This window comes from Adiantum capillus-veneris, chromosome 27 (assembly GCF_014529385.1).
Source record: "Adiantum capillus-veneris isolate H3 chromosome 27, ASM1452938v2, whole genome shotgun sequence".
Classification (NCBI taxonomy): domain Eukaryota; kingdom Viridiplantae; phylum Streptophyta; class Polypodiopsida; order Polypodiales; family Pteridaceae; genus Adiantum; species Adiantum capillus-veneris.
The window spans coordinates 59,028,662-59,172,840 of NC_140957.1; the positions used below are offsets into that span (position 1 = coordinate 59,028,662).

The 144,179-nt window shown below is 43.7% G+C and overlaps 1 protein-coding gene across 2 annotated transcripts; it reads left to right on the top strand.

The window, feature by feature from the left end:
- Window positions 1–27,429: 27,429 nt before the first annotated feature.
- On the top strand, window positions 27,430–99,496 carry LOC147422052 (putative prolyl 4-hydroxylase 4). 2 transcript variants are annotated; one of them, XM_086502472.1, is made up of 8 exons: window positions 27,430–27,595; window positions 27,657–27,737; window positions 27,919–27,976; window positions 28,065–28,169; window positions 71,759–71,816; window positions 98,291–98,466; window positions 98,561–98,621; window positions 98,701–99,496. In XM_086502472.1, exons 1-8 carry the CDS (start codon window positions 27,498–27,500, stop codon window positions 98,994–98,996), a joined length of 933 nt encoding a protein of 310 aa, XP_086358598.1. In that variant the 5' UTR covers window positions 27,430–27,497; the 3' UTR covers window positions 98,997–99,496. The 2 variants fall into 2 exon arrangements, with proteins under 2 accessions (XP_086358598.1, XP_086358599.1); XM_086502473.1 differs by lacking the exon at window positions 27,657–27,737.
- The last annotated feature ends 44,683 nt before the right edge of the window (window positions 99,497–144,179 follow it).

A 144,179-nucleotide genomic window follows, 5' to 3' on the forward strand; every position in this document is an offset into this window, starting at 1 on the left:
GCATCTCAATTTAGGTAGGCTCTATTACTAGTTACAAAATGATAGCAATTAGTTTTGTTGAATTAAAGCATTTTTCTTGAGATAGAGGCTCTCCTATTAGTTGATAAGTGAGAACAATAAGTTTATCTCATTTAGAGCATTTTTCTTGAGATAGGTTCTACTATTTGTCTAAGATCTAGGTAGAGGCTCCTTTTGGCAGAAGGAACAATCTCTTAAGAAGATATTTGATTGCAATCATTTGGTTTAGTTTTTTCTACGAGTAGATAGTTCCACATGTGAGTAACAAATCTGATAGCTATCAAGTGGATCAACTGACTTGATATAGGTTTAGATTAGGAAAACATTGATGTTCTTGAAAAGAGTTGTTTCATTGATGTTTTTGAGGATGCAAAATCTCCTTCAAGGATGGAATAATGTTAGGAAAAGGGTAGAACCTAGGGGGGGCATGGCTCCTTGACAAGGCCGGCTAAGCATGAAAGTCAAGGGGTCTTCTAAAGATAGGGTCAGTAGCCCAGCTATAAGAGAAGGTGGTTGGGTGGAGAGAGCATGCATAGTCCCTTGTCCTCGCAATAACACTAAGCATAAACACAAATCACTCATTCTTTATGCTCTCCTCAATCCTCCTCTCTCGTGTCTCTCATTTAACTCTTCTCCTTTCCATTGAGCATGGGGCTTTACTCTATGAACCACTTCTTATTATATGCACATTGACACAATATTACAACCAAATGATATCACATGAAATGAAACCCAAATGTGGATGCACACTATTGTTGACTTACCAATGCATTTCCCACATGTAGGGTCAACGCACACTCATAGGAGATGCCCTCACATGGCCTCCAGCCTCTAGTTAGAGATATCTTCCCCATTTGTACATATTCTCATGCCAAGCTCTAGGTCTATAAATTGAGCTCTTTGTATGTTATATTTTATTTCAATAATCAAGATTTTCTCTTTAATAACTCTCTTGTGTAATTTGCATGATTCAGACATGATTATGTTCATTATGAGTGCCTCTTTGCCTGATCCTCCATAGCTCTATACTCCAACAACTGATATCAAAGCCTTATGAGGGTTGGTGCTTTGCCAATCCATTAAGCTATTTGATGTTAGCAGATAATTTGAATCGCTAGTCTTGCTTAATTTTCAAGTATAATTATGTGCATGGGTTTGATTTCCTTGTGTCATTAATCACCTTGTTGATTAAATCAAACATTTCACTAGGGTTCCTAGCTTGTGTGCATTGCATTTCATTTTCATAATTAAATCCCTATACGAATCTACTTTATGCTCCCCAATTGAACTCTCTTGTTGAGATAATGTCTTATTGATTGTGTGTTTTTAGTCTAATTTTCCTTTGTTTTTTCTCTTTAAATACTCTCACCACAATCACTCAATCAATTTGGTAAGTATGTGTGTAGATAGAGCTCCTCAAAGCTATTTTTGTTCAAGTTGTTTATTTTCTCCCTCATCATTAAGATTCAATTTCACTTTTATGTGTGTATCTCATTGCATTTCTCTACATTAAGCACTATCTTTTAGCTTTCCCTACACAGAAGAGCTCACATTATGGGTTGGTTAGGCCATATTTTTCTATAGCAGACAAACTAGGTTGACATCAGCATCTTTAGACCAAGTTAGGAAGTCCTCTAGATTTCGTTCATAGCGACTTGTGCGGACCTATGCCAATCAAGTCTCTAGGGGAGCATTATAATTCCTGACATTCATAGATGACTCTACTAGAAAGGTGTGGATTTATCTCTTGAAGCAAAAGAGCGACGTCTTTAGTGTCTTTCAGAAGTTCTTAGCCTTGGTAGAGAACCAATCGGGTAGAAAACTTAAAGCTTTGCAAAGTGACAATGGAGGCAAGTACATCTCCTTCAAGTTCAAGGATTTTTGCAATAAACGAGGCATTAGAAGAGAATTTACCACTTTTGACACAGCCACCTAGAATGGTGTGGTTGAGAGGATGAATAGAACCATTCAAGAACGGGTCACTTCTATGTTGTCTACAGCCAACTTACGTCAAGAATTTTGGGGAGAAGCTGTTATGATGGCTGCTTAATTGATCAATCGGCCACCTAGTACACCACTAAAGTACAAGGTTTTGCAGGAGATGTGGACAGACAAACAACCCAATTATGACAGATTATGTGTCCTTGGGTGTGAGGCATTCTCACATGTGCCAAAAAGGGCTTAGACAAAAGCTAGACCCCAAATCACACAAGTGCATCTTCACTGGATATGGTGTGGACAAAGAGATGGGATATCGTCTCTCGCACCCAAAATTTAAGAAGGTTATACGCAACTCATAGGTGATATCCAACAAGTCTAAGATGCATAGACAGTCAGTGAAAGACATTATCACAAAGTACGATTTGAGGATGTTGCCTCACCACCAGTTACACGGATTGTTAGACGTGCTAGTGATGCACCTTCCACGAGTATACACACACACACACACACACACACACATGTTTCTCTAGAGAGAGCAGAATCCATTAGTCATGCACTTTGGAGATCTACTCGTACATCTCGTGCACTTGAGCGTTTTGAGCCAGGATTCGACTGTTTACTAGTCACTGACTACGGTGAGCGCACTTGCTACAAAGAGGACATTCAAATGGACAATAGCATGAAGTGGGAAGAGGCTATGCAATCTAATTATAACTTAGTCTTAGCAAATGAAACTTGGGAATTGATAGAGTTACCTGCGGGTAAATAGACATTGCCATGCAAATGGGTGTACAAGAAGAAGTATACCACAGATGATCCCGAGCCTAAGTGTAAGGCTATATTGGTTGCTAAAGGGTTCAAGCAAACCAAAGGCATGGATTTTGATGAAACCTTTCCTTGTGTGGTCAAGATGACTACACTGCATCTTGTGCTTGGTCTAGTAGCCATCGAGGACATGGAATTGGTCCAAATGGATGTGAAGACAGCGTTTCTTCATGGGGATCTTGAAGAGGATAGCCAGAAGGTTTAGCAATAAAGCCTGAGAAACCAACATAGGTAGAACTAGTGTGTAGAGGGTGTGTAGACTAGAGAAGGCTTTTTATGGATTAAAGAAAGGCTCAAGGCAATGGTACATCAAGTTTGATAATCACATTCAGCTCCAAGGTTACATACAGAGGATCATTTCTTGTACACAAGGAGGTTGGAAGATGGTTCCCTCATCATTTTGATTTTATACGTGGATGATATGCTCATAGTGGGGAAGTCAAAAGATGAGATTGCACTTCTCAAGGATGCCTTAAGCAAGCAGTTTGCTATGAAAGATTTCGATGATGCACATCACTTTCTTGGTATGCGTATCAAGAGAGATCGTAAATGTGGTATACTTGAACTCTCACAGAAAGAGTATATTAACAAGGTCTTGCAACATTTTTATATGCAAGGGGGGAAAGCATTGAGTAACCCAATGGCTGCATACAAAAAACTTAGCAAGCATGATTGTCCCAAATCGGATGATGAAAAGGCAAAGATGACAAAGGTTCTATATTCTTTGGCAGTTGACAGTCTCATGTCCATGGTTAGCACACGTCCAGACATTACATATGCGGTGGGAGTGGCTAGCAGGTATATGGAAAATCTAGGTAGAAAGCATTGGGAAGTAGTGAAGCACATCTTGAGATACATCAAGGGCTCAGCTAGCAAGTGCTTACACTTTGGGAACAGAGATGCATCCATAGATGGATACATTGACTCGGATTATGAGGGTTGTGTGGACACTAGGTGATCCACAACTGGTTATGTTTTCTTGTTTGTTGGAGTGGCAGTCTCTTGGAGATCATGTCTCCAAAATTGCACTTCGTCTTCCACCACCAAGGTAGAGTATGTTGCAATTTCCATTTCCAGTAAGGAAGCTGTGTGGTTATCTCGTCTAGTGGGAGACCTTGGTATACACCAGACTCCAGTGCTACATTGCAACAGTCAGAGTGCAATTGCGTTAGCAAACAACCCCGTGTTTCAGTCTAAGTCGAAACACATAGTATCATGTGGTACGGGATATTTTGGCCAGCAAACACATTGAGTTAGCCAAAGTTCACACGGATGAAAACCGAGCGACAGATGCTCTAACAAAGAGCTTAGCCTCAGAGCGGTCCGCGCAATGCATAGAGATGATGGGCGTAGGGTGAAGCTATGGTCATGCTTCACCTTTCTATAGTTCTACATTAGCCACTTGGACCACATTGGCCTTTAAGGAGAAGATTGTTAGGTTACATGCCAGTGGCCAGTGACCGGGGGGTGCCCACCCATCTTTACATTCTTTGGATATAATAGAAACAATAAAGAGTTGAGAGTACCTCCTCTCGCAAGCTCCACCAAGACTGTGTCTCCTTCTCCTTGCCCCTTCTCTCCTTCCCTCTCTTGCATCCTACACTCTCCAACTCCTCACCCCACACAACCTTTCAACCAAGGACTGTTTTCCACAGAGCTGTCAAATCACGAGGAGCTACATCAAGAAGATTTGAGTCAAAGATTCAAGAAGAATGAGGAAAAATTTCTCTCTCTCTCTCTCTCCCTCTCTCTCTCTCTCTCTCTCTCTCTCTCTCACACACACACACACACACACACACAATAAACTTAAGCCTCCAAACATGACATAAGTATGGAAGTATAAGTCATCATACTTTTTGCAGATGATAATGCTCTTAAAGGAGTGATCGTGCAAAGTTCAATGGCCCAAGATTCCACACATGGAAAATTAAAATGTGTGGTTATCTCATGAAAAATGTAACTAAAAATGTGTAGTTATCTCATGGAAAACTAAAAATGCGTGGTTATCTCATGAAAAATTCATGGGGTGTCCTAAATACCTGGGGAGGTCACCTAATAAAAATGTAACCTATCACGTGAGTTCAACAGAAGAGTATTTAAAGTTCTTGAAACTTACATAAATATATATACAAAAGGGCATTACTTTTTCAAATTTGAAAAAAAATTACAGATTTTAAAAGAAAAGGGTACATTATATTCCTAACAAAATTAACAAATAAGGGGTTTTACAAATATGTCTTGAATGCACGTGATATGATAGTTTTACACATAGCTCGGGGGGTACACATAGTGAACCCCCCGAGCCTAAATATATTCCTAAATAATAAACATGAGTTTGACCCAACACAAATGAGGGATTCATCCTCACAAATTATTGAACAACCTCAAGCTAAAGATGAAAGGGAGATGAATAAGCACTAAGCATTATCATCATAGCCTTGCATACCAATTATATACACTTTGGTCCATAGGCTTACCACATGGAGAGTGGTGTGGACATTGCAGGTCTAGACAATAGATTTATTATCTTGGTCACACAACTGACCTACATAAAATATGAAGTTAAAGAAGAATAAAAAGTTGCAGTGTTACTAGGAGCACTTTCACCTCAATATAATAACATTGACACAATCTTAGAAGCGAAGGAGTTTGCACCACCAAATCTTCTAGCAATTGGGGATTCTCTACAATAGGAGGAAAACAAGCACAAAAAAAATCACAAGGAGCAGTGACCGACTTCCAAAACTGAATGTATTGCATGTGGGAAGCTAAGTCACCAATCAAAAAGAGAGTTATAGAAATAAAAAATGCACCCATTGTGGCACGCCATGGCATCCCCTATACAGTACTACTTTAAGAACCAACCAAAGAAGAAGAAGGCTATTACCAACAACAAAACGACAACCAAGAACGAGGTCAATGTTGTCATGGATCCACCCATTATGTTGTAGCCTTCGATTCAAACATATTGTTGAGCAAATAAGATTGCCATCCTCTTTTTTACTCTATTATATCATTTTGGAGAAATCCTTGAGTGTTTGGTTTTGGTTGTAAGCACTATTTTGAGGGCAGGGTACCATGAGTATGAGCCACTTTGGCACCTATGATTACCTCATGTTCATTGAAACACCTTTTAGCTCTTATGAGTATGAGTATGAGTTTTGATAGGCACCTATGAGTATGACATGATCCATTGTTGACATATGAGTGTTCCTATATAGATTAAACCCCAAGGGAGATGTCCTGAGCATGGGATTTAGCTTATAGACTACCTCTTATTGTATGCCCATTGACATGACATTACAATCAAATGAAATCCAAATGTGAATGCATGTATTATATTAACTTAAGCTATAACCACTTTACGAACACATTGTTCCCACTCGACTAATTCCCTACATGTTGACTTTCATTAACTTGTCCTTTGTATCATTCCTTCTCATATATACACAATAAGGAACACATCACACACTACTCCCTCTAGTAGTGCGGCTCCACTCCAAAGCATCTCCTCTTCCCTCTCTACGGAAGCACGCATTGCGCATAAGCACCTTCATGTGTGAGCGGTCTATTGTGAAACATGTGCAAACCCATCAAGTTCTCAGTCCCCCAATAGACAATGTTATCCATGGTGTGCTTTTGATTTTCCTCTACGAGCATGAGTTACATTATCATAGAATATGACAGTATTTCATTGCACAAATTCAACATGTTGACTTCCAAGTGAATTTCCCCCTTTGTAAGGTCAACCCACACTTGTTGGAGATGCCCCCACATAGCCTAGAAATCACCTTCCCCATTTTGCACCTATTAAATCATGTCAAGATTTAGTTCTATAAATGTTGGGATAAAGGTCCACGTGCATGTTTGCACCCTTCTTGGGTGGTTGTATATAATTTGCACCCTTATCTGGTGGTTGTATGATCCTACAGTATATCTATCCGAAAAAACTAAAGAGGTACAACTCTTTTTTGTACCCCAAAAATGTTGTGTCAAAGCTATTCTCTCCATCTCTAACTTCTACTACGTGTATCTCCATCACTTTCTTGATGTGTTTTATTTTGCAGTACATTCAAACTGTTGTTTCTAAACTCAACAGATTGATGAGTTTGAATCTAACAAACTACTGAGTCTGAATCTGACAAACTACTGAGTTTGAATTTACAGATTAAACAAATTGCTGAGTCTGAATCTGCAGTTTGAGCTTCAGTCAATTCTTACAAACTGGTATAGAGTTGTTGGTTTCACAAACTGGTGAGACGAGCGTGGATCAACATCAAAGGTGTGTTTCAGCATCAAAACTGTGGTTCAACATCAGAATGTTTTGTCACGACAGCATTGTGTGAGATTCAGGTGGAGCAGCAGACTTGCAGAGAGTGTACACAAGCATGAGGTGCTTATGAGCTTCGATCTCTCAGAACTATAATCTTGGTAACTCGGTTTCAAGTTAGGCAAGCAGCAAGGGTTTCCCAAAGTGTGTCATAATCTTTTTTCGGTGCTAGCTAGATTTGATTTCTAAAATGTTTGGGATTTCTTAGATATTTTCATTCCAGAAGTGCTGAAGATCTAAATTTCAGTTTCTAAAGTTGAATCCGAATTGTTGAAGCTGAATCAGATTACTGCAACTGAATCAGATTGCTAGTTAATCTAATTGTGCAGGTTTTTTGAGATTGGCTCAGAACAGTATGCGCAGCTGATCTTGTGCTTCTTTGTCAGGAGTTATCAATGTTGCAAATTGAGTTTGATATTCCGACCAATAGAGGCTTCAATTTCTTGTTTTTGGCTGAAGTCATGGGAAGCAATAGTGACAAAAACAACCTTTTGTACATCAAGAAGATTGTGGGTGCACATAATTTTGTCATATGGCAGAAATAGTGCTACAAGTCTTGGTGCAGAAGAAACAGGTGAAGCCTATCAAGACAAAAGGGGTACGACCAATAGACATAGAGAAATTGGATTGGGAAGATATGGATGATCATGCTTGATCTACGATCGAGCTTTCAGTTTTCGACACTTTGCTATTCAACATAAGGTTGAATTCTGCCTATGCTATGTGGACTAGACTTGAGGATTTGTACACTCAAAAATATGTTGCTAGTAAGATGTAGTGATTGAAGAAGTTGATGGACCTTTGGATGAAGGAAGGTACATCCATGATTGTATATCTCAATGAGTTCAACTCAGTTTTCATCCAACTGGTTCCTCTGAAATTCAACATTGATGATGAATTCAAAGCTACTTTCCTACTATGCACTTTACCTCTGTAACGGAAATGGCCTATGAACTTTGAGAGTAGCGGAATTAGGAAATTAGGTGAAGCACTTTTGAGAGATTACTTTGTGAGCATAGTGGGTGAACTTAATTGATGGTAGCAACACAAACATGGTATTTAGTTCACTTGGCATGAACAATACTTTTGCAAGAGAGTTTAAAGAACATGACAATAGTTGAGGACCGGATTCATATGGAGCCGGTCCCCCCTCCAATAGGCATTTGTATTATAGTTTCTCCCATCAAGAGAGACTTGGTACAATACAATCTTTGTGTTCCTTGTGACCTATGTGATGCAATGAAGATGGAAAGCTTCATGCATCACAAGCATAACATAAACTTGTAAAAAGCATTAACTATCCCAAGCCTCAGTCCCAAGGCCTCAAACACTTCAAAGGTGGAGAGAGCTAGCGGTGAATGAGGGTAGGGAAGAGGAAGAAGAAACATTCCATAGGAGAAAGAAATAGTTCCTCACTTATCATTACTCTTCTTGCTAGCATACATAATAGCATAGTAATGGAGATGGAGAATATGGAAAGCTTAAGCATTGAAGCATGGATCTTGGTTGGATTTGCATTCCATAGCCAAGAGTGTTGATGTAGGCTCTCACTTCTCACAAGCTTGGAGAAGGAGGTGGTGTTCCTCAACTTTCACCAAGTGAGAATGGTCCAAAATGAGTGTGTGTGTGTGTGTGTGTGTGTGTGTGTGTGTGTGTGTGTGTGTGTGTGTGTGTGTGTGTGTGTGTGGTGTATATCCCCCTAGCACCCCCCCTCCTTGCTTTGGGCGAGTGGTAGCTTTTCCACATGCTTCCATCTCATTGGACCCCTCTCCCCCTAGCCAATCACATGCAGCATGTAGTCAAGTACATGGGTAGTCTTTTGACAAGTGTCCTCCTTACCCCTTAGAGAGAGAGAGAGAGCTTAAAAATATCTAGATTTTGTTGGATGGAAGTAGAATCTCATTGGACCCCTCTTTGCCCAACCAATAGCATTCAAGCACACCATGTGGTTAAACTTAGTGAGAGTCTGACAGTCCCATGTGCCCTTTTAGAAAAGGGGTGCCCCTTGGGTGAGTGGAAGGTTAGGTCAAAGATTCCCCTAACTTTGGGACTTTAATGCATAGGAAGCTTCTCAATCACTTCCTCATTAAGTGTGTAGGGTCTCTTTTTGACTCAAGCATCTTACCCCCCATGCATAGGAAGCTTCTCAAGCAACTTCCTCATTAAGTGTGTAGGGTCTCTTTTTGACTCAAGCATCTTACCTCCCATGCATAGGAAGCTTCTCAAGCAACTTCCTCATTAAGTATGACAAGTACCTCGAGTACCTTATTCATCAAGCATGACAAGCACCTTAGGTGGAGTTCCCACCTCAAGCTTAGCCCTAGCTTGCCTAAGGTCAAAGGCAAGTTTAGGTCGGGTTCCCACTTCAAGCACAACCCTAGCTTGCTTAAGGTCAAAGACAAGTTTAGGTCGGGTTCCCACCTCAAGCACAACCCTAGCTTGCTTAAGGTCAAAGACAAGTTTAGGTCGGGTTCCCAACCTCAAGCTCAGCCCTAGCTTGCTTAAGATCAAACGACTTTTAACACTAACCATTGGAGGTCTTTAATGAAGCTAGCCCTAAGGTCTTTTAAGCTCCATTAGTTAACCTTGCTCTTTGACAGACCATCTCTCATTTGGGCCCCTTTACCATTGGCCCCGTGTTGAGATAGATCCATAAGCACATGTTTATATTCTAACCCTTGTTCCCGTTTATTATCCCACATTTAATGATCAGTTTAATATGAGAAAATCATTTGGGTTGGTTAGATATTAGATATTTAGTGACAACCTGAAAGTTGAGATACATTTAAGACAGTCATGAGAAACTCCAATGCTATGGTAATGTATTCTGATGTGGAGAGCTCTTTGCTAATGGAAGAGATGAATAGACAAAATATTGCAACTAATAAGTCTTCCAGGGCATTGCATACCAGAGGTAGATCTCAACAAAGGGGAAAATTGAAAAACAGAGGTAGCAGCAAGTCTCGTGGGAAAGATGTTGAGTGCCATCATTGTGCGAAGAAAGGACAATCTTTGGTTACTAATTTTGATGATGACATGCACACTTGGATTTTGGATTAGGTGCTTCATTTTATGTGACACCACATTGAGAATGGTTCTCTAGCTACAATGTGAGCAGACATGGTGTTGTTCATTTGGGGGACAACCATGCATGTGATATTGAGGGAATCGGCATTGTGCAACTGAAATTTTAGCATGGATCATATTTTACATTGCATCATGTGAGGCATGTACTCGAGCTCAAGGAGAGCCTAATAAGTACAAGGTAGCTAGATGTTGATGGCTATCACACTACCTTTGAGTATAGTAAGTGGAAAATGAGCAAGGGGTCCAGGATCATTACTGGAGGTCCTAAAAGTGACACTTATGTATCTACTTCATGTATCTAGTGTGCAAAGCCATGTAGTCTCCATAACCGAGCAGCCAAATGTTTCCTTGTGGCATGGTAGGTTCGAACACATGAATCAAACTGGAATGAACGTGCTTTCTTGTTTGGGGTATTTACCTGTTTGAGGTCTGTTGATTTTGACCATTGTGATCACTGTATCTACAGCCAGCATGCTCAAATTCCTCACAATAAATATCTTTCATTAAAAGCTTCTCCCTTGGAATCGATACATTTCGAAGATGCCATGGCTATCTCTAGTGGAAAAGCAGTATTGTTTTACCTATGGATGATGCTACCCGCAAGGTGTGGGTATATCCGATCTAGCATAAGGATGAGGCCCTGGATAAGTTCAAACAATTTGTGGCACTTGCTCAAAATCAAATTAGCAACAATAAGGTAAAGTTTATGCGCTCTGACAATGGGGGTGAGTATTTGTCAAAGTCTTTACGAGACTTATGTGACAGTAAACGGATAAAGTGATTGCACCTCATAATTCACCCTAGAATGGTGTTGCAGAGCGGGTCAATTGGACTTTTCAAGAAAAAGTCCGATGTATGATGTCTCATGCTGCATTACCCCATGGTTTTTGGGGAGAGGCTGTTATGACAGCCGTACATTTGATTAATCGATCACCACACAGGTCTTTGAGCGGGGGAGTTCCCTAGCAAGCGTGGTCGGGCAAGCCACCTTCGTACAGTGATTTGAGAGTGTTTGGTTGCGAAGCTTTTGTGCACATTCAAAAGGAAGACAACAACAAGTTGGAGCCAAAGACCTATGAGTGTGTATTCGTAGGATATGGTAATGATGGTGAAATGTGGTATAGATTATGGGATCCCAAAAAAAGGAGAATTATCCACAACCATGATGTAATCTTTCGGGAGGATCGCATGCACAAAAAACCTCAAAGGACTGAAGAAGTCAAAAGGGTTGTTTTTCGAGAAGATGTACCTTTTGGACAGCGCTGTATGCCCATTCAATGGTCAACAACAAATTGTTGATGACGTTCCCAGAAGTGCAGGGAATGGTGCTAAAAATGCTAAGGCAAAAAATTCCCACCGTAGTCCACAATTGAAGCAGCACAAATCAAGACAATCAGAACTAGCATATTCGCATGCAGGATAGTCAGAGTTTGGACAGTCTGAATCAATTGGTCAGTCTAAATTTGGCTAGTCTCGACGAAGCCCCAAAGACATGGAAAACTCTACGAGTTTCCATCATGAAGCAATTCCTTACAAGCGATGCAAAGGACAAAGTGCTCACCCAATGGTGGAGTTTGAGGCTTCTCTCTCATGAGTCTATTCACAATATGTGGACAAGTTTTGGAATTTACATCTCAAGGCTACTGTCTTTCAAAAGATAGACTTCGCCGAGCAAAAAGAGATGGCCGAGTATGTCAACTCTCAACGGCCCAATTCTATCAACGAAGTAATCCACCATACCATGGTTGCTTTGCGCATCAATTTCCAACAAGGGGCTAGACGGAATGTCAAGCCCATGGAAAATAAAGACAAAAGTGATGTAAAGGAAAAAATTAATGCCCAAAATTCTTACTAAGGCTATTCCAACAACAACAACAACAATCAGTCCAAGGAGAAAGGAGTTTACAAAGGTAAAAATAAACTCTCTGCTGAAGAGCTTGAAACTTTTCGCAAGGATCACAAATGTTTTAAGTGTGGGGAGCAAGGACGTGGTTATCGTTCTTGCCCCAAAAGAAATGCTCACAATGAGACTCCTAGAGCTTCCACTATCGAAGCTCCAAAAGAGGATGTTCATTGCAAAGGATCACCTCTCTCCTATGCTTGGGGAAAGGTAAGGAAGCATGATGCCTTCATCTTGTTTGACCCTGGCTCTACTCACAACTTCATATCAAAGGAGTTGGCCACCAAGTTGGGCATTCAAGCTTTCGAGATGGGAGATATTGTAACGGCTGACACAGCTTTCAAGGGACAACAAGCCTCTGTTACTCCCTTGATTAGGAAGTTGAGGCTTCATGTCCAAAGCTATGTTGACAAAGAAGACTTTTTCATCTCTCCTCTCCAACATGAGGATACTATCCTAGGGGTGCCATGGTTTGATTGCATGGCTGCCAACATGAAGTTCCCTGAAAGGAGAATCTACTTCACCTACAGGGGAAAGAACATGTATACAGATGCTAATGAGTCTGGTCGTACTATACCACTTGTAAATCCACCAGCTTTTGATAAGTCGATGAAAAGCTCGATTTTTGCGGAAATGATTTTTGTCAAAGAATCCACTTATGACGCTAATGGTTTATCAAGTGAAAATGGTAGGAATCAAGAAGAGGTAGACTTGTCTAACTTTCTGAAAGGATTCCAAGATATCTTCATCGATGATATTCCTATGGACTTACCTCCAAAACGAGGGGATGATGACCATCGAATTGAGCTCCTATCAGGAAGCTCACCGCCTAACAAGCCTCCTTATCTAGTTTCCCAAGCTCAACAAGAGGAGATTATGAGGCAAGTACAAGAATTGGTAGACAAAGGATGGTGAGGCCTAGCTCCTCTCCCTTTGTTCTCCAGTCCTTTGAGTGCAAAAGAAAGATGATACATACCGCATATGTGTGGACTATCGCGCATAAACCATATCACTATCAAAAATAGATTTTCTGTACTTCGGGTAGAAGATTTGTTTGATAAGCTACAAGGCTCTACCTACTTCAGTAGGATTGACCTTAAAAGTGGCTATCATCAAATAAGGATAGTGGAGGAAGATATCGTAAAGACCATGTTTCGTACAATGTTTGGTCTTTATGAATATCTAGTCATGCCTTTTGGCTTGACCAATGCACCTGCCACATTCAATCGTTTGATGGATTTAGACCCTACCGCAAGTTCAGTGGAGTGTTCTTTGATTATATCATCATCTACTCCAAGTCCTTGGAGGAACACAAGCAACATCTCCAAGTGATTTTTCAAGCATTGAGGGAGAACAAGCTTTTTCTCAACCAAAAGAAAAGAGAATTTTTCCTTCAAGAGATTCAATACTTAGGTCATATTATCTCTCAAGATGGTATCCGTATGGATCCATCAAAGTTAGAGGTAATAAAAGCATGGCCTAATCCAAGGAATCTACATGAGCTAAGAAGATTTATTGGTATGTGTGCATACTATAGACGCTTCATAGCAAAATTTTCTCAAATAGCGGGACCATTATATGACTAAACAAAGAAGAACGTTAAGTATTCATGGAGTGCTAAGGAGCAAAAATCTTTTGACAAACTCAAAGAGAAGCTTACCTCTCCACCACTCCTCATGCTTCCGGATCTCTCAAAGCCATTTGAGGTCCAATGTGATGCTTGTCACGATTGCCTTGGAGAAGTCTTGCTTCAAGAAGGGCATGCCATAACATATGAGAGCCGAAGGCTCAATACGGATGAACAGGTCTTGGGCATTTATGAGAAAGAGCTTTTAGCTGTTCTACATGGCCTAGACACATGAAGCACTATTTATTGGGGACTCCATTCAAAGTCTCAAGTACTTCATGATGCAAACAAAGCTTTCCGACAAAAAAATGAGGGGGGCAAATTTTCTTTCGCAATTTAATTTCCACATTGCTCACATTGCTGGTAAGCACAATCAAGTGGCTGATGCACTTTCATGACGACCAAAATTTAATGTTGTGTCTATAGCGACTCACAATGATCTATCTTCTATGATAGATGAGTATGCTACTGACCCTGACTTTAAAGACATAATGTTAGCCCTTGCTTTGGGGAAGAAAGAGGAACCATTCACCTTGCAGGATGGTTATCTTCTCCATGGCAATAGGCTATGTGTTACCCACTCCCTTCGTGAGAAAGTCATGTATGAATCCCATGCTCCTCCCTATGCGGGGCATAGAGGCATTCAACCTACTCTTCAAGGAGTAGAGACGTACTTTTATTGGCCTACCATGAAAGTGGACATACAAGAGTATGTTTCAAAATGTGTGGTATGCCAAAAGACCAAGTATGATAGAGGGAAGCAACCTGGATTACTCCAGCCATTGTCAATCCCTAATTCACCATGGGAGAGTATATCCATGGATTTTATCTTTTATCCCTGTCAAGAAGACTATTAAGGCACACCAAATGGAAATTCTCTTCATATCCCAGATTTTCAAATACCATGGATTGCCAACATCCATCGTGTCAGATAGAGATCCTAGAATGACCAGTAATCTCTGGAAAGGTCTCTTTGAAAATCTAGGTACAAGATTGAATTTCTCTTCGGTCTATCAACCACAAACAGAAGGCCAAAGTGAGATAGCCAAGATCTACTAAAGACCTATGTTACAGAAGTAGATCAACGCTCACAATGGGAAAAGTACTTACCTCTTGTAGAGTATGCATATAGTAATACTATCCATACTTCTACAGGAAAAGCACCTTTTGAAATCATAGAGGGAAGACCTAAAAGTCCCTTGCTACTTAAAGTACATGGGAAGATCTTCGCTGCCAATGTGTATAGCCATGACCTGCAAGCATTTTTTCAAAAGATTAAGGAGGCTATATCCATATCTCAACTAAGGCAAAAAGATGCTGTTGACAAGCACAGAAGGGCCTTAACGTTCAAGAAAATGATCGAGTCTTACTTAAGTTTCCTAAAGCTCGAGTTAGGTCTTCAAGTGAGCTCAATGGAGCGAGCTTTGAAGCGAGCTTTTTTTTTTTTTAAAGGACCTCCGTCCCTACCTCCCCTTCCTCCTCTCGCCGCCCATGTGCTTCCTCCTCCTCCTTTGCTCCTCCTCCTCCAACATCCTCCATCTACTCCTATAATTGCCTTCCCTTCCTCCATCTTGTCCTCCAGCAACCGGCCTCCCTTCCACAAGGTCCTCCACTCCTTTCTTCCTCTCTCTTTTCCTATCACTCTATACTCATGCCCCCCCCCCCCCCCCTCTCTCTCTCTCTCTCTCTCTCTCTCTCTCTCTCTCTCTCTCTCTCTCTCTCTCTCTCTCTCTCTCTCTCTCTCTCTCTCTCCGCCCCCACCTCCCCTCACCCTTTGTGTGTGTGTGTGTGTGTCCACCCCCTGTCATCCCTCTCTCCCCCTGGATCCCCCCCCTCTCTCTCTCTACCCCCCCCCCCCCGCCTCTCTCTCTCTCTCTCTCTCTCTCTCTCTCTCTCTGACATGGATAGATTACCCCCTTTCCAATTATACAATAGACACACCCTCCTTGTCTCTCACACAAACCGAGATCACGCACTCATTAGACACAACTTGATTTAGTTAGACACTAGGAGGACATTGATATAGCCTATGCATGTGCTTGGCACGAAGATGGCTTTCTACAGAGAGCATCTCCTTGAGCTTACAGAGGATGGTTTTGTGATCAGACCTGCCTACATGAACACTCATCTATCCCATGGATTACGATGTGTTATTCAAAAGATGCGCACATCATCACATCAGTTAGAGATGGCGGTTAGAAGATTTAGAGAGTACCATTAGAGGTTAGGGTTGAGAGAGAGAGAGAGAGAGAGAGAGAGAGAGAGAGAGAGAGAGAGAGAGAGAGAGATGGGGGGGGGGGGGGGGGGAGCGCCTACATGAACACTCATCTATCCTATGGATTATGATGTGTTATTGGACAAATGCACGTATCATCACATCATTAGAGATTGAGGCTGGCAGATTTAGAGGAGTACCAACAGAGGCTAGGGTTGAGAGAGAGCGAGGTGTGGCAAGGGGGAGGGGGGGGGGAGAGAGAGAGAGAGAGAGAGAGAGAGAGAGAGAGAGAGAGAGAGAGAGAGAGAGATGCAAGGGGGGGGGGGGGGGGGGCGTAGAAATTGTGAGAGAAGGGAGGGGGGGGAATGCCTTCTTTTTTCTTCTTTTTTAAAAGAGGGAAAGACAGGGGGAAGGGGGTGCTGTAGGGGGGGGGGGAAAAAAACAAGCCCTTTTTTTCTTTTTTTCCTAAAGCACCCCCTTCCCCCCCACTCTTTCCCTCTTTTTAAAAAAGAATAAGAAGGTATCCAACCCCCCCCCCCCCCCCCACTCTCTCTCTCTCTCTCTCTCTCTAGGTGCGCACATGCACCCTAAGCGATGGTATTTCTGATGGGAAAGCGAAGTAGCCCCACCACAGGCCCACCATGCCCTTGTGTACACTCACCGTTTTCTCCACCGCCTGCCATCGTGTGAATCGGAACGTGAGAAGGTAGTGCAGCAACGTTCACCTGCGTTCTTCACCGTTGGAGTGGCGGGAGGAACTCTCAATGGTAGACAGGCTCTACGTCTTCTGAAAAGCAATAATTTGTCATGTTGACCTGCTCGCCCCGTTTGTATACGCTGCATGTGCGCAACCTAGCCTGGGTCAGGCGTTCGCTCACCCCTCGTCAGATTCTAGCCGTCGATAATGCATGTGCGCACTCTCTCTCTCTCTCTCTCTCTCTCTCTCTCTCTCTCTCTCTGACCTCAACAACGGGAGCTGAACTCAAGACTTGTTATTCAAGAGGGAAATGGTATAACCAATCCACCACACTTGGCTGATAGAAAGGTTATACCATTTTCCTCTTTTTATTAACACACACCCACACACACACCCGAGAAGAAGAGGATTTTAACATCGTAGGAAACTATCCCAAGAGACCTCAAAGGTATGAGAGTTAAACTAAGACCTGTTATTCAAGAGGGAAATGGGATAACCAATCTACCACACTTGGGTGATAGAAAGGTTATACCATTTTCCTCTTTCTATTAGCACGCGCGCGTACACACACACACACGAGAGAGAGAGAGAGAGAGAGAGAGAGAGAGAGAGAGAGAGAAGGGGAGGGTATGGGGAGATAAAGATGAGGGATGGAGAGAGAGAAGCGAGAGGGGAGGGGCGGATGAGAGAGAGAGAGAGAGAGAGAGAGAGAAGAGGGGATGGCTTAGAGGGATCATGAGAGGGAGAGAGGGGAAGGGGGGAGAGAGAGAAGGGAAGGGGCCAATTGAGAGAGAGAGAGAGAGAGAGAGAGAGAGAGAGGCAGGGAAGGAGAGGGGCTAATAGAGAGAGAACGGGTGAGGGAAGAAAGAGAGAGAGAGAGAGAGAGAGAGAGAGAGAGAGAAGGGGGGGAGAGGGTAGGGGCTGACACACATACACACACACACATGCACACACAGAAGGAGGAGTAGGTTCTTGGCTACTCCACTGGAGGGGGGGGCGGCAATGGGCTATGGTTGTAGGATTAGGGGTGGCACATATGGTGGTAGTAAGTTAGTACCACTAACCACTAGCGGTGGGCTAAGTTGGTGGTGGCAATGGGTGATAAGGGGCGGCAATGGGAGAAAGTGGTGGTGGGATGGAAAAAAAAAAAAAAAAGCTCGCTCCATAACCGTCCCCCTAAGGCTCGATTGAGGCAAATGACGGGCAAAAATCCTACGGGCCAAAAGTATTATGCTAAACTAGCAAAAAGATACTATGGTCCTTTTCAAATTTTGAAACCAATCAATGAGGTGGCTTATCAACTCAAATTGCCTAACCATTGGCTCATACACAATGCTTTTCATGTGAGCCTACTTAAGCCCTACAAAGGAGAGCCTCCAAATGAACCAATTATTGAAGACCCTCCTGAAATCGAAGACCAAGAATAGGTGCTACAACCCGAAGCTATCCTTCGGCATGCAGACAAGATACTACGACATGGTAAGATTTTTCGACGGTATCTCATTAAGTTCAAAAATTATCCTTTTGAAGATGCTAGATGGATGCAAGGAATCCAGCTTAAGGATAGTATGAACCTTGTCCATTAGAGTAAGCAAATGTACATGTTTCTTTTAAATGATCAATGTTTTTGTATTGTGCACAAATTTAAGTAGTATGCATACTAAGAATCATGTTTGTGATGACGACTCTCTCAAACACCATGTAGAATTTGTCACTCTACTTGGGAGGTTGAAATGGACTAAAGAGCAGACATGCTTGCGGCAGCTATGTCTCCCAAGCACCAAATGGATTAGTCATCCATCTTGGAATGATGTCGTAGGGTAAAAAGGGATCCTCTACCCACTAAGACAAATTGACTAATGACTATGGCTTTATCTCTTTTACCTCATAGTCGAGGACGACTATGATTTCAAGAGAGAGGTAATGTCATAAAATCTAATATCTAACCAACCCAAATGATTTTCTCATATTAAACTGATCATTTAATGTGGGATGATAAACGGGAACAAGGGTTAGAATATAGACATGTGCTTACAGATCTATCTCAACACGGGGCCAATGGTACAGGGGTCCAAATGAGAGATGGTCTGTCAAAGAGCAATGCTACGTAATGGAGCTTAAAGGCCGTAGGGTTAGCTTCATTAAGGACCTCCAAAAATTAGTGTTCAAAAGTCCTTTGACCTTAGGCAAGCTAGGGCTGACCTTGAGTTGGGAATCCTACCCAAGCATGAGGTGCTTGTTGGCTTGCTAAGTTTTAGTGGGAACTTTACCCAAAAGCTTGAGGTGTTTCTCACATGCTTAAATGATCAAAGTTCTTGAAGTATTCAATTCAAAGATAACTCTGAAGAGACATGAACATGCCATGCTTGATTGAATAAGTTCATGGATAGGTTTTAAAGGGATCCAATGAAATTTAGATACATAAAAATAAATAATTAAGTTCTTTCTCTCAAAGAGAAAAAAGAGGACACATGTCCAAAGAAACTAATAAAATAAAACAAGAGAGAGAGAGAGAGAGACAGAGAGGTGTGGACCAAGCATGAGAGGGGGGGGTATACTCTCCAACACACACACACACATTCTCTCATTGTGTGGAGTGCAAAATGCAAGAGCTCCATCTCCTTCTCCATGTTTGTTAAGAAGTGGAAAGCCTACACCAACACTCTTGGCTATGGAATGCAAATCCAACCAAGAGACATGCTTCAATGCTTAGACTTACTGTTTTCTTCATCTTCATTACTATGCTATTATGCTATGCTAAGCAAGAAGATTGACGATAAGTGAGGAACTATTTCTTTCTCCTATGGAATGTTTCTTCTTCCTCTTCCCTACCCTCATTTCCCGCTAGCTCTCTCCACCTTCGAAGGTGTTTGACGCCTTGGGACTAAGGCTTGGGATAATTAATGCTTTTTGCAAAGTTTATGTTAAGATCATGATGCATGAAGCTTTCCATCTTCATAGCATCACCAAGGTCACAAGGAACACAAAGATTGTATTGTAACAACGTCTCTCTTGATGGGAGAATCTATAATACAAATGCCTTTTGGAGGGGGGACGGGCTCCAAGTAAATCCATTCCTCATCTATTGTCATGTTCTCTAATACTCTCTCTCTTACAAAAGTATTATTCATGCCAAGTTAATTACATACTATGTTTATGTTGCTACCATCAATTAAGTTCACCCTCCATATTCTCAAAGTAATCTCACAAAAATGCTCACTCTAATTCTCTTAATTCTGCTATTCTCAAAGTTCATAGGCCATTTCCATTACAACTTTATTCGGGATGTACTTGACAACAAGAGCATTGATCTCGTCAAGGTACATACGAATGATAATCCTGCAGACCTTCTCACGAAGGGTCTTCCAACTGAGAGGTTTGCTCATTGCCGATAGATGTGAGAGTTGGGTAGATATAGGTGTTTTCAGCTTTTACATAGCTGATTCTTTTCTCCACTTCAGGCACATTGCCTTTAGGTGGGAGGTTGTTGGAACTTGGAATAAAGGGCCACGTGCTTGTCCGCACCCTTATTGGGCGGTTGTATATTTACACCCTTATTGGGTGGTTGTATAATCCTACATTATATCTATACGAAAAACCTAAAGAGGTACAACTCTTTTTTGTACCCACAAATGCTGTGTCATAGCTATCCTCTCCATGTCTAACTTGTGCTACGTGCGTCTCCATCACTTTACTGTTGCGTCTGATTCTAGAGTACATTCAGATTGTTGTGTCTGAATTCAACAGACTACTGAGTCTGAATCTGATAGACTGTTGAGTCTGAATATGCAGTTCGCGCTTCACTCAATCCTTACAATAAATTGATCTCTTATGTATGTTTTTAACTAACTCAATAATCAAGATTTTCTCTTACATTACTCTCTTGCGTATATATGCGTGATTATGTTCATTATGAATGCCTCTTTGCCTAATCCCCCATAGCTATACACTCCAACACTTTCTTTATTTGATGCTCCAAGACAAAGCTTTCTTCAATACCTCACAATTCTATTAACAAGAAACTCAAGTTGCAGAAAAGCTGCAACCAAAGAACCCAACCCACGAATAAAAGTAGCTCAATCTTTCACTATAGTAGAAATGGCCAAAGTTGTCATTAACATTAGACCCTTGGAGGTGGCCACAATGTGGATAGAGAAATTGCCTTTTCTTTTTAGCAAGTGCAGGCATCGCTCATTTTGTGGCCCATATTCGGCCTTTGCACTATCAATGATAATCTATGTAGGGTAAAATGCTCAATTGATGGACTGAAAAAAAGTCGTGTAAGAAAAGTACCTTGCGAAGCCCTCCTTATCCGCGCCCACCGCAAAGGGAAGCTACTTGGGGAGTTCAAAATGTTGCAGGGTCCATATGCATAAAGAGTATATAGGCAGCTTCTAAAGTTCTTGTGAAGCAACCAAGAGCCATTGTCTATACCATGGCACCACATAGTAGCCTTCGCAATGTGCTCGTTCCCTTTCCTACTACGATTATGGTGTTTGTGACGCTCTCACTTGATTTGTTGCTTTTTGGTTTGTGTCTTCTCTTTATTACCGGTGAGCCTTACTCTATTGTAATACATTCAAACTTTAACACATGTCCAACACCATCAACAAAGCGGGCGTGTGTCATGGTGCTCCAGAACAGGTACCATGTTTCATATTCTCCACCTCTATTTGAGACAAGAATAGGAATAGATCCATTGTTGAGACTAACTGATGCTACTCCCATTGTAGATCCACTAGAACTACCCCTTGTAAAGCTTTAATAGAACCATTGTAGATCCCAATGTGGATCAAATAGAATTTCCCCCGTAAAGCTTTCAAACATCTTTTATTCTAGAGGGCCATTCCCCTCCATATCATTTGAAGATTCCGTGCCTAACAAATTGTGTTACCTCCATGAATGTGCAAACTTACGTTGAGAGCAATAATATCAATAGTACATAAGAATGGACAGTCTCTTTCATGGGACGCAATGGGTTACCCAATGTACATTGCGGGCTCTACTACCTTTGTGAACCTATTTAGAGTGTGCATTGTGAACAGCTTTGCTGCTTTTGTAGAGGGAGCAGGAGCGGAGCTAGAAAAATTGCCTTTGAGTGGAAAATTTGACCAGAGCAAAATTTATTTGTACATAAGTTAGCAGGTGCTTGTTGTTGTTGGAATTAGGGTTGCAAAGAAACACACACAGCTTGGAGAAGACGAGGGAAGCTCAAGGCACACAATAGAGAGAGTATTACTTAGTGTGCAATGGAAAGATAGATAGCCCTAAAGTGATGGGCGTATATCCAATGCTCGGGGGAAAAAACCTCCTAAAGAGGGAAAAAATGCCCCGGCGGTCCTAGTGTGTTCACACACATCACTACCACATGTATATGGTAATAAATCCCCCCTGGAGTGATGCGGTGAACTAGAGCTGGCACATGAGTAAAGGGAAGTGCAATGCCCTGAGGACAGGATCAGTCCACAAAGGGGAGTAAGCCCAAAGCTTTGCGAAAAGCTTCAAGCTTCTCACGAGACAATGCCTTTGTGAAAAGATCTGCAAGGTTGTCCTGTGTTGGCACATAAACCAAGCCGATCTCTCCTGCTGAGAGCCTCTCCCTGACATAGTGGTAATGCACCTCAATGTGCTTTGTGTGAGCATGAAAAACTGGGTTCCTCGCAACTGCCAATGCGCTCTGACTGTCAGTGTAGATAGTGTTGGCAGTGTCCTGTCCAACACCCAAATCAGCCATAAGGCGTCTAAGCCATACACACTCAACCGTAGCTGTGAAGACTGCCCTGTACTCAGCCTCACAACTCGAAGTGGCCACAGTAGGTTGCTTCTTGTTCAACCATGATATACATGAACTGCCAAGCATGAAACAAAAACCACTTGTGGACACTCACGTGTCAAAACAACCAGCCCAATCTGAGTCTGAAAAAGCATGTAAGTCTGGTGGCAATGATCCCCCCTTGGGATAAAACAAGCCAAGATGTAAAGTTCCACTAAGGTAGCGGAAAATCCTCTTGACAGCCTGCCAATGCTTAGACCCTGGGCTATGCATAAATTTGCTGACCTGTGAGACTGCAAACTGAATATCCGGCCTTGTGTTGCATACATAAATGAGGCAGCCAACAGCAGTTTGGTAAAGAGTGACATCAACAGGATCACCAGCATCATGTAGACTCAACTTCAAACCTATTTCCATGGGAGTGGCAATAGGTTCCTCAAGTCCAAACTTACATAGCAATGTCTCTATGTAACTTTTTTGACACAAGGCAATACCACCATCACACTGCTTAAGCTGTATACCCAAATAATGATGCAACAGCCCCAAATCTTTCATGTTGAAAGTAGCATTCAAATTAGCCTTAAATTCAGCAATATGTCTCTCATTCGGTCCAGTGATCAGCAAATCATCAACATAAAGAACCACAATGAGAAGTACATCACCCTCACACATACAATGTGATTTCTATTGGACTGTTACGAAAGCCTTGTTTGACCAAATGAGTGTCAGCTTTCTCATACCAAGCACGAGGAGATTGCTTCAACCCATACAAAGCCTTGTTACATTTGCACACTTTGTCCTCTTGTCCTTTTATGACAAAACCGCGAGGCTGCGTTACATAAACTTCCTCAAATATGTCACCATTCAAGAAAGCAGTAACAATTTCTGATTGATGTACATCCCAACCAAAATGAGCTGCCAATGCACATAGAAAACGCACAGTAGTCATACGACAAGTGGGAGCAAAAGTCTCTTCATAATCTATGCCTTTTTGTTGTGCATAACCTTTTGCAACAAGTCGAGCCTTATGGCGATCGATCTCACCATTCGGCTTGCGTTTCAACTTGTAAACCCACTTCGTACCAATGGCCTTCTTGCCAGGAGGCAAATCACATAAAGTCCATGTGTCATTTTCTATAAGTGCATCATATTCTGATTGCATGGTAGCCATCCAATTTTTTGAATTTTGTGCTTCATCAAAAGTCAGAGGCTCCTCAACATCATGTAAGCTAGACACAACCAAAGCATAACAATCTGATGCATAAGATGCATGGCGAGAGCCTGAACGAGTACGACTAGACAAAGGTGCATCCAATTTACTGTCACGCAAAGTGTGCACCAGCCATTTTGGCATACCTCTAGCCTGCTCATTTTCAACCCTTTCCTCATCAAGTACATCATGTACATCTGCATCAGTAATAGGCTGATCTAAAACATTTTCAGAAACCCCCATAGGCTGTACATTTGCGTCATTGGAACTTACATTCGTATTTCCACCACTGAAAAGAGGCAACAAAGTGTCATAAATGTCCTGTGAGCTTACATTACTGTCTCTATTACATGACAACAAGGGCTGAATAGAATCTTCCACAAACACTACATCCCGAGAAACCAGAATATGTTTTGTTTGTGGATGATACAACCTGTAACCTTTGCTTTCAGCACTATAACCAACAAAAATACATTTGACAGCCTTATCATCCAATTTTTTGCGTTGCACTTGTGGCACCAAAGCATATGCCAAACAGCCAAAAACACGCATGTGCTCAATAGAAGGTTTTCTATCATGCCATGCTTTATATGGAGTAATAGACTGCAAAGCTTTCGTAGGACACCTGTTAAGTACATAAGTGGCACACATGATGGCCTCAAGCCAAAAAGAATGCGGTAAAGCTTGACTTTTGACCATACATTGTGCCATTTCTGTTAGTGACCTGTTTTTCCTCTCAGCATTGTACATTGGTGTTTTATCCCACGACTAGCCAGAAATGCATTAAATTCATGAGACATATACTCCCCCCCTCGATCGGAACGGAGGGTGCCCATAGTACATTTTGAGACATTTTCAGCCATAGCCAGAAAATGTTTGAAGCACATAAAAACTTCGAACTTCGCTTTAAGCGAAAATACCCATGCATGCCTGGAGTAATCATCAATGAAAGTCACGAAGTACAGGTAATTGCCCAAGGACAGAGTTTGCATGGGCCCACAAACATCACTATGCACAAGCTGCAACCTGCATGTGGCCCGAACTGAACCATCCTTTGGAAACTTAGAACGCTGCATCTTACCCAAAATACAGCCTTCACAAACATGTTTGATAGGTGCTTCAAGAGACGGCAAAGAAGCAACCGTATCAGATTTCTGCAAACGCAGCAAACTGGCAAAATTCAGATGACCAAAACGTGCATGCCAATGTTTTGCATTTGAAATAGCCCTTGAATCTGCAACAGCATTTGCAAAATTTTGTCCACACTTGTCATACAAAGTGAGCTTATACAACCCACGGCACAAAAGGCCAGATGCAACAATTTCATCACCAAAACTGAGATCACCAACAATTTCATCACCAAAACTGAGATCATGAATTGTACATCTTTCATCCACAAATTTGACTACAAGTCCAAGTCTAGCAAGTGCGGATACAGACAAGAGATTCTTCTTGATCCCAGGTACATAAAGTGCATCAACAAGTGTGAAGGAACTGCCATTAGCAGCAGTGAGCACAATCTTTCCAACTCCCTGAACTGGATAAGAGGCGTTGTTGGCACAAGTGACTGAATTCCCATGAGGGACAGACTCGAGAGAGGTAAACAATTCACGATGTGAGGTAATGTGCTTTGTAGCACCATTGTCGAAATACCACACATGTGAATCTGCAGCTACCGACAAGCATGCATCATGGACAACAGGATTGTAAGTGCACTCTGCGCTAAATGCCCATTCTGCATCAACATCAGCAACACAGTCTCCTTTCACAGAAGACTCAACAATGGGTGCATTTGTAGTGGAACCAGCATTTGCAGTGGAACCACCCTCTTTCTTCTTAGCCTCTTTGGCCTTCAACTTAGGACACGACTTGATCAAGTGATCATTGGCTTTACAATAATGGCAACGCATCTTCTTTTTGCCCTTATCACCAGAATTACCAGACGAAGTACTGCCAGCAGAAGCATTAGGAACATAATTTTTGCCACTCGCAGCAGAACCATAAGAAGTGGCTGCATTACTGTTACCACCCTTTCTTTGAGAAGCAATAAAAGCCTGTTCAACTGCACGCTGCCTAGTCTTGTTTTTTCTAGAAAGTGACTCTTGCAACAGCAATGTGGATAATGCATCAAACTTGACAACTTCAGGATTTCCTTGGGTCATCAGTCTCCAAGTACTAGCAAAAGTCTGGTAGGAATCTGGTAAGGCATCAAGAACAGTCTGCACAAGGGAACTGTCTAAAATGACTTCACCTGCAGAAATAAGCTGCTCATTGATATCTTTGACACTAGCAAGGAAAGTGTCCATATCATCTTCCTCATGCATAATCTTCGACTCCAGCTCTTTACGCAGCAAAGCAATCTTAGCCTCATTGCGGCTTGCATAAAGACCTGCTAGAATATCCCAAGCCTGTTTTGCAGATTTTGCTGAACGGATGTGAGGAACAATGGTGCGCTTCACAGACAACGCAATCAATGCATGAGCCTGCGCATCCTTAACATCCCAACGAGCTTGTTCTGCCATAGGCAAAACAACTCTAACAGCTGCAATCCTTGTAGCAAGACCTGCAACATCCTCAACATCGCCTACATCCTCAGAACCAAGACGTACATCAATGCCCTGCACAATGTTCTAGACACCTTTTGACACAAGAACATGTTGCATCATATAAGCCCACATAGGGTAGTTGTCCCCATCCAACCTGTCCTCAGCAGCAAACATCTTGAACACATCTGTGTTGTTGTTGTCAGCCATGGTAAATGCTGCACCTGATAAGAAAACTGCCCGAAAATAGGAGAAATGGAGCGGGAACAACCTGTGCTATATAACACAAACCGTAAAAGACTATAAGGCACCTGTTATGCAAAAACGGCACTGACAGAAATTCTGCACAAAATGACGAAATAGCTTGTGCAGTACTGTCTGTAGTGGAAACGGAGGCCGAAATGAGCCCAAATCAAAATTCTGAGCAGACTAAGCTCTTCGAGTTTTCCCAAAATTTTTGTCGACCTGTGAACGCTTGCCGAAGCTCACTGAAATCGGAGAAAGTGAGCAGGCGTGTGCTGGAGCAGCTGGCGACTAAGCCCGGGAGGACGTGACCTGCTTTGATACCAATTTTTGGAATTAGGGTTGCAGAGAAACACACATAGCTTGGAGAAGACGAAGGAAGCTCAAGGCACACAATAGAGAGAGTATTACTTAGTGTGCAATGGAAAGATAGATAGCCCTAGAGTGATGTGCGTATATCCAATGCTTGGGGGAAAAAACCTCCTAAAGAGGGAAAAAATGCCTCGGCGGTCCTAGTGTGTTCACACATCTCACTACCACATGTATATGGTAACAATTGTCAATTAACTTAAGTTGCACTAGTATGTCCTACACATTCTGGAAAAACGATTGAGAGAGGAATCTTTACAAGATTCCCTTATGGTGATGGAAATGGCGACGCGGGCATGAGCAAAGGACGGAAAAGGACACGTAGAAAGTTGGTTGGGAGCTGCAGCGCGACACGTGATCCAGGAGGGAGGAGGGGCGATAAGCTGTGTTTTTTTTTTGTGCAGCGTCGAGTGGTTACGGGAGCAGTTGGAGGGTAATACTTGGCTTGCTTGGGGTTCGACTCCGTGTTACCCTTTTGTAGTATGGGTAGTGAATCATGCACTTGAGAGGGAATCTCAGAAAGCATCTAAGGATGTAATGAATAAAATACCAGTATGACGAGTATGACCAGTATTACGGGGAGGTGCTTTGTGCGAATAGAATTTTGCCAAGTGGCATTGCTCTCTTTGCAGCATTTCCAACAAGTCTATTAGGCCTAGGCTTAAAGCAATCAGGGTAATCAATTTCTGCCTCCCGATTGCACACTTGGCGCTGTGGCCATGGCCAGGGCGAGGCTGCTCGCTCTGCTTTCCTTGAGCTACGCAGTCGCACTTCTCGCCAGACCTGACGATTTCCCCGGCTGGCTGGGCGAGAAGAGGTTTGACATTATACTTGTGATTCTCCTTAACCCTCTGCTTTTTTACTGTATAATTCCGCAGATCAAGGAGCGTCGAGAAAGATGAAGCTGTTCCTTTCACTATCGATCCCACCAAGGTCATCAATCTCTCATGGAAGCCCAGGTGAACAGTTTTCAATCTGTAGTGGCGCACCCATAAAGGAGGGCTCCTCTGGTTTTTTTGAAGCCTGACACGTGCTCTTAGACTAACTTTATTTGACTAACGTTCCCAGAGTAAGCTTATCTCTGATTTAATTTAAAACTTGAAAAGTTTTGTATTGTGAATTCTGGCTTCTTTGTATCAGAGCTTTCCTTTACAAGGGTTTTCTAACAGAGGAAGAATGCGATCACTTGATTGAATTAGTAAGGCCATCTTGGTTTGCTGTATTTTCTATGCATATTTGAGAGAAATTTACAAGTTGAGATTTGTTGGTATCTTTTTCCTTTCAAGGCTAAAGATGGACTGCAAAAGTCAGCTGTCGTAGATCATGACTCTGGGAAGCCCATCTTAAGTACGGTTAGAACCAGTTCGGGCATGTTCATAGATAGAGACAAGGTAAAGATTTTTATTACTATGTTTTGCAAAACAAGGATTGCATGTGTATGCGCATGGATAAAGGCATTCGACTCTGACTAGGAGGTGGTGCACTCCATTTAATTTAAATTCTTGCTAGAACTCAGGTTTTTCAGCTCCCATACATCTACTAGCGTGTGTTATTTAAACTGTTTAGGCTGAAATGTGATCGGGGTCTTTTTCTATCAGATCCATGGAACAATATTCTCAACTTTCTTGCATTCCGCTGGGTCTAAAACAGTAATCTTATTCTTCTGTTAATCTTGCATCGTTGGTGGTTTCCCTCTATGGTTTGAAGTTACTGGATATGCCAAGAGCTTTTTCAACCCTGTTTGTCTTGTAATCATCATTTAAAAACATACCAGTTCGTGATGCCAAAATTTGGCCAACTGAACCTATAGGGCAAACCATATACATAGTTTCAAAACACTGCACTTCAGGATGCCAAAATATGGCAATCTACAAGATATGTGCTAGTGTCGTTGTGTAGGCACTTCCGCTGCAGCTGACATTGGTATCAGAGCCGTGTGCGTGCTTTGGCTTTGCGAATTTAAGGGAAGAACCACCAAGAACCCAAGCAGAACCAAGAACCCAAAGAACCTCGCTCTTCATGTCCTGACCTCGGACTTATTAGCTACTGCCACCCTTAGTCCATCGTGCCCGATCTGCACTTCAGGATGCCAAAATATGGCAATCTACAAGATATGTGCTAGTGTCGTTGTGTAAGCACCAAGAACCCAAGCAGAACCAAGAACCCAAAGAACATCGCTCTTCATGTTTTGACCTTGGACTTATTAGCTACTCCCACCCTTAGTCCATCGTGCATCGGGTACCCTCTCGTCTTCATCGCTATGTCTTTGAACGAAGATCGACATCGGATACACGAAAATCCAGATCTTGAATACCAAGATTTACTTGCCTCCTACGCGATATTGAATGAGCTGGCGAAAGGATTCCCTAACCCTCTTCTGCATTTGCATGTAGCGTTCATCCACTTCCGTCGCCAAGCAACCATTGGAAATGTCACAAACTGATGACGTGGCATGCCAAATGGATTCGAGCCAAACTTATAAGTTGTTCCAACTTATAGGGTCCTGTCCGATGGGGCCCTAGGGACATTACATAAATTAACAAAAAGCATTGGCAGACAGGCTGTACGGATCACCGCGAATTGCACCGACGACAGGTTGTACGGACAACTGTAATTCGCACTGACTGTGTTGACTTGGTAGCATATGGAATTCCGTACTGGCTGAAAATGAGCGCTAGCTTTTGGGGGACATTGCTTTTGAGTTTGAAAGCTTTTCATGTAACTGCTTTTCCATGGCCAAGGGCCTTTAAATAAGACCCCTGGGCACTCTCTAGGAAGTTGTGCTGACGAGCCTACGAGCAGAGAGGACCCGCAGGCAACTATACTTTGCTCGAGCATTTATTTAGAAAAGAAATACCGAAAGGGTTGCGAGTCTTTGGGGCCAATCTCTCTGGGCACAAAACTACGCCGGGCCGTGTCAACTCAAGTAAATTGTGACTTAAGTGTTTGAAGTATTTTAAGTGATTCTCTCGTGTGTCGTGCCAAATTCTCGACTTGGAGTGTTAAGTCTGTTATAGTGATATCAGAGCTCGGCCGATTACTCTTCTACCGGGAAATCCGATCCCTTTTTCCGCGACACACATGGATTTTGGTGATGATTCTTGCAAGAATCAAATGAACCCTCCTTACACTTCTGGAACGGGAGGCAGCACAGAAAATTTAATTGGAACAACAGATAAAGAATATGGGCCACCTCGGTCTACGGAGTATCAACTAATGGATATGCAACGTCAGCAGCAGGTTGATGATTGCGTAAAGCAGATGCTCCAATTTGCGAAGGATCCACATTATGCCAAATTTTTGACCCGGCACCCGATCGACAAAGTGCGAACTCAATGGTAGAAAGCCATTGATTCCCCACTAAAGTCAGCCCTCAAGAGACCTCTTGTCCCAAGGATGTTTACTGAAGATGAACTTGATGATGTTGAAAGACGAGTCAACCAACTTTTGGGGGCGAAGAAGCAATTGAAGAAACGCAACAAGGGAACTGACTATTCTGGTTATTTTGGTCGTCAATCTTCTTTTGCGAATGCAAGAAAACAAAAGAAGCATATATGCTTCAAAGGATTGTTCAGTTCGTCCTCATCTTCTTCTGATAGTTTGGATAGCTCTTCCTCTCTTGATTTGAGTGACGAGGACAGAAAGGGCAAGAAACGAAGAAAGAACCAGAAATTTGGAAAGAACAAGAAGGCGGCCAAGAAAAGAAGACCATACCGTAGATCTCGACATTTTTTTGAAAGTTTTGACGAGGATTCATCCTCTTCTGAGAGTTTCGACTTCGATGACCATATGTTTTATTCAAAGAGAAAGCACTTTTACGAAGCCAACCGATATGATTTTCTCGATGATAAGGGCAAGAAGACACATGAATTCAAGGATGGTGGACAAATAGTAAAGTTTGATGCCTTTTCAGGGTTTCGAGATGCTCCCAAGGCTTTAGCCTTCATTCAACAATTTGACATAGCTTTCTCAGGAGGGCGCTACTCAGAGCACTTCAAAATCAGGAGGGCAACATCATATTTAAAAGGAAATGCACGAACATGCTGGTCCACTCTTCTCTTAACTGGTGGAGGTTGTTCTAGCGGCACCCGGATGGGATGCTGCCATTACACCTGTCATTGGCAAACTTCGTTTGCATTGTCAGGGATATCTAGGGCACGAGGACTTTTACATCATGCCTTTGGAAGGGTGTGACATCCTACTAGGAATCCCTGGGATCCTGTGTTGCAGGAAACGGCCCCCTAGCCTCTGGAAACGCGTTTCTGCGTTTCTGGCGGGGTTGCACGTTTCTAGCTGCCTTGAAACGCGTCGAAATGGCGCCCACTTTTCTCTTTTAAAAAAAGTCAAGCTTGCATTAGTTTATTAAAAAAAAGTCAGGCTAAATTAAGCCTCCCTCTTTAAACTAGCCACCCGTCGTTAAAAAACAATCCCTATTATCCGCTAAAACTTGAGAAGCTTTACCAAGAGTGGAGTCCTCTTCACAACACAAAGAGAGCTCCATAAGTTTACAGAATTCTCTTCTTGGCACGATTGCAAGCGACGATTCTTCCATGTGTGCGTGCTAAGGAAAGAGGATGATGCAAATCTTGTTAAAGTGTTTGCTTTTAATGTAGTTGTCAATATATCTTTTGAGTTTCTATGTGTTTGGCTACTCTCTATTGGGTGTACCCCCGCCGTTTCCTTGTCCTGGAGAATGTCGTTTCATGTTCTTTTGGCAGGTGGATGTTTCTAGTTCAGAAATGTTTCGTGCAACACAGCTGGGATCCACAAGGACAATACTATGGTTGATTATAGGGCCAAGAAAGTGACTTTGAAGAATGAGAATTGCAGAAAAATTGTACTTGATGTAAAATTGAAGGGCGAGTCCGTCCCACTTGTATCGGCTTCGGCCATTTTCAAATTAATGAAATCGAGTCTCAGGGGGGGCTTGGGATCATTGATCCAGCACAGCAGAGCAGAGCCCTTCTTGGGAAGTTCGTCGTCAGAGGACTTCTGCCAGGCGAGGAGCCCTGGAAGGAGTTCTTGTTGCAGAGGCTTCGTGCCAGGGTGCCTCAGGCAGGAGGCCCTTGGCAACCTTCGACCAGATGGATCTTTACAGAGTTGCGCCGAGTTGGTTTGAGCAGGAGACTGGAGGACCGATTCGCTGTGAGTTTGCTTCGGTCTTGGGAGCTATTGCGGCGTGGCCTAGAGCAGCGACAGCCGACGTGCACGGAGGAGCGCCTACGGCAGCCCCTCGTCTGGAACCCCATGGTTAGCACTCAGAGAGGCCACTTGGTTGGGAGTAGGCCTCATGTTTCTTGGGGTCCCATGGCAGCAGGTCCAGCGCGCTCTCTAGGTGACTGGCTAGAGTTCACAGGTTTGTCAGAGGAGGTGCAGGTTGTCCAGCTACAAGGCATGAGAGGGGTTCAGAGCATGTGTCAGGACATCTCAGAGTCAGTTCCAGCTGATTGGCTCACGCCTCTCGAGCCAGTAGCACCCCGGTGGATGGGAGCCTTCACACGACTGGAGGTTCTCATTTCAGTCAGGGCTTGCTCAGAGACTGTCCCAGCCCTGTTCTTCGAGCTTCAGGGTGGGGGACGTTTACAGAGAGTTGCAGTAGAGGCCCCGCAGGTAGCAGAGTGTTGTTTCCAGAGGATCCGAGTTATGGGCATCTGTGGGAGGACTTGCGTCATAGACCCTGACCCAGCAGCTCTTGAGACAGGACACTGGAGGCTATGGGCTTGGGAGTGCTGTCCACTGGCACGAGTACAGTGGGATCCTGGTGAGTGGCTATGGAGGGACCCATTCTCTTCTGCAGACCGCCTAGGAGTCCCTTTCTTTCAGTACACTGTTCGGCTTGGACGTCATATACTTGCAGCACAGAGAGAGGCCCGCCCCGCTGCAGCACGTCATTGGCAGGAGGAGGGTCTCACAGTTGAGTTCTTGGCAGCTTTTTGGCAGAGGCTGTGGGACTCCAGACAGTCGAGGCGCGTCACCTTGTTCCAGTGGTTGGTTGCACACAGAGCCACAACAGTAGGGAGCTGGCTTGTACATTGTGGTCTCTCGGCCGCATGTACAGCCTGTGACCAGTTGGTGGAGAGTCAGCGACACTGTCTTTGGGACTGTCCCTCGGCCCAGCAGGTGTGGCTACGAGTTCTTCGGCTGATGCCTGCCCTCTCCACGGTTCGACAGTACACTTGGGGGGCGGCGGCTTGGTCCACCCTCACGGGCCCGGCACTTCAGTTTGAGCTATCTTCCACCAGCAGGATGATAGTGATACAGGGGGGTCGACCTACACTCCAGCCTGCTACAGACCTTACTCCACAGGAGTGGAGCAGTGAGAGAGAGGAGTGTTGGGAGCTCATCAGCGGCCTAGCTCTCTGGTTCATCTGGCGGGCCCGTTGTTTCCGCATCTTTGAGGCTCGCCTTGTACCACCAGCAGAGACTGTTCGTGACTTTTGGCTAGAGCTGATCCATACTCTCAGAGGACAGCTTGAGGGACTACAGGGCAGCTCCGACTGCATGCGGGAGCGCCGCGAGGCTTTCCTTCGTCTCTGGCACCCTGGGCCGTTTTACTCCATGGTCCAGGGGGTGCTCAGATGGCACTACTGTCCACCTGTGTGGCTTTTCCCTCCTCCCATCTCTTGATTTAGCCCCATTGTATATATGCTGTTTTTTCATTGGGAGAGTCTCCCCATCATGTTTGTTGTAGCCCTCTCTTGCAGAGGTGGATGTAGCCCTATGGGCAGCTTTCATTAACTAATAGAAGGATCTCTTTCTCGGAAAAAAAATAAAATAAAATAAAATTAATGAAATCGAGTCTTTTTGTTTACTCGATCTTCTTGAAAGAACTAAATGATGAACAATGATCAAATATGTCTGAATTGGAAAAGGAACGACAAAAACTTTTACATACATAGGCTGACTGTTTCTTTGAAGGCCTACCAAGCGAGTTAGCTCCTCCTGATCCTGAGTATCACACGATTGATTTGATTCCCGGTAGTACACCAGCAAATTGGCCTCCTTATGGAGTCAGCTGAGTCAAAATGAAGAAATAATCAACCAGGTAAAAGAACTTTTTGGAAAGGGTCTCATCCAACCTAGCACTTCACCTTTCTGTTCTCTGGTGTTGCTAGTACTAAAGAAAGATGGATCTTGGAGGATGTGCATTGACTAAACAACTCTCAATAAAACCACCATCAAGAATAGATTCCCTTTCCCTAGGATCGATGATATACTCGACAAACTTCAGGGGTCCACTTGTTTCAACAGAATTGATCTAAAGAGTGGATATCATCGAATCTGAATTGCTCTTGGGGACATCTACAAGACAGCTTTTAGGACGACTTTTGGCTTGTACAAATATTTGCCATTTGGTCTCACAAATGCTCTAGCGACATTCAACCGCATGATGAATAAGATTTTTAGAGAGTTCTGATCATTTGTAGGCACTTTTTTTGATGACATTATCGTCTTCTCCAAGAACGAGGCAGAACATCGACAACATTTGTTACAAGTTTTTCAAGCACTACGAGCGCATAGATTGGTTATCTGTCACAAGACGAGCACCACGTGCCAATTGAAAAGAACAAATTGAACAGACTTTTAGCACTTCAAGAACAACTAAACTGAGAGAGAGAGACGACACGTAACGACTCGGGAAAAGCTAACAACAGGACCAGTGTTGGCCTTGCGAGACTTGCAAAAATCATTTGAAGTTTATTGTGATACTTGTGGTCACAGTCTAGGCGAAGGAAGGCTATGTCATGGCTTACGAGAGTAGGATGTTTTCACGCCCAGAGATGGAAGCACAATTCTATGAGAGAGAGCTATTGGCGGTTATCCATGCTCTTACGCAGACACTATTTTCTTGGAGCTGATTTTACAGTCTTTACGGATCATGAGAGTTTACGCTACTTCTTGTCACAGAAGCAGCTTTTGAAAAAGCAGATGCGGTGGACTAACATCCTGTCACAATTTCACTTCCAGATTGTCCGTGTTTAGGGACAAAAGAACTTAGTGGCAGATGCATTGTCTTGGAAGCCCTTGGTTCTGGCTATTTCCGCGGTACATCACCAAAGCTTTGAGAATATGGTCGACCAGTACGCCACAGATCTTGATTTTGCTGACAGTTTTACACGGATACTAAGTGGGGAGACAGTTTCAGGCTATTCATAATTCCATACGGGACGGCTATTTGATGCGGAAAACGATGTGTGTGTTACACAGCCTTTGAGAGAAATGGTTTTGACAGAGTGCCTTTGTCCACCTTTTACGGGTCATCTCGGCATAGCTGCCACCTTGAAGGGTGTAACTGTTGAGCGTTACTTCTGTTGGCCGAGGCTCAAAAAGGATGTGGATGACTTTGTTTGCAGTTGTTTAGTATGCCAGAAGGTCAAGTTTGACAGGCATAATGTCACGTTTGTGACTTAACTACATCACAATACTTACTCATTGATACTGATACTCGAAGTGCCATGCCAAGGAGAACCCCTGCGCTTGGATGGTCACACCCCTTCGCCCAAGAGACGTGCCTCTTTGCCAAAAGCCACACTCCTTCGACGACTGGTCACACCCCTTCGCTCTACGGGTGCGGCTCTTCGCTCAATGGTTGCAGCTCTTCGCCGAAAGGATGTGTCTTTACGTCTAAAGTCGCGTCTCTTCACCATGAGACGTGTCTTTTCATTTATGTCTCTTCGTCTCCTATATAAGGAGCCCTTGTATCACACTTTCAATCAATCAAACACAGAGTCTTCTGAGTCTTTCTTTGAGTTCAGTTCAGTTTCTTAAGTCTTAATCATGAGTTTAAGTACTTAATAAAGGATTAGTACCTAGAATCCTCAAAGTGGTATCAGAGCAAATTTTTCCCGGGACCCGAAGGTTGTGAGCCTCTCATCCTTGCTGATACCCTCTCCCCTCCTTCCCGGAGTTGCATGGAAGCAGAAGAAAGATGGACAATATCTACTTCAGTATGAGGTAATCTTCTCTTCTACATATATATAAAGTCAAGCAGAAGACAGAAGACAGAGATGGGTGTTGCGGCATACCGGTTGCACTCCTGGAGTAAGCCTCTCCGGCAGGAAGTGACTCTTCGCGTGGATGAATTGTGACTTTTCCCATGAAGAGTCGCACCCCCCCCTTGCGCATCTGACGCGAGCACGTGCATTCCGGCCGTCCCTTCACCCTACAACACACGCACTGGGTTTTGTGTTCTTCTACAGTGCTACTAACAACACTGGGGCATTTGCTTAGTAATCATCGAGATGTAAGGGGCAACCATTGCAACCCATACGTTGCAGGAGATAGAACACTACGCACGCGAAGGAACATTTCAATAGCCAGCGTGTAAAATTTTAGCACCGATAGGCAGCCTGCGTGGGCGATTTTAGCAGCCCGGCGTGGAGAAGTTTCCAGCGGTGCATCTCGTTTGCTGGTGTATTTGAAGGGGTGCTTTCAAATGGTCTTTTTTTATTAACTGGGTTGGCCGGCCAAGTTGGACACCCACATTGGGTTTTAATGGCCACTTAAATCGGAAAATGCTGCTGGTTATTGAATACCTTGCGTAGCGAGCAGCCAGCGTAAGCACATCAACGCGTGGAGATTGCAGGGCCGTCAGCATGTCATGCACCATGGGTTGTAGATTGCATCATGAAGCGGCAATCCAACCAACGTTGCACGCGCCAAGGGGTGCGAGAACGAAGGGACATGCCATCGTGGAGGGGTGCGAATACGAAGGGGCAGCCTGTTGAATATGTGGCTATTTGCGCAAAGAGATGCGAGCAAAAGCCAAAGGGTGCATCCCAGGAAAGGGAAACAGCAGGGCCACCAGCATCACCATTCACGGGTACTTGCACGTGCGCACACGCACGTGTTCTGTTTTCTGTTTACAGAATTGAGAGAAGATTTAGGTTACCTCATACGCGTATGCGTTTGTGCACCACCTCTCTTCTGCTTCCATGTAACTCTGGGAAGGGGAGGAGAGGGTAGCGGCAAGGTTGAGAGGCTCACAACCTTCGGGTCCCAGGAAAAATGATATTCAGTATCCAAGGAAAGATAAATGATGTAAATTTCAGACTCAAGTTGTGACCCAAACTTATAAGTTGTTTCAACTTATAGGGTCTCATGCGATGGGGCTCTAGGACATGAGATAAATAAAAAAAAAGCATTGGCGGGCAGGCTGTATGGATCTCCGCGAATTGCGTTGACAGGTTGTACGGACAGCCACAATTAGCGCCGACTGTGCTGACGTGGCAGCGTACAGAATTCCGTGAATCACGCTGGCTGAAAATCAGAACCAGCTTTTGGGGGAGATTGCTTTTGAGCTTGAAAGTTTTTCATGTAACTGCTTTTCCATGGCCAAGGGCCTTTAAATAAGACCCATGGGCCACTCTCCGAGCAGTTGTGTTGACGAGCCTACGAGCAAAGAGGACCCGTGGGCAATTGTACTTTGCTCAAGCATCAATATAAAAAAGAAATATTGAAAGGGGCGTCAGTCTTTGGGGCCAATCTCTCTCGGCACATAACTACGCTGGGCCATGTCAAGTAAATTGTGATTAAGTGTTTGAAGTATTTTAAGTGATTCTCTCTCGTGTGTTGTGCCAGATTCTCGACTTGGGGTGTCCAAGTCTGTTACAGGAAATACCTCCAAGCACCCTTACCTTTCATTTTCACTCGCAATGTTTTCACGATACGATTATTCGAGTGGTAGTACTTGCTCGCAAGGCAGAGTCAGCATCAAGGCTGGTATTCTGTGACAGTAGTAAGGCTACCTAGTAACTTGGTCGGTCGGTGGTTACATTGCAACAATACCCGCAGCCGCAGTAACCGCAAGTTTGGAGGAGTTTTCATCGGTTTATGCATCCACAAGCATTAAAAGCATTGCATCAGAAGTATAGATAGAAGTGTGGCAGTTGTGCCTCACCTTTAACAGGGGGGATGTCACGTGCTCACTGCAATTGCGCCACATGGACAAGCTTCTGCTACAGTCTAGCGTTAGTCTTAGTTAGCATAGGACCTAGCCTGACACTTTGTGAGCCTCTAGCACGACGTGCATGTGCATACGAAGGCCTGCATACCCTCTCTTACACAGTACCGCATTTCAGCATATAGGCATTTACCGCATGTAAACCGCCTCTTGTGTGCTCACTTAATTTATTAAGTGACCCTTCATATTCCAGGTCATGGGGCTGTTCTGGTGGTTGCTCGACCAGCCTTAAGTCACCTATATATGCAGCCTTAGAGGGGCGCTTTATAATGTGCAGTGGAAGTGAATGATGGTGTATCTCAGGATGAGTGATCAATGAGTGCTCAAGGTTCCTTTTACTTAGAGGAAGGCTGATCTGGGACGGTAATACGGCGGTACGCCGATGGAGAGCAAAATGCTGCTGGCTGAGAAAAACGCTAGAGGTTCTGGGCCTGTGGGGCATTGCTTGCTTTGTGCTCCCGAGTCTTCTTCCTCTGGGTCTTCTACCTCTTACTGGGTTCCATATATAGGGGCAAAATGATGGGTCGAGCAGCTGTCATCCAGCTTCCACGATTTGGAATATAATAAGTCACTTATTAATAAAATGACTTATAAGAGGTGTTTCACATGCAGTTGGGAAAATAGGTTCATGCAATGGAAAATGCTCATGGTAGGTGCTTTGTACTGATGCTAGTGATCATGGGTTGTGCAATTAGAGAGTATGCAGCTACTCTTAAGTGCTTGGACATGCACGGCCTGCGTACAGGCTCACAAGGGTGCCATAACACTTCTCAGGCTACCTAAACCCTAGAAATAGGTATAGCTTGTCCACATGCACATAGGGTTAGATGTGCACGTGACATCCCCCCCTTTTCAAGGTGAGATACTAGTACTGAGCTATATGGCTTCCATATTGTCCGCCAACAACTCTTGGGAGTCTACGATGAACTCTTCGCCAGCCCACTCTGTCGCGTGGGTCCCGCAATACTGGAACTTCAGGAAAGTTTGCAATGCTTGCTTCTCTAGGCCGCGCCAAAAGCGACAGAATAATTTGTTGCGGCTCCATGTCTTCAACTTTGTCTATGATCTCGGGTTCACCTTCTTTAAGAATCTCCAAAACCACTTAAAACACAAATTCATAAACATACTTGTTCCTTGTCGAGTGACTGAAAAAATACTTTTCTTTCTTAATGACTGTGGATGAACAATGTGACGAAGTGCTAACCGTTCATCAAACACATGCCAAAAGTGTGATCGAAACTTGACTTTTCGACCTAAACCTATCAACTGTGGAAAACCACAACGGAAATGCCAATGCTTGATGGACAATCGTGCTCGTGCTTTTGCTGTGACTGTGTCATGCAAAGGAATGAACATGCAAAATCAACTGACAAAACACAATCTTGAAACATTGTGAATCCCTTGAATGCCAACTCTTTATCTTTTTTAGAGTGATTGGCATACGTTTGTGGTCATCCGTGAGTGCATGTGCATCGTGCAATACGGTATGCCCATGAAATGGTAACACATAAAGACAGTGACAAAAAGACGAGATTGTCACGAATGAGAAACTCGGACAATGCATACTGACTAATCATGTGAACACAAAATACTTCGTGAGTGGGTTTTGGACCTTGATTCGAGAGCCAAGATCGGTTCTGCGTGTGATCGTATCTGCAATGAGGTTAGCTTTACTAGAAACTCAATCAATCAAACCACCAAATTGCTCATAAGACTCGAACCATCTAGCTTGACGGTCACCCCAAGGTGTACTCGGTATAGACTAGAGCAAGTTTGATGATCCTTACAAACAATCACCGTACTATCATGCCAAAAATGCGTACCGTGCCTCGAAGAAGGAATGACAGAAAGAGATCCCTTTTCATGCAATGACTCATTCTTTCCTCGATTGTGGGACTATGTACTGAGAGAGACTATAAGACTACTGTTCTATCCTCTAACATGAGAGTGAGAGATTAATGACAAAGACGGAATGTTCTTGTCACAGCAAAGAACCATGTGAGGTGCTCCTTTAACTGTGAGAGAGAGAGAGTATTTTCTTTCCAATCAATACGCAGATTATAACCTTTAAACCACTTGATGCCAAAAATCAAATCACATCCTTTGAGAGAAGAAACCACAAACCGACGATGAAAACCGACATTCACATCAGGATATTCATGCATGAAAGAAGAGTGCATGCCAGTAGCAAAACCAGAGATCACAATGGGATCTATTGGAAGAGCTAAATGTGCGCTCTTCACGAGAGAGTCACTAATCACATCATGCATACTACCCGAATCAAACAAGATCACAATGCGTTGACTATTTGTAACAAACTTGGACACCCCAAGTCAAGATTCTACCGCGACACAGCAGAGATTCTCTTCAAAACACTGAACAGTTCACAAAAGACGACACGGCCCAGCGTAGTTCCGAGCCAAGAGATATTGGCCCCAAAGACTGGTGCCCTTTCGGTATTTCTTTTTATATTAATCTGTGTGCAAAGTACAAGAGAGTCCGCGGGAACCCACACTCAGACTCTGCGTCTAGATGCTCTGATTGAAGTTGGCCCAATTGAGAGACAGAGGCACGCCATCCGCGGCATTCTCAAGGTGCTCCGCCAAGTGTGACTCCTGCCAAGCTTGATACCAATTAATGGCATCACCCGCTAGATACATGACAGGAGTCAAAACTTTATTGCTGCTTGTTTTCTTGGTAGTCGCAAAGTAAGCATTAAATTGATGCAACCAAGAATGAATTACAGAAGCATCCATCTTACCATCATACTTACTGAATGTCAACTTCTCGGTGACGGTATTGTTGGAGTCGTCGCCTTTACTTGTGCTATGTGAGTTTCACCGGCCTCCTTGAGTGGCTCGGTCTTTGGGATGAGTACTTGTAGCATCAACTCCTGTAGGCCGCTATGCGTTGAGCCTCGCGTGATTGCTCACGCTCGAGCTCCATAGTTGCCCTTCTTTCTTCGGCCGCTATGCGTGCTTGCTCACGCTCAAGCTCCATAGTTGCCCTTCTTTCGTCCATGGTGGCGTGTCACAAATTGCTCATGTGTCAAGCCATTGAAGAACGGAGCCTACTTATAGATCCCTGCCGAGGGGCCTAAACCCTAAGTGAGGAAGCAGAAACAGCAGAAGAAGTTTTACCAACTTGCAAATTCTTGTCGAGTGGCCTATTTTTTAAAGAAGAGTTCCCACCAACTTATGGGACCCCGTCCGATGGGGCCCAAGTGACCTAAAGATGTTAAAATAAAGCAGGACCAACACACACACACACACACACACACACAAGCTTATTTGCATAGAAGTTGATGACGTGGCAGTAGTACGGATTTCCAAATTTTACGTTGACCTAGTGACGTGGCAGCCTATACGGATTTCCGTGATTTACACTAGGCTATTTTCAGCGCCAGCTTTTGGGACCATTGCTTTTGAGTTGACTGTTTTTTATGTAACTACTTTTCAAGGCCAAGGGCCCTCCCAGACCTTGTTAGGTTATGTGGGAGGAGTGTTCATCGGCGGCTTTATGTTTCTATGTCTTGTAACATGCATATGTGAGCATTTGTGTTGCATTGTGATGTGCCACCCACTGAATATTCCTTATTGGATGAGATATTTCTAGGAAGTCAACGACCTAGGATATCAAGAGTTCTGATTTGGAATGAGACTCTTTATTGGATGAGATTCTTTTGGGAAGCCAACAACCCAGGAAATCAAGAGCTCCGATTTGGAATGAGAAAATTGATTGTCCCTGGGAAATTTTTGAGCTAACTTGAGTCGTTTCGCAGATATGCTGTAATCGCGGATGATTACTTTCTTTTGGGATGTCACAAATTGTTTACGTGTCAAGCCACTGAAGAACGGAGCCGACTTGCAGATCTCGGCCGAGGGGCCTAAACCCTAAGTGAGGAAGCAGAAACATTAGAAGAAGTTTTACCAACTTGCAAAGTCTTGCCGAGTGGCCTTTTTTTTAAAGAAGAGTTCCCACCAACTTATGGGACCTCGTCCCAAGTGACCTAAAGATGTTAAAATAAAGCAGGACCAGCACACACACACAAACTTATTTGCGTAGAAGCTGAGGACGTGGCAACAATACGGATTTTCGGATTTTACGCCGACTTGCTGACAATAGTCCAAATGATGTAATAACCCACTCTGTTTTGGGAAGATCAAATATAAAATTCATCGCTATATTGGCCCATGGTCGATGCAGTATCAAGAGTCTTGTCACTTTCTGTTTGTCATACTTCATTTTCTGACATACTAAACAAGTAAGCATAAACTCATCCACATTTTCCTTGAGCTGTGGCCGATAGAAGTATCTCTCAACACCCTTAAGTGTCGCCTCTATGCCCCTGTGCCCAACAAAAAGAGAGTTGTGACACTCCATCAACACCTTTTGTCTCAAACCATGAGGTTCATACAACATGGTCTTTCGCATCAAAAACTGTGATGGGAGGGCACCACATGCCATCTGCAAAGGAAAGACTAGAATAGACTTTTAGGACTTCAAAACAATTGAACAGAGAGAGAGAGAGAGAGAGAGAGAGAGAGAGAGAGAGAGAGAGAGAGAGAGAGAGAGAGAGAGAGAGAGAGAGAGAGAGAGAGAGAGGGGGGGGGGGGGGGGGAGGGAAGATCCATGTGATAGACACGGAGTGGTGGAGTTGCAATCCCAGAGCTCTAGCCCCAAGACCCTGCCCTTTCAGTATTTCTTCACAAAGGTACAACTTTCAAAGTGTCACATAGTGATGACATTTCGTTTCCAATTGGAAGAGAAGTGTCTAAATGGACAAGAGGAACTGAAACTTGAAGAATTGAACCGAGAAAGATGGGCCGACGAGCCTAAGGAGGGTTAAGGATGCAAAATCCTAAACCCTACCAACTTAAAGAACTTATGAGCACCTTCAAGATACAGGGCGAGGGTCGATTGCACAGAGTCTCAATAGAGGCTTCACAGGTTACAGAGTGTTGTTTTCAGAGGATCCGAGTAGTGGGCATCTGCGGAGGACTTGTGTCATAGATCTTGACCCAGCAGCTCTTGAGACAGGCTATTGGAGGCTTTGGGCTTGGAAGAGCTGTCCACTGGCACGAGTGCTATAGGATCCTAGAGAGTGGTTTTGAAGGGACCCTTTCTCTTCAGCCGACCATCCAGGGGTCCCTTTCTTTAGTACATTGTTCGACTGGGACGTCACATACTGGCAGCACGGAGAGAGGCTCGTCCTGTAGCATCACCTCATTGGCAGGAGGAGGGTCTCATAGCTGAGTTCTTGTCAGCCTTTTGGGCGAGGTTGTGGGACACCAGACAGTGGCGGCGAGTCACTCTGTTCCAGTGGCTAGTTGCACATAGAGCTACAGTAGTGGGGACCTGGCTAGTATATAGTGGCCTTTTGGCAGCATGCGCAGCTTGTGACCGTCCTTTGGAGAGAGCGTCACTATCTGTGGGACTGCCCTCTTGCTCAACAGGTTTGGCTTCGGGTCCTTCGGCTGATGCCAACTCTTTCCACAGCACGATAGTACACTTGGGGGGCAACTGCTTGGTCCACTCTCCCGGGCCCTACACTACAGTTTGAGCTATCCTCCACTTGCAGGATGATAGTGATACAGGGTGTTTGACCTACACTCCAGTCTACTACAGATACAGAGCTTACTCCGCAAGAGTGGTGCAGTTAGAGAGGGGTGTGTTGGGAGCTTGTATGTGGCCCGACACTCTGGTTCATTTGGCGGGCCCGCTGCTTCCGCATCTTCTAGGCTCACCTTGTGCTACCAGCGGAGAGTGTTCGAGATTTTTGGTTGGAGTTGATCTATACTCTCAGGGGACAGTTCGAGAGACTTCAGGGCAGCTCCGACCGCATGTGGGAGCGTAGAGAGGTGTTCTTTCGACTCTGACTCCCTAGGCCTTTCTTCACCCTGGTCCGGGGTGAGCTCAGATGGTACTACTGTCCATTTGTGTGGCTTTTCCCTCTTCCCATCTCTTGCTTTAGCCCTCACTGTACATATGTTGTTTTTTCATTGGGAGAGTCTCCCCTTATGATTGTTGTAGCCCTCTCTAGTAGAGGTGGTTGTAGCCCTATGGGCAGTTTTATAAACTAATAGAAGGATTTTTTTCTCGGGAAAAAAAAGAACTTATGAGCACCGTTTGAGGGGCCTAGCCCAAAATTATCGAAAGCTTGACCTCTGGAACTGATTTTCGTAAAACGCGTTGACATGCTGATGTGGCAATTGTACAAATTTTTGTGAATCGTGCTGCAGTGTCAGGTGCAGCGGAATGAATGTTGAACTTTGCTCAAGATGAGTGCTCCGAACTGTGCTCAAGGCTCCTTTTACTTACGAAAGAGAGAGCCTTCCGTTCCTTTAGTGAGAGAGTACAATGGACACAAACAAAGTGGTGAACACTGTGAATGAAGGTGCATGAGACTGAGAGAGAGAGAAGAGAATACGACACCAGAGATGTTGTAAACCCTCCTCCAAGGGCCCCACTCTCGATGGCGAGAGTGCTACTATTGATTGCACAATCTGGTACAATGACTGAATGCAAATCTAATGGACTATGTCTATGTTGACGGAGTGGACGACGAGGACGATGCTAAGGCTGAAAACTGCGTACTTCGACTCTGACTATGGCTGAATTTTGCTGTGTCAAACCGCCGTTGTATTGCTGTCCAAAAACGCTAGGTATGCTGAAACCTGCTGATGCAAAAACGCCACCTGCAAGTCCTTCAAACGCTGCTGAAAACTGATGTGGTGCTGCTGTCCAAGGACGCCATGATCGGCTGAAATCTGGTGCTTCAAACGCTATAGAGGCCAACCCCAAAACGCTGGTTGATGTTGCCATAAACGCTGGTTAGATGCTGTTGAAAAATGCTGGCTGTGGTTGGGAATTCGCTGATGCAATTATGCGATTGGACAATCCAATGCAAGGCTGGAAAACGCTGTATGCAGAGGCTGAAAATGCTGTATGCAGGGGTTGAAAACTCCAGCCAAGGGTGGGGGTCTTGCTAAGAAAGTGTCTCCAAAGGCCTGTGGCACCTGAGTGCCTGATGCTCTCCTTCTTCTTTTGCCAGATAGTGCTAGCCTTAGTTTTACTTATATATTAACTTACCCAATTTGCCCTACTCAGTTCCCAACAAAAGTCACTCAAAATAATAAGTGAAAAATGTCAAAAATAGGGAAAATAGGTTTAATGCTCTGGAAAATTCCCTTAATGGATTCTGATGGATTTTGATAGGAATGTTGATGATCATGCTGTGTGCAACCGGAGGATATGCATCTACTCTAAGTGCCAGATCACTTCCTATCCTAGACTGACTTGACTGAACTGAACCCTGGTCATGCTGTAGCTTGTCCACGGACACATAGGGTTGGATGTGTCACGTGACATCCCCTCCTTTTCAAAGTGAGGTACTGGTATTGAACTTATGGCGTCGAGGGAGATCGCCAATAGCATCCGGAAATCTGGAAAGGACTCTTCGCTGACCCACTCTGATGTGTGGGTCATGTGATACTTGAACTTCATAAAGGTCTGCAATGCCTTCTTCTTTGGGCCGCGCCGAAAGCGACAAAATCTTCTATGGCTTCTTCTATGCTTCTACTTCGTCTAGAGTCATGCGTCTACCTTCTTCAGGAATCTCCGAGGCTGAAAATTCCTGAAACCACGTCCAACACAAAAACATGAACATACCCATTCCATGTAAAGTGAGTGGAGAAAATCTCGTCTTCTCTAAAGACTGTGCATGCAATGTAGATGAACAAATAGACGGAGTGCCAAACCGTTCACTACACACACGCAAACAATGAGATCGAATCTTGACTTTCTGATCTAAATCAATCAACTGTGGCAAATCACAATGGAAATGCTCGTGCTTGACTCTCATTCTTTCATGTGCTCTTTCTACGAACGTGTCATGTTAAGAAAGAGACATGGAACATGAATTCCTTGGGTGCAAACATTTTATCTCGTATGAGAAATCCGCATACATCCGTGCTCATTCATGAGTGAATCGTGCTCAACGTACAATATGTCATCCCTAGGAAAAGGGATCACATAAAGACGTTGACTGAAATACAGGAAACGATCACGAAAGAAACACTCGAACAATGCGTGCTGACGAATCATTCGAACACATAGTACTTCCTGTGAGGGTTTTTTGGACCTAGGCTTGAGAGCCAAGATCGATTCTTTGTGATCGATCGAATCTGTAACGAGGTTAGCTTCGCTAGAAAAAGCATCAACTAAACCATCATCCTTGTGAACAATCACGTCTTGATCATACAAATCATCATGCTTGGGAGAAAACACATCTTGATCAACATGCAAATCATCCTGCTTGTGCTTATCATCCAAATCATCATGCTAATCATTATCATGCAATTATCATGCTTATCATCATGCAAATCATGTGTGTCATGCTTTGGAGAAGAAGAGACTAAGAGAGTCTCCTTTTTCCGAATCTCTTCAATCTTCGCCTGCACATTAGAAATGAGAGAGGAAGAATGAACAATGTTCTTGCGATCCAATTCTGTTTTTCTTTCTTCGTACTTGTGATCAAATTCTTTGGCCTCCAAGCGTAATTGCTCGCGCTCACGCTCCATGGTTGCCATTCTTGCTTCGTGCCACATTGTCATCATGTCCATCATCGTCTTGCACCAAGCCTCCATAGTATCTGGTGCAATCTTGGTGTAGATGGGGAAGGGTCAGAAAAACCTCTTGGTGGGGAAAATTCTTCGTCGCCTCTCTCATGCTCATCACCTCCAAGCGAAGTATCCATTCCGCTTCGAGTGATGACCATCCACTAAAGTCTTGGGTTCTTGTGGGTTTTTGTGGTCTTGGGTTCTTAAGTTCACGAGGAACTTGGGTTCTTGTGGTTCTTGGGTCTTGAGGTCCTTGAGGTTCTTGAGGGTCTTGAGGTTCTGGAGGTTCGGGAGTCTTGAGGTTCTTGAGGTTCTGGAGTCTTGAGGTTCTTCTTTAGCTTGCAATCTGTGTTAGAGAAGGATCTTCTCTTCACCCGAGTTCTGCTCTTTTCTGCGGGCGCACCCCTCGGTGGCCTTGCGCTCACACCAAGGTTGCTTTTTCCCACCTCACATCGATTGGCCGGCCGCTAAGTGCACGGTCCGCTCTCAATGAGTGAAAAGAGGCACAAGGGGAGGCTGGACAAGCCCTTCTTTCTTGGGTTTCCTCTCACTCTTCAAAAACACGATTAGAAATTGACACGCCCAAGAGGTCTTGGGTTACGACAAGCACAAGAAAAAATTCTTTGGTTCTTGTGGTTCTTTCCTTGAGTGATACAGAACACTGCCAAAGCTTTGATACCAATGTAAGGTGCAGCGGAATGAATGTTGAACTTTGCTCAAGATGAGTGCTCCGAACTGTGCTCAAGGTTCCTTTTACTTACGAAAGGGAGAGCCTTCCGTTCCTTTAGTGAGAGAGTGCAATGGACACAAACAAAGTGGTGAACACTGTGAATGAAGGTGCATGAGACTGAGAGATAGAGAAGAGAATAGGACACCAGAGATGTTGTAAACCCTCCTCCAAGGGCCCCACTCTCGATGGCGAGAGTGGTCTACTATTGATTGCACAATCTGGTACAATGACTGAATGCAAGTCTAATGGACTATGTCGATGTTGACGGAGTGGACGACGAGGACGATGCTAAGGCTGAAAACTGCGTACTTCGAGTTTGACTATGGCTGAATTCTGCTGTGTCAAACCACCGTTGTACTGCTGTCCAAAAATGCTAGGTATGCTGAAACCTGCTGATGCAAAAACGCCACCTGCAAGTCCTTTAAACGCTGCTGAAAACTGATGTGGTGCTGCTGTCCAAGGATGCTATGGTCGGCTGAAATCTGGTGCTTCAAACGCTATAGAGGGCAGGCCCAAAACGCTGGTTGATGTTGCCAAAAACGCTGGCTGTGGCTGGGAATTCACTGATGCAATGATGCGATTGGACACTCCAATGCAAGGCTCGAAAACGCTGTATACAGAGACTGAAAATGCTGTATGCAGGGGTTGAAAACGCCAGCCAAGGATGGGGGAAAACGCTAGCCAAGGGTGGGGGTCTTGCTGAGAAGTGTCTCCAGAGGCCTGTTGCACCTGAGTGCCTGATGCTCTCCTTCTTCTTCTGCCAGATAGTGCTAGCCTTAGTTTTACTTATATATTAAGTTACCCAATTTACCCTACTCAGTTCCCAACAAAAGTCACCTAAAATAATAAGTGAAAAATGTCAAAAATAGGGAAAATAGGTTTAGTGCTCTGGAAAATTCCCTTAATGAATTCTGATGGGAATGTTGATGATCATGCTGTGTGCAACCGGAGGATATGCATCTACTCCAAGTGCCAGATCACTTCCTATCCTAGACTGGCTTGATTGAATTGAATCTTGGTCATCCTGTAGCTTGTCCACGGACATATAGGGTTGGATGTGTCACGTTACATGTAGTGTTGACGTAGCAGGCTGTACGTATTTTCGTAGTTTGTGCTGGTAGTTTTTGGCAGTTTTCGCTTGGAGCTTTTTGAGCAGATGCTTTTGGGTACAATGCTTTTGAATCAAGTGCTTTTGAGCATCCCTTGTATGTTTATAAGTGCCCAAATGGCCACTCTTTCAGAGAGCATCTAGACGCAGACGTCGGAGAGAGTTGGACCCTCGGGAGTTGTACTTTGCAAAGTGAAATAATAATACCAAAAGGGGCGCCTATCTTTGGGGCGAATGCGTCTTTGTTCGGAGCTTCGTCATGCCGTGTCGACTCTTCCTTCTCTTCCCCCCCTATTTAGGTTCAGTGATTTCGTAGTTTTTGTGGGTGTATGGCTGTTGATTTCGCGCTCGGGAATGTCCAAGCCTGTAACAATGGTATTAGAGCTCAGAACGATTCATCCTCTACAGAGGATCTGATCCTTTTTGCAACACCACATGGGTTCTTGCGGAGAATCTAATAGAGACGACATCCCTCTGACTTTTGGTCTGCAGAGAGATGAAGAAAAGAAGAAACCCAGCATGGACAATGTGGCAAATTTCCGGCACGGAATCTCAATAGAGCGGAGTACAAACGTCAACACATGTATGAGAAGATTGACTAAGTACTTCAAAGATTCGAAATATGTCAATCACTTGAAGGATTACCCACTTGATGAGATTTGTTGTAGAAGGCCAGAGGCCGTTGATTCTCCTCTTAAGACGGAGCCGAGTGCAAAAAAGCTAAAACTGTACTCGTAAAAAGAGTTCGACAAAGCTCTCAAAAAGAAGACGAACCAAGTAATGATAGGCTTAAAGCACCTTGGAAGAAGAGGAAATCTACGGATTTTCCCTGTTATTTGGGTCGGAAGTCGACTTCCAAGGTGGTAAGCAGATCCAATAACCGTGTTCATTTCAAGGATGACTCAGATTTTTCTTCTTCTTAGAGAGTTCCGATAGTTCGTCGTTCTCTAGTTCCAGAGAGGATGAGAGAAGTGGAGAAAAAGCCAGAAAAGCAAGAAAAGCAGATTTTTGAAGAAGTCTAGAAGGCATGGGAGGCCATCTAGCAATTTAGAGGAGGAGAGATTATCCTCTTCTGACAGTGAACAAATGGAGAAGAAGACCAAGGAGTTCAAGGGTGGAGGTCAAGCAATCAGGTTTGATACGTTTTCAGGCTACCAAAAGACCCATCCGGCCCTTGAGTTCATACAATAGTTTGACGTCGCCTTCTTGGGAGGTCGGTTCTCGGAACGCTTCAAGGTGCGAAGGGCAGCATCTTACTTGAAAGGAAATGCACAAACAATAGTGGTCTACTCTGTTGTTACACGGAGAAGCACCTAAGAAGTGGGTAAAATCTAAGAGAATTTTTACTTTTGCTTGGATAACGGATGAGTATGAAAAAAAAGTCATCATGGCTTGGTATCATTTGAGAATGACTAAGAAAGACATGTTGGACGAGTACTACTAGAGCCACATCATTAACTTGTCACATACCCCTCTCTTAAAGAAAAGTAATTGTTCTCGATTACACCTGCAAAACAGCTAAAGGACAGAAACTTTCTTCAGTAGACACCGACTCTATGTACTTATGTACTAGAGTCCACAAGACAGTACATTCACAGAACATGCAATTCAAAAATCACACTTAGTTCACACATTCAATCTAGCCATCTTATCCCGTGATGCACCTAGACCCTTGTGCAGTCATCTCATCCTTTCGGACCTTTTGATGCCCTCACGATAGTATCCAGTCATATCATCCAGATAGGAATCTTAATGCACTAGAATCTCATTCCATCATTCATCGTTCCTCATCATCATACATTCATTCGAAGTTCATAAAACAAAACAAAACAAAATTCATGGTTCTTATTGTCAATCGAAAAATTATCGGATTCATTCCTAAGCCATGGTTACTCTTAATTGCTTTCGGATGCATGTTCCTCGCTCCTATTATGTGTTTTTTCCAAAATTGTTGGAATCAAAATCCGTTCGCGTCAATGCGTAGAGCTCTTCAAGAGGATCAACTTTGACTTTTGTTGCTTATCCAAATTCTCAACCTTTGAAGAGATTTTTAGAGGCCTCTGCAACATAGAAAACATTAGAAAGCATGTCCCAAAAGCAAGCGCGCGCCATGGGTTGGTCCATACGCTACTGCCACGTCACCAAATTCTTGCAATTCACGGATTGTCCGTACAACATACCGTCATCAGCCCATGTTTGGAGAGAAAGAAGAAAGTCTATTAACGTCCACTGGAGGCCGAAGTCGACCTATGGGACAAATCAAATACATCTTTGGTTCAATCCACTTTAGGTACGAGAAAAGAAAAAAAGTACATGTGCTTCCTAACCTCAAAACTCTCATGACTCATGAGAGATAAATATTACAATGGTATGGATCACCATGTGCTTAAAGAGGCTAGATGTAACAAATGTCAGGTCCGTGTCGTTGAGGCTGGTGGTGGACTCTTGAAATCTCTAACGATAGCTTTCCCTCCTCTGTAAACTGCCCATTTCCCTTGCTTCCTTGCTTCTTTGACTTTGGCCAGCTCTGTGGCTCTATTCTTTAGTTGTAGGGGTGTGACCTCATCTGAAATGCACAGTGATGTACCTTGTAGCGACTTGGTCTGCTTCATTACCTTGATCTTGTCATCTACGTCATAATAGCAAACTTTGGTATGTTTCCCTTTGAGTTGGATGTTAGTTGGGTCACCAAGGTCTATAAAAGACCACCTTGGTGAGTCTTTCCTTGAGTATACCTACATCTAGGATGTATCCTTCAAGCTGTTCATGTGGGTTGATACATGTTGCCCAACCTTCTAGAAAACCTCCAACTTTGATGTAACTTTCCAAGCTCTTCACCCTTTCATTTTCCTTCAAAACTGATAACAATTCATTGACAAAGTTTTCAAATTTTACCTTTGGCGGGGTTCTTTCTTGTTGTGTTCTTGCATAAATTTCCTCTTGGGTGTGTTGCTTCATGGCTTCTTCTTGAATCTCCTGTTTAGCTTTAACCTCTTGTAGTTGAGCTTCGAGATTGACAATCCTTGCTGCTTTGGCTGATAGCTCCGTCTTGACGTGTGTTATCTCCTGCTACAATTTCTTCATTTTCTCCCATAAAAAATGCTTCCCATGAACTTTGGGGTTTGATGGGGATTTGAGACAAGTGGGGGGCTCCAGACCAGGGTGGCTGCGAAGGTTTTCTCTTTAGGGGCCTTGTTGTGGAATCACAGGGGTGCTGGGGGGAGAGGGGGGGGGGGAGGGGTATATATAGGTTTAGTCCCCCAAGGCCAGGCGGGTTGAGAGGTGGGTGTGCCGGCTTCTCGAGCTAGATGGAACATGTCACAGATTGCCGATGTGTCAAGCCACTGAAAAACGGAGCCAACCTACAAATCCTGACCAAGGAGCCTAAACCCTAAGTGGAGAAGCAGAAGCAACAGCAGAAGTCCTACCAACTTATGAGACCCCGTCCAATGGGGCCCAAGGGACCTAAAGCCCTTAAAATAAAGCGGGACTACACACACTTAATCTCTTGCATAGCAACTGATGACGTGGTAGGACATTGTGGACGCCCTGGATTTCGCGCTGGCATGCTGACGTGGCAGTTGTACGGATTTCTTTAAAACGCGCTAGCAGCTTTTTGGGCTCACGCTTTTTGGATTAGATGCTTTCGAGTTTGAAGCTTTTCATGTAACTGCTTTTCATAGGCCATTGGCCAAGGGCCTTTAAATATGTGCAGAGGGCTCATTCTCTGGCATGTTCTGGAGAAGGTGCAGAGTTTGGAGTATCGGCGTTGTATTGAGTTAAAGCAATATAAAGAAATATTGAAAGGGGTACCAAGGTTTGGGGCCAACACTCTCTCGTGTGGAATCCCGCCACCGATCGCGTGTACTCTATCTCTTTCAGTTCAGTTGTTATTAGAAGTGCTTAAAGTTGTTCAGTCTGTTCTTTTCCGTTGGCACGTGGTGCCTGTCTCGTGACAGAATAGGTGCGGGAAAGCGGGTAGAGAGAGAGAGAGAGAGAGAGAGAGAGAGAGAGAGAGAGAGAGAGAGAGAGAGAGAGAGAGAGAGAGAGAGAGAGAGTTGAGGCAGGTGCAGGTGCCCGATGTCACGAGACGGGCAACCGGTGCCAACGGAAAAGAACAGATTGAGCAGAATTTTAGCACTTCAATAACAGCTGAAATGAAAGAGATAGGCGACACAAGGAGTGGCAGAGTTCCATCCCGAGAGAGCACTAGCCCCAAACCTTGGCGCCCCTTGCGGTGTTTCTTTATATTACTTGAACTCGGTACAATACCGGTACTCACGCTCTGCACCTTCACCCAGAAGAGTGTTAGAGAATGAGCCGTCTGCACATATATGAAGGTCCTTGGCCTTGAAAAGCATTCAAACTCAAAAGCATATGGCCTCAAAAGCTGGCGCTAAAAACTGGCCAGCTTAAATCACAAAAATCCGTACAGGCTGCCACGTCAGCAGGTCAGCGTGAAACACGGAATTCTGTATAAGTTGCCACGTCAGTAGGTCAACGCAAAGTGCGGGCGTACGTACAGATGACATGTCATCAGATCTTTACGTGCGCGCGTGTGTGCCGGCTTTACTTTAATGTCTTTAGGTCCCCTCGGCCCCATTGGATGGGGTCCCATAAGTTGGTGGGAACTCCTCTTTAAACATAGGCCACTCGGCAAGACTTTGTAAGTTGGTAAAACTTCTTCTGTTGCTGCTGTTGCTTCTTCTGCTTCTTCACTTAGGGTTTAGGCTCCTCGGCCGAGATCTGAAGGTTGTTAGATTTACACCATGGCTAGTGTCTCCGGGCTGGCCACCCGTAGCATAGGTTGTACCTTGTCCGACCGCCCGAGTTTGGGGCCGGCGGCCACTTGAATTGGGCGCCCACCTTGGGCACTCATATATATGGGGACAGGGGGGTACACATTTCATTATCATTTAATCACTGTACAGGTCTTCTGTTCTGGTAGTCAGTGGGGGGGCTGATCGCCCCCTCTTCCCTACACCAACGTTTGTCTCTCTCTCTCTCTCTCTCTCTCTCTCTCTCTCTCTCTCTCTCTCTCTCTCTCTCTCTTCCGCACACGTGCACTCTCACATGGTATCAACAGCTTCAGGCTCTCCATGGGACCAGCGCTTCACCATCAGCATGAGGTTCTCCTCCCACGGGGTCAAATCAGCCAGCGTTTTCTGCCCATCTGCAGCGTTTCTGCAAAGATCTGCCAGCGTTTTGCAAAAGCCAGGCAAGCGATGGAACTTGGAGAGTTTTCATAGCGGAGGACCTTCTCCACCTGCGTTTTTTGTCTCCACACGTAGCGTTTTTGCTTCTGGCTGCCAGCGCTACAATTTTGGGGCATTTTCATCATCAGAACATCCCTCCCTCTACTTGCGTTTTTGGCCAGCTCTAGCGTTTTTGGACAGCTGCAGCGTTTTTGCAGCAGGAGGGCAGTGCTCAGCTTTTTCAACCCTGGATCTTGCCTACTCGACCCGGCTCGGCATCTGGTGCCTTGTTGGTGATGAGCGCGCGGCGGTGTGTGCAAGTGAAAGAGCACGCGAGGAAGTACAGTGTGTGTGCAGAGAGGGGAGGCGAAGGCCAGCAGGAGAGGAAGCGCTAGCATAAGAGAGAGGGCTCACGTTTTTGGGGAAAACTCAATAAGTGGGTTTTGGGTTTTCCCACTTTTATTATAAGTGACCTTTAAAAAATGTGTATATTGAACCTGGACAAAGTATAAAAATGTACAAAAAAGGGTTATTTAGGCCTTTAACCCAACAACGTCCCACTTAAAGGCATAAATGGCGCCTTTAAGCTACGTGACTCCCACCATCTCTATGCATAGATGATGATGTGCTTTGGGTAAGCACTTAGTGAGAGCATCGGCTGGATTTTGTGATGTATGGACCTTAACCAATGTAAAAGGCCATCCTCAAGCACTTCTCGTATGAAGTGATACCGCACATCAGTATGCTTTGTGCGTGCATGAAACATGGCGTTCTTTGCCAGACATATAGCACTCTGGCTATCACAACCAAGCATAGGTGCCTTGGCAGGCAAGCCAAACTCACTGCATAGGCATGCTAACCAAATAGCTTCTTTGGAAGCCTCCGTGGCTGAAATATATTCAGCCTCTGTAGTAGACAATGCAACAATCCTTTGCAATCTAGAACACCATGAAACAACACCTCCCGCAAGAGTAAATACATAGCCACTGGTGGATTTCCGTGTATCCACATCACCAGCCATGTCAAAGTCACAAAATCCCTTCAACTCCATTGGTCCTTTACCATAGCAGAGGCATTTGTTTTTAGTCCCTTTCAAGTACCTCATAATGGACTTCATTGCATCCCAATGCAACCTGCCTGGATTAGCCATAAACCGGCTCACAACTCCCACTGCATGGGCTATGTCAGGCCTAGTAGCAACCATAGCATACATAAGTGAACCACAAGCTGAAGCATAAGGCACACTTTGCATGTCATTGGCTTCTTCTTTTGACTTGGGACAATCATCCTTGGAGATTTTAACATATGGCTGTAATGGCACATCAAGAGGCTTTGCTTCAGCCATTTTAAATCTGTCCAGCACCTTTTCAATGTACTTTTCTTGCGACAAATACAATAGGCGCTTGTCTCTTTGCCTTGTAACACGCACTCCAAGTATATGTTCAGTTGGCCCAAGATCTTTCATTGAAAACGCAGATTTCAGCTGTCCTTTAAAAGCATCAACGATGCTTCTTTCTTTGCAGCTATCAACATATCGTCTACATAGAGCACAGGAATGATAGGGCTGCCATCCTCATCACGTTTGGTATACAAACAATGGTCTGCATGGCTTCTTTTGTAACCATGTTTAAGCATGAAGCGATCAACCTTCTTGTACCATTGTCTACATGATTGTTTCAGCCCATACAAGCTTCTATTGAGCATACATACCAAATGTTCCTTGCCAGGGATGACAAAACCCTCGGGTTGCTTCATGTAAAGCTCTTCTTCCACATCACCCTCCAAGAAAGCGGTATGTACATCCATTTGGTCCATTTCCAAATCAAGAGCAGCCACAATGGCAAACAATACACGCAAAGTGGTCATCTTCACAACAGGAGAGAACACTTCCTGAAAGTCTATGCCCTTGGTTTGAACATATCCCTTTGCCACAAGCCTTGCCTTATACTTGGGTTTTGCATCAACAATTTTGATTTTATACACCCATTTGTTAGGAATAGCCTTCCTTCCTTTGGGCAATTCAACCAAATCCCAAGTATGATTAGCATGCAAAGCTTTAATCTCTTCCTGCATAGCAAGCTCCCACTTGTCGCTGTGCTCACATGTCTTTGCCTCTTTATACGTAAGAGGCTCTCCCTCATCTGTCAACATAATGTAATGCAAAGAGGGGTCATATCGACTCACAGGCCGTCTTTGACGAGTAGACCGCCTCACCCAATGATCCACATTATCCGGCAATGGGTTTACATCAAGTGGCACTACAAAGTCATCAACAATGGGCTGCTGTACATCATTTTCAGCACCATTTTCAGCATTGTTTCTTAGCTGCAAATGCCCTTCAGGAGCCTCATTTTGCTGTCCAACATCATCTAGCTCAAACACCACTGGATCATCTACATTTTCAGCCATTTGTGGTGCATCCTGAGGGTAAAAAATAGGCCTAACAGGTGGCTGGTCATGCTGAAATTTCACCCTTTTATGGTCATGCTTTGAGGCACAATTGTTTTGAAGTAGCCTTGCCTCATTAAAAACAACATCCCAGCTGCGTACAACCCTTTTGAGCTGAGGTAACCAAATCTTGTAACCCAATTCGCCTTCTTCACCATATCCCATAAAGAGGCCTTTAATGGACTTCGCATCTAGTTTACTTCTCAACTCAGGTCTAACATGCACAAAAGCTTCGCAACCAAAAATGCGTAAGTGATCATATGAAGCAGGCTTGCCAGACCAAACCTCTTCAGGGATGTCACCTTTTCAAAGACATGTGAGGGGATCGATTGCATATATGCACTGCAGTTTTCAAAGCTTCTCCCCAACATCCATGAGAGAGATTAGCTGTGGACAACATGCATCTTACCCTCTCACAAAGTGTCCTATTGAATCTTTTAGCCACACCATTAGAAGAGGGGCTGTACGGTACAGTAAGCTCCCTCTTAATGCCCAAATTTTCACAAAACTTATTAAATTCAGCACTTGTGTACTCCCCCCCATTGTTTGTACGCAAGCATTTTAGCTTTCTACCTGTTTGGGTGGTCACAAATGCATGAAATCTCTTAAACGCAGCAAAGGCTTCATCCTTAAGGAAATAAATCCAAATTTTCCTAGAATGATCATCAACAAAGGAGACAAAATAACATGCACCACCGATAGACTTAGTAGGCATGCTACATACATCGGAATGTACAAGATCAAGCACACAAGATTTACGAGAGACACCAGAGTAATAAGAACTCTTTACTTGCTTGCCATATTGACGTTCATTACAAAAGTCAAGCTTTGTGCCTTTAGCATCAAGCTTGTTCAAAGTATAAAGCTTAGAAAGGCCCTTTTGGCTCATATGGCCAAGCCTCTTGTGCCACAACTCCATGTGAGTTAATTTCAGCCAATGCAATAAACTTGCCCAACACGGCCTTTCCATGCATGCAGTAAAGTGTCCCTTTCTTTGTGCCCTTTACAATCAGCCTTGAGCCTTTAGTCATTTTCCATGACCCTCTCTCAAACAAGATGCTGTAACCATGCATATCCATCTGACCAATAGAAAGCAGACTCTTTTTGATTCCCGGCACTTATCGAACATCATGCAAGACAAGCTCATTTGTGCCATCTATGGAGAGATGCATAGTGCCAATACCCTCAATGGAACATGCATGATTGTTTCCAAGGTATACATGGCCACGCTTGCCCGCATCAAAAGTAGAGAAACACTCCTTGATAGGAGTCACATGAAATGAAGCACCGGAATCAACAATCCAAGTCTGGGACAATGCATCATTGACAGAGCATCAATAAGATTACTCTTGGTGATTTGCATGTCCTGTGAATGAAAATTTAGAGAGGCATCAAAGTCATAAGTATCATCATCTGACAAAGTGGCACACAAGATGTACTCTACATCTGACAGCTCCTCAATCACGACACTAGGAGCCACATTGGCCTTCTCTTTGTCCTTTGAGCTATCCTGTGCATCTGCCTTGACTTCCTTCTTCTCTTTCTTTTTGTCTCCACCATTCTTTTTCCTTTCTAACTCAGTTTTATAGTACCTGCAATCGGGTTTTTTGTGACCTTTCCTGCCACATTGATAGCAAGTCACATCACCCTTGCCTTTGTTTGCATTTCCCCTTTCTTTACTCTTACTCTTACTCCTTTGTGTATAAGCATTCTTCTTTTCTGTCCTGCCTCTAACCATGTTGGCAGAGCTGCCTCCCTCTCCACTTGCTTTCCTCCTGATTAAGATAGAACCCCTAACACCATCAATGGTCAAATTGGGGTTATTGGACAACGAAACCACCAAAGTTTCCCATGATTCAGGGAAGGTAATAAGCAAGAAGGTAGCTTTCAGCTTATCATCAAAAGGGGGCAAGCCAGAATCCTGTAACTGCGACTAAGTACCTGCGAACAATGAGAAGTGCTCTGCGGCGCTCTTGGACTCATCTAATTGCATGCCAACAAGTTTTCGCATCAAGTGCACCTGGTTGACAGGCGTTGTATTTTCATACATTCCCTTTAACTTCTCCCACACATCAAAAGCAGTCGTGAGACCTTTCACATCAATGACGGTCTCATCTGTCATGGCCATTTTAATATATGTAACGGCTTTCCTGTTCATGCTAACCCATGCTTCATCTGTCATATTCTGTGGCTTCACCTGTTCAAGTGCCCCTTCGCAATCTTTAAGAAATAGGATTCCTTGAATCCTGTCTTTCCAAAGATCAAGACCTGTTCCATCGAACCTCCTAATTTCGAAGAGGTTCTTCACATCCGAAGAAGATGAGGCCATAGTTGCACGAAATAAGAGTGATAATACGCTGAATTTTAGGCAAAATGCGCAAAAATCGGAGTATAGCCTCACAGAGATGTGCACTACAACTCTAAATGGTCACAGGAGCAATTTGGGGCAAAATAGGACGATTTGGGCACAAAATTCAATTTCTGAAATTTATGCGCAGGAAATTTCAGCGAGCGAATTTGTGCTCGAAAACAACAAATGTAGTTGTTTTTAGCCTCAGAAGACATACATAAGGCTAATACACAGCCTTTAGAAGCATGTAAGCACAAAAGCCCCAATTTGTAGCATCAAAATTGCATGAAATTGAGCCACAAATGGTTGTACATTGACAAAATTTGTCAAATGTGCGTAGATTGCATCAATTTGCACTTTCCCCAATGTAATCGCACCATAAAAACACATGCAAAAACCTACGTAAATCTGAGATTTGCTTAAAACACTTGTTTTAGGGCTTGTTTTTCTGCAATTTCAAGGTTTTCGGGTAGCGGGGACTTGGCAAAAGTATTCCCACACCTTAATACATCATTTGCAAAGCCTGTATTTTGTTGTCATAACCTGTAATTTCCTGTTTTTGACTTAATTTCAGCCTGTTTTAGGTCAATTTTGGTTGCCGGGAGCTCTCTAGTGTCCGGGGACGAGTCCTTTGGCGACGAAATTGCAAAATGTCGCGTGAAAGTTGACCTTCTTGGCTGAAATTCAGCGTTTGCAGGTTTGGGGGCAAACCCTAATCGGGCTCTGATACCAGTTGATGAGCGCGCGGCGGTGTGTGCAAATGAAAGAGCTCGCGAGGAAGTGCAGTGTGTGTGCAGAGAGGGGAGGCAAAGGCCAACAGGAGAGGAAGCGCTAGCAGAAGAGAGAGGGCTCACGTTTTTGGGGAAAACTCAATAAGTAAGTTTTGGGTTTTCCCACTTTTATTATAAGTGACCTTTAATATGAACCTGAACAAAGTATAAAAATGTACAAAAAGGGGTTATTTAGGCCTTTAACCCAACAGCCGGTCCTCTTCCTCTTCAGATCATCAAATTTTAGCCACCTACCCTTTGCTGTTTTCTCTGTTTTCAGCCCATCAAGGGTAGTGACTTTGATTACCCACCCTCCCCAGACCCTTTGCATTGCTCCGGACCTTGCCGGAAGCGTACGAGCACGTCAAAAATCGCTGGACAGCAGCGTTTTCATCACCTCGTAGTTGTGTTTTTTGGGTGGACAACAGCCACATGATTTGTGTTTCTCACACAGGATGAAGGTACCTCTTGCAAGGACACCATCCGATGGTGGTCCATGCGGTCTCTCAGTGACTGCTGCAGTACGGTATCTTCGACATCAGCTTGATCATCTACGGGCGTATGATCCTTGGGAGATCCATTCATTCCGGCCATCATTCGGCGGTTGCACACTCCAGATGGGGTGGTGACTTGTGGTTTGCTATGGACACATCTATGCATATCAAAGAAGTTCACACGAGATATGGCCATGCTCATGGCATATGGGATTCTGACATTCCCAGAGTAGACACCACCATCTTGGGTGGACAAACACTTACCACTTGACCTCGACACGTCAGATCACTTGCTTACACAGGAGCATCTACATGGACTTAGGGAGAGGATCTTGGATCTCTTCTTGGATAGGTTCATTGCTTGCATCTACAGACTGGAGTGGGACTTCAGTTCTTTGGACTCTCTTGGAGACTTTACCCGCGAGATGCGGAGGATCAGGCATCCCGCGACTACATCCGGAGTCACCCAGAGCTTGGCTTGGATGGTATTGCAGTTGCTCTTCTACACTCTTGATGATTTGGATTGCTACCTTCAGAGTTTCTGACACTCACCTTATAGCAGACTTATCCCCCAACCTCGGCAGTAGGTCACTCCTAGCTCATTCACATTGAGAGCCACACCGAGTTGCGGTTTGGTGGCGTTGTTGGTGCGGATTCTGTTTTGGTTGACATGGAGGATTTGAGGCAGGAGATACAGGCAAGATGGCACACACATTGGTTTGGCCTTTCCACTTCTTAGAGGATCTTCACAGCGGTAGTGAAACGAACGAGGAGAGTGGATCTCCCAGCTACATGGACCGCCTATAGACTCGCGTCAAACGAACCACCCGACCATAGCCACCATCCGGCAGCTCCCCCGTGCTCGGACCAGCGTCCGAGGACGTAGGCGTGCACCTGTAAGACCGAGTGTCCCATACCACCCGGCCTCACCTCCTCGAGGTGACCTCGCGTACTTCTAGCCTCGCGGGCTAACCACTGGCACTCTGCCAGTGGGGGTCGACAACTGCAAATGAGGCCTTGACCTCCCTTTTTTAACAATGGCCGGCCACATTGGCCGTGTTCACACTACGTCAGCCCGGACACTGGACGCCCATCCCGACGGCGTCTGGGCTAGATGATAGATCCCCTCTGCTGTGAGCGGGACATAACATACTTCCCCCCTTAAGAACCATTGATGTCCTCATCAATGAAGTGGGGATACTAAGCCTTCAAAGCTCTAACAGGTTCCCAAGTAGCAAACCTTTCAGATCGACCCTTCCATTTAATTAAGTACTCGTCATAAGCCTTTTGGCGCGAGTGACGGGTACGATGATCTAAAACTGCTTCTGGTTCTTGAGGAATATACTCAGTTTGCATATCTTGCCATACATTTTCCTCGATAGGCACAACAAAGTCGGCTTCACCCAATTTCACTTTAAGGCAGCTGACATGAAACACTAGATGTACACTAACATCCGAAGGAAGAGCCAGTTTGTAGGCAACTTGGCCAATTTTCTTTGTGATCAAGAATGGACCACAATATCTAGCTGAAAGCTTATAATGCTTTCCTGTTCGCATAGTCTTGGAATCCTTGGGTATCTTCAGATGGACCCATTGTCCCACATCTAGAGTTCTTGGAGACCTCTTTTGATTAGCATAAGTAGTGACTCGATCACGAGCCGTTCTTATACTATCCTTAGCCAATTCGAGCATTTCTTGCATGTCATACAGGAAATCACGAGCTTGGCGTTCCTTGACTTTCTCTAAGCCAATAGCAATTGGGGATTTAGGCTCAAATCCATACATCATCAGCATGAATGGGCTAAATCCAGTAGCAGAATGCTTGCTACTATTTATAGGCAAACTCTAACTGTGGAAGATACCTTTCCCAATCAGACTGCCTGTGAGAGACATAAGCTCTCAGCATGTCCTCTAACGTCTGATTCATCCTCTCAGTTTGTCAGTCAGACTCAGGATGGTCAGAGGACGACATACTCAACTTAGTCTGAAGATGAGCAAACACATCTCACCAAAATCAGCCAGTTAACTTAGTATCTCGATCACTGACGATATCCTCTGGCAGACCATACAGCTTATAAAGCTAATCGACAAATAAAACTGCCAACTCATGGCTTTTTACTGTCGACTTCGTTGGTATAAACTTCGCCTTTTTTGTGAGTCTATCGACCACAACCCAAATAGCGTCATTGCCCTGACTAGTATTTGGCAGACCAACGATAAAGTCCATGGAAATACTCTGCCACTTGGCATCTGGGATTTCCAATGGATGTAGCAGGCCAACTTTTCTAAGACGCTCTGCCTTATTGACCTGACACTGAGCGCTTCTCTTCACATAGCTCTCGATGTAAGAGCGCATTCTTGGCCAATAGAAATATCGCTTGACCAAAGCCAAAGTTCTTTGGATGCGTGGGTGCCCAGCGCTAGGAACATCGTGGCATTCACACAAAATCCTTTGTCGAATCTCATTGATTTCCGGCACGCAGACTTTACCATTTCTGAACAATAGTCCACCTCTAATGGAATATTGTCATTGTCTCGTCTCTCTGGCACGACTCACTTGGGTCTCCGGATCACCCAAGCCTGTACACGAGTCATGCCCCACCTCGACCTCGTTCCATATCTTGCCAAAATGGCCATCGGAACGACACAGCCCTCGGAGAGAGAGATAGAAATCCGTCGAGATTTCAGCCATAGACAAGGCATTAACCTCAGGAATCTGGCTGAGTGCATCGGCAACTCGATTGCTGGATCCTTTTCTATAACAAATCTCAAAGTCAAACTCTTGCATAAGCTCAACCCATCTAGCCTTGCGGCCTCTGAGATCACCCTGATCACAGATATAGCGCAAGGAGTGATGGTGTGTCCATGCAACAAACGTAGAGCCATACAAGTAGTGCCGCCATTTCTTCAGGGCGTGGACTACGGCGTAAAGCTCCTTTTCATACGTTGGATAATGCATCTCAGTGTCAGAAAGCTTCTTACTTTCAAACGCAACAGGACGTCCATCCTGGTATAATGCACCAATAGCATAAACACTAGCATCCGTTTCAACCACAAACTGTTTGCTAGGATCCACAATGTGCAATATTAGCGCAGTAGTCACCAAGTGCTTTAGTGTCCGAAAGCTCTCGTCGAGACGCTCATTCCAGACAACATGGAGATTACCTTTACGATGAGGACTCGAAGTCTTTGGCCCTTTCACCCCTCCTTCTAAAAGTTGCGTAAGCGGAGCAGCAACTTTAGAATAATCCTTGATAAACTTGCGAAAGAATCCAGTAAAGCCTAAAAAGGACTTTACTTTGGCGTACATTCTTTAGAATGGGCCAATTTCGCAATTTATCCAACTTTTAGGGTCAACGCGAATTCCATCGCGAGTAATGATGTGACCCAAGTACAGAAGCTCTTTCCGAAAGAATTCACACTTAGAAGCCTTAGCGTAAAGCTTCTCAGTTCTCACTACTTCGAGAACAGTGCGTATATGTGCTAGGTGCTCAGACAAACTTCGGCTGTAGATCAAGATATCATCGAGAAATACAACAACGAAGTTGCCTAAAAATGGTCTCAGCAGATCATTCATCATTTGCTGAAACGTAGTTGGAGCATTGGTCAGACCAAAAGGCAAGACCAAGAACTCATAGTAACCGTAACGCGTATGGAAACCTGTCTTAGGAATATCTTCCAGTTTGATCCGTATCTGATGATAGCCTGATCGCAGGTCTATCTTCGTAAAATACATGCAATTTATTCAACCCTTTGTAATCCACGCAGAAGCGCATAGTGTTATCCTTCTTTTGAGAAAGTAACACTGGCGCTCCCCATGGGGACTTACTTGGCCGAACAAAACCCCTGTCAAGATAATCTTTCAGCTGTCGCTCGTTGAATCTCGTCCTCCTCGGTTTTACTAAATCGATAGGGTTGCTTTGAGAAGGGCTAACTAGCAGTCACTAACTCAATGCCATGATCTACTCCTCTCAAAGGCGGCAAGCCAGCAAGAGGTAGATCATCAGGAAAAACATCCTTGAAATCAGTCATGATTTCTCGGATAAGGTTGGATTCATCGGAATCTCCAAGTTCAACAAAAGAACATGAAACATGTTTACGAAATTCAGTGACAGAAGTACCAAGCACTAATGAATCAAACCAAGCAAATGGTACACATTGATAAAAGTCAACATCAGAAGACTTTATTTCTTTATACATTTCCAAAGCAGTAAGAACTAGTATTGCAAAAACATTATTTACAGACTTTTGATTACAAAGCGACACAGATACATGAGGCATGTCCCGCTTAACAAAAACAAGAGAGTGATGTACATAGTCTATATACAATGAGTCTTGTTTATCATAAAACCATGGAATTCCTAAAATAACATCTGCTCTGTCCAAGCGCATGATGTGGAAATCCAGGTTCTCTTTGTAATCGGCCAACTTGAGCGACAAGTCTGGAACCATCCGATTTCATACATCCGTATCCTCGCCATGAGTCATCTTCACGCGATACTCATGGTCACTGTCCCGCGTCCGCAGGCTCAGTTTCTACACCAATTTCGCATCCACAAAATTGTGTGAGCTTCCATTATCAAGGAGTACGGTCACGTCGTGACCATTGATCTTCCCTGGGAAACGGAGAAAATCGTGCTTATCAAACACTTTGGTGCTAAAAGTACAGTTAGTGTATGAACTGTGCGCTAAATGATGGATTTCAATTTGAATGACATCAGAGTTACCTGAGATCTCGTGAATTTGAACCGAAGGACGACCTTGCGGTTTCTATGTCTGCTTCTTCTTGGGGCAATCCTTGATTTGGTGACCCGTCTGGCCACATCCGAAGCAAGCCCTCTTCTTTACTGCATCAGCAACTGAAGCATTTTTGGCTTTCTTCTTCTCCTGAGAAGATCTCGGCGGTGATTTGGATTTATGCTGGAATCGGGGTCGCTTCCTCGAAGCACCCTCACCGGATTGATGTTCTGCACTTCTTTTCTTCTCATAGTTTGCTCCATTTATTAAATGGAACGTCCTAGCCTTTGCCACTGCATCCTCGACATCAGTCGGGGCTTTGTCCTTGATTAAGTCCCAACGGTAATCCTCATGTAATCCGAGCAGGTACATGTGCACCGCGTGTGTAGAATCCACCTGCAAAAGGTGAGCGCCTCTTTGAAAGCTGTCGTATACTTATCAAAAGACAGAGTTTTCATCGAAAGACTCTGCAGTTTGGCATAAGCTTTCAAAGGGTCCATTTTAGCGAAATCCCTCTTGAATTTCACACAAAAATCAGCCCACGTCGTAGGCTTCTCTGTCATGTCGCGCCACCAGGTATGCGCCTTACTGCGCAGATAGAGAGGAATCGTCTGAATCCTCCATTCATCATGCTCCCCATGGAGGTCAAAATACGTGGTCCACTGATGCAACCAGTTATTTACGGCCAATTCCGCACACTCCTCTTCACCTTAGAAATTTGTAGTTTTATACAGAATCGTGGCAGTCGGACCACCCTGTGAACGCCCAAAAGAATCTACGTCCGCAATTGCTGGAGATGGGTTTCACCCTCGAAAGTACGCGCAGCCATATTTTCTAAAGTAGTAAGCCGGGAACTAAGCCCTTGCACGACCCCTTCGTGAGAGGCTAAGCGAAGGTTCGTCTGAACGTTCGCGTTTTCCAGAGCAGTAACACGCTGGTCGAAACTCTGGAAAGTACTTGAATCTATGTGTAGAGAGCATGCGTGAATGGAATTTGAACCTTACCTGGTGCGTCGTCACGCTACACATCCGAGCTGGAGGAATCCATGGCAAAGTCCGTGAAAAATTGGAAGTTTCACGCGAAACTCGGCTTTTTTTGCACTTTTCGATCGTGAAAAGTTGAACTTCGAGGAGCTCTACGCGTCCGCGTGAGCGTCCGAAGGCAAGCAAGTGATGGTGGGAGCGCGGGAGCGCGAGCAGGTGAGAGGGAGGAGCAGTAGAGAGAAGTAGAGAGCTGAAAAATGAGTTTCTCTGTAGGAAAACTCAGTCTCTGTAAGTGACTTTTAATAAAACAAAGGTTTCACATTCACCCTTTTAAAAAAACTTAAGGTGTCCTGGCCACACTTAAAATAAAAGGGTTACTTGATTTAAACAAACCAAGTTTAAGTGATAGCGTAAAAAAAGACTTAAGCGCATGCTAACAAAATATCGAGCGCTGGTCTGCCTACGGATGCCACGTGGAAGTAGAGAAGCATGGCACGCCTTAATTCGTGCCGCACACGCAATGAGCGCTCAATTCAGCATCCACGCTGGAAGGAAAAGGATCCACGCTGGCATAAATTTCTCTGTGCAAGGATCCTCTCTCTCTTCGATCCACCTTGGAGGTAACAGGGAGGAGAGCCTCTCTCTCTCTCTCTCTCTCTCTCTCTCTCTCTGCACTTCGCACAGAGGAGCATGACAGAGAGATTTGAAAGAATACAGTATGCTGAATTTTAATCTAAAACCAGCAAGTTAATGATAAATACACTGATTTTCATCGAAAACCAGTAAATTCAGTAAAAATCCTCTGATTTTCAGCACTTCCACCTGCTGAATTGCTGAATTTTATCAAAAATCAGCGAAAAACACATTAAATTTCACCTGCAAACATGCTTATGAGAAGAAAAACAATTAATTAAATAGCCAATTCATCATAAATTGCATGAAATAAAGACTATCCGACTTAAACCAATATGTAGGTGTTCACACATTCCATCCCGTAGCCAACTTGGCTCTGATACCATGAAACGAATGAGGAGAGTGGATCTCCCGGCTACACGGACCGCCTACAGACTCGCGTCGGACGAACCACTCGACCATAGCCACCATCCGACAGCTCCCCCGTGTTGGGGCCAGTGTCCGAGGACGTAGGCATGCACTTGTAAGACCGAGTGTCCCATACCACATGGCCTCACCTCCTCGAGGTGCGCGAGCCTCGCGGGCTAACCACTGGCACTCTGCCAGTCGGGGTCGACAACTGCAAATGAGGCCTTGGCCTCCCTTTTATAACAATGGCCGGCCACACTGGCCGTGTTCACACTACGTCCGCCCGGACACTGGACGCCCATCTCGACGGCGTCTGGGCTAGATCCCCTCCCCTGTGAGCGGGACATAACAGGTAGACTTCTCAATGTGGCTTCCCTACTTATACAGGATGATTACGGTGCAGACAGCTTGGTCTGACCACACCTTTTCTCAGAGGCCCTTCACAGCGCAGGCTATTTAGTCCAGCTTCTGTTGGCGCGAATTCTGTTTTGGTTGACATCGGAGGATTTGAGGCAGGAGATACAGGCAAGACGGCGTAGACACATTGGTCTGGCCTTTCCTCTTCTCAGAGGATCTTCACAGCGTAGACTTCTCAGTGTGGCTTTCCTACTTATACAAGATGATTACGGTGCAGACAGCTTGGTCTGACCACACCTTTTCTCAGAGGCCCTTCACAGCGCAGACTGTTTAGTCCGGCTTGTGTTGGCGCGGATTCTGTTTTGGTTGACACCGGAGGATTTGAGGCAGGAGATACAGGCAAGAGAGCGTAGACACATTGGTCTGGCCTTTCCTCTTCTCAGAGGATCTTCACAGCGTAGACTACTCATTGTGGCTTCCCTACTTATACAGGATGATTATGGTGCAGACAGCTTGGTCTGACCACACCTTTTCTCAGAGGCCCGTCATAGCGCAGACTGTTTAGTCCGGCTTCTGTTGGCGCGGATTCTGTTTTGGTTGACACCGGAGGATTTGTGGCAGGAGATACAGGCAAGATGGCGCAGACACATTGGTCTGGCCTTTTCTCTTCTCAGAGGATCTTCACAGCATAGACTTCTCATTGTGGCTTTCCTACTTATACAGGATGATTACGGTGCAGACAGCTTGGTCTGACCACACCTTTTCGCAGAGGCCCTTCATAGCGCAGACTGTTTAGTCCGCCTTTTGTTTGCGCGGATTTTGTTTTGGTTGACACCGGAGGTTTTGGAGGCATGAGATACAGACAAGACGGCGCACACATTGGTCTGGCCTTTTCTCTTCTCAGAGGATCTTCACAATGTAGACTTCTCAGTGTGGCTTCCCTACTTATACAGGATGATTATGGTGCAGACAGCTTGGTCTGACCACACCTTTTCTCAGAGGCCCTTCACAGCGCAGACTGTTTAGTCCGGCTTTCCTTGATTCAAAGGAGTTTACAGCGTAGATTGCTACATCTGGCCTTCGTGGAGTTTTACACAGCTTAGCCACCTAGCCACACTGGGTTACAGGTTCATGCGTGGACAGGCTTCCGGTCATTCTCATGACGGTTCCTGTCACGTGACACATCCAACCCTATGTGTCCGTGGACAAGCTACAACATGACCAGGGTTCAGTTTAGTCAAGTCAGTCTAGAATAGGAAGTGATCTGGCACTTTTGTGAGTCTTTTCGCAGACCGTGCATGTCCAGACACTTAGATTAGATGCGTATCCTCTGGTTGCACACATTGTGATCATCAGCATTACCATCAGATTCCATTAGGATCATTTTACAGAGCAGAAAACCTATTTTCCCTATTTTTGACATTTTTCACTTATTTATTAAGTGACTTTGTTGGGAACTGGGTAGGGCAATTTGCATAAGATAATATATAAGGAAACCAGAGCTAGCACTTTCTGGCAGAAGAGGCAGCAGGAGCATTGCTCAACAAGCACCTTCTCAAGCAAGACTACCCCAAGAACCCTGGCGTTTCCAGCCTAGAAGCCCTAGCGTTTTCAGCATGGGAACCCAGCGAATTTCAGCTTTAAGCCTCAGCACCCCGCACCCCAGCGTTTTAAGGACTGCAGACCAGCGTTTTTAGGGACACAATTCAGCAGTACGAAGATCAGCAAATTCAGCGTTTTCAAGCAAGTCAAACCAGCGTTTTCAGCCAAGACTTGCAGCAGATTCATCCATTAAATCATTGTTTTTGCCAGGCTGTAGCAGCGTTTTCATCAGCCCCAAAGCAGCGTTTTCAGCAAGACAGCAAGTACGCAGATCAGCCCCCGCTTGGAGACAGGAACCGATTCATAGCACTCAGTTTTCAGCCTTAGCATCGTCGGCCTCGACATCGCATCACATTAGCTTTGCATCAGCATCTTGTACCAGATTGTGCAATCAATAGCATAGGCCTCTCTCGCCATCGAGAGAGGGGCCCTTGGAGGAGGGTTTTCTGGTGTCGTATTCTTCTCTTCTTTATCTCTCAGTCTCAGCACCTTCATTCACCATGTTCATCACTTTGTTTGTGATCATTTGCACTCTCTCATTAAAGAACAGAAGGCTCTTCCTTCCGTAAGTAAAAGGAACCTTGAGCACAGTTTGGAGCACTCATCTTGAGCAAAGTTCAACATTCACTTCCGTTGCACCTTATAGTTCGTGGGCTTCTCCATTTTCTCCAGACGGTTTGACTATAGACACCACAAATCCTATTGGGCAGGACACTTGCAGGTCTATTGGCACTCCTTTCACGACAAGGAGTTGTTTTCACACTCAGCTCGGGACCTTCATGCAGTATCTTCAACCTGTATCGGCGGAGTATAGCAATTTGCTACATTGCTCGTGACAGTACTTTACCATGGAGATTTCTTGGCGGTCAAGACACCCCAGACTGCTGCTACACTCGCGGAGCTCGCCGGAGTATTGTCCTCCACTGGACATCGCAGCAGACATCTTCATCATTTGCCTCACATCTTCAGCTTCATACGGTTTGTTGAGCATCAAGTGCTCAGAGGGGATTTTAGATTTACACCACTATGCTGCTTCACACAGGTCTAGGGCACTTCCTTGTACAGCTAGTGTCTCCGGGCTGGCCACCCATAGCATAGGTTGTACCTTGTTTGGCTGCCCGAGTTTGGGGCCGGCCGCCCACTTGAGTTGGGCGCCCACCTTGGGCACTCATATATATGGGGCCAAGGGGGTACACATTTCATTATCATCATCTGATCATTGTACAGGTCTTCTATTCTGGTAGTCAGTGGATGGCTGATCGCCCCTTCTTCCCCACACCAACGTCTCTCTCTCTCTCTCTCTCTCTCTCTCTCTCTCTCTCTCTCTCTCTCTCTCTCTCTCCCGCATATGCATACATTCTACATTGTCCAGCCCCCATCTTTTTGGGCCGGCCGCTCACCTTATATTGGGCACTCTATTTCATTTACTCCATAGTGGGTCGTGGGAGCATATTTTGCACTGCTCGACCTCCCCCTTGGGCACCTATATGTGGGGCCAGGGGGGTACCCACAGTCGGACACATCTTATACGTTGTATTGTAGGGTCTTCTGCTTTCGGGGCTGATCGCCCCCTCCTCCCCACATCTAGCGTCTCTCTCTCTCTCTCTCTCTCTCTCTCTCTCTCTCTCTCTCTCTCTCTCTCTCGCTTTGACTCCATGATCGAGCTTGCCACCGACAAAGTAAAAGAAGTCGAATCAAAGGTCACCCAAGCCCAGCCGCCTTTGCCAAAGTACAGACTTGCGTGACAACTTAGTTCGGCAAACAAAGACTTCAAGAAGAAAATGCCCTCAAGGTTCGCATTGGTGGGCTCCCCTCGCCATGGTGCATCATCAAGGACACTCTCGAGGAAGCGATCACCAAGCTCAACGACATCCTTCAACCAATTAACATCAAGCCTGAAAAGGTTTCTTGGATCAACGACACACACAGGCAAGTGCCACCCGAATACTGTCTTCTCACTTTCAAAGAGAGAGAGGATAAAATGCATTTACTACAACAAGCCTGACTCCTCAAAGGGACAAAGATTTGGATCAACGAGGAGCTGACAACAAATCAATTGAAGATAAAAAAGAGCGAGCTCAAGAAGATGCACGAAGCCCGCAAGCAAGGTAAATGGGTAGTCTATCGAGGTGGTAAAGCCATCATTCAAGAATTCAGAGCCCCTAAAAAGGCTCTGTCCAACCCCCTTAGATTTTGTTTTCTTTTTTCCCTTTTCTTTTACCCCGATGATTGGACCTCAGTCCTTAACTGATATGTATCCGATGGCTTCACTTAGAAGCAATGAGTTGATGTAATGTCTTTTGTGATGGTCCCATGGGTCATATATGACCTACGTGGACGATAAATCTCTCTCTCTCTCTCTCTCTCTCTCTCTCTCTCTCTCTCTCTCTCTCTCACGCTTCCGCACACGTGCACTCACAAAGGTTGGCTCCGTTCTCGAGTGACTTGACACGTCAACAGTTTGTGACACACGAGCGGGCTAAGAGAGAGAGAGAGAGAGAGAGAGAGAGAGAGAGAGAGAGAGAGAGAGCTTTTTAATGTCTATGTGAGGCTGAAGTCGGCCTATGAGACAAATCAAGTATACATGTGTATGTGCTCCATCTATCGGAAAAGACAAAATAGTTCAAAGTGGTACAGAATAAAAGAAAAGGACTTCTGGTGGATGATGGAATCTATGAGGATGGGTGGAGCGCTAGCACTAGGGATATGTGCATCTCTATATGCTCAGGGTAGTACAACCATGCGAATGCATCAATCTAGCTAGCTACTAATGGGGGGATGTAAAAATGTGGTACATGGTAAAAATGTGGGGTAGGTGTGACTTGCGAGAGAAAAGGCCAATGTGACAAACTAGTGACATTGCACCACCAAGTTCCGACCAAATGGAATAGATCCCGGCCGAGTGGCCTAAACCCTAGCAGAAGAAGGAGAAGCATAGAAGGTTTACCAACTTACAGATTACTGCCGACTGGCCCAAAAATAAAATGTGTTAGGATTAAAAATCCTCACCCCCAAATTACAGTAGGCTCCTCTATGTTGTACAAAAGGAGTGAATAGAACACTACATTGTGATAATATAAAGGACTCACACACCCCACACACACAAGAGAAAAGAGTATTTAGAGATTGAGATAAAGATTTCCCTTTTCTTCTTCTTCTTTCATTAACTGATACTGAAAGATCTACAAAACATAAGCAGGAGTATAGCATAAATATATTCATGTACAACACTCACCGTGAAAGGATGGGTGAGAGTGCTGGCAAGAAAAGTGTTCCATTATTCTTGGTAGGTAGACCACATTGGTGAAATGAATGTGTAATGTCAGTCATCATGATCCTCATGTCTGCTAGCATTTGCGAATGATAAATGTCGATGGTGAGAAGGTTTTTTTTTTTTTTTTTTTTTTGGGGGGGGGGGGGACTGGAAGTGTCGGCATCGAGGTCTATACTTTTAGGGTTTTGTGTTTCTGACTTTTTTCATCATCATTGACTCATTTGCAATGAGGAACATTCAATCCTTAGCTTGCACAATAAATTCTCCAATTGCTACATGGTTTGAGGAGCTTTTGCTGTCCGTGTAGGATGAAGTGGTTTCAAGGATTGAGGACAAGATTGCGATTTGGACTTTTCTTGGAAAAGGTATGCACAGCCCTTGAAAATGATGTGCTAACAAAATCTATCAATTTGTCACATACTTTGCTTTCAGCAACCGATGATTGAAAGGCATTTGATAGGCTGTTGTAGTGCAATGGTTCAATTTTTTGGTGTTTGCAAACACACTATAAAATTTTCAAGCCCTATAAAATATTTGAACTGGAGGAAAAAGTACAACATTCTGTACAGTTTTCTTACATCAGAGTTTTTGTAATTTTCCAGACATGATATTATTCTGATATGTAGATTTAATGCAATCTTTTTTATTGTCTGGATTGACAGATGCTTGCCTTAACCAAAACTTTTGAAATTACTCAGATGTGTACTACATCGTTAATTGTAAATGAACCTACATGTACGTTACCAGTGTTTTCTCCATTTGGAGTCACCTGGGCCAGAGAGAGAGAGAGAGAGAGAGAGAGAGAGAGAGAGAGAGAGAGAGAGAGAGAGAGAGAATTATCGTCCACGGAAATTAGATATAACCTATGGGACCAAAAACAAACATTACAACGGATGCGTTTTGTGGCAAATCGCACTGATACATATCAGTTGAGGACTGAGGGTCCATTGGAAAGATGGAAAAGAAAAAGGGGGGAAGACAAAAACCTAGGGGGGGTCATCTGTGGGGGGGGGCCGATTTGTGATTTCGAAACTCCTGGATGATAGCTTTACCACCTCGGTAGACTGCCCATTTACCTTGTTTGCGGGCTTCATGTACCTTCTTGAGCTCTTCACTTTTGCATTTGAGTTGCAGCGGAGTGAGTTCTTCTACGATCCAAAACTTGGTACCTTTGAGAAGACGTGATTGTTGGAGAAGCTTGAGCCGACCTTCCCTACCTGAATTCCAAGATGGCATGCCCTCGTGCTATAGGTTTGTCAGGGCCTCTCGAGGTGATACAATCTATTGCATTGTAGTCGAGCTTGATCGGCTTGAGAGTCTCGTTGAGGAAATTGATGCGATCCGACAAGTCATTCTTGGTTGTTTCCAATGCTTGGGTTAGCCCGCCAATGCAGATCTTGACAGTATTATCTTCTTGAAGTCGTTGTTCTCGAAGCTCTACTGTCACACATGTCTTCATCTTCGCAAGTGTTGCCAAGTGGGTTTCGATGGCCTTGGCTTCGACTTCTTTCACTTTGTTGTTTGCAAGATCGTCCATAGACTAAAATCGTGCCTCAAGCTTGCTAAGGCGAGCTTTGAGATCGCGATTCTCTTCCATGATCCGATCGAGATCTGCTTGGAGGCGCTCGATTCGATCGAATTTGCTCGGTGCCGCTAAGACTTCAGCAAAGCTGGGTCGTGTTCGCCCAACAGTCTTCGGGGTTTTTTCTTTGGTCGTCATGCTTCCAAAGGGAAGCTTCTTTTTGTTGAGTGCCCACACAGAACCGAGATTCTGTTGAACTATGGGAACCTCTTGTGGGAACCCCTGCTTATGTTAGGGTTTTATGATGAGGTGTGAAATCGCTTATTGGGGCGGCGGTTGCACGGGCCGACGAGGGCATTGATAGTGTCGATAACAGGGCGCGGCTCTATAGGAGCTGACGCGGGCGGTGGCTGCAGGGGCCGACAGTCGACGAGCTAGCAGTGAGCAAGACGAATCGACGGCGTTGAGCAGCGTACAGTGAGTAGGCTTGGGAGGGAGCAACATAAGTCGAGTGTGGAGTGCATCGTGTTGTAGCAAGCTCTGGTTCTCGGATTTGTAGCAGGTGCGCAGGTAGGTTGGGGTCGGGTCTGCAAGGATTTTTTGGCTTGAGCAGGACAAGGTTGGGAGTTAACGTCCCCCCACAGGGCCGCCCTCGTTCAGGGAAAGACAGGAAGGGAAGAGAGCTATAGAGAAAGAAAGAAAGAAAGAAAGATATATTAACGTCCTGTTGAGGCCAAAGCTGACCTATAGGACAGATCACAATACATCTTTGGTTACATTGTCTTCCATCATAGCAAAATGAAAATAAAATAAAACTACCTCAGTAGCTCAGAGCTCCATGGTCATGAGCTTACCATTACAACATGTATTACCCATGCTTTCTACATATAAAGAAAAGAAAGATGTGCAATCAGGTTTCTTTAGTCTCCTGTTCTTGAGGTGGTGATTTGTTGACAAAGTCTCTAATGATGGCTCTTCCTCCTCTATAGACTGCCCACTTCCCCTTTTTCCTTGCTTCTCTTACTTTTTCTAGTTCTGTTGATCTGTTCTTTAGTTGGGTAGGTGTCAGCTCATCTGATATCCAAACGGATGTACCTTTTAATGACCTTGTCTGCTTCATGACTGCTATCTTTTCTTTCATATCATAGTAGAAAACCTTTGCCTGTTTCCCTTTGACTTCCACATGCATTGGCTCTCCCAAATCGATGAAGGGGACCACCCGAGACAATCGTTTAGTCAGTGTATCTGTCTCTACAGTATATTCAGATTCATCTTGTTCATCTTCATGCCTTTGCGTGTCCAACCCATCGGGAAGACCTCCAATTCGAATATGTCTTTCTATGCTCTGTACTCTCTCTTTTTCTTTAATAACAGACAAAACTTCATCAGAGAGAGAGAGAGAGAGAGAGAGAGAGAGAGAGAGAGAGAGAGAGAGAGAGAGAGAGAGAGAGAGAGAGAGAGAGAGAGAGAGAGAGAGAGAGAGAGAGAGAGAGACGAAGAAGAATGAGAAGAAGAAGAAGAGAGTTTTAACGTTGTAGGAAACTATCCCAAGTGACCTTAAACATCTAGCCGACGAGGAGTTGAACTCAAGACCATAGAGAGAGAGAGAGAGTGAGACAAACACGGGGAGTGGATCTCCGACTACATGGACCGCCGTTTACAGACACGCGTCGGACAAACCACCCGGCCATAGCCACCATCCATTAGCTCTGCCGTGCTGGGGCCAACGTCCGAGGGCATAGGCGTGCACCTGTAAGACCCAGCGTCCCATACCACCCGGCCTCACCTCCTCGAGGTGACCTCGCGCACTCCTAGCCTCGCAGGCTAACCATTGGCACTCTGCAAGTGGGGGTCAATAACTGCAAATGAGGCCTTGGCCTCCCTTTTATAATAATGGCCGGCCACACTAGCCGGGTTCACACTACATCCGCCCGAACACTGGACGCCCATCCCGACGGTGTCTGGGCTAGATCCCCTCTCCTATGAGTGGGACATAACATACTTCCCCCCTTAAGAACCATTGATGTCCTCATCAATGAAGTGGGGATACTGAGGTTTCAGAGCTCTAATTGGTTCCCACGTAGCAAGCCTTTCAGGTTGACCCTTCCATTTAATTAAATACTCATCATAAGCCTTTTGGCGCGAATGACGGATACGATGATCTAAAACTGCCTCTGGTTCTCGAGGAATATACTCAGTTTGCATATATTGCGATACATTTTCCTCGATAGGGACAACAACATTGGCTTCGCCCCATTTTACTTTAAGGCGGCTGACATGAAACACTGGATGTACACTAACATCCGAAGGAAGAGCCAGTTTATAGGCAACTTGGCCAATTTTCTTTGTGATCAAGAATGGACCACAATATCTAGCTGAAAGCTTATAATGCTTTCCCGTTCGCATGGTCTTGGAATCCTTGGGTATCTTCAGATAGACCCATTGTCCCACCTCTAGAGTCCTGGGAGATCTCTTTTGATTAGCATAAGCAGTGACTCGATCACGAGCATAAGCAGTGACTCGATCACGAGCCGTTCTTATACTATCCTTAGCCAATTCGAGCATTTCTTGCATGTCATACAAAATATCACGAGCTTGGCGTTCCTTGACTTTTTCTAAGCCAATAGCAATCGGGGATTTAGGCTCAAATCCATACATCAGCATGAATGGGCTAGATCTAGTAGCAGAATGCTTGCTACTATTGTAGACAAACTCTAATTGTGGAAGATACCTTTCCAAATCAGACTGCCTGTGAGAGACATAGGCTCTCAACATGTCCTCTAATGTCTGGTTCATCCTCTCAGTTTGTCCGTCGGACTCAGGATGGTCAGAAGATGACATAGTCAACTTCGTCTGAAGATGAGCAAACACATCTCGCCAAAATCGGCCAGTGAACTTAGTATCTCGATCAATGACGATGTCCTCTGGCAGACCATACAGCTTATAAAGCTGATCGACAAATAAAATAGCCAACTCATGGCTTTTTACTTTCGACTTCGTTGGTATAAACTTTGCCATTTTTGTGAGTCTATCGATCACAACCCAAATAGTGACATTGCCCCGACTAGTATTTGGCAAACCAACAATGAAGTCCATGGAAATACTCTGCCACTTGGCATTCGGGATTTTCAATGGATGTAGCAGGCCAGCTTTTCTAAGGCGCTCTGCCTTATTGACCTGACACTGAGCGCATCTCTTCACATAGCTCTCTATGTAAGAGCGCATCCTTGGCCAATAGAAATATCGCTTGACCAAAGCCAAAGTTCGCTGTCTCGTCTCTCCAACACGATTAGCTTGGGTCTCCGGATCACCCGAGCCTGTACGCGAGTCATGCCCAGCTTTGACCTCGTTCCATATCTTGCCAAAATGGCCATCGGAACAACATAGCCCTTGGAGAGAGAGATAAAAATCCGTCGAGAATGCCTCGCATCTCACTTGTCCCATGCGTGGTAGCAAACTGAGCTAAAGTCAGCCGCTGGGATCTACTTATTCATCCAATTCTGGATTCTTGTCGTCCAAGTCCACCTCTTGAACGGTTGGTTCTTAGGCTTCTTGTTTACCAAGGAGCCTATCCATGTAGATGAAACCGAGCGGTACTTGTCAAAATCCCTTGCTCATTGTCCCCCACAAAAGGCAGGTACGGGTGGGATGTTAAAATCGTGATGGAGAGTTGTCATCCCTACAGAGGTTGACCTTGCTCCCTTTCCGATCAACATTTGCATCTCAGTGGCGACGAGGCACTGCAAAGAGTGAAGGACACGCTGATCGTGGGCACCCATAATTTCCGCACCATAACAAATTACTGTTTACACGCACGCCTTAAAAAACAGTCTGTCGAGACCATATTGGGATGGCTCGGTTTGCCAGTAGGTGCTGACATGCGAATAGGCTTTTCCTCCCCTTGTCCGCTCGCTCCTTGACGATGCGTTCAATGAAAAAGGTCGAGTCTACATCGATGCCAAGGTACTTCTACGTTTCACCTACTGCAACCATCTCACCACCTAGAATAAAGATCCTCATAGAGAGATCCTGCAGGTCTCCGTGGAACACCGTGACCATGCATTTATCAATTCCAAAGGTCATGCCCCAGGTCTTTGCCCATTCACTTACCTTGTCAAGGCGCGTTTGTAGGCTTTCAGGAGAGTCAGCAAGTAGAACCAGGTCGTCACCAAAAAGGAGTCCTTTAATTCTCTTGAGGAGGTTAGGTACTTCCAGGCCCCATGTTTCCCCATCTGCATCTAAAATATCGTTAATGTATATATTGAATAGACAAGGCGATATCAGGCATCCTTGGCAGACTCCCCGCTGCAACTGAATCGAATCCGACAGTTGCTCCATGTGTCAGACTTTAACAAAGGTGGACTTGTAGAGCGCTTGGAAAAATCTAAGTGCTCGACCTTGCATGCCAGCCGCAGTGAGCTTTAGGAACAACGCCTCGTGCGGTACTGTGTCGTACTGCTTCTTGAAATCAATGTAGGTTGCATAGGTTGGTTTCCCATCCTTATGACGGAGTTTCACGATCTCCTTCAGACATGCAACTTGCCCTATGCATTCCTCATTAGTACGGAATCTTGCTTGGCCGGGATTGAAGAAGTTCCTCTTTTCAAGTATCTTAGTGATCCGCCTAATCACGACCGTAGTAAAGGTTTTTTATGGCAACGGAGATTAACGCGATCAAGTTGGCGAAATGGGTCTCTCAAGGGAATAGTCATGGCCCTAAGAGTGTAGATAATTCTGGCCTCTCGTAGTCCAGAGGAAACTAGTGACAAAAGCGTCTGCCTTAGGATTCTTGGTGCATAGTCCTGGTCGTTCTTCTTGTGCACTTTTCTGGTGTATGAGGAGAGCGGCCGGGCGTGCCCTATCCGATTCCTAAAACAAAACAAAACAAAATTTCAGCCATAGACAAGACATTAACCTTAGGAATCCTGCTAAGTGCATCGGCAACTCGATTGTTGGATCCTTTTCTATAACGGATCTCAAAGTCAAACTCTTGTATGAGCTCAACCCATCTAGCCTTCCGGCCTCTGAGATCACCCTTATCACAGACATAGCGAAAGGAGTGATGATCTATCCATGCAACAAACGTAGAGCCATACAAATAGTGCCGCCATTCCCTCAAGGCATGGACTACGGCATAAAGCTCCTTCTCATACGTTGGATAATGCATCTCAGTGTCAGAAAGTTTCTTACTTTCAAACGCAACAGGACGTCCATCCTAGTATAATGCCACAACAATGTCATAATCACTAGGATCCGTTTCAACCACAAACGGTTTGCTAGGATCCACAATGTGCAATATTGGCGCAATAGTCACCAAGTGCTTTAGTGTACGAAAGCTCTCGTCGAGACGCTCATTCCAGACAACAGGGAGGTTACCTTTATTGTGAGGGGCCGAAGTCTTCGGTCCTCAACCGGTAGGGTTGCTTTGAGAAGGGATAACTACCAGCCACCAACTCAATGCCATGATCTACTCCTCTCGAAGGCGGCAAGCCAAGAGGTAGATCATCGGGAAAAACATATTTGAAATCAATCATGATTTCTCGGATAAGGTTGGATTCGTCGGAATCCCCAAGTTCAATAAAAGTACATGAAACATTTTTATGAAATTCAGTGACAGAAGTATCAAACACTAATGAATCAAACCAAGCAGATGGAACACATTGATAAAAGTCACATCAGAAGACTTTGTATCTTTATACATTTCCAAAGCAGTAACAAATGGTATTGCAAAACTATTGTTTACAGAAATCTGATTACAAAGTGAAACAAATACATGAGGCTTGTCCTGCTTAACAAAAACAAGAGAGTGATGTATATACAATGAGTATTGTTTATCATAAAACCATGGAATTCCTAAAATAACATCTGCTCTATCCAGGCGCATGATGTGGAAATCTAGGTTCTCTTTGTAATCAGCCAGCTCGAGCGACAAATTTGGAACCATCCGATTCCATACATCCGTATCCTCGCCACGAGCCATCTTCACACGATACTCATGGTCACTATCCCGCATCCATAGGCTCAGTTTCTGCACCAATTTTGCATCCACAAAATTGTGTGAGCTTCCATTATCAAGGAGTACGGTCACGTCGTGACTATTGATCTTCTCGGGGAAACGGAGAAGATCGTGCTTATCAAACACTTTGGTGCTAAAAGTACAGTAAGTGCATGAACTGTGTGCTAAATGATGGATTTCGACTTGAATGACACCAGAGTTACCTGAGATCTCGTGAATCTGAACCGAAGGACGACCGTGCGGTTTCTTTGTCTTCTTCTTGGGGCAATCCTTGATTTGGTAACCTGTCTGGCCACATCCGAAGCAAGCCCCCTTCTTCACTGCATCAACAAATGAAGCATTTTTGGCTTTCTTCTTCTCCTGAGAAGATCTTGGCGGTGATTTGGACTTTTGTTGGCTTCGAGGTCGCTTCCTTGAAGCGCCCTCACCGGATTGATGGTCTAAACTTCTTTTTTCTCATAGTTCGCTCCATTTATCAAATGGAACGTCTTGGCCTTTGCCACTGCATCCTCGACGTTAGTCGGGGCTTTGTCCTTGATTAAGGTCCAACGGTAATCCTCATGTAATCCCAGCAGGTACATGTGCACAACGTGCGTAGAATCCACCTTGAAGAAGGTGAGCGCCTTTTGAAAGTTGTTGTATACTTATCAAAAGATAGAGCTTTCATCGAAAGACTATGCAATTTGGCATAAGCTTTCAAAGGATCCATTTTGGCGAAATTCCTCTTGAATTTCACACAGAAGTCAGTCCATGTCATAGGCTTCTCTGTCATGTCGCGCCACCAGGTAAGCACCTTACTGCGCAAATAGAGAGGAATCGTCTGAATCCTCCGTTCATCATGCTCCCCATGGAGATCAAAATACGTGGTCCACTGATGCAGCCAGTTATTTACGGCAAGTTCCGTACATTCCTTCTCCTCCCCTGAGAAATTTGTGGTTTTGTACGGAATCGTGGCAGTTGGACCATTCTGTGAACGCCCAAAAGTAGCAATCTACGTCCGCAATTGCTGGAGATGGGTTTTGCCCTCGGAAATTCGCACAGTCGTCGACTGAGCTGTATTTTCCAGAGCGGTAAGTCAGGAACTAAGCCCTTGCACGACCCCTTCGAGAGAGGCCAAGTGAATGTTCGTTTGAACATTCGCGTTTTCTAGAGCGGTAACACGCTGGTCAAAGCTCTGGGAGGTACTTGTAATCCATGTGTATAAAGCATGCGTGAACAGAATTTGAACATTACCTCGCGTGTCGTCATGCTGCACGTCCGAGTTGGAGGAATCCATGGCAAAGTGTGTGAGAAACTGGAAGTTTCCCGCGAAACTGGGCCTTTTCTGCACTTTTCGATCGCGAAAGGTTGAACTCCGAAGAGCGCTACGCGTCGGTGTACGCGTCTGGAGGCAAGTAGGTGATGGCAAGAGCATGGGAGTGCGAGCAGGTGAGAGAGAGGAGCGGTGAGAGAGAAGAAGGAGATCCAAAAAGTGAATTCTCTGCAAACCGGTGAGTTGCTGTAAGTGATTTTAATAATGTACAGGGTTCAAACTGTACCTTAAAAAAGGTCTTGGCCATGTTAAAACAAAAGAGCCACTTAATAAATAAAGAACACAACCGACCATATAGCGTTAAAAAAAATCAACGAGCAGCCAACGCTTACGAACGCGTGGAGAGAGGGAAATCGAACGCCAACGAGAGTGAGCAGTTGACGCGTGGGAGGAGGGAGAGATCAATTTGGGCGTGTGTCCGCTCGTGCAAACCACGCGAGAAAGGCCACGCTGGCTTTTTCTCTCCTCTTGCGCAAACACTCTCTCTCTCTCTCTCTCTCTCTCTCTCTCTCTGCGTGAAGGGAAGGCAGCAGCACGCGTGAAGGGAAGGGCAGCGTGAGGGAAGCTCTCTCCGTGAGCAGGTCTCAGGACAGCAGGGCAGCGAGCAGGCCCTCTCTATCTCTCTGCAGCAGCGCGCGCAGGGTGAGCAATAGCGCGCAGGATCCAGAGTCATTGGACACAGCAGTTCTATTATCCAAGGTTACACAGGCAGCATAGAAGGGAATTGACAACAGCGAGCAGCAGCGCAGGTAGGTCTCTCTCTCTCTCTCTCTCTCTCTCTCTCTCTCTGGGTATGCAGTAGAGAGATATGGATCGTTCGGACCCTGAGGGGCATCCTGACACCCCCCGGTATCCCCTGTGAAGGGAATTAATCTGAACAATGCATTCAGTCCTGACATAAGAATGCCATTCAATAAGTATGTACGGAGAAGAGCGAGAGAGGTTGGCCAAACGCCTATCTCAGTCAAGAGATTGTCAAAATCAGCCCGCACATGAGCTGCACCAGTGGACAAAGATGAGATGTATGCTTATGTGAAGGAGGAAATGGCAAAGGTTGAATCCCGAATACTGGAATGTATGACTGCATTTAAATCGGAGATTAGGGGAGAAATGCACACCCTTGGGATCTCTATGTGTGCAAAATGGAAGGAGAAGATGCAAACATATGAAGGCAAATCACAGAAGGAGATGACAGCTCAACCCAAGGCTGAATTGGTCCCTCTTGAGGGAAAGATACACGCTTTCATGGCCAAGGACATGTTTAAATTGTTACAAGAGGGGTTGAAAGCTGAAGGCAAGGCCATGAAAGAGGCATGCAAGCAGGAGGTGTCCACGGCAATGGAAAATGAGATTAAAAAAAGCAAGGAGGCAATTGCAGCGGTGGAAGCAAGTGTGTCAAAAGTGCAAGAGAATGTTGAAAAAAAGGTACACACATGGGCTGAAATGGCGAAAGATGCGGTGGACAAAGAGGTGAAAGAATGCGCTCCTTGGATTGAGGTTGTCAAGAAAAACAATGCATGCCCTCTAATCAAACGGAAGTGATGAATGCTACACTTGAAGAGGAAGCCAAGCGCAAAGTTAGGGCCCTCCACGTTAGAGTGGTGGGATGGGAGGAGGCAAAGACCGCCAAGGAGGATGCCGCAGCTTTATGTAGCAAATTGGGAGTTGAGTCGTCATTAGTGCTGGATGCATGGTGGGTTGGGGATGTGGCAGACAAAAGGGGTCGTATCCTTATGCTGAAATTTGAGGACATGGGGAAAAAGAATACATTCCTGGCCAAACGATCAGCATTGAAGGGTGAGAAAATCTACCTGGATGAGGATCTTACCCCCGCCCAAGTTGCACACCGTAAGGAATGTATGCCAAAGGTATTGGAAGCCCAAAAACAAGGAAAGTTTGCTGTTTATAGAGATGGACGGGTGATCATTGCCGAGCGGAAGGCTCGTTGACGGTTAGCCACCCATGAGACATTGAGATGCACGGTGTGGAATTGTAACAGGTCGCTCAGGTTAGATGCAGGATACTTCGAGGATACATTCAGGGAGGTGGACCTAGCTATTTATACAGAGACTCATCAGTGTGCAGGGAGACGACTACCAGATGTCCGTGGCTATAGATGGGAATCCGTGTTCCGTCCACAGCCCCGGACGCCTGGAGGTACTCGAGGCTCAGGAGGGGTGGCAATATTATATAGAGATGCCTTGCATGACAGAGTACATATTGTACATAGAGACCCTGAGGCACGCTATATGTGGATTCGAGTACGCAAGAGATGCAATAGGGACTTGTACATTGCAGCATGCTATTTTCCACCGGCTCATTCGCGTTATGCTTCTCATGGGGAATCACCGTTTTTGCCGTTATATGAGGATATTGTGAGATTTGCCAGCATGGGGGACATACTTCTGGCAGGGGATTTCAATGCACGCACTCGCACGGAGCAAGCGGCAATGTATGATACTCAGGACGAGATGCTCCGCGAGTTGAACCCATGTGACTTGGATATGCATAGGATGGCACAGGATGCTGGGAATGTGACAGAATACGGCATGCATTTTCTAGCTTTAGGCAGTGCCCATGGGTTGCTGATCTATAATGGCCTTCCACGATGGCCCGGATCGGATGCTCTTACATGTTGGAACCCCAAAGGGGGTTCGAGTACGGTAGACTACTTGATGGGATCACATGCATTGATTCCGGACATCAGAGATTTTACTATTTCAGGGCGTCCCCTGGCTTTGGCAGCAGATCGTGCATATTTGAGCTTCACATTGATGGGTGGTGGAGATGCAGAGCTGTAGGGAGACCCATTCCCTAGACATCCACATTATCAGTTTACTACAGCGACTACTGACATCTATGGGGCCACAGTGTCAGATAGGCTGTATGTATTGGATCCGCATCGCACATTGGATGAGCTCACCCAGGGTATGGCACATGTGTTACATGCATCAGCGGGATTGGCCTTCCCATGTACAGTGGCATCAGCAGCCCCTCCGCGTTGCACTGCTCCGTGCAACAGTTGGTATGATGATGAGTGCCGGGAGACCCGGAAGAGGCTTCAGAGAGAGGAGGCTTGTGGGGCATGTAGCCATAAGCATGCACAGACGATCTTCCGCCGTCTTATTCGGCGGAAGAAGAGGGCCTACCTGATACGCCTGGAGGATGAGATATACCAGTTGTTCTTGAGTCAGGACAGCAAGAGAGCATGGGGGATGTTTCAGGAGAGACAGCCGGGTACCCCCATTACAACCCCAGAGGCATGGAGAGCGTATGCAGAGGCACTATATGATATCCCAGGACAGCCCCCCATTCCACAGCCAGGGAACATTAGACCGCACTTGAGCGACTTCTTTACTGTACATATGGTAGCAGAGGCCATCAGCAGATTACAGCATGGGAGAGCCCAAGATCAAGATGGGCTAGTGGGTGAGCACTTCATCTATGTGAAACCGGCCTGTTCAATCCAAAAAGGGCGGTAGACTTTACTTCAAACCTTGATTTAGCTTTCACCCATTATTAGTCGTCTATTTTACCTGTACTTTCAAGACACAACAAAGGGGAGAGGGATACAGGTTGCTAGATTGCACCTGTATGAGTAGACGGACACCAGATTGGCCCCTAACTTAGGCGCCCCTTTCGGTATTTCTTTATTGTTCAAAAGAGGGAATAAACGCTGTGGTTCCCTACAAGCTGCCCCGCACAAACTCGGCTGAATTTCCACTGTTCCAGCCCGATGTCGGCAGCATAACTGTACTAGAACCCTTCACGGTCAGTATTCCCACGTATTAAATGACTTTCCCGACGCATACGGGCACTTTGCAAAACCTGGCGAAAATCCGCAGCACGCTGAATTCTCTGTTTTCAGCCCTGAAAATGCGCCAGATCACCTGTACAGCGGTCCCCTTGCGTCCCCGAACCTCCTGGGGGTATTAGGGTCCGTTTAGGGCCAAAACCCTAAACCTGCAAAAATACACAGCAGGCTGTAATTTGCTGTTTCGGGCTCCGTTTCGCGTGCCGGTCGCATCCGTAGCAAGTCCTCGAGCTCCCGCACCTGTAGGGCTACTTGCCCTTTGAATCGGACGAGATTTCTGGCGTGAAACCTCTCCGAATTCACCTGTACCTGCGGGGGGATTAGCCGCTAGCTAATCCAGTACCTGTGCAAGAGGCTCTTGCCTCGGCAATCGCGCATGAACCCACACAACTGTACATTGGTCAAATGAAGAGCCCACTAGAGGGGCATAACATACTGCCAAAGGGGAGAGAGAGGGCAGTGCGTAGCGTGCAGGGCATCACTCCTGGCACCGCACTGTACATAGGAGGGAAAGCAAGCACTCCATAGCTCTTAACCTGCGACAGACACTTGCAAAATGAGCCTCCCAGCTATAAATCACGTTTTTGCCTTCTCTATAAGTAGTAAACTGGCCTCAGAGTGCCAAGTGTCACTCATTTGTGCATTTTCCCGCTTTAGACCCTCGGGTCTAAAAATATCTCACCTGCAGCCTCTGTTGACTTGGCCACAGAGTAACAAAATGATCCCCATGTCAAACTGCACGTAATGACGCGAAGACATTTTCAGGTCCCAAAATAGCAGTTCCCTAAATTTTAGGAGATGCTGCCATTGTGTCTTTCTAGGTCATCCGACCCTCTTTGTACACTGCGGCCACATCCAGAACTGAAATGTAGCCTCTGTAGCAAAGGATTCCACTTTGGCTAGTCAATGACCCCACTTGGCTAACCATAGTCCTTGTCCAACCTTAGTGCTCTCTTGCCCTCAGGCCTGGACTCCCTCTGGACAGTTCCACACTAGCTATGCAATGCAGGGCAGTTAGATTTCCCGAGGGGTGTTTCCAAAAAGTGAAAGTAAATAGATAATAAGAAAGAAATCAACAAAAAGGATAGATAGTAGTCACACGCTGGTGACATACCCCCCTCTTGAAATCTCAAACGTCCTCGTTTGCATCTATGTCGTACATGCTTACTGTCAACACTGATGTATTCAACACCTGTCGACACATATACGACACATACATGCTCATTGTCAACCGTGGTGTATTCAACACCTCGTCGACTCATGTATTGCCTGCGTGTGAACCCTGTCCCAATGACATAGTGGTAGCTGCGCACTCTGCCATTGCTTTGAGTCACTAACTTTCCAATGACAAAATGGTAGCTGCACATTTTGCCACTGTCTTATAGTACACGTTGGATCCCGTAACACTTTCGAGCATACCCAAACCGACAGTTTAAGAATGCAGTTACACATGTACTCTTTAATAGAAGCAATCACTGTATCCTTGACAAACTGACAAGAAATACTCACTTCTATAGCACTAAGCAAACTTTTGGACATTCCATAAGAGCAATTGCCAAACTGACAATCTCTACAGCTCTAACATTCATGTAACAGGTATTTCATTTGAGCTCACTTTAAATACCATGTACATCATTTGTTTCAGAAGCCATTGTCACACTGACGATCCATGTAGCTTTGAAACTCAAGGGGTCAAGGTAGGTTGCAAACCGAAGGCTTCCAGGTAAAGTGATAACACAGTTGGTGACTCTGCAAGTTCACCTTCTTCCATCCACTTAGCATCCATTGGTGGATAGTTTCTGAACTTTACCAAGTAACGCCTAGCAACCTTGCCTTTCACTTTCCTTTCTTTGTGTGCCAAAATCTGTTCAGGGACCAAGATCTCGTCAAGTTCCTCGACTTCCGGCTGATCTTCAGCTGGCATATCTTCTGGCACATCACCCACATAGGGTCTGAGAAGACTCACATGAAACGCATTGTGAATCTTCCAACGGTCAGGCAATTTCAGCCTATATGGAACATCACTGATTATGTCGCATACTTGAAAAGGCCCATAGTAACGCATGCTGAGCTTTGGAAACAGTCTTTCCTTGCCCTTCATCTTCTTTAACCTTGCCTTTTCAAAGCGTAAAAGCACCCAATCACCAAGTGAATATACCACTTCACGACGGTGACGATCAGCTGCTTTCCTTTGCTTTGCCTGAGTCCTTTCTAAGGCCACTTTGACCTTCTTGTACATTTCATCCATGTCCTGAACATACTTATCTGCTTCAAATATCTTGTCCTTTGTATGCAGTATGGGAGGAACTTTCTTGCCACCTTCAACTATCTCAAAGGGTGCCTTGCCAGTTGATGAATGCACTGTATTATTGTATGCATACTCCACCAATGGCAAATACTGCTCCCACTTTCCTTTATGCTCTGACACATAGCACTTCAGCAGATCTAGGACAGTAGAATTTGCCTCTTCTGACTGCCCATCTGTTTGAGGATGAAATGACGAAGAGAATTTGAGCGTGGTGCCCATATTCTCAAACAAGCCTCTCCAGAACAAACTTGTCATGCGTGGATCACGGTCGCTAACAATCGACTGTGGCATGCCATGATACTTGAAAATATTGCTCATAAACAAGCATGCCATCTGATCTGGCTTTATCTTCTTCCTGACAGGAATAAAATGAGCCTGTTTGCTGAATCTGCAAATAATGGTCCAAATACCATCGTTTCCTGTCTGCGTTCTCGGAAGATCAAAGATAAAATCCATAGCAATACTTTCCCATGGTTTATCTGGAATAGGTAGTGGTTGCAATAACCCTGGTTCCTTTTGCCTATCAAACTTGACCTTTTGGCATATTAGGCATTCTCGGACAAAGGCATCCACATCTCTTCTCAATGTAGGCCAGTAGAAGAATGTCTCAACCGCTTTAACTGTAGCATCGATACCACGATGCCCTGCATACGGTGGGACATGACTCTCTTCCATAACTTTGCGTCGCAATGGCTTTGTGACACACAATCTACCATGCATCATCATGAACCCATCTTTAAGAAGATAGTGTTCATGACGTTGTCCATCCATTAGTTGCTCGAAGACCCTTGCAAAATCTTCATCATTTACATACTGTTCTCTCATATCATCAAGTTCATGATGATAAGGAATTGACACAGCTGAAATTTGTGGCTTCCTTGACAAGGCATCAGCCACAACGTTCTTCTTGCCTTCCACATGCACAATCTAAAAATGGAACATGGACAAGATATTTGCCCATCGCATATGCTTCTCAGATAACTTTGTCTGTGTCAAGAAGTATCGCAAGGTCTGATGGTCCGTTTGGACAACAAAGTCTGCACCTAGCAGGTAGTGTTTCCAACTTAAGAGCGCATGAATCACAGCCAGTAACTCTTTCTCATAGACCTGCATGGTCATCTCTGGCCCTTGCAAAATTCTGCTCTCATAGGCTACTACCCTGCCATCTTGCATTAGCACTGCACCAATGCTACTACCGCAGGCATCACACTGGACCACAAATGACTTCCTAAGATCTGGCAACACAATGACTGGATCCGAAGTCATCTTTTCCTTTAAGAGATTAAAAGCTGAAATCTCTTTCTGTGTCCATCTAAAAGTGACTGCCTTCTTTTGAAGAGCATGTAAAGGTGAAGCAATCTCAGCGAAATTTCGGATAAACCTTCTGTAATAGGAGCATAGTCCCAAAAAGCTTCGGACATCATGCACCGTCTTCAAATTTGGCCATGACTTGATCGCTTCAACTTTTGCAGGATCCATTCTGACACCATCCTTTGAGACAATGTGTCCCAAAAAGTGAATCTCTTCCAGAAAAAACTCACTTTTCTTTGCATTGATGAGCAACCTATGACTGCGTAGCTCTTTGAACACAATGGCCAAGTGATGCCTATGCTCCTCTTCATTCTTTGAGTAGACTATCATGTCATCAAAGAATGTACCAACAAACTGCTGGTGTGGACGGAAAATTCTGTCCATCATCCTATTGAACGTAGCAGGAGCATTTGTGAGACCAAAGGGCATCACTAAAAATTCGTAAAGGCCAAACGTTGTTCTAAAAGCAGTTTTGTGCACATCCTCTGATCTAATGCGGATCTGATGGTACCCACTCTTTAGATCTATCCTGCTAAACATAGCTGCTCCTTCTAATTTGTCCATAATATCATCAATTCTAGGTATAGGGAACCTATTCTTGATAGTATTCTTGTTCAGTGCACGGTAGTCGATGCACATACGCCATGAGCCATCCTTTTTCTGCACCAACAACACTGGAGAACAGAATGGAGATGAACTGGGCTGAATCAGCCCCTTTTCTAACAGCTCCTGAACTTGGCCCATTATCTCTTTCTGCTGAGCCGCACTAACCCTGTACGGAGGCTTATTTGGTGGGCTACTGCCTGGCACCAAATCTATCGCATGGTCCTCGGGTCTCTCTGGCGGTAATTGAGACGGTAATGAATCGGAAAAACAGTCACTATACTGTTGTAAAAACATTGACCTTTCTTTATCTAGCATAGATAAATTTGATTCATCACAATTTGACACTTCACGTGCAAAAACCAAGTACGCAGAAAGATGCTTTTTCATTACAGAAGTAATAGCAGAAGCTGATACAGTAGGAATAGACTCCCCTTTAAGCTTTACATCCAGAATGTGAGTCTTTTCCCTGCTCTGTACAGTGATCTTTTTGTTGTAGGCATCCATGATTCCCTGTACACGAAACAACCAAGGAATACCTAACAACACATCACATCCGTCCAGTGGCATGATGTAAAATTCTTCAGCATCTACATAGGACTGGATATGTAGACGCAACTTTCCAATGATGGGTGTCACAGCCTCTGTATGGCCAGGACATGCCAAACCTGCCTCTGCTGTATACCCCATCTCTTCAGGTCTGATTCCCAACTTTGAAGCCAATTCTGGGGAAATGAAGTTGGCTTTGGCACCTGGATCAAAGAAGATAAGCACTGTTTGATCCCTGACCTTTCCCCATGCTCTGCAAAGCTCACTTGCATCTGAATTTGGCTTGTCGCCCACCATATCTGGCACTAGACCAGCCATGGGCTTCTTTCCTTTCCTGTCCTCCTTGTCTTCAGAATCAGCTGGCCTTTTCTTTGTAGGACAGTTGTAAGCAATGTGGCCAGGCTGCTCACATATAAAGCATTTGTTCTTTGTCCTCAGGACTTTCTTTTGCTCTTCTGACTTGCGAGGAAAACGTCTTTTCCATTTCTTTGCTGGTCCTTTTTCTGATTCAGCTGTAGCTTTGTCTTTCCCTGCGTTGGCCGACTCCTGAGTCCCTTTAGGAGCCTCATTGGGAACGTGCTTCTTGGCTGAATTTTTCTTGCATGATCCTGCCTTGACGCCAGTGTTAAATTCACAATCTTCTCCCTTGAGCAAACCATTGCCAGTGTTTGCTACCTCGATGAGCTGCGTCAAAGTAGTGACTTTTGTCTTCGTGCAGTACTTTCTCAATCCTTTAGGTAGGCCACAACAGTATTTTTCAATCTGTTCTGTCAATGGCACAAACCTATAGGAAGTTACTGGAAGTAGAGCTTTCCAAAACTTCCGATTGTAATCATCCAGATTTCTGCAAGTGGCAGCATTTAGCTGGTGCCATTCTGTCATGACATCTGCTTCAAAGTCATCAGATAACCATGCTGCTGCAAAAATCTGCTTGAAGTAAATCCATGTGGACGGAGCTTGCCCTTGAAGCAATAAAGTTGTCCACCATTGTCCCGCATTCCCTGTCAAGAAAGTGGCTGCCTTGCGGACCTTTGAAGCTTCTGTAAAGTTTCCCCCTGCATAGGCCTTGTCAAACTGCTGGAGGAATGAAAGAGCCTTCTTCCTGTCATCAAACCCTGTAAAGGTCGTGAATGTCACACCTTTGCCACCTTCTTTGTACGGAGTTGGCCTCTCCAACGGCGTTAAATTGTCATATGGAAGTGACTGAAACATGGGAACACTATTAGGGTTCATCTGTGTTCCTTGGCCGCTATTAACTTGACCTGGAAATGCCATATTTGGCTGCTGATTTGTAATTCCAGCCATACCAAAATTTGCCTGTGGCATCCCGAATTGGCCCTGAGTGCTCTGAAACCCTGGTTGCATACCCATGACACTGTACATGGGGTTAGGCATCATCGTTTGAGCACCCTCAAACACTGTTCCTGGCGTGTAAAACTGATTTCCAGGTGCATGACCAACCATGCTCTGGAATACCGATCCACCTCCAAAATAGCCAGGGTGTACTGAAGGTGGTGGAAAGACTTCTTGCATAGCCTGTAGGTTGCTTCCCTGCCCATTAGAACCAGCTATAGGCTGCTGAAAGGTGGCAGGCTGAACTGGTACAGCTTGAAAAACTGGCATCTCAGCCACCTGTTCTTGCACCTTAGGCATAGGTTGTGGAGACTGCATGTTCTCCGTCAAGTGTACAGGTGTTTCCATTGACTGTGCGGTATGAATCACCTGTGCTCGAGCCTTAACAGGTTTTTGAATATGATCCAGTGACCCAACTTGCTGAGACGGAACAGGAGGTTGCAGAAAGGCTAAAAACCTCGGATTCTGCATTACTTGTGTGAACATAGCCACAACAATAGCCAACTGGGTCCTGAATATATCGTCATCAGTCTGTGGTGGTCTTGAGGACTCACCTACTTCATGTGTCTGTTGACCCTGTGAAGACGAAACCTCTTCAGTCACATCATCTGGCCTGTCAGCCATAATTGCAATTCCCTGTGTCTGGTCTATGATCCCCTGTGTCTTTAAGTCCAAAACTGACCAAGGCTCACTTCTATGGGAAAAAGTGATTTAATCCCGTCGATGGAACCATGAAACCGGCCTGTTCAATCCAAAAAGGACGGTAGACTTTACTTCAAACCTTGATTTAGCTTTCACCCATTATTAGTCGTCTATTTTACCTGTACTTTCAAGACACAACAAAGGGGAGAGGGATACAGGCTGCTAGATTGCACCTGTATGAGTAGACGGACACCAGATTGGCCCCTAACTTAGGCGCCCCTTTCAGTATTTCTTTATTGTTCAAAAGAGGGAATAAATGCTGTGGTTCCCTACAAGCTGCCCCGCACAAACTCGGCTGAATTTCCACTGTTCCAGCCCGATGTCGGCAGCATAACTGTACTAGAACCCTTCACGGTCAGTATTCCCACGTATTAAATGACTTTCCCGACGCATACGGGCACTTTGCAAAACCTGGCGAAAATCTGCAGCACGCTGAATTCTCTGTTTTCAGCCCTGAAAATGCGCCAGATCACCTGTACAGCGGTCCCCTTGCGTCCCCGAACCTCCTGGGGGTATTAGGGTCCGTTTAGGGCCAAAACCCTAAACCTGCAAAAATACACAGCAGGCTGTAATTTGCTGTTTCGGGCTCCGTTTCGCGTGCCGGTCGCATCCGTAGCAAGTCCTCGAGCTCCCGCACCTGTAGGGCTACTTGCCCTTTGAATCGGACGAGATTTCTGGCGTGAAACCTCTCCGAATTCACCTGTACCTGCGGGGGGATTAGCCGCTAGCTAATCCAGTACCTGTGCAAGAGGCTCTTGCCTCGGCAATCGCGCATGAACCCACACAACTGTACATTGGTCAAATGAAGAGCCCACTAGAGGGGCATAACATACTGCCAAAGGGGAGAGAGAGGGCAGTGCGTAGCGTGCAGGGCATCACTCCTGGCACCGCACTGTACATAGGAGGGAAAGCAAGCACTCCATAGCTCTTAACCTGTGACAGACACTTGCAAAATGAGCCTCCCAGCTATAAATCACGTTTTTGCCTTCTCTATAAGTAGTAAACTGGCCTCAGAGTGCCAAGTGTCACTCATTTGTGCATTTTCCCGCTTTAGACCCTCGGGTCTAAAAATATCTCACCTGCAACCTCTGTTGACTTGGCCACAGAGTAAGAAAATGATCCCCATGTCAAACTGCACGTAATGACGCGAAGACATTTTCAGGTCCCAAAATAGCAGTTCCCTAAATTTTAGGAGATGCTGCCATTGTGTCTTTCTAGGTCATCCGACCCTCTTTGTACACTGCGGCCACATCCAGAACTGAAATGTAGCCTCTGTAGCAAAGGATTCCACTTTGGCTAGTCAATGATCCCACTTGGCTAACCATAGTCCTTGTCCAACCTTAGTGCTCTCTTGCCCTCAGGCCTGGACTCCCTCTGGACAGTTCCACACTAGCTATGCAATGCAGGGCAGTTAGATTTCCCGAGGGGTGTTTCCAAAAAGTGAAAGTAAATAGATAATAAGAAAGAAATCAACAAAAAGGATAGATAGTAGTCACACGCTGGTGACACTATGCATGTAGGGAACTGGCCCCCCTTTTGGCACACATGTTTAACAGGACGGTTTGTGAGGGCTTTCCAGCCAGTTGGACGGCCAATACCATAGTCCCACTTTTCAAAAGTGGGGATCCGATGGTACAGGGCAACTATAGGACCATTGTGATTGGGCATTATCTGGCCAAGATTTATGGGTCTATCGTAGAGAGAGAGCTCAGTGTCTGGGCAGAGAGACATGGCCACAGAGCTAGAGGACAGGCTGGTTTTCGGCGAGGGTTCTCCACTATGGATCACATACTGACTCTTCGGGCATTGATAGAGGAGCGGCGGGCAGAGGGAGACAGGAGGAGACTATATTGTTGCTTTGTGGACTTCCGCAAGGCATTTGATTCAGTCCCGAGATTTCGTTTGATGCAGAGGCTACAGGATATAGGAGTTCCAGAGGCTATCCGATGGGGGATTTATGCATTGTATGAGTCGGTGACTGGGAGGGTGAGGGCCCCAGGTGGACTTTCAGATGCTATTGAAAGTACCATTGGGGTGAAACAGGGATGCCCACTGTCTCCCACTCTCTTTGGGATTTACATCGATGAGCTCTCAAGGTATGTGGATACATATGGTGATGCAGGATCCAGCCTGGCAGGGGTGATGATACCACTTCTTTTGTATGCAGACGATGTGGTATTGATTTCGGACTCTCCAGAGGGGCTACAGAGACAATTGGATGCTCTCCAGAGATTTTGTGCAGATAGGGACTTGACAGTGAACCTTGGGAAAACCAAGGTTATGGTGTTCAACACCACAGAGGCATGGATCACTCGAGCAGAGCATCAGTTCACATTTAGAGGGGAGATGGTGGAGCAGGTATGGTCTTATGTATACTTAGGAGTGACTTTTACAGGCCCGCGCTTCTCATTGAAGCAAGCAGCAGATGCTAGGTTGGACAGGGGCTTCGCAGCTTTGGGGAGGCTTGAGAGGCAGTGTGCTCATGTACAGTTTCAGGAGCCGCGCACGAAGCTTTGGTTGTTTGATTCGTTGGTCACCCCGGCATTGTTGTATGGATCCATGGTTTGGGGGCCTAGCCTTAGTACAGAGGAGTGGAGGCGTATGGAGAGACCACTAGTTACGATGATTGCACAGATGATCCGGTGCAAGGCATCAATACCACATGCTATTGTCATAGCTGAGATGGCAGCATCCTCCATAGTGACAGAGGCCATATTTCAGAGTGTGACAGGCCTACATCGCATATGGGAGCTCCCCCCAGAGAGAGATTCGAGATTGGCACTAGATTCCTCCAGACAGTTAGCAGAAGATAGGGTTCATGATTGTTGGTATGCACAGATGCAAACATGGTTTGGGAGACATGGACTACAGATGGATGCACTTCCACCCTTCTAGTATAGCTTGGATTGCCCGCACCTCCAGCTTACGCGCACTGAGCGCAACCGGGTGATCAGATCAGATATTGTGCAGCTGGAGACAAAAAGGACCTGGGAGCGACCTCCAGAGCCATTAGGCACGAAGATGGCCCATTACAGGGACCACTTCTTGCATGTTTCGTTGGAGGGTTTTGTGATTCGGCCAGCATACATGGATGTACATCTCTCACATGGGTTGCGCAGTGCCATTGGACAGATTCGTACCCCCTCCCATCAACTACGCATCGAGACAGGCAGATACATGCAGATGCCCCGGACAGATAGGACATGTCAGCTATGCCACCAAGAGGTGGAATCTGAGGAGCATTACATTTGCCGCTGCACAGTTTATTACGAGATCAGGGGGAGATACCATTGCCTTTTCAGAGAGGGCTTTGGACCATTACGTCGGGTGATGGATTATGAGGACTAGAGATGCCTCGGACTCTTTTTACTAGAGTTGAGGAGGCACAGGGACAAACTATTACAAGACAGTTCTCCACCAACAGATCGATAGCGCACTATGCGTGACTTCTTCAGTAGAGAGGGAGAGGACCTTGGGACGCAGACTCCGTCTATGGATACAACCACACCCCCAGGACCACGTCCATCGAGGCCTAGAGGAGTCCGTCTTGATCAGGCCACTGCACAGGGTCGTACTCGCCGTCCTCGACCACCCGGGCCAAATTGGAGGCATCATCACTCAACATCGGAGACGAGTGCCACCTTTCAACGGCCTCTCTATACTGGATCTACCCATCTGGGATATCCTGGGATAGAGGACAGGGAGATAGAAGTTGATGGTCAGATTTGGATGGGATCAGTCATGTATTTGTACATATTCTCAGTTTTAGCTTAGTTTTAGCTTTGTAGACTCAAACATCACTATGATGTTGAGTAGATCTTTTTTTTGTTTCAGTAGACGAGATATGTATTACCAGATGTATAGTTTCTTGTCTCATGGGCCATTTTGGCTCTTTTGAGACGTCTCTCTCTCTCTCTCTCTCTCTCTCTCTCTCTCTCTCTCTCTCTCTCTCTCTCTCTCTCTCATTTTACACAGGAGAGTACAGAGAAAGATTAAAGGTTTTGTTCGCTGAATTTAGTCTAAAGTCAGCAAATAAATAAACAAATCACTGATTTTCATAAAAAATCAGCAAAAGCAATAAAAATCCACCGATTTTCAGCACTTCCGCCTGCTAAATTGCTGAATTTTGTCAAAAATCAGCGAAAAGCACATTAAACTTCACTTGCAAACATGCTTATGAGAAGAAAATAATCAGTTAAACAGTTATTTCATCAAAACTTGCATGAAACAGTAATTATCCGACTCTAATCAGCCCGTAGGTGTGCACATGGTCCATTCCGTAGCCAAGCCGACTCTGATACCATGAGACGAACACAGGGAGTGGATCTCCTGGCTACATGGACCGCCTACAGACACGCGTTGGACGAACCACCCAGCCGTAGTCACCATCCGGCAGCTCCCCCGTGCTAGGGCCAGCGTCTGAGGGCATAGGCGTGCACCTGTAAGACCGGGCGTCCCATACCACCCGGCCTCACCTCCTCGAGGTGACCTCGCGCACTCCTAGCCTCGCGGGCTAACGACTGGCACTCTGCCAATGGGGGTCGATAACTGCAAATGAGACCTTGGCCTCCCTTTTATAATAATGGCCGGCCACACTGGTCGGGTTCACACTACGTCCGCCTGGACAGTGGACGCCCATCCCAACGGCATTTGGGCTAGATCCCCTCTCCTATGAGCGGGACAAGAGAGAGAGAGAGAGAGAGAGAGAGAGAGAGAGAGAGAGAGAGAGAGAGAGAGAGAGAGAGAGAGAGAGAGAGAGATGAAATCAAATCAAATATTATATTTAACGTCTTCAAAAGGCCAAAATGACCTATGAGACCAAAAAGTTACAACGCGGTGAATCTGATACGAGTACCAAAAATAAAAAAGGTACTAAAAAAAGGGGTACTAGAGAACCCTAAACTGCTAGATGTGAACTAAGCAGCTAGCTGGAATTGTGTAGGATATGAGTAGGGGGGTGAAAGTAGTGAATAAGGGCTAATACAACACAATGTGAGAGATGATACAAAGGTTGGTACAAGATGAGCAAGGTGTACAATCCTCAAAAGAGCTAAATCACAGGAGATCCATCATCGATCGTTGGTAGATCTCATCAATCTCCTCCATGGTAAGTAGTCTGACCGGGCATCATGCATGTCGGGCCAAAGTGATCCGAATCCTCTGATGCAACCTCCGTCGATGTTGTGTAGTCATCTGTAGTCGTGGGCGTCTGGATCTCCCTAGCTCGGTCGCTCGATCGATCAGCGTGCCTCTGGTAGTTGCTCCTTTGGCTGCCCAGTGTCTGCTCTAAAGAAGTTTGTGATCCGTCTTTGAGACTAGCTAGCCTCTCCTCTTATCAGGCTCTCTGTATGTTTGCGCAGCTCGAGCAAAAACAGTTTTAAACATCTATGGTCCTCATACCCATGACTCTAGAGAGTGGTCCAGAGCCCTCTCTGAACAGGCAGTGAAAGCGGCCTCGTATCTCATAGCTCTATGGATATTCCCATCTCCTGTAGTCTGCGCATCAATCTAGCTCTGGGCACTGTGTCAAATGCTTTGCGGAAGTCCACAAAGTTACAATAGATCCGTCTCCCATGTGATTTTTCCTCCTCAATAATGGCTCTGAGTGTCAGAATGTGGTCAAGAGTAGAAAAACCTGTCCTGAACCTTGCTTGCCCAGCTGCGCGTATACCCTCCCTCTCTGCCCGTCTACTCAGCCGCTGCTCAAGAATGGATGCGTACAACTGTGCCAATGTGTGTCCAAACATGATAGTGCGATAATTCCCAAGCTCCATAGGGTCTCATGACTGGAAGATAGGTACAATAGTAGATAAACTCCAAGTATCAGGCAGGCCCTCACACATGGCACGGTTGAACATCAGTGCTAGAAGCTCTGCGGGCAGATCCCTGGCATGTATAAAATGCTCAGCCACTAATCCAGGATGATCATATGCTCTCCGAGTCCTCATCTTATCAATTGCCTTCTTCACCATCTCGTCGGGAAGAGGCGGCTGGCTAGGAACTGTGTACAGATATGATGCATACTGACCCCAGGCCTTTGTAGAAGTAATGGCAGGAGGGGGGTAGTGCTCATGAAAGAGTCGCCATGGCTCACCTGAGTCTTGACTCAAGAATAGCTGTTATAGATCCTGCTCTGCCCTCTTCTTCCACCGCACTATGCGTCAGAAGGCAATCTGTGACTGCAAAAGCACCTTTCTCTAAAGGTTGGCTCTCGTCTCGCGGCACTCCTCATCATACCAGCTGTTCTGGGGCATGCTCCTAAAACGTCGTCTCTGCTCAGGCTGGGTGTGTGGGTATGCCTCTGCTGCTGCTTCATGCAATGTCTGTGTCAGTATAGTAGTAAGCTCCTCCAGAGGTCGCCTTGGCTCCTCAGTGCACAGGCGTTTGTAGATCCCATCTCTATAGACAGAGTCCGTCTCCTGTGTAAAGGTGTAGCAAGTAGGGGCTGCTGCTACCTGTGGCATGTGTGCTACGCTAAACTGGAAAGAGATGGTCATCGACACAAGGGCATGATCTACTGTCACACCAACAGGTCTAGGTAGTAGTAGGTCCAACTGTGAGGTCTTGGATGCTAGAGATAAAGCTTGGCTGTGCAATGACATAATCCACTATGCTGGCTGATACCACTGGCACCAAGGTTGTCATCGCACGGTTGTACACCGTACAACAATTTCCATGACTAAGGGAAGGAGCACAACATGCCAATGGAAATTAACAACTAGAAACAACTTCAAGCCAAACGATCTTCACACTTGTGAGTTTCAACTTTCACTCCCAGATGCATTGCCCCCTCAACTCGGCACCCCTCGCAGTATTTCTTTATATATTGATCTTTGCAGATACAACTACCGGGAGGAGCAAGTAACCACCCACCAATCTGATGAGTGAAAAAGAACTCCCCCAAGGCATTCTTTTATAGGCCCTTGGCCTCTTGCTTTACAGAGAGCGGAACGTTGCTGGGTCTTTCTCAGGCTGTGTGCTTGCACTTCAGTTTCCTTCAGTATGGATCGGGGACTTTACGTGGCACTACCCACCTCCCCAGGGTTTCATCTTACATTCCTCGTGCATACCACTGTGATGTACAGATAGTTTTTGCACATTGGCTGTTCTCACAGGCTCACATCAGAGTCTACTTGTAATCAGTACACAGCTCTTGTCTCATGTACTTCAGACTTTATGCATCCATAAACAATCCTTCTGATTCAGATTGTCACTTCTCCCAAAAGTCGTCGGGAAAATCTGGTTGTGAACTTTTGCAGAGAATGATGGAAAACCTTGCTTTAAGAAAGAAGAGTGGTGCCTGTAAATATTCTCGTTTTTATTGTAGGTTTTCGTTTTTATTTTCCCAGAAAATGGAGAAAGGATGCAAGTCTTGAAGTACCAGAAAGGGGAGAAGTACGAACCTCACTACGATTATTTTAGAGACAAAGTTAATCAAGGTCAGGGCGGTCATCGTGTTGCCACTGTTTTGATGTACCTTTCCAATGTTGCCCAAGGTGGGGAAACTGTGTTTCCAGACGCGAAGGTAAGAATTGCTACAAGGTAACGCCAAAATGGTTTCATTTCTTCCGGGTGTATAGTCACTTATTCCAATACTGCTGTCTAATGAAAATAATCAGAGGGGTCGACGTTTTTCCATGGATGAGACATTTTCTGATTGTGCGAAGCGAGGAGTTTCAGGTAAACTTTTTGGACTTTTATTAGTTTCCATTATTAGTAGTGGAGATGTTGATCGTTCTGAGGGGGGCGGGGTATGCAGTGAAGCCAAGAAAAGGGGATGCACTTCTTTTTTTCAGTCTGTCAACAGAGGCTATCCCGGACCCAAGTAGCCTCCATGGTGGCTGTCCGGTGATTGAAGGGGAGAAATGGTCGGCAACTAAGTGGATACATGTGCAGTCACTTGATTCCCCAGCGCGAGATGTTGGAGATTGCAAAGACGAGGATGAGAGTTGCGGTGAATGGGCAGCATATGGAGAATGCCAAAAGAATCCAACCTACATGATTGGTACATCAGAGCAGCCGGGTTACTGCAGAAGAAGCTGTAGAGTATGTTAATAGAAGAGAGGGGCTACTGCCACTTGAAGAAATCCAAGGAGTCAGTCCTTTCCTACCAAGGACCATTTGTGGCTGTAGGTCTCCTCTCCCATGGTGTAGTATCTTGAGGAGTTTTCCAAATTTTCATCTTACAGATACAAGGCCTGTAGAAAGCTGAGGTTCATTAGTCAATATAATCTGTTGTATTATGGAGCAAAGAAGATATTTTATAACACCAATTGCTATAAGCAAAGGTAAAGTGACCACTCAAAGAAAAGCCAGAGACCACAAAGGCACAACCAACATCCATGGTTATACCCTCTTCCCGGCTTGCCGGCTCTATCCCGAAAAATTAAAAAATAAAGTAAAAGTTATACCCTTTTGTGTATATGATGATGTCTACGAAGCATAATAAGCGTCTGGTTTCAAACATCTCCAGCAGATAAACAAGGATCTGAAGATGGAAAGTGTGTGTTATATTAAAGTGAAGAATATAAGAGCCTTTTCTGCCTTTTTTTAAATTTCAAGTAGTTCCTGGAAATCCTCTTCCAGTTCTTTTATTTTGTACCACCAGCAGTCGTTTCACGTTCCGACCCGCTTACACCATTGGAAGTGTTGCCTGATCCTCTCTCTCTCTCTCTCTCTCTCTCTCTCTCTCTCTCTCTCTCTCTCTCTCTCTCTCTCAAGTGTGGTGGATTGGTTATACCATTTCCCTCTTGAATGACAGGTCTTGAGTTCAACTCTCCTCGTCGGATGGATCTTGAAGGTCTCTTGGGATAGTTTCCTACGACGTTAAAATTCTCTTCTCCTCTCTCTCTCTCTCTCTCTCTCTCTCTCTCTCTCTCATTACAGTAAATGGCACAACCTTTCTATCGCCCCAAGTGTGGTAGATTGGTTATGCCATTTCCCTCTTGAATAACAGGTCTTGAGTTCAACTCCTTGTCGGCTAGATCTTTAAGTTCTCTTGGGATAGTTTCCTAGGACGTTAAAACTCTCTCTCTCTCTCTCTCTCTCTCTCTCTCTCTCTCTCATTACAGTATATCATGCAACACTACAGGATCAGGAAGGGAGTTTGTTTTATTCAAAGATGAGCTCTGAAGTATGGTCCGAGCAGCGAAAAGTGCGTAAAGACAACGGGGTGTGATATATAAGGATTGGAATTAACCGAGACATTGACATTGCAGTAGGCTATTTTGCCCCCACTTGCTCTAGAAATGTATTATGATTGACATGGTGGCTCACCATATGTGCCATTATATGATAAAGTCCTGTGTTTTTTCAACATGAGAGATATTTACCTGTTGGGGATTTCCAACTCAGCCACATCAATAAATGCCCCATCTAAGTGCTGGGTAAAGAGGCTCGGGATAGCTCCCCGGTAATGTGCAGCAAGCAGTGTATGGTACGAAGGAGCCAAGGTATAGAGTGAGCTGTTGACAAGATGGCTATGTTGAGTACGTTGTAGGATATCAACTATGTCAATATGGCAGGAAACGTTTCTTGGCTTTGGGAAGTTTGCATGGTCTGAAATTCTTGTGAATTTACATGTTCCATGTTTACATTGTTAAATTTCAAGCTCTAGTGCCTACATGGCACTAGCGAAAGTCATTGATTTTAAGGATCTTGAAATTTTTAATGGCCATGGCTCTTGCCACTTAGGAAGAAGCACTCGAAATATCATCGTTCTCTTTAGATGCCCGCATGATTGGCTTTACATTGCTCAAGTATCAATGCACTCATCTTTTTATTACAGCTAATGATTGGCCTTTCCTTAATGTTACTTGCACACATTTGAATTGGGTCATTTGGATGGATATTGTGAAATTAGAGAAATAACGGACATGCATCTAGCCCTCATAGTAACGCCTAGGCATGAGCATTTTTCTTGAGGGCTTTGGACCATTGTGTTAAAGGGCTCATAAACCCTCTAAAACGTGTTTGTAGAGGGTCCTCTAGAATGTATGCAATTGTCCCATACGTTTCTTTAATTTTGTGGTACATTCATCCAAAGACATTGGGGTAAATTGGAAGTAATCCTTTACATTCAAGGTAGGGAGTGCCTAAACAACTTCCCACATTAAAAGATCGTTGTTTAGGGCTACGAAAGGTCAAAAGTGTATAATTTACCTCCAAATTTTAAATTTGAAGGTGAGAAGACCTACCAAATTTAGAAATTTTGAGTTTTAGAAACCTTCAATTATGGTTGATTTACCCCTAAATATTCTCACATGTAGTTTTCAAAAAAATTGGTAAATGTTTTTTTTTTTTTTTTGCACTGGAGTAGCCCTAGCTCGAGATATCACAGCCATACAATATCTAATGCCCATGTACATAGTTGTCGGGATCGTCAACCTCCATTACTTTCGTTAGTTTACAGTGATTGTACACTTCCATCCATTGTGAATCTCTACCTACTATCCTTAAGCGATCGTTAGTTCCTTCTCCATATTCTTTTAATTTTGATATGTACCCTAACTTACTTCAAAGTTACTATGTAACTAACACTTCAAAAACTTCTCCATATGCAACCTTCCATATTCAAAATTAGTCTTCTGGCACAACTGATCCACTTCAAACTATGCTAGACTTCAGATACACTCTTTAGATTTTAGCTAAACTTTAGATACTTTCTTTAGATCTTATCATTCAAAGAAAAGCAACGTGAGCTACTTTAGACTATGCTAAAGTTCAAATACATTCTTTAGACTTATCTTTCATTGTAAATATCGTCACTCTAGCACTTAACTGGCCATCATAGTTGAATTGACACCCTCACTATCCATTCAACTACTTTAGATTATATAATTAGCAATGGATCAGTCTAAACTTCTAACTTGGCTTGCCTTAGGTTGACATTTCTTGCCTTTCCTAGTCACCACCTTTCTAGGAGGGGTTCTGATAATGTTGTTGGGCTTTGTAGGGGCCTTGATTTTAGTCTCACTTTACTTCTTAACAATGTTCTTTACAAAGATAACTATGACTTCAATGTTGTCTAGTACATCTATACTAACCACTCCTTGTCAAGGCTCCGATGTACAAGCTTGCTTCGGCTACCTTGCTTTAGTGGTCTTCAGTTTTGTTTGTCTTGAAGATTTCTTCTCCTTGATTTCTCTATGTATCATTCTTTCAATTTCCATCTACTCAAACTCCTCGTAGAAGTGTGGAGTGTGTATGGGAGAGGGAATTTCAAAACTTCTCTTGTAAGCAATATTGGTGTCAAGCAAGAATGCCCACTTTCACCAACCCGCTTTGCGCTACTCATTGATGATTTGGAACATAATGTACTTGAGTTTACGCAACAAGAAGGCATTGAAGACGCTATGATTGAGAATGGAGGGATATTCTTTTGTTATATGTAGATGATGTAGTGTTTTTGGCTCATACTTTGGAGGATGCACAAAAGCTTATGATTGCCTTGGGAAACTTTCTTTGTTGCATATTGGGCTTGTTGATGGCTCCAAAACAAAGTTTATTCTTGTGAAATTTCTCAACAAGGAGAAGTCATGGGTTGCGTACAATAAATGTTGGGGTGAAAGGGACATGCTATGCCCGGTTGGCTGTGTCTATCCACCCATCTTATAACCTTCGTGACTCTTTTGTAATTCTTATCACAATACACAATAAATAAGGGGGTTGCAGTAACAATGTGTTGTGGGAGCTCCACCCACACAGAGTCTACTCTCTCTCTAGCTATATGTACATGTGTGCATCTACATCGCCTTTGATCGGTATCAAAGCCGATGGCGCTACTTGGGCACATGAAGATGGTCTTCGAGAGAGCTCAAAGCTCACCTTTGGATTTATGGAGTTTTGAGATATTCTTAACGAGTGTTAAAACACTTTTTTGAGAGGATGGAATAAGAATATGGTATTGTATGCCTTTGTGGGATAAAAGACATTTGGAGAAGTTTGTAGATACAAGCAATGAGCTGCAAGAAATTACATGTCAATTTTGCAGGTTTTTCTCTCAATAGAAAACGACTTTGAGTCTTGTGCTTGCATTTTGCACTAGGTTTTGTTATGGCCTACAAATTCAATAGATGTCGGATCACATGGGACTTACTGTTTGTCGTGTGTGAGCTGTTGAGACAACAAACACAACCTGAGTGCAAGCAAGCTCAATGGATGCAATCGATGTGTCACTCACCTCCGTGTAGACGTCGACAAAGGATTTATTGCGTGTAGAGAGGAAGAAGCTCACCATTGCTGCTTGATCGCCTCGCCACCACCGTATTATCTCACTGCTCAATCATCGTGCACTCTCTCTCTCTCTCTCTCTCACACACACACACACACACACACACACACACACACACACACACACACACACACACACACACACACACACACACACACACACACACACACACACACACACACAAATGGGAAGGAGATAACGCATGAGAGGCGGAGAGCAAGAGCAATCTCAATACATTTGAGAATAAGCCACTTATGTGGGTCATCCCGTTCACATATGGACGCCCATACTCGGACGACGATCAAAACATGTTATCTCTCTCTATTGAATCCGGTGTACACTTGTCATTGGTGATCACCCCATAATTACACATGTGGAATCGACAAGCTTGGACCATGAACCAATATAAATAAATAATAAGAATGGCACTCATAGTTAACATGTCCCCCCATCCTAATGTAAATTCTGTCCTTGGAATTTAGGAATGTGTTGTTTAGAAAGCAGGAACTCCATGGATCCACTCGTAGGGATGTTGTCATAACAAAATCGTATGCAGTGAATAAGCACAAATAGTGATTGGTAACAAATTATTGAACAAACTTATTTGAGCAATAAACATAAAATGCAATATATTTAAACTCACGAGCATTTGTAGAGGTCAATGAATCAAGAAGTCTAGCTTCACTAGTTTTTATGTCAATAGGTACTAAAGGTCAATTGTTAATCCCATGGGTAATCTTCCTAACTCTCTATAGTCAAGTTAGAGCTTTTTAATCGCGAGAGCGGATTGTTTCATGTTTCAATGCTGACTAGAGGCTATTTTTAGAAAACCTTCAAGATTAGATACAATAAAGGAAGTTACACATGAAATCATTCCTTGAATATATTCCCTTTGGTTGACCCCCCAAAGCATCTCCATTTGGACTTTTTGCCATAGAGAGCCTCGATGGTTTTTTGGCTCTTTATTTCTTCTTCTTCTTCTTTTTTCCTTTTCTTTTTGAGTGGTCGTGATGATTGTATCTTTGGGGGTTCATCTTGAAATTATTCCCCTCCCCAGGCTCATCATAATGGAAAACCCCCTTTATAATATAAAAGCTAAGGGGCAATGTATAGTAAGCCCACTATACAGCAATAACACACTTCATAATATCGGATTAAGAATCTAAAGTAACTATTAAGGATTAGGAAGAATACTCTACGGTATTAAAAGAAGATCTCTAACACTGTACCTTGGTTAAACTAGCTTAGCCAGAATTCTTGACTAATAAAACTAAACAAGGGACTATGATGTAAAACTATATTGAATCTAAGATAGAATACTAAGCAAACATGTTAAATACTTTGTTACCAATCATGCTTAAGTTGGGAAAGCATTGATGCTAGCAAAGACAACAAGCAATAATAATAGTCAAGAAACACCTGGTTTGTGATGGCAACCGTGCTCGATTTGATGAGTGGGCATGAAAAAGATTGCATGATTTTCAAAAGCCGAGCTACTGCAATGCGTTTTTGTAAAAATTAAAAGGTATTCCTAATGGCTTCAAAAAAAAAAGATCAAAAAAGATTTCAAAAATTTCAAAAAACCTATCTTTAGTGTAATCCTACCTACAAATGTTGGGAAATGCTAAAAGAAAGGTAATGGAGAAGAAATGCACTTCTTTTATATGGGATGAAATGTCTTTTGACTTTCCATTTGAATGGGCTTTTCATTTCCTATGACTTTTCATTTTCATGGGGCTTTTTGTTTCCTCGCTTACCCTTTACTTATGCATTTGAAATGTTTTGAAAGAATTTTTATTTTTCTGAGATTGGGAGCCCCTACTGCAATGCATTTTTGTACAAATTAGCAAACAAGAGGAAATGCCTCTAGGAAGCACATTAGTGTGGGAAAAGGCATCAACCCTTTATTGAACAAAATTAAAACCAATATAGAATTCTAACCTATCTATTTGCACCACACTATAGGATCAAGGAAAGAGGTTATTGTATAGATTGGCTTGTAGTCCTAAGACTAGGCCTCTATCCTCATCATCAAGATAAATATAGTCATCCTCAATGAGATCATAGGCTTCCTCAGTGTCATCTATTGATTCTTCTTTATATTCCCGTGTATATATGCTAATCAAGAATGCTATCATCCGTGGGTAGTCATTGTGTGCAAATGGGTAAGCATGTGCCAATGGGACAGTATCCTCTATCACATAGGGTTCACTCGTGGTCAATAGACACATCTGCCATTCGAAAGTCTCAAAATTTTCCTCACATGCTAGATTAGCTACCAGGTCCCATTCGGAGGTAAGTACAAGATAGATCATGTGAGACACTTGAGAAAGTCAAAGAAGATACCTCTCACCAAAAGTAGGAGTGGATGACCGTGGTGAACTATCCATATTTGTACACACAGATAGATTTTGGTTAGTTTGTAGATAATTTAAGGGTTGTGTCATCGTGCATGATCTGTCATTGTGAGTTTTGGGTTATGGACCAGATCTTGTATGTTTCAATCTCATTGTTTGGTGGCTCTTTCTCTTTTACTTTTTTGTTTTTGTTTTGGTTTTAGTAGAAGGCTCTATATATATACACACACACACACACACACACATTCCCTAAGATTTGGAAGCTAAGAGGTCAGGGAGAAAAGTTTAAGAGGGAAGCGGGCGAATAATGGATGTGAGTAAGTACTCCCCCTTCCTTGGTTAGATCATATATGTCTTCACTTTTTGAAACCTATTATTCCAAGTTAAGGATTTTGGTCAATAGTTTCCACCACCCTAGGTGTTTCATCAAGTTGTAGGGTGGTAAGGTACTCTCCCATGAATTAACACGAAATGTTCCTTCAGGCAAAAAATTTACAATGGAGGGCATAGACTCATTGGTGCTTTCATGGAAATTTACAGGTGTAGGTGCGGGTTTTGTAGAAGCTTTTATCTCTTTGAATGAACTACATGAGGAGCTAGAAGCTTCAATTGGCTCCCCCCTTTCCTGAGCTAGGTGGAACAGATCAGTCTCGCTACCCAAACTAGCTCCGAAATATGTGTGGAGTACTTTGTAATTTTTTCCTTTCCATAATATTTGATTGTCTTTGGAGTTATAAGACTTGGCTTACATGGTTCGATAGATGATAGGGAGAAACACAACTTACATTTAGGTATCCAATCTTGTCATTGATGTCACAGTAGCCTTGGGCTTCCAATAGTCATTTAGGAACCCAACGTAACGTATCCTTGCATTTCTTAGGGAATTGGTGGGGATGATGTGCAACCCAATCTCCACTAGGACGGTAAGTGCATCATTGGATCTTGCTCATTTCATTGTGCTGATGGGTATTCAAATTACAACCCGTGGGGTGTATGCTTTTGAACACTTTCATGCTTTTGTGATCCATGTATGAGTGGGTTATAGAGAAGATGCAAAAATAGAATGCACATAGAAGAATGGAAATATGTTTACATCAAACCATGAACAGATTCTCGTAATACACGAAGGTATGACAAAGAGGATGATGATGGATAATCACATTATATGCCAATGAGCCAACTTTCTAACCTGCCACTCTATGAAGGATGCCCTGAAATGTTATGTGGAATGATGTCCATTAGCAATAACTTTGAAGTCAAGGTAGCTGAGGCTCAAGAGAAGATCTACCTCAAATGCATGAAAGTGTTGTTCCTGACGTTGAGAGCATGAAACGATAAGTGGCATAACAAGATTGTTAGAGGAGGGAAGCTTGTTGAAGGCTTCTACTATGGCCAAGTCAAAGGAAAAACTGATAAATATAGTCATGATCTACTCACATCTTGTAAAAGCCATACGTTTCCCGATGGAGCCTATTGTAGGAGTCCTTAATCAATTCAAGTTATCTACTAAATTATATGAGAACATATATAATAGCATGCCATATGATGCTGATGAGAGTGATGATGGTTAATCCATGTTACTTGAAACACAATTCCAGAACCCCTCAGTGGGCTTTTTCTCCTAGATAGAATACATATTTTTTTCCTCATGATTCAATGTTTTTCTAGTTATTCTTCACTTCCTCTATTCAGTATTTGAGATTGTTGTACATTAACTCTAGCACCAAAGTGATGACAAGCAGTACCAAAACTTTTACTGTGGCCCATTATTTGCATAATCTCATGTACCAAAGGGAGCTAACCAATACCAAAGTTATGATAAACAGAATTAAGCTTCGTACTTCATAGCTCAAGTTTGGTATTGAATAGCACCAAGTTTGGTACTTCATAGCACCAAGTTTGATAATATTCTAGCACTAAATTTTGTATCGAGAATAGCACCAAGTTTGGTATTGTGCTAGCACCAAATTTTGTACATTTTCACCATTGTATTAACACCAATGTCAGGGATTTTAAAAAATATTCTTTTAGACTACAAACTACTAGACAACACAAGGAAAGACACTAGAGATCAAGATACAAGACAGTGTACCAAAAGAGTGGGTTTCCATTATACATTATGTGTCGTGATACAAAATTTCACCAAGTACAACAACTCAAGAATCTCCTAGGTCAAGGGGATCAAATCCCTAACAATACCAACAATCCAAATGAGTGGAGGCAAATAGACATTGCAATTATCATATAAAAAAAGAGAACTGGTATGTAACCAGAAAGTACCAAGTTTGGTACTCAATAGAGCCAATTTTGGTACTAAATAGTACCAAATTGGTATTGTAGTGTGCAATACCTAGTTTGGAAATGAATAGTAACATTGGAACACATTTACAATCTAAACACTGCACCATAATACCATAGAGAGAACAAGAGATGAAAGACAAAGGCCAAAATTTGAATTTCAGTGAAATGAAAAGCACATTGTGCAAAATACATAAGCATGTAAGAAGGGCTACAATTTGTATGCACGAGACAATTGGCCAAAGATGCGGTTGCACTTCTTTCTTTGCACACACAAAAAGCTCCAACAGGGTCACCAAATCAGTAGAATCACCTGTCAAATTCTGTACAGCATCACTGGTAGTTGGATCCACATTGCAGTCGGTGTTGTCCACTTTTGCATCCTTTGCCACCACTTCCTTCTTTGCGTACTCTGTTTCCACTTCCTCCTTGGCATCCTCGGTCTCGTCCTTATTCTTTATAGTGCCTGGCTTTCCCCTTTCTACCTCTTCCACCTTCATGTCCTGTGCCCCTTCCCCTTTCTTGGCATCATCTACCCCTTTCCCCTCCTTGGCATCCACCCCTATAGTAGCCTCCCCCTCATCCACTTTCTTGGCTTCCAACCCCTTCTCGGACTCTCCCTCATCCTCATTCTTGGCCTCAACCCCGTGCTTGGCCTCTTTCCCTGCCCCTATAGGTTCTTCGACTCCTTTCTTGGCTTTTGCACATTTTGGATGTATAAAAAAACTTGGTCAGAATAGGGTATCCCCCCCCCCGCAATGTGGAACATGAAGCTCATTAGATATGCCCTCATTCTACCAAACCAAACACCTAAGCATGATTCCTGTATGCCTTTATTTTGGAGACATTTCAGTAACGTAAAACTCCACAAAGAGATTCCGAACTGCTCTTTATCACATGGATGACCTTGCCAATGCAAAATTTGGTATTGTAAAGTGCCTCATTGTATATGTTAACCTTCACTACGCTATTAAGCTTTAAATTTTTGTTTGTCTCAAAACACATATACTTGCATGCATGCAATGCAAAACGAAAAAGGCAGAGCTCTCAAGATACCAAACACACACTTGCATGCATGCATGCAATTTAAGAAGAATATCGGATAGGGCTCAAAACCTTAAAACCTTCAAATGATAATAGCTACCTTTCATAAAAGAAAATCATATGCCAATGACACAACGCAACAGTGTACACATGCAAAGGAGGAACACCAGCCTCTAGATTTTGTAGATGATCGAGTCTCATCCTCACCAAAAACCACTGCAAACTTAGCTGATTTCTCTACAGAGAGGCTCGGTAATGCCTTCCACACAAGAGGGGGGAAGTAATAATCTGTAGGATTAGGAAGACAAGATGTGATGTGACAAAAAGGGAAAGGTGTAACATGCACATTTCTAGCTACACCTTTTTGAGGTACATGTACAATTATTGGAGGTAGAGAGAGCTAATACATAATGATTACCTCTCCTTTGAGTGGACATCCCTTGGGCGCACTAAGTAACATCTATATTTAATGTGTGGGAGAGTAATGGGATCGATGGTCGGGGTTGGAGGTCGGAATCTCAAGGCTCACTAAACCTGGCTAGCAGAAAAAACAAGGTGCACCGATGAGATTTGAACCCATGACCTCGTAGTCCAATTTTAGGGTCACATAGGCTAACCACCTCACCCACACGCACATTATGTATCCACAACCGTTTTACGATGTAATATCGTAAGTTGACATGCATTGCCCAGGTTGTCCAGGTTTAGTGCGTGTCCAAGTTTAGTTTTTGATTTGACATCTACGATTGCGATCTCCTTGACCTTCGTGTGTGAACTTTCCCGCCCTTGATCCCATTACACCCCCCCCCCCCCCCCCCCCCCCAACACTAAAGGGCACGGACCATTTATTGAAGCCCAAGCGGTGGGATCCATGGCAGCGAAGCCACAACACGATGATCAAGACACGTGCAACCGTACGATGCCGGGGTAAACTAAGACACGAAAAGGTAAACTTGGACAAGCAGGAGGGCTGTCCAGGTTTATTTATCATTATATGGTTTGCCCATGTGTCAACTTCCCCGTCGCGGGCATAGCAGTTAGAGCAGTGGGCTCTCATGGTGGTGGCGAGGGTTCGAGTCTCTGTGCTTGCGATCGGCGCCCATTTTTTTACGCCATCCATTCATCTCGAGATTCCCCCTTTGGACCCCCACCACGGATGCCATCTCTTTTCTCCCGTGCCCTTTAGTGCTGAGACCCCCTCCCCCCCCCCCTCCAACAACACACAAAACATAGGTGTTACTTAGTGCTCAGGGTGGGCATCCCCTACGTATAATGATGATGATGGTATGCTTGACATTAAGGATTGGGGTTGAGAGGCTAACCTCAATCCTAATCTATACTTCTTCTCCACTACTTTAAGGAGCTTGGAAAAACGGTGAAACCTTAAGGCATCCTCGTGCCACCTTAAGGGTTATTCCAATTTCTTTGACTTGCAAAAAAGGCCTTCTAGAACAAGCATTATGGAGTGTATTCATAGACGTTTAATCCCATGATGTAAGATATTGCAATATTTTAGTTTGTCAAAGGATATTTTCATTTAAGTACCCATTTCATTTAATCGTTTTATTATTTCTTATGTTTACTAGACCTATCTATTCTTATGAAAGCATTAACATATTATTAACTTTTGCTTTACTTTGTCGATGAGACCTTTTATTTAATGTTTTTTGAGAGAAAGTATTGCTTAAATTATAAAGAAAAAGAAAATACAAACACTCCTAAGGTAAGATAAGGGAAATCTTGTCTAAGAGAGTACAAACCAAACAAGTAAGGGAAGGGGAGACATCAACAAAATCTTGAAAAAGAGGCAAAATATTTAAGGATCAAGAACATTCCAGAGGGTTCATAGAAGGAGAGAATAATAGATCTCCATCTTTGCCATTTAAGGGCTTTTTGAAGCTCTTTGACTTTCATAACTGAAGCCTTAGATATCAATCCATAGATTTCCTTCATAGCACCAATAAGTTTGATTGACAAGGGCATTGAAGAGGGATAGTGAGATAGCCCAAAAAGGGTTTTGTTCCTTTCTAGCCAAATCCTCCACAACCCATCGAAGACAAGTCCATAAAGGTACATTAGCAAAACTACATTCACCTAGTAATAACAATCTCCAATTGAGAACTAAGACTTCAACCCTAGAGAATTGTTGAAGCTTTGATTTGACTAGTATGTTAAACTTGTAGTGCATGAACATGTGGACAAGAGATTCTTCATGACACTTGCATCCGGGGAAAATTCCATCTAAAATCCCAAACCTCTTGGCTTTTGTGCTTGTCCAAACACGTTGGTGGAGGATTAGCTACATGAGACAAATATGATTTATGGCAAGAGGGTAGGTCCAAATGCACTTGAATATATGTATTCCCATTGCTTCGCTTTCCAGGATAAACCCCATTTGAGGTTGAGCTTTCTAACCAGACTTGGATCCATGCTGCTCTAAGAAGATTTATAAAGATAGATGTGAGTACAAATTTGGGAGAGAGAGGACGATTGACCTTTGGCACATCTTTGTAGCCAACACTAATTTTTTTAACGCCTTTTTGAAACCAAAGTTGCGCAACCTTGAGTGATATGATGAGATCCTCTTTGTTGGGAAAATTCTCATCTTTATATATATCTTTCCAACATCTGATGCCTGCTCTGAATTACTTGTGAGCCCTCTTGCACATCTCCCAACCTTTTGAATGGCCAACCATGGAATTGTGAATCCAAAACTCAGCTAAAAATTCTCAAACTTTGGGAGAAGGTCAACTGGACTTTTGAATGTTTCGAGCATTCCAGAACCGGCAAACAAGATGAGACCCTCTAGGTGTGAATTTAGCACTTGAAATTAAAACCTCGTGTAGTGAAAGCCTAGACCATGCTTTGTAGCCCTTTAAATGGCTTGAGGGGTGTACTATGTGATTATGTTAATGTACCACATGAGTTATCAATAGGAGGGGGTGTTAACACAAACATTTTAAGAAAATTGAAAGATATAATTTAACAAAAGGGCTTTTTATATTCTATCTTGGAAACAAATCCTAAAATAAGGAGTCATGTTATTTAAATGAAACAATGAACACACGTTATATAGGGGGTTCTGAGTAGTGCACCCCCTCAGTTAAATGAAACTAATTGGTTTTTTCTTTGATCAACATAGCCCAGAAGTCAGAGGAGGAGGATGCCCTCATATTTCATTTATTGGCTAACTTATTAGAGAGGTGTTGTAGATTGAGAATTCCCAATCCTCCTTGGAGACTAGCAAGACAAGAAAAAAACCAAAATAGACAGTAAGTAGTGATATAAAACAAATACTCTAGCAGATAAGCTGAATTGATGGTTCTAGCAAAAAAAAAGTTTCTTCTTGAATCTTTCTAGCGCCCAATTCCATCTTTGGTTGAAGGAGACAATGAAGCCCATTGGGATTCCTAGCAGCCTAAAAATTTGACCCTCTTCAATTACTTTGCATTTGGCCTGAGCAATAGTTATAGGGTAGGGACCTTTTGAGATCTCGTAATTTAGAAAGATTGATAATGGAAACTTTCACCCTCGCCAAACAGTAAGTGTTAAGGAAAGACAAAAAATTCTCAATAGATTGCAAGTCTTTCTTTACCAATGCATTGATTTCATTAGCAAACTACTGCAAGTATAACTGTTTAACTAAACCAATGATGTCTATAGATTTTCACTTCCTTTGATACATAGCATCTTTGACATTCCAGCCCAAGGCATCAAAAGGAATTGCATAAAGCAAAGCAGACAAGGGACAAGCTTGTTTAATGGGTTTATGAAGGGGGATAGCCTCACTGAGAGTACCATTTACAAAAGATTCTAGCAATTGGATTCCCAAAGAGTACGTTAACAAATCTGATAAAATCTATGTCCAAACCCATGTCATATAAACTTTGCACAATAAATTCCCACTCCTTTTTCATGAAAATTTTCATAGGGATGCTGATTGCAACAGATATTTCAGTGCTAGCCATCAAAATGACCAGTGCAATGTGCCTCGTCTCTTGTAGTGTAAGATATATTTCCATGCATATTTGCAGTATATTTCCATGTTGTTTGACGGACGAAGCAACAAGCGGCCGTTTCCAGAGAAGGATCATATTTTTCTGAGAAACCATTGTAAAATTCTTTTGTAAGGAAGCATTTCTAAGCCGAGAATTTGTCAAAGGATGTATGATTATTCTTATGGGAGCAATTTTATATTAGAGAGCCAGTTAGATGTTTATGAGCTTATGGCCGGACAAGCCATTTGTAAAGACCTAATCTATGAAGGTCATTTTTTGTAAGTTGGAGAAAAATATTTTGAAGGGAGAACTGAGAAGACAGCGTATGTTTGAGAGCTCCTTCTTGTTCAAACTTGTAATCTTCGCCATTGCGGCTACGGTAATCCAAATTCAGATTTGATTATTGCATTGTGTTCCTCTCATCTTGCTCTTTCATTCAAGTGTAATCATTCAAGATTTGGTATAGGTTTTCAACTACGAGTTTGAGGCCTTAAATCGCCGTTTTGAGTGTCTATATGCGTGTTTTATGTTGTTTTGACCCTAGGAGGGGCATTAGGGACCCTAAAACGACCCATTAGGATCACTTGTTCGCTGTTTTTGTTGACTTGGGGACGAACGATCGCGATCGATGTACCTCTCCAGAATGCTGTGACAGTGATAGGATATGTTCATGATAATCCCCTGTAGCTTCCCTTCAAGTTTCGTGCGATTCCGATATGATTTGCATGGTAAACGGGCGTGATGACTGAAGAACGGTGTAGGAGGACATAGGTTGAATACTTGGCGGTAATGCGTTTGATTTACTTGTAGAGTTAATAGTTGCATCTCTTCGAGTTCACTTCATTAGGATTGACACCCTAGTGAGTTTCCATGCCTCATCCGAGTCGCTTCCCCTGTATTGATAAATATGTTGATGCTTGAGAGCTATTCTATGGACGTCCATCGCGGCGACCTGCAAACATTGGCGCCGCTGTCGGGGAATGCACCTTAGGTGATGAGTGACCGAGTGCGCAGTTAGACTCCTTAAAAAAGATCAATCCACAAATCCATTTTACACCTCAGTTAGGCTGCTAGACAAGGGTTTAGAGCTTAGTGGAGTCTAGAGCCAGTGGACCGGCTAGATCCTCTCTCTGAGGAGATTTAGGGAGCTGTGAGTGAGTGTGTTAAAGCATTTCTGCTCTTCAATTTCTCTAATTCGATTGAGTACTGAAATATCACCCGAAATCTGTCGTGTTTGTTTTGTTTGATTCATTTTCTTATGTTTTTTCATTTCTGTACTTAGGAGTAGGATAAGTAAATCACATTCCAGTCAGACTGGGGGCAAAAGTCAGAGCCAAGAAACCAGAAAACCATTTCTCTAATTCGATTGAGTACTGAAATATCACCCGAAATCTGTCGTGTTTGTTTTGTTTGATTCATTTTCTTATGTTTTTTTATTTCTGTACTTAGGAGTAGGAGAAGTAAATCACATTCCAGTCAGACTGGGGGCAAAAGTCAGAGCCGAGAAACCAGAAAACCATAACTTTGGCCAAAAAAGCCATAAGACTCTGAAAATCTGAAAATCTGACCAAACAGGATTGATATTGATTCAAATCACAAAGTGGTAGCACAAAACACTAGGAAACACTTGTCAGAGGGAGCAGACAAAATTTCATCAGATTTGGCCCAGGTACTACGATCGCGATCGGTGTACCTCAGTATCAGATTTGTACAAGATTTTACATGTGCCTTCGTGATAAGATTCTAAACAACTTTGTCTAAAGCAACCACACCCAAAAACATCAAAAATCAAGGAAAGCAGGCCACTTGGATAAAACTAGCCTGACAGACCCAGAAAGTGCAAAATCTTGGCTTTTGGTGATCCAAATGCAAAAAGACTTTGGGGATATCCTTAAAACATCAGTGTCTACAAGCATGCCAAGTTTGGTCTGATTTGGGCTCAGAAGTACGATCGCGATCGGTGTACCTAAGTGTCAGATTTTGACCAGATTTCATATGTGGGATCCTCAGGTGTATACAAACATAAAAGTCTAAAGGATCTAGAGCCAGAAACCTCAAAATACCTGTCAAACCATCTGAATACAGATCCAAGTCAAAAATTGCTAAACTGGCTTAGAAATTGACTTTCAGTAGACCAAAACACATCAAAACTGGGAAGGAATCATACAGAGGGATAGCCTGTACATAGGACAATCCAGGTATCTCTCAAATCCCAAATCAAACATCAAAATCTAGTCAAACTGATAAATTTGGGAAAACAGGCACTTCCAACCAAGAATTGGTAAAAACTTGACTTTTTTGAGTCCAAATACAAAAGTGTCTGGCAAGTAGTCTTAAAATAGCCCAGTGAACAAGCTGGTGAAGTTTCATCTGATTTGGGCTCATAAGTACGATCGTGATCGGTGTACCTCTGGCCCAGATCTAGCTCATTTTTGACCTGTTCATAGACCTAGATTATTTAAGATACCAAGAGTTGTCAAAACTCAAATTGGACATACTGTTAATAATCTGCAAGCAAAATTGTGTTGAGATCATTTTGAAGTGATGAATTTGCTGACAGTTGGAATGACACAGTGATCTCATAGCCATCCAATGTATTCATTTGCAGAGACCGATCAAGTAATAGTCCATGCAGTCGCAGGAATTGGAAGATCTTTCCATCTCCAGGTAAGAGGTTTGGATTCAGTCAATATCCCACTTTCTTCATGTTTTTGAGACGGGAAAACAAATCAACACCAGACACCCAAATTTAGCGGATCAAACGAGTGTTGCATCAACAGAGGAGAGTGTAAACCAAGGGATAGTACAACCGTTAGAGCCGATCCTTGAAGAAGGCATCTTCGATACTTCTTCAGAGAGATATTCCGAGGATTTCACAGAACACTTGGGACAAATAAAACTAAACGGAAGAGAAAACATGGCAACAGGACCATCGGACCCCTCGGCCACACTAAAGCTATTGTTCATCAAGTATCAATATGACAACAAGCAAGGTGCCAAAATATACAAAGATGGTATGGACCGCTACTGTGTGAAAATAGAAGATAGACCAAGTGAGTTCAAGGACTTAGTGCCTGTGAGCTATAGCGGAGACAGGTACCTGGATGAAGAGGGTATCATGTACTTGGTAGTCCTGAATCCTAACATTGTAGACAAGTGGGGATTGATGGGCACAAAAGCCAAAATAGACGAGGAACATGAGGAAAAGGCACCAACAATGAGCTTGCCTAATGCGAGATTAAGGCGAGAAAACGAAACGTTGAGAATCAACACGGATAATGTTTACTTGGGGTTATACAAGTACAATAATGGAGAGCGAGATCTCTATTATAGATGCGAGGAACCCTACGTCGGGGAGATGACTGAGTGGAAAAGACTTTATGTCTTCACTTACACAGAGGGAGCGGAAACGAAAATTGCAGCATACGACAAGTATGGAAGACGATATGCAGCAATTGAGAAAAAAGAATTGGAAGGATATACGTACTTTGGGGGACCACTTCATCAGTATTATGTCACTCCAAGCCCACTAAGACCAGCACCTACAACTGTCATGCTAGAACCGTTGACCACAGGTGGAGGGAAGACTCATGTAGCTGATTCTTTCAGCCGACCCCATTATTCGATGCCAAGCCCCATGGGAACATTACATTCCAGAGAATAAATGGCTACGAATCGAGGTAGTGCAGTTCCTATCTCTACACATACGACTGTAGGTCCGACATTTGCAGCCATCCCATCACATTTTCCTCCTAGTAGTAGATTTGGGGCGGGGGAGTCAACGAGAGCAACCTACGACCTCAATGATGCACGAGAACGATTAAGTCGAGACACGGGAGCAATGAGATTGACCACAGACTATAGACGGATCAGGCCATCCCAAGTAGCGAAGTGCATGCCGAAGAAGTATAGCGGATCGGGGGATCCATATGCCCATGTATTGCTCTTCAAGAAAGTCTTAAGAGCAGAACAGATCGCTGATTTTCATACTCAATACAATGGATTCGGGCTGACCTTGGAAGGGACGGCCTTAACATGGTTTCAACCTTTAAACCCTGAAACTTGTCCGAATATTGAACATGTATTGCGTGAGTTTGCGGAAGAATTCTCAAAACGGGGTATAAAGCATAATACTGTATCGTAGATATACGCTTTTAAACAAAGGGAGAATGAAAAAGTGAAGGAAGCAACCTTGAGATTCAAGCAATACATTGAGAGGTGCCCGAGGAGGGAATTACCGTAGGACGAGAGATTGTCTGTGCTCTTCGTTGAAGGACGTAGGAATGAAACCTTGAAAAAGGACCTTCACCTGAAGGCCTGTAGTACATTTCAATAGGTTACAAGGGAAGCGTTATATCTTGTCGATAACTGCAAAGCATATGGGGAAGTGTCAGAGGATATTGATTCAGTAACCAATGGCTCTTCATCGATTAAAAGAGAACCCTCTGCCAAGAAAGATGCTCAGGCATCCGTGATGCCGACAGCTGATCAATTGATAGAGGAGGTCACGAAGAGAATGCAACAACATATGAAATCAAATCCAGGATGAGACAGACTCAGACAAGGAAGTGTGACATATGTGGGGGGGATCATCTGACGCTGTGGTGCACACAACAGCCGAAAGCACCAGTTGCGAATGGACGAGTACTGAAATGGTGCGCCATAGAACAAAAATGGACAAATCATAGCATGGAAGAGTGTTTTTATAACAAAAACTATGTGAGGGAAAGATCGTATGGACCTCCAGCAGGACCATCCCAACCACCTCCTCCAAGATATCAAGTTGGACCAAATATGAATCTGGGAGCTTGAGCAGACATACCTCAACCTGTGTTAGGTCAACAACCTCCATTACCACAGGAAAATAGGGCCATGATTAGGTATGCTCAACCTTGTGAAGCATCACTAGCGACAAATAGTACACTTCAAGTTTGTTATTATGAGGAACTGAATGAGCCTTACGCAATGGAACTTGAATCACAAATGTACACAGACGAAGCCTATCAATCGTGGGGAAATAGCGAGGATATGGCACCACCAACGTATGTAGCACAACCTTCGAGAGATCAATATTTGGTAGACGAAAGAACGTTAATGTTCATTGCTAACCAGAATTACAAACCAAGAGGATATCCTAATAGAGCAGGACAACCTATGGGACCACCTCTCAAAATCAAACACCAATTGGACAGTGCTATAGCTATGGAAGTACGGATCATTGGGAGCGTAACTGCCCATTCAAAGGTGAAAGAGTGAAAATTTTTGGGTTTTGTGACGGATGTGGTGTGAATCACATATTGCCAGATTGCCCAAAGAATCCGGACAACAAGGGAAAAACGACTATGAATATTGTGGGGGTGATACCAAGTGCAAGCAGCGGATTAGAAACCGATCCCATGATCCAAATCAATGCGATAACCAGAGCCCAAGCCAAGGACTTAAGAAAAAACGAGTCCGTGGAGGAAAGGGTAGAGTTGCCTATACCCACAAAAAATGAGAGTTTATCCGTGAGAACCCAATGAAAATCCTGGAAGGCGAAACGAGACAGGATGAAAACAAGAAGGGTGAACAGCCGAATTGCCATGCAAAACGAATTGCATGAAATGAAAGAGCAACTCAAACAAGAGAGAGAGAGAGAGAGAGAGAGAGAGAGAGAGAGAGTAAAACTGCTGAGGTTAACAACAAGCCGAGGAAAGCGTTCTCAGGAGGATCAGTCTTGGTTGACAAGGTGCTAGAGCCTTTAGATGCTCTATTACAAGCGTACGAAGCAAGGCTAAAAACAAACCAAACTTTAGAGAAAAGATGGTTAACTTATCCTCAACCAGAAGTGGAAACAAAGTGTTTGGAAATGTGTAAACACCTCATTGAAACAGCCCAGGCGTTGATGGAACCCAAGATGGTTAGAACCCCAGAACAAGAAGTTTTGATTCACAAAGAGCGAGAAAAACTAAAAATCTATGAACCAAAACAAGTAAACGAACCCAGGCATGAAACGATATTGTCACTGGATCATCGAGTGGTGACAAACACGACTGATGACGCTAAGTCAATGACGATAATGCCAATTCCAGAAGTTGAAGAACAATGGCCACAACACTTATGGGAAACCATTAGAAACAGAAAGAATGGAAGCGCCACATTACAGTGTGCTCCAATTCCTGAGATTAACCTGGATAACGGATTTTATCCAGCCGATATACAATCGCTGTATGGGGATGCGAGAACGGAGGTTTCGGTGGAAAGCAAAGCCCAATCCTTGAAAACCCTGCCTTTATTTATAGGTGAACATGAGGCACAATCGGAGATAAGGATAGTTCCATCCCAAATGAGAACTATTCCACATATGGTTGACTCAAAAAGTCTTCAAGAGATGCTGTCGACACCTATAACATGCACAATCACGCTGTCCGAACTCTTGAGAGTCAGACCACACTTATGGGAAGACATGGGGAAACATTTGAAGCACAAAGGATTAAATATTCCTCTTTCGACAAACCCTACGGGAGAAGAAAACAAACGAGAAGGTCAACCCAAAGCCCAACCAGTGCCCATAAACAAGGTCGGAGATTATTGTGAAGGTGAGGAGGGTAATACAACTTTACCTGTTGAATATCAGGATACAAAAATGATAGCTATCCTGGACAGTGGAGTGGGAGTGGTGATTGCTACAAAGAAAATTTGGGAGAAATGGGGCCGTCCAGCTCTCAAGAAAACGAGAATGAAACTGCAACTCATAGATGGGTATGTAGAGAGACCATTGGGAATCCTGGACCAAATAGTTGTAACTTCGTGTGGTGTTAACTATGAGCACACCTTTGCTATGGTGGATTTCGGAAAAACGAACAACTTCGACATTATTTTGGGACGACCTTTTATGAGTCAACTCAAAATGATACAAGATTGGGGGTACGACCAAATCTACCTAAGGCATGAAGAGCTAATAACGAAAATCAACATGAAGGATCACAGCTATAGAAACGTTGCAAAAACACCAGTGCAAGAACTCAATTCAACCACTGTAAATGAAAAAGAAATAATTGCATGGATGTAAATGAAAGCGCATGTCTAGATGTGTGGAGCATCTAATTGTGGAGACATAATCAAAGAGGAATGCGTTTTGGAAAGATCCGTGGAAGACGAGGCTTATTTCCCAGAACCTTTCCCGGAACATTTATTTGAGCCATTTGGGTGGACTCAAATATTGTCAACCTTGGACGTATGTGTTAACGAATGCACACCTACAGAATTTTGTGACGAAGAAGGATACGACCTAGTAACCTTGAAAATGGTAGCGTCATCTTGGAGTCAGGATCGGAGAGCGAGGAACAAGAGGAACCACCACGTGAGACTGAGTGTAAAAGAATCATTGATGAGATATCTGTAGTGAACGATAGGAATCGAACAGAGGAGGAATTCACTGATTCACTAAGCTGTGACCTTCCATCACTGGACGATGAAATCCAACTAATAGAGGCTGATGATGAAAGATCAAGTGCATCAGAGACGAATAGGAAATACAGGTCGAGGCAGGACAGGTTTTAGGAGTTTCCTAACCAAAAACCTAGTCGACAGGAGCGGTATAAATCCAAGAGAACGAGAAAATCGAGGGCAAATAAGAATAATCGGATGCCTCTTGTTAATGACAGAACGGGATATCTAAAGCTTGTCAAAGCTGATGATTGTGTCAAAGATGAGGTCACTGGCCGGTTTATCAAAACTAAACCGCGAAAGACCAACAAACACGAAAAGCAAACAACTAAGTCGCAAGAAAGGGGGACAACAGGGTCTGGAATGACCAAAACAGAGAAGAAAACGGAATACAATAAGCTCAAGCGAACCCTCAGAGACATATGGACGACTGACTTTGAAACAAATGAGGACACGAATTCTGACAAGATGGATGCACCGTCCATATAATAAGAATTATACCATACAAGATAGAAAAATCATAGTGCAACAACCAATGAGGGAATTGAAGGAACCAGGTACATCGTACGACGGTCCTGAGAAAGCCAAATGAATAGATCTAGCGGAGCCAAGAGAAGATCCAAAACCTGTATATATTGCCACGGATCTTACTGAAGAAGAGGAAAAGCTTTTCGTAGCTACTCTTAAACAGTATAGAGATGTGTTTGCATGGTCATACAAAGATCTTAAGGATGTGGATCCAAGTATCTGTCAACACACAATACCCCTTAAGAATGACGCCAAACCCAGCAGACAACGTCCCTATACTTACAATGAAACGTTTGCGAAAAAGATCAAGGAGGAGATAGATAAACTTAAGGAAGCAGAGTTTATTTACGAAATTGAGCACACTGATTGGGTTTCACCGATTGTGGTGGTCCCGAAGAAAAATGGAAAGTTAAGAGTGTGTGTCAATCTCAAGAAAGTAAACGCTGCTACGATTCGGGCAACTATCCCCTACCCATTACTGATCATGTAATAGAAAGGGTGGCAGGCAAGGAGGCTTATAGCTTCTTAGATGGCTTTTTGGGTTACAACCAACTCGCGATAAAGCCAGAGGATCAGCATAAAACAGCTTTCGCAACTGAATGGGGTATTTTTGCATTCCGGGTAATGGCTTTTGGCTTAACGAATGCACCAACCACATTTCAGAGGCTGATGGGTTATGCTTTTAAAGAATATCTAAGACAGTTCTTAGAAATTTACATGGATCACCTGTGCGTTCACTCTCTTGTAAGATTGGAGCACATAGAGCACTTGACCAAGGTGTTCAAAAAATGCAGACTGTATCGGATTTGCTTGAATCCAGAAAAATGTGTCTTCATGGTAAGACAGGGCAAAATATTGGGACATATAATGTCCAAAAACGGTATTTCGACAGACATGGAGAAGATGATCGTCATTGTTGATCTACCACGACGTGTAAAGAAAGAGGTACAGGCATTTATGGGCCATTGTGGATATTATCGTAGATTTATCTACTCATACACTATAATTGCAAAACCGCTTTACGCGTTGATAACTAAATTTGAGTGGACGGATGAGTGCAAAAGAGCTTTTCAAACTTTGAAGCAGAGATTAATTTCCGCTCCAATTTTGAAGGCTCCGGATTGGGAGAAGATATTTCACATCCACGTAGATGCATCAGCGTATGCAATAGGATGCGTACTTGCACAACCTGGAGAGAACGACATGGATTTTCCAATAAATTACTCCAGTAGACAACTGAACAATGCAGAGAAGAATTACACGACAACTGAAAGGGAGGGATTGGGTATGGTCTATGCGATGAAAAAGTTTAGACACTACTTACTTTCCAATAAATTTGTATTCTTCGTTGATCACCAAGCACTACTGTACTTAGTGAACAAACCTTGCAGTACGGGGAGAATTGTTCGATGGTTCATCATACTGCTTGAGTTTGACTTCACGGTAGTAGTAAAAAAAGGAACTAAACACCAAAGAGCGGATCATTTATCTAGAATGATGCATGGAGAAAATCCTTTAGGAGTTGATGATGATTTGCCATATGCATATATTTTCAACATAGAGATGGTTCCAAGATGGAGCGAGGATGTAATTCCTTTGCTAACTATCAGGTCATTGAATGTGACAAGACAAACATCTACCATTGCAGCATCCAGATACTTGGTAATGTTGGCGGGCAGGCTATACAAACAGGGATCAGATCAAATCCTTAGGCTTTGTGTTGAATCGAGTGAACGGAAATTGTACCTAAACCAAGCTCATGTACAAACAACGGGGATTCACAATGGACATGCACAGATGTATCAGAGATTGATGAGAATGGGTGTGTATTGGCCAAAAATGCGACATAGTGTTCATATGCATGTCAAATCTTGCGTTAAATGCACGCTTCAAAAGCCAATAGAGCACGCGACTCTATTCAGATTATCTGTCGCACCCCGATGGAGTAACTACATTGTTGAATACCTCACCACCAAGATACTGCCTTAGGGGATGAGTAGATCACGAATCAAAATGATCATGAAAGAGACAGAAAACTATGTGCTGATTGAGGACACTCTTTACAAGAGGGGAAAAGACAATCAATTGAGAATGTGCGCGACTGAAGAGGAATACATTCCTATCTTAGAGCAAGCACACAGTGGACAAGCTGGTGGATATTTCTCGGCTGACAAAATGGCCAAAGCAATTCTTATTGCAGGCATATGGTGGCCTACACTATTCATGGACGCTGAAGAGTTTGTGAAACGATGTGACGATTGCCAGAAAACAAAAATTCCTAGAGCACGAGATGATATGCCCTTAAGGCCAATTATGGGGGCAAGAGCGTTTGCGAAATGGGGAATAGATTTTGTAGGACCGATAGCGCCTTCGGGATATAAAACACACGCTCAATACATTATTGTGGCAACAGATTATCTAACAAAATGGGTGGAAGCTAAAGCAACAACCAAAAATGATGCAAAAACGACAACATAATTTTTGTATGAGAATATTTTCATCACATATGGCTTACCAATTGAGCTAGTGAGCGATAGAGGAACTCACTTCATCAATGAGGTGATCGAATTCCTATTGGATGAATTCATGGTAATTCACAGGAAATCCGCTCCTTATCACCCACAAGCGAACGGCCAAGCCGAAAGTACGAATAAGATTTTGGTGACAATTCTCACCAAAATTGTTGGAGAATCGAGAGCTGACTGGGATCAAAAGCTGCATTCAGCCTTATGGGCATATAGATTAGCTTACAAAATGTCAATTGGAACGACTCCGTTCAACATGGTTTATGGAATTCAAGCGATTTTGCCACTTGAATTCCTTATCCCCACGCTCCGAGTCGCTAAACAATTAGAATGGACGGGCCATGAATTATCCAATCAGGTGGATGTCCTGGAAAAACTGGATGAAACTAGATTGAGAGCCGTTGCATCAATCTACGCGCAAAAACAAAACATGAAATCATTCTTTGATCAACATGTTATCAACAAGGAATTTGCTACTGGGGATTACGTCTTAATGTATACCCTGAAACAACATTCCCCGAAACTCAAAAAGCGAGGAAATGGACCCTATGTGATTCATGACATATCATCTAGCGGTGCCATTAAACTTGCGACATTAAAGGGAGAGGAAATGCCTAACTGGATTAGTGGTTGCAGACTAAAGAAATACAACATACCACTCACCACAGAGATGCTTGCCAAAATACACGCTGCGAAGGAGCGCAAGAACAAAGCAAAGGAAACAAAAGCTCAAGTGCAGGAGGAGGCCAAAGTCAGGATTTTAAAGCGAAAACAAATCTTACAACAACAAAGACTTCCTCAACTAGCAGATACGGCTCAAATTCCCTTGTCTATAATTCAAACTGATGAGCAATGGAAAACAGGAATCGATGTTCGCATCAATGTCAGACTCCCGCATGGCAGATATCAACGAGCATTGATTGACACACGAGCAAGAGTCAATGCGGTCAACTTCTCCACTTACATGATGCTTATAGATGAACCCCTCGTGCAATCCACACGTGATCTACAAGCAGCAAACGGTGCAACAATACCAACATTGGGGATAGTAAACTTACCAATCAATCTTGATGGAAATAGTTGTCCTCATCAATTTTGCGTAATGAAAGACGGAGAAATCAGAGAATCAATATGCTTGGGAGTTCCATGGATGAGAACGTACAATGCAGTCACTGAATGGTCAGAACATGCGTCAAGGTACACACACGACTCTAACATGTACATGACTCCATTTGCCAAAATAGATCACTCGTGGCCGAGAATCCCCATCGACAAAAAGCAACCGGCTAATCAGCCAAATACACCACAAAAGGTTATTCGGAAAGTATGGATAAAGAAAAGATTGTTGTTCAACAAATTGAGCAAGATATGGCTACCTAAGGACAAACTCTAGACGGCAGCAACATCATCTCAAAGACCTTCAGAAGTTACTCCAAAGTGGAAATGGAAACCAAAACTGGAGAAAACTAAAGATTCGGCGACAGAGCTCGAAAGCAAACCCAAAACTCAAAACAAGAAGCCTGAACTTCCAAAATGGCACTGGAAACCTGTGAAAACTAAAGCAGAATCTGTAAAGATGCAACAAACCGCATACAGATGGGTTCCAAAAATAGTTATCATCACAACACTCACAATCAAGAAAAGAGAAATTCGACTGCAAGCTCTTCTGTCCCATAAACAGCTACCCTCGCCATCAAAAGCCACTGAAAACTACATTCAGTTCCCGCATCTTGCACAACACATTGTTACCCAACGCATTGTCTCAAACATCAAAATAGGGCCACGTTACACGGCCATGCATAGACACAGATTCCAAAACCCATGCACATGCAACCAAACTTCGTCCGGGACGACTCAGACAAGGAAGGGGGGAGTAATTGATGAATCTAGCAACAATCAGGGCCATTAAGGGGTCCAACGTGTATATATGTACATAATGTGTGTGTTTTTTCATTATTTAGAGTTCAGTTTCGAATATATTCGATCAAAACCTGGCAATTTTAGCGTTTTTGTATCATCCGACCAGCATAATAATGAGCTGTAATGACAAAATCCAGAGCATTGGGATGCTTCTAGAGAAAATATATGCTTAGGGGTGAGTATAATAATTTTGGCTAATTTTTGCCAGTTAATAAGTATTTTCAATTTATTATGTTTGATTTTTGTTAATAAAACATCAAAAATTAAAAAATCTCGCTCACAAGTGTCGGAATCAAGTTCTGGAAGCAAACGCCAAAGTATCATGATAAGGTTATCAAGCATGGAAGATATGAAGCTAATCGGAAGATGTCGAATTTCAGCCTTAATAATCATGACTACATTTCACCAAAATTGCATCAAATGGTCATACGACGTCGGAACGACAAGCAGTTCACCCACACATGGTATGCAGATTATATCGGGATTAAAGGTGAGGAAAATCAGCCCCGTGAAAATCTCGGGAAGATATAGGCCAGGTAGGCCAAACTCTAGCTCATTGTTCATTTTCACCTTTTGAGAGAGAAGGAGAGAGCTTTCTGACCTAGAGCGAGCTGCCACGTTTCTACCCCGTAGGGACGGTTGGAGCCAGCATTTCACACCAAATTTCACAGGTATGTTCCTTATCAAGTAAAGATCAAGTCTATTACGCATGCAAGCGCGAATCTTTGCACAAACGGGCGAAGGGATCAAATCCAAGTCGGATCAGGTCAAAGAGGTCAAGGGCCCTTAGAGGTATCCAAACAAAACTTTTTTCAGGCACAGAACACATCAATGTGCTCCCCACAAGGTCAGGAACAAAGCCATATGGTCAAATCACAATTTGGTGGTGGTACACCGATCACGATCGGTGTACCTCACTGACAAAATCTGGGACAGAACATGCAAAACACCTCCCCTCAGCCTCGCCTACAATCTACTGGTGTCAAAATCAATTTTGGCCTCCATGGTACGATCGCGATCGGTGCCCCCAGATGCAGGTTTTGCAACTTTTGATCTGCCCAGGCTTGGAACTCCATTAAAAGTACACTCTCTTGAATTTTCAAGGAAAATGCACAAATTTTGCTCATGGAATGGGCCTAATTTGTCAAACACAATAGAAAAGGAAAAATTTGACCTACAACTACCAAAATCCGGTTGAAAATAATGATGGATGGTCTGAAAGGTACACTTGTCCGACTAAGGGTTAGAACAGTTGTAGAAAACCTCGAATGGATCTCAGAATCTCCTACAAGTACATATATAGTCATTTCAGTCTCGAATGATCACACCAAGATGGAATTGGAGCCGAGCCAATGCCAAAAACCAAAAGGTCCCTTAGGGATATTCAAGCATCACATGGCTATCCAAGAAATGCCTGAAAAATGCACAAATCTGGAAAACCTCCTAAGACAGGGTACAAAGTGCCTGATAAGGTCAAAATCAGACAATGGAGTAGGCTGATGGTAGCAGAACCTCATGGAAGCAGTGGGAGCTCTAAAACTAACTTCAACTAACTCCAAGATCCAACCAAATTTCATCAGGAAAACCCAATATGGTTAGACTTAGTAAAATATGGTCAAACAGTGAAGAATTGCTGTAATTTGTTCATTTTAAGTCCAAACTTGGAAATAAATCATCAGTGGGCTAGGCAGGCATAGGGGTTCATGACCATCTAGTTTTCACCCAAAAAAGGCCCAGAACACCGATCGCGATCGGTGTACCTCAGTACCAGATTTGGACAAAAACCTATCAGATCCCTTGTATACATCTTGTTCAAGTCACCAACCAAGTTTCAAGCCATTTGGACATCAAAAACTCATAAAAAGTCAGAGTCTAGTCCAAAACTCCCTTGTAACCCAGAATTGGGATCTATAAACTCAAAAGTGGTTCAAATGAAACACAGAGTGGACCAAAATGACCCTCCAACTATCAGCAATCCACTCATGTGATCAAATCTAATTTTGGCCTCTGTACTACGATCCCGATCGGTGTACCTCAGCTCTAGAATTGGCTCAGATTTTTATTAGTCATAGCTCTAATCTTCCTAGTCCCACTGGTGAAATATAGACAAGAATGGATGAAATTTGTTCAAGTTATGATCAGTTTTAACTTTTGAACTGTTTTTTGCTAAAAGTCTAAATGCGATTGATTGCGAAGGGAAAATCCTGACAGCTTGTGATTCTCCTGACACAGAATGCCTCGCCAAAAGAAAAAAAGGCAGTGGACAGCAGCACCATATGAAGTGGAGGAGCTCGCTATAAATGAAAAGGCTCACATCTCGGATGAAATACTTGCTCAAATCCCTGCCCACATATTCATCTCGAAGTTTAAGGATGCGGATGGTGACTTGGTAAAGACAACTATCATGCCACGAGAGATATGGAACCTCCACCGAAGGCCGGAGGTAATAGAGGCAGTGCGAGCAGTACACTTGGAGCAGTTTTTCAGATTACAGCCATGGGGAACAGATTACATGAGGGCCCACGAGCTCATGAGCTCGATACAATATGATGGGCAGGCATTGCTCACGGACAAGGATGGATCGAAGGTGAAAGTAAAGATCACAAAGGAAATCATCAACGAAGCTTTGCATTTCCTCCCAGGGCAACACGATTTGCTGGCGAAGACAAAGTCACTGGACAATGAGAAGGCATTCGTCAAAGCAAAGGGAAACAAATACAAATACAGTGACATGATATACGGAGAGCTGGAATTGCCGATGAGATTGATCTCTCAGCATTTCAGAGTACAAAAGCCTCCTCGCTACACTGAGCCAATCCTGCACATTGCCATGGTCATGGCTCTAGCGACGACCGAAAATAGAATCATTCGCTGCGACTACAGTTCTTACATTTTGGAAAACCTGATTGAAGCAAATTTGAAAAGATCGGCAAAAAATAAAAGCTACATGAACGCAGGGCCAATGCTAACCAGAATAGCATACCAGGCTTTGGGAATGATCGAAGATTTGCCAGCTGCCAGCTCTCAAACAGCCCTGATCCAGAAAGCCAAGCTAGTTGCTCATTCTGTAAGGACGAGACCCCTGGCGCGACATCATCGCGCTCAGCAAAGGCCACCAACAAAAGCTCGAGTGATGAAGAAAAAACAGAGACAGATGAAGAAGGAAAATCTTAAGAGTCGAAAGACAAAGGGCCGTTAGAGTTTGAAGAAAGCGAGGAGGAAGACTCCACAAAGCCGCTCGAGAGGAAAAGAGGGGAGAGAAGTGCAGTACCTCAATCGAACCTGCAAAAAGCATATGCAGAAGCTCAAAAAAGAGTCGAGGAAAGAAGAACAAAGTTAAGGACTGACAGACAGGCTAGAGCGGCTGCAACACAACAGGCACACAAAAGAAGATTCGAAAGGGAGAGGCAAGAAAGAATAGATAATGCAACTTGCATGCGCGCGGAGAAGCAGAGGTTAGGAGCAGAGCAAAAGGCTGCGGAAGTGGACATCTCTTCACAGTCCACTGAAGGAACGAAAGAGAAAGACGTTGCTGATGAAACAAACCAGGCAGAGCAGTTAAAGAAGATCCAAAGAGAAAGGAATCTGGAAGCGCGACGGGTGGCGGATCTCACCCGCCAAAGAATCATCAGAATTTTTAAAGAAAAGAAAAGCGGAAGCATCTGCTTCGCAACAAGGGGAAGAGACTTCAAAAAAGAGGCATGTACGGCAAGAATCAAGCTCACCTCCTCCCTTGCCCAAATCACCTCCTCCCTCGCCCAAATCTCCTCCTCCTCCCCCTTCTCCATCGAACAAATAACAACCAACTCCTCCCCCTTCAACCTCTCAAAAGGAGTTTATACCTCCTACAGAAGCATTCGGATACCACGAAGCCTGCCAGGCAGTGGCTGGTTTTGATTACAAAAAAACTCTAAGGGAATTGGAACGGCAATTCCAGTGTCAGCACGTGGTGCTAAGTGAAAAGGAAAGGTAGGTACAGGAGGCCCAACAAAAGCAAGCATCTGGGCAAGAGGAGTTAGAAAGCCTAAGGGCGTAACTAGAACGCATAACGGAGGAGAGAGAACTTGAGCGACAACAGGCTAAGTCTGTGATCAAGGACTTGGTGGACATCAGGACAGACTTGACCGCCAAAGAAAAGGAGTGCCAAGAAGTGACGACAAGAGTACAGAAAGCAACGGAGCAGCTTGCCTATGAGAGCGCAAGATTTCAGAGGCTTAGCGGTTCCTACAATACTGTCAAAGGCACTCTGACAACTTTGATGGCGAATCAGGAACCTGCGGGGGCATTGGTCTCCACATCTGACGATGCCACCGCAGTGAACACTATAGCGGCACTAAAAGCAGAGCTAGAGCAAGAAAAGCTTCAAAGACAGCTGCTCGTATCAGGGATGGTGGCCCAGACGACGGCAAATGAGCTAAAGCTAAAGGAAATGGAGCAGCAACTAGCTCAAGCCAGCGCCGAACTACAGATTCAGAAGCAGATCGGTGACACGTTGCTAAAAGAAAAAGAAGATCTGCTTTTTCAACAACAAATCAAAGCAGACAAAGCCCAGACTCAACCACAACTGCTGCCTGGACAACAAGTGCCAGATTTGCCTGGAACATCACACCAAGGGCAACAGGAGCATGAATTTGAAGGGCCCGATCTGGATATAAGAGATGAGCTCAATGAGAGCATTCAGGACATGCCAGAGGGGCCAACAAAGGGGTACATGCTCTATGAAAAGAAGATACTGGAGTCAGCAGCCCTGACATACTTACAACCAGAAGAGTAGGTGGAAGGATTTGGCCATGAGTACCTCCCGTTTCCTCTGCTATGCCATGAAGCAATTTTGTGGAAAGAAAAGATGCGGCCAGCCTTGCCACGAAACAAAGATGGGGGTTACGAAGGCATTGCACTAACAACGGAAGAAGCTCAAATGCTTGTCGATGACCACCCCAAGTGGAGGCAGAAGTGGTTGGACAAAAGGCCACAGGATCTAACGAATTACCACAACGCTCCTCAACATATACAAATAGATCCTACATTCTGCCTAGTCCCTCGAAGACGCACTTGGAAAGACTTCACCACATGGAAGGGGTCAAGGCCGCAAAAGCTAAATTACCCGGTTTTGACAGCGCATCAACCCCCAACGATGGCCTACATGGTCAGCACACTGAATTCGACAGTCACATTGCTGCGGGATGTCCCCGACTTGGCGTGCCAAATGTTAGTAAAGATAGCCTGGATGATCGTCATCTGCATGCAGGTGTTTAAAGAAACTGAAGGCGATGATCATCCATGGAATCTGTTCTTAGAAGGACATAGAGGCATCTGCTAGAATCTACAGGATTCCCCACCATGACACATCTTGATGGCCATGTACTCCAGGCTAATGTACCTGCCATCACACTACTTGCAGACATTTGAAGAGGCCTTCGTCACAGGATTCTTCGAAATTGACTCAAGGATTTTCCATCCTATGGCGAAGGACCTCAAGGCAAGGTACGTAGCATACCAACACACGTTATATGAAAATCCATTTAGACAGCATCAAGAAGCCCTGGAAGCCGTCCTGCGAACAAGAAGTTTTTCAGCGACACTTGCTTCATTGGAGCCACATCAACGGCCAAAGCACTGAACCTGTACGAGGGCGTGCAAGGATAAGGAAGGGGGGAGTGTTTGACGGACGAAGAAACAAGCGGCCGTTTCCAGAGAAGGATCATATTTTTCTGAGAAACCATTGTAAAATTCTTTTGTAAGGAAGCATCTCTAAGCCGAGAATTTGTCAAAGGATGTATGATTATTCTTATGGGAGCAATTGTATATTAGAGAGCCAGTTAGATGTTTATGAGCTTATGGCCGGACAAGCCATTTGTAAAGACCTAATCTATAAAGGTCATTTTTTGTAAGTTGGAGAAAAATATTTTGAAGGGAGAACTGAGAAGACAGCATACGTTTGAGAGCTCCTTCTTGTTCAAACTTGTAATCTTCGCCATTGCGGCTACGGTAATCCAAATTCAGATTTGATTATTGCATTGTGTTCCTCTCATCTTGCTCTTTCATTCAAGTGTAATCATTCAAGATTCGGTGTATGTTTTCAACTACAAGTTTGAGGCCTTAAATCGCTGTTTTGAGTGTCTATATGCGTATTTTATGTTGTTTTGACCCTAGGAGGGGCATTAGGGACCCTAAAACGACCCATTAGGATCACCTGTTCACTGTTTTTGCTAACTTGGGGACGAACGATCGCGATCGATGTACCTCTCCAGAATGCTGTGACACGGATAGGATATGTTCCTGATAATCCCCTGTAGCTTCCCTTCAAGTTTCGTGCGATTCCGATATGATTTGCATGGTAAACGGGCGTGATGACTAAAGAACGGTGTAGGAGGACATAGGCAGAATACTTGGCGGTAATGCGTTTGATTTACTTGTAGAGTTAGTAGTTGCATCTCTTCGAGTTCACTTCATTAGAATTGACACCCTAGTGAGTTTCCATGCCTCATCCGAGTCGCTTCCCCTGTATTGATAAATATGTTGATGCTTGAGAGCTATGCTATGGACGTCCGTCGCGGCGACCCGCAAACACATGCAAATTTCAACGTGCTTTTTCACGGTTATTTCCATGCATATTGCAACATTTTCATAGGGACGCTGATTGCAATTGATTTTTCAATGCTAGACGTTGAAATGACCGTCAAAATACGATGCCTCGTCTCTTGTAGTGTAAGATAGTTATTTTTGTCTCATGGTGTCAATCTCACTTGAATTTACCGTGTTGTTTTATGGGCATTCCAATAAAAGTATGAGTCATTCGGTAATGTTGGGCATCAAAAATGTAGTGAAGAAGACCTAGGGAATTTTGATAAGGAGACACCCCGGGTCGTTCAGTTCTATGTCCCTCACCTTAATGAGGACAATAGGCCTGCCTTGATCATTAATATTAATGATACTCTTCTTGTCACTCATGAATAGAATGAGGGACCAACCCCACCTAATTTCAACCATGTTGCACTTCGAGATTGTGAAGCAGGACGGCTTTGTGAAGCACTGTGTGCACCACTTTGTAGAATGGTTTGTTCTTGGGGCTAGCCAAATTGTTGAAGTTGTCTAGAACACATGCGATGGGAGAGTCGTGCAACAAAGGCCATTCTGCTTTGAATTGTGATGCGGCACCATCTGACCATACCCAATGTCACTTTAAATGAAAACCCTGGTCCTTTGGCCACTGGTCATGCAAAACAAAGTAGTGTTGCACAAATAAAGTGTCATGCACATTCTCATTAAATATATAAAAATGGAGGATCTTTTGGATGTCACCTATTCTCAAATGCACATAGAAAATGTAGACCAAAATGCTCACGTATCTAGAATATCAATGCATGGATTGGATCTCATTTTGTATTTTAAAACTATAATTTTTAGCAAGTCCATCACAGAGATAACAACATCACTTGGAAAATTTTGTAGACACTCTCAAAATTGGTCGGCCTGCCATCTGTAGACATAGTTATGTTTGATGCACTTGGTCAGCTTGTCTTTCACATGAAGGAAATGAAAGTGGAGCACATAATCTGCTGAATAACAAGATCTTTCCTTTTGTGGCATTGACCATCTTCATCTAGTTTGTGCATGTCCACACCAACAAAACCCTTTGCAACCACCATGAAGTTGTCGCTATGTACCTCAAGAGGACAACATATGAGTATTTTGGCACTGCACTGATTGCATTCTCCCATCAAGAACTTCTGTAAATAAAACATGGAATTTTTTTGGTTTGGGACACAATAAGGACTCCCGCAGTGCTATGAGGCTCTCAAATATGGAATTTGCAGCCATACATATACTACCACTCACTACAGAGTTACAAACCTCAGATCTACATTGACAAGAGCCTCCATGTAATCCGTACCTTCCTTGACGCATTTGATTGAAAGAATCTTTGATTATCACTTAGAAGTGGTTTTGCATGATTGAAAGTGGGTTTTAACCATTTCGAAGCGGTTACCACTTTTCCACTTTTGAAACCACTTGGAAGTGCTAAGAAGAACCTATAAGCACTTGGAAAATTCTAGCCACCTGAAAGTGGTTAAAAGTGATCATCAAATTGCCTGAAAGTGGTAAGAATCTATTTAAGCACTTGGCAAATTTCCAACCACGTGAAGAGGGTTGAAAGTGGTGATTAAACTTCTTGAAATTGTGAGAATCTATATAAGCACTTGGAAAATTTTCAACCACTTGTAGGTGGTTGAAATCAGTCTCATCAAACTACTTGAAAGGGGTGAGAACCTATATAAGAACTTGGCAAAATTCCTAGTTCCACCTGAAGGTGGTTAAAAGCAGTGATCGAATTACTTGAAAGTGGTACTTAAGAATAATCTATAAGCACTTGGGAAATTTTTAGCCACCAAAAAGAGAATCCTCATTCTACTTGAAAGTAATTTGAACACCACAAAAAATCCTTGATGTAGTATTTGAGGTTGCTAAAACCCTTTTCAAGTAGTTTTCCTAATTATCAATGGGGTTAAAACCACTAGTTGGTTTTTGAAGCCACTTCAAAGTGTTTAGAAGAACCTTTAGAAGCTTGTCAAAATCCAACCCCTAGGAAGTGATTAATAGTGGTCAATAAATTATCCTAAAGTGGTGTTTAAGTGTAGTTTATACTCTTCTAATTGCATTTTACACGTTGCACACTTTAACCTATGTTAAATGCTTATACAAACAATACCCCCCTAAAGTGGTTGACAACACTTAACCTTTCTCTTCAAAGTGGGTTTGAAGTGGTGGTTGAAAGCACTCTACCTAGTTACTATTCTTATTGTAGGGAAACAAAGTTACATTGCACAATTCATAATACATGAGGTTGGTCTAGCAGATGCAATGGATGCTTAACAACAACCTTTTTGCTAGCACATCTTTGGAGAGACTTGGGTCTTTGTTGTCTAGAAACCAAACAAAAGATCCTCAATGTCCTTTGTGATGCATGTAGAACAATGAACTTTTTGTTGACATGTTGTGATTGGAAAATGATTGTTCTCAGCCTCAAAGTGTGGTCGTGCATTTGGAAAACAAATATTTCTTCTATGTATACCCACTAACTTTGCAAGTGCTCTATTGGTAAAGGGCCTTGCATCTACTTCATTCATGGAATAAATGCAGGCCATCACTATTAGCCTCTTAAAAAGTATTATGTTGCTGAGTGCGGGACCTTGAATTCTGATAAGGTGTTGTTAATGTTTGAAAGCATTGATCTCTCTATAAAATGTGCAAAAATATGCAAGTTCCAAAAAAAGGGTTGTTGCAATAGCTAATCGAATATCTCTCCTTGGAGTTTATTTATCAATCCTTGTGTCTGCTCTTGCCACCACTTTGTCACAGCATGAAGAATCTTCCTTTTTTGGCTTCTCATCAAGCTAGACATCCTTTTACTTTTCAACACTGGGAGTGTGTCTTTGCCTCTCTCTTAGTTCCCTTTCTATGCATCCCAGTACTCCCGTAGCATCCTGTGAAATTATTAGGAAACTGTGCATGGGTGTGCACTAGGCATGAAGCAGCATCAGAAAAACCTACATAGAAAGAGCTCAAGTCTAAGATGTTAGCGGCAGCCTTTCCATGGCTTGAGTGTATAATACTTTCTAGCAATGGCTTGATTCTCAAACTTAGAGCCTTTGCTGAGATGTTGTAGACTGAGTTGAGGATGGAAATATACTGTAATTTTTTTTCTCAGACAGAAGGGCATGCAATCTGGCATATGACAAGGACACCGACATATGACAGGGTGCATGACCCTCATCCCAAAAGAGCAAGTAGTTTAAGTCATCAAAGGGATTGCCCTCTCGCCAAAACGCACTTATACTCTTTAGTCTAGGGCATTAGAACTAAACCAAACACACCCCAAGAAAGCGAGTAGCACCAAACGCAAATGTGTTGTAGTGTACACGTGGTGTAATTAGGGTTGCAGAGAAACGCACACAGCTTGGAGAAGACAAAGGAAGCTCAAGGCACACAACTGAGAGTGTGTTACTTAGTGTGCAATGGAAAGATAGATAGCCCTAGAGTGATGGGCGTATATACAATGCACGGGGGGTGGGGGGGTGGAAAGGAAAAAATGACATGGCGGTCCTAGTGTGTTCACACACATCACTACCACATGTATATGGTAACAAATCCCCCCTGGAGTGATGCGGTGAACGAGAGTTGGCACATGAGTAAAGGGAAGTGCCATGGCCTTAGGACATGATCAGTCCACAAAGGGAAGCAAGCCCAAAGCTTTGCGGAAATCTTCAAGCTTCTCACGAGACAATGCCTTTGTGAAAAGATCTACAAGGTTGTCCTATGTTGGCACATAAGCCAAGTTGATCTCTCCTGATGAGAGCCTCTCCCTAACATAGTGGTAATGCACCTCAATGTGCTTTGTGCGAGCATGAAAAACTGGGTTCCTTGCAACTACCAATGCGCTCTGATTGTCAGTGTAAATAATGTTGCCAGTGTCCTGTCCACCAACACCCAAATTAGCCATAAGGCATCTGAGCCATACACACTCAACCGTACCTGTGAAGACTGCCCTGTACTCAGCCTCACAATTCGAAGTGGCCACAATAGGTTGCTCTTGCTCAACCATGATATACATGAACTGCCAAGCATGAAACAAAAACCACTTGTGGACACTTGCGTGTCAAAACAACTAGCCCAATCTGAGTTCAAAAAAGCATGTAAGTCTGGCGGCATTGAGCCCCCCTTGGGATAAAACAAGACAAGATGTAAAAGTGCCACTAAGGTAGCAAAAAATCCTCTTAACAGCCTGCCAATGCTTAGACCCTGGGATATGCATAAATCTGCTGACATGTGAGACTGCAAATTGAATATCCGACCTCGTGTTGCATACATAAATGAGGCATCCAACAGCAGTTTGGTAAAGAGTGACATCGGCAGGATCACCAGCATCATGTAGACTCAACTTCAAACTTGTTTCCATAGGAGTTGCAATAGGTTTGCAATCCTCAAGTCGAAACTTACATAGCAATGTCTCTATGTAACTTTTCTGACACAAGGCAATAGCACCATCACACTGCTGAAACTGTATACCCAAGTAATGATGCAACAGTCCCAATTCTTTCATCTTGAAAGTAGCATTCAAATCAGCCTTGAATTCAGAAATATGTCTCTCATTTGGTCCAGTGATCAGAAAATCATCTACATAAACAACCACAATGAGAAGTACATCACCCTCACGCTTTACATACAATGTGCTTTCTGTTGGACTGTTACGAAAGCCTTGTTTTACCAAATAGTGTCAGCTTTCTCATACCAAGTACGAGGAGATTGCTTCAATCCATACAAAGCCTTCTTGCATCTGCACACTTTTTCCTCTTATCCTTTCTTGACAAAACTGCGAGGCTCCGTTACATAAACTTCCTCAAATATGTCCCCTTTCAAAAAAGCAGTAACAATGTCTGATTGATGTACATCCCAACCAAAATGAGCTGCCAATGCACATAGAAAATGCATAGTAGTCATACAACAAGTGGGAGCAAAAGTCTCTTCATAATCTATGCCTTTTTGTTGTGCATAACCCTTTGCAAAAATTCGAGCCTTATGGCGATCGATCTCACCATCCGGCTTTTGTTTCAACTTGTAAACCCACTTCTTACCAATGGCCTTTTTGCCAGGAGGCAAATCACAGAAAGTCCATGTGTCAATTTCTATAAGTGCATCATATTTTGATTGCATGAAATCCATCCAATTTTTTGAATTATGTGCTTCATCAAAAGACAGAGGTTCCTCAACATCATGTAAGCTAGACACAGCGAAAGCATAACAATCTGATGCATAAGATGCATGGTGAGAGCCTGAATGAGTACAACTAGACAAAGGTGCATCCAATTTACTGTCACGAAATGTATGCACTAGCCATTTTGGCATACCTCTAGCCTGCTCATTTTCAACCCTTTTCTCATCAAGTACATCACGTACATTTGCATTAGTAATAGGCTGATATGTAACATTATCAGAAAACCCAATAGGTTGTACAATTGCCTCATTGGAATTTACATTCAAACTTCCACCACTAAAGAGAGGCAACAAAGTGTCATAAATGTGCTGTGAGCTTACATTATTGTCTCTAGTACATGATAGCAAGGGCTAAACAGAATCTTCCACAAACACTAGCTCTCATGAAACCAGAATACACTTTGTTTGTGGATGATATAACCTGTAACCTTTGCTTTCTGCACTATAACCAACAAAAATACATTTGACAGCCTTATCATCCAATTTTCTTCGTTGTGTTTGTGGAACCAAAGCATATTCCAAACAACCAAAAACACGCATGTGCTCAATAGAAGGCTTTCTATCATGCCATGCTTCATATGGAGTAATAGACTGCAAAGCTTTCATAGGACACCTGTTTAGTACATAAGTGGCACACATGATGGCCTCAAGGCAAAAAGAATGCGGCAAAGCTTGATTTTTGACCATACATCGTGCCATTTTTGTAAGTGACCTGTTTTTCCTCTTAGCAACACCATTTTGCTGAGGTGTATAAGGCACTGTACATTGGTGTTTTATCCCACGACTAGCCAGAAATGCATTAAATTCATGAGACAAATAATCCCCTCCTTGATCGGAACGGAGGGTGCCCATAGTACATTTTGATACATTTTCAGCCATAGCTAGAAATTTTTTGAAGCACGTAAAAACTTCGGACTTTGCTTTAAGTGGAAATACCCATGCATGCCTAGAGTAATCATCAATGGAAGTCACGAAGTAAAGGTAATTGCCCAAGGACGGAGTTTGCATGGGCCCACAAACATCACTATGCACAAGCTACAACCTGCATGTGGCCCTAACTGAACCATCCTTTGGAAACTTTGAACATTGCATCTTACCCAAAATACAGCCTTCACAAACATGTTTGACAGGTGCTTCAAGAGGCAGTAAAGAAGCAACCATATCAGATTTCTGCAAACGCAGCAAACTGGCAAAATTTAGATGACCAAAATTTGCATGCCAAAGTTTTGTATCAAATAGCTCTTGAATATGCAACTGCATTTGAAAAATTTTGTCCACACTTGTCATACAAAGTGAAGCTTATACAGCCCATGGCACAACTTTGTCGGAATCTAAGTGAATAAAAAAAATAATCTTCTAAAATATGAGGAATCTCATGGCGTGCTATATATCAGTGGATAGAGCTTGAAGAGGACATTCTAACTGTAAAACCTCCGCCAACTTTGGAGTTTATTTGGAAAAAATTATCCATGCGCCCGTTTTGGTAGAGAGAGGTAAAGTCAAACTCCTTAAAGGGCCCCTTTGTGAGTCCAAATTTTGCCTAATGATTCCCATGAGGGACAGACTCGAGAGAGGTGAACAATTCACGATGTGAGGTCATGTGCTTTGTAGCACCACTGTTGAAATACCACACATGTGAATCTGCAGCAACTGACATGCATGCATCATGGACAAGAGGATTGTAAGTGCACTCTACACCAAAAGTCCATTCTGCATCAACATCAGCATCACAGTCTCCTTTCACAGAAGACTCAACAACGACTGCATTGATAGTGGAACCAGAATTTGTAATGGAACCACCCTCTTTCTTCTTAGCCTCTTTGGCCTTCAACTTAGGACACTGCTTGATCAAGTGATCATTAGCTTTAAAATAATGGCAACACATCTTCTTTTTGCCCTTATCACCAAAATTTCTAGACGAAGTGCTGCTAGCAGAAGCATTGGGAACAAAAGTTTTGCCACTCGTAGCAGAACCATAAGAAGTGGATGCATTGCTATTACTACCCTTTCTTTGAGAAGCAATAAAATCCTGTTGAACTGCACGCTGCCTAGTCCTTTTTTTTCTAGAAAGTGACTCTTGCAACAACAATGTGCATAATGCATTGAACTTCTTGGGTCATAAGTCTCCAAGTACTAGCAAAAGTCTGGTAAGAATCTGGTAAGGCATCAAGAACAGTTTGCACAAGGGAATTGTCTGAAATGATTTTAAATGCAGAAATAAGTTGCTCATTGATATCCTTGACACCAACAAGGAAAGTGTCCATATCATTTTCCTCATGCATAATATTTGATTCCAGCTCTTTACGCAGCAAAGCAATTTTAGCCTCATTGCGACTTGCATGAAGACCATCCAAAATATCCCAAGCCTGTTTTACAGATTTTGCTGAACGAATGTGAGGAACAATGGTGCGCTTCATAGAAAACACAATCAATGCATGAGCCTGCACATCCTTTACATCCCAACGAGATTGTTCTACCATAGGCAAAACAACTCTAATAGCAGCAATCCTTGCAGCAAGACCTGCAACATCCTCAACATCGTCTGCATCCTTAGAACCAGGATGTACATCAATGCCCTGCAAAATATTCTAGAAGCCCTTTGACACAAGAACATGTTGCATCATGTAAGCCCACATAGGGTTATTGTCCCCATCCAATCTGTCCTCAGCAACAAACATCTTGAACACATTTATGTTGTTATCAGTCATGGTAAATGTTGCACCTGATGTGAAAACTGCCCGAAAAGAGGAGAAACAAAGCGGGAACAATACGTGCTATATAGAACAAACCATAGAAGACTATAAAGTACCTGTTATGCAAAAAACGACATTGACAAAACTTTTGCACAAAATGACAAAATAGCTTGTGCAGTACTGTTTGTAGTGGAAACGGAGGCCGAAATGAGGTCGAATCCAAAATTTTTGTCGACCTGCGAACAATCGCCAAAGCTCACAGAAATCGAAGAAAGTGAGTAGGCGTGTGCTGGAGCTGCTGGCGACTGAGCCCAGGAGGACGCAACCTGCTCTGATACCAATTGTTGGAATTAGGGTTGGAGAGAAACACACACAGCTTGGAGAAGACGAAGGAAGCTCGAGGTACACAACTGAGAGCGTATTACTTATTGTGCAATGGAAAGATAGATAGCCCTAGAGTGATGGGAAAATATACAATGCACGGGGGAAAAAACCTCCTAAAGAGGGAAAAAATGCCCCGGTGGTCCTAGTGTGTTCACACACATCACTACCACATGTATATGGTAACAACATGGAGCCACATTTGATTTTTTTTTGGTAGAGTCTCCTTTGTTTAAGTTTTTGTATTTCAAAACATAACCACGTATACCTCCTGCACATGTTTTTTTAAGGATCTCACAGAGATTTAAGGAAACATTTTGTAGAGTGGAAAACAAAACCATTTTGACAAATCAAAACCAAACACTACTTATCAATGAATAATTGTCTATCCTTGAAAACAATCAAGTGATCCATGTACATCACCATAACAAGTAGTGAACCATATATCCATACCAATATATTCACAATTGTCAAATATACAATGTGCATAATGATAGATAACTCACAATTAAAAGACATAGCTAAAAATATACATAAACATCCACCGATCAAAAAGTACACAAACATCGATCGCAAAGTGAACTCACCATTTGAATGAGGTAAATTAGCACTTACATACAGATAGACAATTAAATAAAAAATTAGAGTATGATTTCTTAATTCATGACACAAGTAACACCCACATAAACCCCAAAAACTCTTGAGTAAACTGTTCAAGATCCTCCTCTTGCATTACATATTGTTTTACAATGCATGGAAATTGTTGAGATGTAGAGAGAAAGAGAGAGTGAGAGGGAGAGTGATGAGACAAGAGACACACCATGTACACTTCCAAAGACTGATTCATATTGAGGACAAGATACATATATATAGGTGAGACCAAGTTGAGTAGAGTGGGCCATATATAACTCCAACACCCCAGACTCAAACAAAGGTCTCTAGCTTTGAATGAAAAAACCCTTGGGGAGTTCAAGGGAAAAACCCAAGCCCCTATACAAATGTGAAAATATGAACCAGCGATAATGATGTGAAAGTGCATTGTGTATATATGTACAAATATATAAGTGACCAAGAGGTCACAGTGTGAAAGTATGGAGTGTGCATAGTGCATGCTACTTATATGATTACAATGTCATTTGTACAAAGCTACCATAATAGCAGAGAGGCTAATCTAGTAAGAGTGAAGCCAAATCAACTCATGACCTGCAAGTGATGCAGCAACATATTCAGTTTTAGTAGTAGAGACTGCAACAAAATGTTGTTTCTTACTGGTCCAAGAAACAAGACAACCATTTATGAAGAACCAATTGCCACTCATAGATTGCATAGATAAATGTGAGCTCGCCCAATCTGCATCTGTGTAACCCAAAAGAGAGAGATATTGCATAGATTTTGATGTCAATTGTTGTCGATAAACCAAGCCAAAATGTGTAGTGCCTTTTAAGTATTTCAATACACACTTTACTGCAGACCAATGCTTAAGAGAAGGACATGCAAGATGCTGTCCAAGATAATTAGCAACAAACAGAATATCAGGGAGAGTGTTCATGCCAACAAACTAAAGACATCCAATCAAGTTAGCGCATAAGGTTGATTTGTGACAAGCTGGCCGCCACTTGCAAAACCGAATGCGCACATTCGAATCTAAATTTTTGAATAGTATCTGCAATAAACTTTGATTGTTGAAGGAACAAAATACATTTTGTGAAATTTCTTTGAATCTGAATGCCAAGACATGAGTGAAACTCTCCAAGATCCACCATATCAAATGTTGAAGACAACAACTTTTTCACTTGTTGAAGAAATCCCAAATTATTGGAAACAAGGATGGTATCATCCACATAAAGAGCAAGAATCACAAAACTACCACCTTAGTGCTTTATATATAAGTCCCCATGGCAGTCACTTATCAAAACACCCCTATATCACGTGCGTTCAAGAGGTAATTAATAATACCCCAATATACATACTATACTTACACTGTGAGCCTATTTAAAAAACCCCCACCCCCCTCTGTATGTATACATTTTGGTCTTTTAATAATCCTCTCCGGTTAAGTCACGTGATATCATACACATTCTAAAAAGTGACCACCCCGGGTATAAGTTGAGCAAGAGATAAATCCTTTGGAGGTAGAAAAAAGATCAAATTTTGTATACCCGGCCTGCAAAGCTTGTTTGAGACCATATAGTGACGTACGTGGAATAAAACGTTCTTATGGCTACTCCATATTAATTTCCTCTTCCAAATCACCATTCAAGAAAGCATTTTGCACATCCATTTGATGAGCTTCTAAATCAAATTGAACAGCAAATGCCAATAAAACTCAAACACTTGTAATGTAGATACCTAGTGAAAAGGTCTCTTGATAATCAACACCAACAACTTGGGAATAACCTTTGGCAACTAAGCGTGTCTTGAACTTTTCAAAAGATCCATCTGCTTTTACTTTTGTCTTATACACGCACTTACACTTAATAGCTATACAACAAGGAGGTAGTTTAGTTAGTATTCATGTACCTTTAGAGATAAGAGAATCGTACTTTGCTTCCATAGCCTCGTGCCATTGATCCTTTTGTGGAGAAGAGACAGATTCACTATATGTAACAGGATCTTCAAAAGTAGAGAGAACATTATCAACAATATAATCATCATAAACACGACATAAACCATGCTCAAAATCAATAGGCAAATCAACAAAGTTATAAAAAGGGTCAATAGATAAAAAGAGTGCTTATTATCTACTATGTTTGAATGAACCCCTTTGCATAAATTCTTGTCAGCTTAAACATGTTATCAAAAGCCCATATATTAAGATTGGAAGAATTTGGATACTCAAGGAACTCCCATCCATAGTTAGTCATTTTTATAAGCCTTCCATTCAAGAAATGACCCTAACATGGCATTTGCCCAACCAGATTCTTGAAAAAACAAAACATTGCTTATTTACTATGATTATAGTCCATGTGCATTGCTAAAACCCATTTTCCATGCCAATCTCTAGCCCAAGATAAAGAACATGCTTATTATCTTGCTTGTAAATGTTTGTTCAAATTTGATTTTGGAAAGTTCCATTATGTTTCTATGGATTTATCAATACTCTATTAGCATCAAAATTAAATTTGGCATTTCTATGTCAAATGGACCTTGAAAAGCTATTGGCCCTTAAATGCAATTGACGTGTCATATCATGTGTCATGCTTATAAGCTCAATGCAATCCTTGCTAGTAGCTGAAGCAAAAGCTAAAGAATCTTCCACCCTATCAAATGGAGCAAGAATCAATTAGAGTTTACAAGAAGACATGCAAGAGAGTCTCAATTGGAGGAACGTCATATTGCAATCCTCCATGGAAGATTGAGGAGTACTAAGAATCAAGTAGTAGAACTACAAATCCTCCCCAAAGAGATTTACAATGTAGCAAAAGCACCAGAGATTAGGAAAGAAAGCCACCAGCTAGGGCGACTCCCCTTTTATGAAATGGAGCCTTGTGGAGTACATATCCAAAGAGCCTATGATCTTCTCGTCTCTATCTAGGAGGATGGCACGACCCACATCATAGGTTCAATCGGGTAGGACATGGAAGTAAATATTAACAAGGATATATTGTGGCAAAGGCTTTGACACTACCTACTGAAGGAGAATCCATTAGATCACAGGAGAATAATAGAATTGAGATGTTCACAAAGAATAATGGTGTAGCTACATTCATGGATATGATCCACAAGTCTGTTGAAGCCCCAACTTAGTTATACCATCATCACTTCCACTTCTTAGCCACAAAATCCAAAAGGAAACCTAGGGAGCCTTTAGAAGATGAGGATGAAAAAATTGATGAAGCCTTGAAAGATGAGCCAAAATTTGAAGATCAATCACAAAAAGATACGTCCCAAGGTTCCCAAGGACCCTCCAATATCGAGGAGGATAGAACGAGAGCCACCAAAGGTAAAAAAAGATGGGCAAACAAAGCTCCAAGTGCGTCAAACTAACATCGCTTGTTCTAATAAGCCATCTCAAAGAGCTATCAAATTGGAAAGATAACAAGAAGCCTTTGAGAGGGAAAG

Coding starts and splice junctions, on each gene's coding strand:
- LOC147422052 (XM_086502472.1), top strand. CDS start 27,498: ATGGCCAGGGCGAGGCTGCTCGCTCTGCTTTCCTTGAGCTACGCAGTC. Junction 28,170..71,758: donor TGTTCATAGATAGAGACAAG/GTAAAGATTTTT, acceptor CTGTCCGTGTAG/GATGAAGTGGTTTCAAGGAT. Junction 98,467..98,560: donor CTGTGTTTCCAGACGCGAAG/GTAAGAATTGCT, acceptor GAAAATAATCAG/AGGGGTCGACGTTTTTCCAT.